Source organism: Sparus aurata, chromosome 1 (assembly GCF_900880675.1).
Source record: "Sparus aurata chromosome 1, fSpaAur1.1, whole genome shotgun sequence".
Taxonomy (NCBI): domain Eukaryota; kingdom Metazoa; phylum Chordata; class Actinopteri; order Spariformes; family Sparidae; genus Sparus; species Sparus aurata.
Genome location: NC_044187.1, coordinates 24,666,018 through 24,810,196, shown reverse-complemented (window position 1 = coordinate 24,810,196; position 144,179 = coordinate 24,666,018). Strand labels below are relative to the sequence as shown.

Sequence of the window (144,179 nt, the reverse complement as noted above, 5' to 3'; positions counted from 1 at the left end):
TGGGTTTGTTTTTGTCGGGGGGTGGTTTGTGAGTGTATCCGTTCGTTTTTGTAGTTCGTATGGCCCAGGGGAAAAAGCTGTCTGTCAGCCTGCTAGTATGGGACTTTGTTGACCTGTAGCGTCTCCCAGAGGGCAACAGATCAAACAGGGGGTGGGCAGGGTGTGAGGGGTCTCCTGTGATGGCCTTGGTTCTCCTGAGACAGCAGGATGTGGTGATGTGTTCCAGGCTGGTCAGAGGGCAGCCGATGATCTTTTGGACAGTGTTTATGACCCTCTGCACCGCCTTCCTGTCCTCTGCTGTTGAGCCTGCGTACCACACACCCAGGCAGTACGTCAGTACGCTCTCCACAGAGGAGTGATTGAAGGCCAGCAGCAGCTTTGTGTCCAGTTTGTTTTTCCTGAGGACACGCAGGAAGTGTAGTCGCTGCTGAGCCTTCTTAACCAGGGCCCTGATGTTGTAGGTCCAGGAGTGGTCTGCGGAGATGTGGGTGCCCAGAAACCTGAAGGTGGTGACAGTCTCCACCTGTCCTCCGTTTATGAGGAGGGGGGTGTGGTCATGTCTGTTCTTCCTGAAGTCCATGATGAGTTCTTTTGTCTTTTGGATATTCAGGGTCAGGTTGTTGTCTGAGCACCATAGTGACAGTTCCTCCACCTCGGCCCTGTACGCTGTCTCGTCCTCGCCTAGGATGAGTCCAACCACTGTGGTGTCATCCGCATATTTAATAATGCGGTTGGTTGGGTGAGTTGGAGAGCATTAGGTGTATTAGGTACACAGTATCTGTTATGGTTCTGTTATTTTTGCACATGGTTATTGCACATGGTTTTTCATGAACAGTCCAGCATGTCTATAGTTTTAGTTGGGCAGACACTACAGTCTCTCTCTCTCATTGTTAATGCATAATGGTGCTAGGAACCCAAGTTTCCTTAATTGTCTGATTTCCTGTGCAAAGGGTCACTGTAAACTGCTGTGCTCGGATTACGAATTATGGATCCTACAAATTCAAAGGGCACTTTTACCTCACAGAAATAAAACACCACACAAAGTGTTACATATTTATTAAATTCAAAAACTTTTTTTCATCTTGAGGGCTTGTTACCTATTGGTTGTCCGATTTTTGGCAACCCTAAGATAATATCAAGACTGGAAAGCTTCCCACCAACTGCTCAGTTCATCTGCAGAGGGATACTTTTGTCAAATATAACCTTTAACTCCCTTTTGAGTAAATAAGAAAAAGGTGAGTAGAATCATTTTCAGCTTAAGGGAAATTTAATTTATGTTTGAATGTCATCATTTGAAAGTGGAGTTTTAATTTTACATCAGTCCAGCATAAATATGTACTTCCCCTCCACATTGTCTTTTATATTAGTTTTACTGCAACTCATACGCCATAATATTCAGGGCCTAAAATGTGGACTTCCCATTTAATTATACAGTGTACAGTGTACACAACAAACTATACATGGTGGCTCAACATGCCTTTTTCAAAGCAGAACATTTCACTTGTCATTGTAGAAAAAAACATTGATGTTACTTATAACATTAAAAATATCTGTGTTCTTTTAAGTATACCAGTAAGCTAAGACAGTTTGAGTCCACATGAGCAATACCCTGAAACTAGAGCAGCTAAAAGGAATTCAGCCATCATTAATAATATATTTTCACCTTGACACCTTCTCCGCTGTCCTTCATACTCAGTGACTCATTTAATACAAATCCATTTGAATCATCCTGAAGAGATATAGCAGGTAAAGTTTTAATAGTGTGAACAGTTTCATCCATTTCCTAAAGCAGAGGTGAAATTAAAAGGTCATGACTGTAGCTCTGCATACAGTATATGTAATTAAATGCTGAACTTTACCTAGCTCTTGCAACTATCAGATATAAATTTGTGTGCTTGCAGTTTTTCTCTTAGCAACAACAACACGGCAACAAAAAGTGCTGAAGATGTTACAGGAAATATAAAACAGCGGCCTAGTACAGTAAAGATGATGTAGTTGACATATAAAATTTGGTACTCATCTAACATCAGAAAAGAAACTGGATGTGAAACTGTTGTTTAGATAAGGACATCACACATAATTCGAAGTAAGCAACAATATTAAAGAGGGAAGATGAAATGAGATTAATCTACGCTTTAGTATTTTTACAGCGGACTCCAAAAACGACACTTAGTTTGTACCTTACGGCAAATGACCAAGCCGACGTATTTGACGAGATGGAAACAAGAACATGTTGCTGCACCCCAGTCTCCCCATTTCCTGTCATTCTTTGCCTGTCCTACACAAATAAAGCCGTGAAAAGGCAGAAAACAAATAAAGGTAAAGCGTCTAAAAAATGATAACTGAGTTTGAATTCAAACTAAAGGACATGCCAACCAATAAACCAGACGCTATTTCAGTGTTCATTTTTTTTTATCCCTTTGATATTCAAGATCAATGTACCAGTTTCAGTCATTGGTTCAGTGTTTCAGCATTAAAATGTGTTACTGGGATAAAATATACATTGTGAGGAACATGAGTCCTTTGAACTTAAAAACACTTGGTTTCCAGAAATGTTTTAGCTTATGTAAGTGAATATAGATATAAGGTATATAAGCAGGTAGAACATAAAAAAGTGTGTGAAATATATGTTAATTGTAATCCTGTTCGGATCTTTTTCTTTTTAAAAAATAAGGCAGTAATGGCAGGGGAAGTGTAGCTGCACACAGCGTAGCCACAGAAAAGAAGTAATCTGATGTGAGCGATAACATGAATTAATATAATAAAGCAACTCTGATGTGAAGAGCTGATTGTTGATGAGCTGTTCACTGCAAGAAGGAAGAATAAGACCACCGTAGTTGAATATGATGGTAAGGTGTTATCGACACCTTGTGTTAGGAAAACAAAAAGACCAAGACCTTTGCATATATTTGCACATCATGTTGTGTTTAAAGCACAATTACAGATCTGGCTCAATAGCATCATAATCATATCCCATCTGCAACATGTTTTACTTGGATATAAAAATAGTGTTCTGCACTTTTCCTTAAAAAAGTTACAATTTATTTATAATACATTGTGTCCTATTAAACATAAAATGCTCAATGCTGCAGCAAATGCATGAAAAACCTGTCTCTTATACTGCATGTGACTTTAAAACACAGAACTCATAAATAAGGAAGGTTATTGCATTCATGAGTGTGTGCATATATTGTGACATCCTACACAAGTCACCAGCTCATCACAGGGCTGACATGTAGAGATGTGAACAAGCTTTCACGCTCACATTCACACGTATGGGCAGTGTAAAATATTTGGGTTTTTGTGTCTTTAATCTGATATCTGTGGTGGACGAGGGGATGTCAGGCCATATGACTTCCACAAAAGTGTGGACATACTGTATGTTCTCCTTTGAGACATTTATAACCAGCCGTGTGAACAAAGTGAGAACTGGTTCTTTAGACATGTATCTACATTTACCAGCAATAGCAAGCAGACATTAAGAGACAAAAACAGTAATGTAACATACAAAAACATTTAATCATAATACATTTTGCAGGCATTTTTTGTTGCATAAATGTTGATGTTGATTAAATCTTTCCCATTACAGTACTGCATTTTTTTTTAAGTATTTTTTTTTTGTTGCATTTATGGCTTTATTGATAGCTGAAGGTGACAGGAAACAGGGTGAGAGAGCAGTATTGACAATTCAGTCTGGAAAGTGAGCTTCTGAAATGATTAAAGATTGCAGTGAACTGTTTTGAATAGGTGTTCCTAACATATGTCAAACTGTCAGCAGCATATTTGCACAGGTTATTGCATTAATGAGTGTGTGCATATATTGTGACATCCTACACAAGTCACCAGCTCATCACAGGGCTGACATGTAGAGACAAACAAGCTTTCACGCTCACATTCACACGTACGGGCAGTGTAGAATATTTGGGGTTTTGTGTCTTTAATCTGATATCTGTGGTGGACGAGGGGATGTCAGGCCATATGACTTCCACAAAAGTATGGACATACTGTATGTTCTCCTTTGAGACATTTATAACCAGCCATGTGAACAAAGTGAGAACTGGTTCTTTAGACATGTATCTACATTTACCAGCAATAGCAAGCAGACATTAAGAGACAAAAACAGTAATGTAACATACAAAAACATTTAATCATAATACATTTTGCAGGCATCTTTCCCATTACAGTACTGCATTTTTTTAAAGTATTTTTTTTTTTTTGCATTTATGGCTTTATTGATAGCTGAAGAAGGTGACAGGAAACAGGGTGAGAGAGCAGTATTGACAATTCAGTCTGGATAGTGAGCTTCTGAAATGATTAAAGATTGCAGTGAACTGTTTTGAATAGGTGTTCCTAACATATGTCAAACTGTCAGCAGCATATTTGCACATGTGACTGCATTTAACAGGAAACTGAACATTTTGAGCTAATTACTATTTCTGCAAAATATATTTTAAATCTCACCCTGCTCCAAATCATTTAACATGTACACACAATACCACACCGAGTTTAAAAGCCTGCCAACTCCTCTCCAGTTAGTTAGAACTGAAGAAGCCTCTTGGATGAGAGGTGAAACCTCTTCAAGAAATTGAAACAAGTCCTGTTACCTACAATACAGCACCTAGATGACCATGATCTGGATGACAGAGAACCTTCATCAACATTAAATTTATGCCATTCACACAACTAAAACCATTGTTTTCTAAAATTGACAAGTCTCTGTCAGCAGAATATTATTAACACAATTACTCTGTAACTTATGAATAATATTTCTCTTTTTTTTATTGCTGTAAAGTTTAAATAATATGCTGCAAACTTTTACGTTTGATTTTTAGTGAAGTTGGTTGTAACTTGACTTTTAAGTCTGACCTGACAGTTATGCAAGTTACACCACCTGAACTTAATCCTTCTTCTGGCTGAGACCAGTTCTAAATGGGAAAAACTTGATATTTCACAGAGGCTGGTGCGTTACATCCTGCATCACACCAGGTGTTTTGTGTGTGATAAGCAAACATGTAGGCATTGGGTATCTCGTCACTTGAAATGCATGGATCTGACCATTCATATCTGGATACAGCACTGGAGATGGTGCGCTCGACTTTACGGGTATAAAAATACCAGATGCTGATATTGTGAAGCTCCAAAATTATCATTACAGTGGTGGAATGTAATTTCAATGGAAAAGAATAATATCTAAATCCAACTTCAAAATGCAAATCATGTACCGCAGGCTTGTGTTGTACAAAGTTCAATGTCCATTCAAAGTTCCTTTGGTTTTCATAGTTTATTTTTCCAAAAAGCAGTCAAGCAAAGAACAAAGGAATCGGGGCTTTCATCTCCTGCTCTGGTAAAAAACCATAGGTCCATCCAGGTGCATCATGGTCTTGCATCTATCCTTCTACCTATATAATTCAGGGTTCCCTCAGTGTTACCAAAATTCCCAAACTAAACAAAATACTAACTAGACAAAACAAAACAAAACAAAAAAACTAGAGAAAGAAAATGCTATAAAACTCTTATTTGATTAGCCTAAATATTTATAATAATAATAATAATAATAATAATAATAATAATAATAATAATAATAATAATAATAACCTAACCTAAAGTAACAACAAACAAATAGCTCCAAATGCATTTGTGGGTTGTATATTGTACAGTCATATAATGTATTGTTCACTATGTCATTAAAGCAAAGTTTTAATGTTGCAGAGTTGTCATTTTTTTATAATTAAAATGATAATTTCACCAAAAAATGATCAGGGAACATAACATACTGTGCAGTATTAAACAGGTTCACATTCCATCCACACTAAAACGAGAAATCTGGAGGTGTTGTCTACACTTGAAGATAATGAAAATGTCCACACTATCATAATCTGACTGCTTTTGTGAAGGTCTGAGTTCACAATGAAATGTCACAATAACAACAACAACAATAACAACAACAAAACAGTTAAATCCAGCGCCGCCGTTGCCACCAAGTGCACCAAGCTCCCCGTGGGTGCCTTCCCTCCCCATCTCAGTGGTCTGTTGGATTGTGCCTGACGAAGTTTGACAGTAGGCTAAGTCAACTTTTTTGGAAATGGCCTCAAAAGACAGCAGGAGTCAGGAGCAGAGAAAGGAAAGAAGAAGAAACTGCGATATGATGCCCGTGCATCATTTGCAGGTAAGTCCATGTTCAATCATTCTTAAATACGGGACATGTGCTGCTAATGTGATGGTTAGCTCGGCATACACCTCGAACTAGCTGACGTTATTGCTAATGTTAGCAAACTCAAATATGTTATAACTTAGGTGCAAGCTAAATTGAGATTTTACTGTTAAACATTATTTATGCATTTTACAAGTAAATGACACCAGCAAGCTGTCACTTTACTTTAGATATTGAGCAGTAACGTTAGTTTATGGTTTATTTTGACGTTAAGGTGGTCAAAACTTTCTCAGTAACAGTTAGCAGTCAGTGCACAAGGGAGGTTAACAATTTCTCCTCCTTCAGACCATTTATTACCGTGTAGCATGCAGTTAATAGTCTTTAACCAGGCATCTAGCAAAGTTTACCTAGCATAATGTCATTTGAGAACAGTGATACTGGTAACGCGTTATTTAGTAACTTAGTAACGCGTTACCGACCACATTTTCAGTAACTAGTAATCTAACATGGTAATGTTTCCAAACCAGTTATAAGATTAAAGTTACTTATTGAAGTCACTGTGCGTTACTATTATTTTTGTCATTTTCCTTTTAAAAAATATATTTTTTTGCTTTCTTCTTGCGTGTCGGGGAGTGATGTCACAAATGCGACAAGTCACATTTTCAGCACGAGGACAACTCACGTGTAACACCACGCAGCGACACAAACACAAACAACAATGGAGGGAGGAGAGAGATGCGCGTTTTCTAGCTGGAAATACAGTCATTATTTTGAGTTCTTGTCAGCTAAAGATGAGACTATTAAGGTTCATTGTACACTCTGTGCTGGCGACAAAGTAATATCAAGTTTCAAAAACATGACCTCAAATTTGGGGTTAAAATTAAAGGAATTATGCTTCGGGCACCAAAATGGCTAGCAGCGGCACTGGTTAAATCCTTTGTTCTCTTCAGATGAAACTGAGATTAATCTGAGTTTTCTGTACTGTCTGATGGGTTTTGGGTTATTTTGGGACTTTCTTTTCACAGACCCAGTAGAGTGAATGATGACAGCCTTCATCATTCCAACTGTTTTCAGCATCATATTTCTTTATATCCCCACAGTTTTCAGTTGTTTTACCGTTAGGCTCCTTAGAGGCCCAGTAGCTGTAATCAAATAAATAAACTTTTATTAGAGAATGTAATCCAATAAGCACAAGGAAGTGATTTATTTTGAAACAAACAAACAAACAAACAAAACAAACAATCAGCTAAAAAACAATAGTCTGAACCTTTGGGTCACTGGAGTCCCATCCACCCATTTCCACGTGCCCTCTGTCTCTGAGTCAGTCAGGCCGATCCACATGTACTTCTTGAAGTGGTTTGCAAACTCCTTTTTAAAAAGAGACACAAACTATCAACAACTGAAATTCAAGTTTGATTTTTTCATTTAACTTATTTCAATGTCCACCTGATGTAGACTTTTACAGTACTTCAATATTTTCATTCTAAGCTTTAACACACACACACACACACACCTGTTCTTCTTTGCTGTTGATAATCATCAGGTCTGCACCTTTTCGAAGACAGTCATCTCGACTCTTCTGCCAGGTGTTGTTGGTAGAAGACACGTAATAGAAACTACCTCTGAAATGTTCCCATCCTTGTTGAGCATGGTGGGAAACAGAAAGAACCTTAATATCTTGGTAACAACGAGAAATAATGTGAAACTCACGCCAAAATGCAACTTAGGCTTTTTTTGTGAATATATATGAGTCAAACCTTTGTGTAAAAGCATAATTACGACAAAAGAGGCACTTACCGTATTTTCGTTTTCGGGTCCAACTCATTTTAAATGGGAGTGCTTGGGAAAAATTAGCGATAGCATCAAAATCTCTACTTTTAAAACACTAAGAAGGCTCGACACAACATGAAACTTTGCTCGTAGTATCACCAGGGTCTCTACACATGAACACGAGCATTGAGAACATTGTTTGTGTACACAGAGTTTGCTTAAAAGAAAGTTTTTGACCATCTCACTTTAGCAGTAGCTTGTTCCACTAGCCGCCATCATGGCAGCCGAGAAATACCGATCTCCGAATGTGACGTAACCTGGAGGAAAGTTAAGGTGGACCGCTACTGTTTTCCAGCAACAACTATCCACGAGATATCTCACATGACTTTTCCAGGCTTTTTTCTTTAGTATTTGTAGTGGCAGATTCCTCTTCCAGTGTTTCAAAAGCCACCTGAACGATACGAGCTTGACTGGTGATCTGACGCGTGTCCACTTTCATTCATTAAAAGACTCCATTACTCACAGGTCTGCAGTTGATGTCCCATTTATTTTGGCAGATGAGGATTCCATAATTTAACATCAACACAAGAAAAAATCCCGTGGTTCACGTTCTTCATTTCACGGTCAAAAAACATTATGCGTCTGGCTCGTCTCAACCTGAACAAAAACCACCTGGTGCGCTGCGCACCTGCGCTTGCTTACCTGGATAACTAAGACTCCACCCCTCACCAAACATCTTCCGGACAGGTATAGATAAATCTACGAATTAACATAAACAACCCACTTACTTATATTAAAATTAATACATTCAAACAAAATTTATCCTTATGATTAATCATTTAAACTAAAGCCTTAATTTGCTGACTTAAATATAAACTCTTCAAATAAGTTTGAAATGGCTTCTACAGTATTGTTTCTTATATGAGGCTCCTTTTTCAACATCAAGGTCAATACTGCTTTTCGCTAACAACAAAACAATGAATTATCCGTGCATTTATATGAAACTAAGCTTTAGGAGCGTTCCACCTTAACTGTCCTCCATGTTACATCGCATTCGGAGATCGATACTTCTGGCTTGCAGAACGGCAGCGAGCGGAGGAAACATCTGCTAACGGGAGTTGTCCAAAAACTTTCTTTTTAGTAAACCTTGTGTACACAAACATTGTTTTCAATGCTCGAGTTCATGTGTAGAGACCCTGGTGATACTACGACCAAAGTTTCATGTTATGTCGAGCCTTCTTAGTATTTTATAACTAAATAATGATGCTATCGCTAATTTGCCCGTAGCACTCCCATTTAAAATGAGTTTGACCTGAAAACGAAAATACGGTAAATCTTAAAAGTGCCTCTTTCGTCGTAATTATGCCTTTACACGAAGGTTTGACTCATAAACATTCACAAAAAAAGCCTAGGTTGCATTTTGGGGAGAGTTTCACTTTAAGACATGATTCAGCTACAAAACAATGAGCCAAGATTTGATCTGTCAGAAATATGTATGTTTGCTGAGAACTTTGATAAGGGTTCATTTTTTCTTTACTGATTTAATCAGAATTCTTACCAATGTCCTTCAGAATTGTCCTCAGGACCTCTGTCTCATTAGTGAGATCTTTCAGACTGGCCTCAGTATCTGAAACAGAATGAAGATCATCTGTCACGTTCATCTATACAGTGTTTCTTTCAACATTAAACAGAATCGTTAGCTTTCCTGTAACGAGAATGAGAAACTGAGAGAATGTTAGTATCTCATTCACAGCTAAAACAATAAAAGAAACAAAATGGTATCTGGGAAACTGACATGTTTGCTGTATCCTGGCTCAAGAGTTTTATTTCCATTTAAAAATGTGTTTGATCATTACTTTCCAAAGTTTTTCAGAAACCTATAAAGGGGAATCTTTTTATCATCTATTGCACAAATCTATGAATGATACGGTGTCTAGTTCCTCTATCTTGGCCATGACGCACCAGGCCGACGTTTGGCCTTTGGCTAATGTCGAAGCCATTCATGAGCATCCCTGGCCATGTAATTGAAGTGTGTCCCACACCGCTGGCACTAGTCGGCCCTTGTCAAAGTTTTTAAGCTAACTGGGCATACCTTTGCCCCCACTAACGTAGCTCCCACAGCTACTCCCAGTTTCCCATTTCCAGCAACCACTGCCAATCACACCACCGTGCACACAGCCACTGCCACCACAAGAAAAAGCCAGAAAAGTCATCCTCATCCACTCAGAAAACCTCACTGTCATCGACATCATCAACGAAGTCTGCTCACAATCACTGGACATCACGAAATTGATCCAAAATCTCACCTTTAAATAGGTCTCAGTCACTGGTCCAAGCCTACAACAGCTACATCTGCAGCCACCTCAGCAACATCCATCAAGCACATTTCCACATAACCCAGTAATACCTTTTGGCAGATGATGAAGCCACGCCGACAAAGACATCGAGACGTACCGCTACTGAGTCTTAACCGCCCTGGTTCCTAGAGGGTCCAGCCAATCCTCAACCCTACTCAAACTCCCCTCTCCATCTACCAACCTCGACCCCTCTTTTCTATCCTTTCCAACATCTTCTACCAATTCAAATAAACTACTCTAACGATAAACTGTGGCTTGGTCTTGTTAGTGAAAGATTGTGTACACAATATAGCTGCAATACAGCTCAGCATCAGCTATGGCATTCAGCAATTGTATCACAGTCTCTTCAGAAATTGCATTCTCTGGTTACCTTCAATCTTTCTCTGAAGATCATTTCTCTCTTTGGTCAAGGCCATAACCTGTTGGTTGTAACTGGTCTGTAGCTGGTCTCTTTCTTCAGTCAGGTTGTTGCAACTAGCCTGTAACCTGACCATCTTCATTTCATGCATTTCATTGCTCTTGATTACTGTGTTTGTCACAAAAACAGATACAAAAAATTGCCCAGAGAATTTAGTTTTCGGTGATGAAATCATATATGAACACATATGAACTTGGCACACAATTAATAATAACTAAGAAATACTGTTTACCGGTAACACCTGTTGCTCCATCAGCATGCTAACCAAGTACTTACACATGACAACCAGAGTTATAAGACCAGTCAGGAGGAGAAGACACAGCAGACCCAGAATCACTGCAGCAGCTCTGAGTGAGCTCTTCTTAACTCGTGTGCTATCTACAGCAGCTGCAATTAGAAGACCATTTTTGTTATCTGTTTGCATTTTGATATAATTTCAAATATAGTAAATACAACCTTGTATTTGTGGTTTACACTCAGTAGATTACAATAATGAAGCAGAAAATAAAAAGACAAAAAAGAGATTATTCAATTATTCATAACATGTTTCTTATGAGGTTTAAACAGATAAAGATGCCTTCAGATAGAGTGAAACCACAACCTCACTCTGATTCAGCAGAAGTGAGAAAATTCAGCACGTCTGAACTTCTCTTTCACACTTTTTTTTTTTTTTTGGAATTCCTCTCACATTTCTTGCAAAGCTGTGAAAGTCTTCCAGGAAATCCTCTCTCGAAATGTGCACTGTTGCACCCACAATAAAATGATTATTCAGTCTATATATGACTAAAAGCTTACTTGTATAGATGAGAGAAGAGAGAATAGAACTGCAGCCCTCAGAGCACACACAGATACAATTACAAACATCTGCAGCCGTCAACTACAATTTGCCACATTGTCAACTCATTGCCAATTAAAACACTTAAAGTTGCTGTCACAACTGGGAGAGCACTCCCATAAAACACATAAATAATAACATAACATTAATAGAAATACAGGGGCAAGACATTGTCATTAAATCAATATTACAAGCAGCAGCCACAAAGCTCTCGGGACCCCCGGTCCAGCCATTAAACAACCTGACTAATCAGCACATCCCTGCAACTAGGAATTCGAGGCAGTATAATGACTCAGGAGATAAGTTCTATAACATTTCTCTATACATCTCTCATTGAATGTGTCAATTAAGTGTCATCTACAGCTGACAGAACAAAATCAATAAATGTTTATTCATAATTCTTTGCGTCAGTTGCCAAGGCTTCAGTTTGTTCTCTTTTCACACCTTGCACCTCACAACAACAGCACATTTAAAAGTGTAAATAAAAAACTATACTCATCAGATGATATGGAAAAGTATTTATGTGTGTTATCAGCACAATAGTAAACAATCTAAAGATTGAGTGGCACTATTTTCAGATTCAGTACAATTAGGTCTGATCTACAGCATGTTGAAGCCAAATAAAAGTTTCCTCCAGAGGGATCAATAAAGTATATCAGACAGTTGGTAGTCTCTGGTTAACTTATTTCCGCTCTGCCTCCTTCACATTATGGTTTCTTAAACACATAATGTAAGCTTTTGTTTTAATTCAGACGAGTTCTTTGAGAATATACAATATAACATTTGTATGTGGTGTTATTTAAGAAATGCAGTCAACATCCCTTTAGAGTGTGTACATGTTTGTGTTCATTACCTGAGAGTGCAGGTTCATGTCTCTTTGGCTCCAGAGTGTGAATCTTGTCTTTATTTGCATAAATATTGTCAGAACATTTTCCCAAAGTCTTCCTCTTACCAGGATTACCTGAGGGTCTGTCTACATTAACATAGATATCGAATTGATCCATGAATCTCAGCAGGGGCCTGAAGGTATCAAAGTCTGGAGAGTGAGCTTCTGAAATGATAAATGATAAACTACTGTGCTGATGTCTCTGAAGGCGTACCTAAGAGCTGTCAAATAGTTTGCAACACATTCATACGTAAGACTGCATTTAACAGGAAACTGAATTATTTTAGGTAGATTACTTCTGCAAAATATATTTAGAATTTCACACAGTTTAAAATCATTTGACAAATGTGTACATAAATACATGTACAGCAGCCTCCAAAAGGTTGTGTTAACTACCATTAAATGTATGCCATTCACTCAACTTAACTCTGCCAGCTACAAGCAAAACTCATTATGCCGTAACAATGTTATTTGTTGAAAACTTGTATGTTGAAGTAAACATGTATGGAACACTGCAATCCTGCCCTCTCACTGAAGTTTTGTAGTGCATAAACAAGTGATGGGGAGCAGAGTGGCTGAGACAGAGACACCATTCATCCTGTTTCAAGACACTGAACCACCAACATGATTTTGAAGCAGTTATTTTTTATTCAATTAAAAGTAACATGTTGCTTTAAACACAAACTAGATTAAACTATCCAACAGTACATAAAGAACTTAAAGTCAAATTAGAAGTTAAATTAGTCAAACCTTAAACTTTTACAGCAGTAAAATGCAACATAATATGCAGAAGGGATATTAATCCTAAAATTAAAAAAAATATATAAATCATTTACAGGGACAATTCTTCTGTGGAATCTGTACTTTTACTCTCTAACTTTAATTAAAGTTGTTGATGATAATTTTGAAGACCCATTTTGCATAAAATGTATTTAAATGAGTGATTTGAATTAAAATAAATGAGATAAAACATCAATTGTTTGCTTTATATTATAAATTAATGTCATACATATTCACCATGTCATGAAAGCAATGTTGTAATGTTGCAGAGGCACCATTTCCTGCTGTCTAAATGCAGTAAAACATAACAGGTAACATAACTGAATGGTTATCAAACACACAGTATTGAGGCTGTAATGACTCATTAAAACAACAGCAAGGCCTCCTGAAATGTCACATTGCTTTGTCTGTGCCAAAGCATTCATGGTAGGAGTTTCTTTTCACAGACCCAGTAGAGTGAATGGGAACAGCTTTCATCATTCCAACTTTTTTCAGCATTATAATTTTTTATATCCCCACAGTTTTCATGTGTTCCACTAGGCTCCCCAGAAGCCCAGTAGCTGCATAAAAAACAAAACTTTTATCAGAGAATGTAATCCAAGAAGCACTAGGAAGTTATTTACAAACCCTAATTCCAATGAAGCTGGGATGTGTAAAATGTAAATAAAAACAGAATACAATGATTTGCAATTCCTTTTCAACTGAATACACTACAAAGAAAAGATATTTAATGTTCAAACTGATAAACTTTATTGTTTTTTTGCAAATATTCACTCATTTTGAATTTGATGCCTGCAACACGTTCCAAAAGAGCTGGGACAGGGGCATGTTTCCACTGTTACATCACCTTTCCTTTTAACAACACTCAATAAGCGTTTGGGAACTGAGGACACTAATTGTTGAAGTGTTGTAGGTGGAATTTTTCCCATTCTTGCTTGATATACGACTTTAGTTGCTCAACAGTCCGAGGCCTCCGCTGTCTTATTTTGCGCTTCATAATGTGCACACTTTTCCACTTTGCTTCAGTCTATCTCAGATGAGCTCGAGCCCAGAGAAGCCGGCAACATTTCAGGATGTTGTTGATATAGGGCTTTCACTTTGCATTGTAGAGTTTTAACTTGCACTTGTAGATGTAGTAGTAACTGTGGTTTTCTGAAGTGTCCCTGAGCCCATGTGGTAATATCCTTAACAGAATGATGTCGGTTTTTAATGCAGTGCTGCCTGAGGGATCGAAGGTCACAGGCATTCAATGTTGGTTTTTGGCCTTGCTGCTTACATGCAGAGATTTCTCCAGATTCTCTGAATCTTATGGTGATATTATGGACTGTAGATGATGAAGTCCCTCAATTTCTTGCAATTGTACAATTAGAAATGTTGTTCTTAAATTGTAAGACTATTTGCTCACACAGTTGTTCACAACCTCGCCCCATTCTTGCTTGTGAACGATTGAGCCTTTCGGGGATGCTCCTTTTATACCCAATCATGGCACTCACCTGTTTTCAATTAACTGGTTCACCTGTGGAATGTTCCAAACAGGTGTTATTTAAGCATTCCTCAACTTTCTCAGTCTTTTGTTGCCCCCGTCCCAGCTATTTTCAAACGTGTTGCAGACATCAAATTCAAAATGAGATTATATTTGCAAAAAAAAACAATAAAGTTTATCAGTTTGAACATTAAATATCTTGTCTTTGTAGTGTATTCAACTGAATTTAAATTGGAAAGGAATTGCAAATCATTGTACTCTGTTTTTATTTATGTTTTACAAAACGTCCAAAGTTCATTGGAATTGGGGTTTGTACTTACCTTAAAGCTTTGCCTTAAGATTATTTCTCTCCTTGGTCAGTACTTCAACTCTTTCTTGTAGCTGGCCTTTCTCTGTATTCAGGTTGTTGTAACTGGTCTGTAACTGGTCTTTTTCTTTACTCAGGTTGTTGTTACGGGTCTGTAACTGGTCTCTTTCTCTATTCAGGTTGTCGTAACTGTTCTGTAACTGCTCTCTTTCTTCAGTCAGATTGTTATAACTGGACTGTAACAGGAGCATCACCCTCTACTGCTCAGATTTGCTTCTGCATCTGTGTAAAACATGAACAAATAAACACTGTCAACCAGTATTACCTTCTGGAGCTTCATTAGCATGTTAATTAAGTACTGACATTGGGAAACCAGAGTTTTGAACCCAATCAGAAGGAGAAGACAAAGCACATCCAGACACAATGCAGCCACACCACGAGAACTGTTCTTTCCATCACCAGCACCTGAAACTTAGATGCAATGTCACATGGGAGTACATAGTCTATGAAGAAAGTAATACAATATCAAAACCTACCTATTCACTACTTTTAAAGGGACATGCACAGACATGGTTGCACAGAGCGGTTCTTGCTGTCTGAAAAAATAAAACCTTACTAGCTTACAAAAAAACTCCCTATATACACGTCTCTCTCAAAAGTCCCTCCATTCAACTTACACTCAGATACAAACATGTATTGTGTTTTAATATCTTTACATTGAGAGGAAACATTAGCTACAAAAGCTACAAAAATTGCAAGGTTTCAAATAGGCTGCTGAAATAGTCTGATTTCCTACTAACCCAACTGAATTTGTAATTGATACTTTTGTGTCACATTGTTGAACATGTTTTAGTGCTGTCTTCATAGTCGATACACAATAGCTGTCATGGTGGTGTCTGCTGAGTTACGGAATACTTTTCTTTTCACAAATCCAGAAGTTTTTATTTTCACATGTTTTATCATTCCAGTTGTATAAACTGTTAAAGGAATGTATTTCTACACAATCCTCATTTCCTCGATGACTGTTTGGTTCCCCGGAGTCCCAGAAGCTGAAACCAATAACAGATAAGTTTTAAACACAGAACACAAACCAACAAGCTCAAACAAAATTCCATCAACCAGCTAGTCATTTCATAAAATTTTAGGATCTTTTCAGTTACTATGCACTTTGAGAAGATGAGAAAGAAGCTTAAATACCACGAGTTTCAACACTATGATTTATTTATTTTGAACAGTGTTGCCACAGTCACCTTGAAAAAGTAATCTGATTACTGATTACTCCTTTAAAAAGTAGTTAGTTTACTGATCACTTGTTTTTAAAAGTAATTAAGTTAGATTTCAAGTTAACTTATAAGTTACATTCAGCAGCTGCCGACAACACCCCCGCCGCCTCAACATAAAAATAACAACTGGTTTTGCCAATACTCTACTTTACTGGAAGTGCATTTTTAACAGTAACGCCAAGCACGGCATTGATAGTAATAATAATAATAATAGATTTAATTTATAAAGTGCCTTTCAGGGTACTCAAGGACACTTAACAAAGTGGAGCAAACGTATATGAAAACAAACAAAACAAAGAATAAATGGTGCGCCTGTCAGTCAGTACGGAGGGAACAGCCGCACGGCCGTCAATACCGCCGTCTGCACCGCAGGGAACAGCATCCTTCGTCTAGATGGAAACTTGCGTCTGGAGGCTCCGTGCACACAGCGGGGGGCGACGCAGGAGACCCAGAGATCCAGTCCCAGCGAAGGAGACCGGGGCGAAGCGACAGCAGAAATCCAGGAGCTCCCGCTCTGAACACCCGCAGACCCCACCAGCAACGGCGGAACAGCTACCATCCAACATCGCCGCAAGCCGGGAGAGACCACAGCAGCAGAGGAGAGCGACAACGGAGCCAGGTGGTGAATAACCCCAAGGATGTGGTGGAGGGAGGACCAGTGGAGCAGCGATGGACAGCCCACAGAACATCGAGTATGTCTGCTTATAAGTTAGCTTTGTTATGCTAACAGCTGATCGGTGAGGCTAACAGCTGATCAGCGCAGAAAGTGAGTCCATGGAGCCAGTTCTTCAGGTGTGCAGGCTTCGAAGGTAGTAGCACAGCCTCAGAACTTGTAAAGACAACTTGGCTTTCTTCTTTTAGCAGAAAAAAGCTGTTTTGTCACGGATCGAGAAGCGGCGATATTCACGCCAGCGTCCTCTCGCATCCGGGTTGAGTAGGGAGTAGCGATCTTGTTTAATATGGCACCAAACAAGGGCAAGTCAACCGTGTTTAAGTGCAGCATTTCCTCTACAACATACTGCCCGACCAACCGCTTCAGCTCTCCCCCACTTACATGTTTTGCACAGAAGTCCAGCTTTTGTTGTTTGGGTGGTGGGGGACCTCCTGCAGAAGTCGAGGCCGTGACTTTGCTCACAGCTCTCTGTTTAACACCACCTGGTGGGACTTGCTCTGTAAACTTAACTGTGCTGCGACTCCAAATGTTTCTTCAAATTTTAAGTCATGTTTTTGAAGCTTGATAGAACTTTGTTGCCAGCACAGAGTGTACTACGAAGCTTAATATTCTCATCTTTAGCTGACACAAACTCAAAATAATGACTGTATTTCCAGCTAAGAAAAGGCGCATCTCTCTCCTACCTCCAAACCTCCTGTTTTTTGTGTTTGTGTCGCTGCGTGGTGTAACACGTGAGTTGTCGTCGTGCTGGAAACATGACTTGTCACATACGTGACATCACTCCCCGAGACACAAGAAAGCAAAAATATATATTCTTACCAATTCTTACCAAATGACAAAAATATTTGTAACGCACAGTGGTCAGATTAGAGTAATGCATTACTAAGTAATGCGTTACTGGCAGCACTGATTTTGAATGAAAGAGTAATGTGTGTACCTTGTTGTCAGTGGACTGCCATCCACCCATTTCCACACCCCCTCCATCTCTCTGTCCGTTAGTCCAATCCACATTATCTTCTGGTGCTGTTTTATGAAGTCCTTGTTTTTAAAGAGAAACATGAAGTAACTATTAAAAGTCATGTTGGTAATATTTGTATGTAAACTAAATAAAAACAAAAACATCTACAAAGCTTGTAAGATGCTGAATAAAAAAAGCACCTTAAAAACATTATTATGTGTAGTTATAATTCTAAAAAGTTTGTCTGCTCCAAAATGATTGTTTAGTTTATCTCTGTGTAAGACAGTTGTCTCCAACTTCCTCCAAGGTTTCGTTAGTCGATAGTCTAACAGTGTTGGTATCAACAGATATCTGTGTGTTGTCAGCGATTAACAGTCTGTTTGTGGAAAAAACATAAAAATGGCTGAGTTCTACAGTATGCACCCAGCATACTGTGCTGCCCCAATGTTACCTAGCTAGTGTTGGCAACGTTAGTGCACAAAATGGACACACACACACACAAACACACACCTACCTGTTCTTCTGTGCTGCCAATAATCACCAGGTCCGCAGCTCTCTGCAGACAGTCATTTCTACTGTCTTGCCAGGTCTTCTTAGTTGAAGAAATGTAATAGACGCTGTCACTGAAATAAAACCATCCTTGTTGCAAGTAGTGTTCTGTTGAAAAAAACAACAACAAAGAACCAAGATATGTCAATCCAAGACATTTAAAAACTGCTGGTGATCATAGATTTATTAAACATGAATTTTGCTCATATAAGGCGATAAACTACTGTCGCAATAACTACTTTATTAATTATGTAGAGACTCAAAAACATTGCATTGAATATTCCAATTTCATATATTTGTATAATGAAACATATCTGGAACAACAACAGCATCACTACTTGTGTTAATTATATCGGTCATTTAGATGTAACTGGCTTTTCTCTTAATCTGGCTATTGGAAACCTACAGTCGAGTTTCTATACATCAGATCTCTCTCATGCAACTTAAGCTTGTTTTAATTGTTAGATACAATGGAATGAGTTATAAACATTTTTCTTTTCTTTTGAACATTTTAAGGTGTTTTACTAGTGCATTTTGAAAGCTACCTAAATAGTAAATGGAGACTTTATCTTAAGTGTATTACAAGATGCTTGTTATTCATCTCTCATTTGAAATTGAGCGTGTTGCTTCAAGAACACACTGACTGAGAGCAAAGCTGTGAATCAAACCCTCTCTACCCTCTGAGCCACGACTGTGAAGTTTCCTTTTTGAGAGGAAAAGGCCACTGGTAAAATATATACAAAGCATGTATCAAAGTGTCGAGATATCATAGTTTCACAAATATTTTACTTCCACTCCTTTTAATTACTGATGACTGGTATCAATATATTTATTCTCATACTTACTGAGAACATTGGGAATTCAGCTGTAAAGCTGCCATTTTAAGTAGAAAGGTTACTATCATGAGTATATCACTTTAAAACAGAATTTCCACATATAATTAATGCAATATGGGTAGATTTCTAATATTTGTCAACACGCACTATAAGAAAGTATACAGGTTGAAAACTGTGACATTGATTTTACTTAAATATTGAATATGAAACATGAATTCACTTGTCACCACTGGTCATTCTGTAATAAGTAGCTTTATTTGCCTCCGTGTCTCTTCCAAAGTATATTAGCCTTGCACAGTTTCTCCTGCAAAGTGTTGAATGATTTTGAACTGAAACTGAGGCTAAGAACCTGAACACTGAATTAAAATGTGGCATTGCTACATTACTCTGATAAATATATATTTAGACAGACACGTATATAAAAAAAACAAAATAATATTATGCAGTTTAAAAATTCTTCAACCTAAAATCAGTCAACATTAGTGGTGGCCAGTTTCATTCTGATTTTATTCTTTTTACATACTGTAACAGTCAATCTTTGGTACTGGCAGGATTTAACTAGGGGTCTTCATATGATGCATAACAGATGTCACTAACATTTGTCCTGTTTGGACTTACATTTGGATCTGAGTCTTTTTGAAGATCTTTGTTTTATCATCATACTTACCAGAGTCATTCAGCACCCTCCTCAACTTGTCTCTTTCTTCAGTCAGGATTTTGTAACACGTCTCAGTATCTAGTTGAGAAGTCACCATTATTTGCAACAGAATCAGATTATGTTCACAATTAAAGTGACAGTTAACTTTAAAACTAAATTAATGCATTAGGTATTGGACTTTTCATCCCTTACCCAAGTTAATCCTCCTCAAGTTGTCCCTCTCATCTGTCAGATTTTTACAACTGCGGTCAATATCTGGTGGAGAGGCTTACATCATAAAAAAATGTAAATGATGTCAACAACTGAAGAGACAAATGTACTTTAATACAGAATTTCTGAATAACATTGACATATTCTTAAAACTGCCAGTATTTGCAGAAGTTGAATATTGATCTTAGAAAATTAATATAAGATCATATAAAAATAATGTAACAATTCAAGACAACTCACAGAGAGCAAGACGCAGGCAAATGTTCAGACTGGCTTGTAGGATACACAAGAGACAAAAGCTCACAGCAATGCATCCAAGCAGTTTTCCTCCTGTGTGCAGAAAACACACACACACACACACACACACACACACACACACACACACACACACACACACACACACACACACACACACACACACACCATGGGTTCACATGGTGGAAAGCAAGCTGTACTGGACCTGCAGCACCTGCTGAGTTCTCTGGTGTGTAGGATTTATTAGCATCTAGCAGTGTAAAAGGCCGTCTCTAGAAGCAGTGTTGGGTTTTTCCATTCTGGTTCAAAGTTCAGACTGATCAGGGCTACGGGCAGAGGTGGTTAAACAAGAACACTGTTACCAGTTTTATTTTCTGAAACCTTACAGTTTTTTTCGATTGCCAACACGCATTGGTCGAAACTGAAGCGACATGTTCCAAACTCTTAACACAGTCTGCATTTCCATAATGCAGCTCAGCTCAACAATTAATCTCATGCCCAAAAGTGTGTCTCACCAACAAAACACTTCATACTTGTCTCAAAAGAAGCTCATTCAACAAAACACTAGCACATTGTCTAACTTTGGAAACACACACAATCACTCTTAACAAACGGAACGACAAAATACTAACAACAAAGAACATTACATCAAATACATCTTATATTTCAAGTTAGAATGATTTTTGTCTGGTAAATCAGTATTTTATAAAGGATCTTTTGCACTTTAATGGTTCTAAATTATTGTATATGCTGTAATATATTGCAACAACACTGAATCAGAGATTTATTGCTTTTTTGTGCTTTTGCATAAGTACTTCAGGACCATACAAAAAATAAAGATTACGTAAACAGAATAATGCAGAATCTCAGAATTCCAGGGGTAGATCACAAATTACAGTAAGAGATAAAACTAAAAAACAACACATGTATACTGTAATATTCAGACCCTGTCATCTGCATTCGGCCACATGTTTTCCTCGACGTCACATCTTATATCTTCTCTGGCAAGGCACCTAGGGTAGAATCTTCTTGAATGTCTGATCCATCCCTGGCAGGCTTCGGGAGAAATATCTCCACAACCAGCTCTCCTTGCATCCAGCAAGGAGAGCTGGTTGTGTGGAGAGCCTTCCTCTCCTGGCTGCTCTTCTCTCTCTACCAACTTCACCCGCTGCTCTTCGATCCATACTTGCACAGGAAAAAGAATCAGAAGCCACTCCTTTTGTATATGCTTTCTAATGAGGCCAAATGCAGATCACCTGAATCAATTTTCAGCTGAAAACTACCATCAGCTGTTTGGAATTGCATCTTTGTTGTATTTATTTTTATTGTCAATATTTTGATATAATTTTCAATAGATTTCAATGTGGCTGCAGCAGAAATTCCCAGTATTTTTTCCCCTATCATTCTGTTTTGAGTGTGTTTTTAACTGTTTCGAATAAAGTGTGTTAGCATTTGAAAAATGTGCTGTTAAAGCATAGTGTTTTGCAGGTGTGAACTAGTGAATGAGAAAAGACTTCTTTCATTTCGGTGACTGTGGTCACTGAATGCACTTCGTCTGAAAGCAATGAAAAGTGAGACACAATTTAGCCCACATGCATTTCTGTTTTGCAGACTGTGCTAAGAGTTTTGAACATGTCACTTCAGTTTCGACCAATGCGTCTTAGCAATCGAAAAAAACTGTAAGACAACAACATGTCTTCCGTGACGTTATACTTTACAATTCAATGCAAGATGAATGATTTAATTGTGGTTGCTTTTATGGTTAAAACAACGCGGCAGTGAAAGAATTTCTGTATCACCTGTTGCTGCAGTAGTCACCTCACCACCTTCACCAGTGTAACTCTTCCTGGCTGAAGTAGCAGGGAGGTTTACAGTCTCGATGGTGATCTTTGATTCACCTTTGTGGACCACCATATTGTCTCGACTGTTGGTTCTTCTAAGAAGCGTGAGTGTGTTGAAAGTTTGGTTGAGTGGTGGTTTCTTCTTTTCTGTGTTGCTTACACAGCAAAGCCCTCTCATTCTTCCCTTTTCTTTAACAAACTGTGTTACTTCCCTGATTTTAAACAGATTATGCATCAGTTTGAATCAGGGAAGTAACACAGTTGCAGCTGTAACATGTAACTTGATTTGAACCTTGACTTTATTTCCCCTATCCTGCCTCCCTGCATTTGGGTCCTCCTCTAGTTTTCCCCCTCTCTGTAACACCAAGTACACTACCACTCTACACATTACTCCATATTTTACACATTCCTTTGAACAGATCTCTCACATTCTTAAATTGTCTTCAGTATTGCTGCTTGCAAGCCGGCAGTGTTGGGGAAGCTACTTTGCAAGCGTAGCTTGTTAAAATAAATATAGTTCAGCCTGGCAGTAGTTTGCTAGTGATAAAACACGACACTGACGTCACACACAGTCCACTGTTAGCTGCTCGACGCCATTAATTGTCCGCTCCTTCTTCCTCGTCACTGACGCTCCAGTCAACCCTGAAGTGTAAAAACTCTTACAGGTCATGAACTCTCACACGCAATAAGAATTACTTTTCAACTGCTTTTAAAACATTCAGAACCCATGAAATTATAGAAATGCTTTTTTTTTTTTTGCATTTTAATATCTTGGTTATCTCAAAATATTTCATGCAAATTTTAACCTCTTAACAAGCCTCATTTATTTATACCAGAGATTTTCTTAAAATGAAGTTAACACCTTTTAGAAAAAGGTCACCTGGGGTAAAACTCCCCCTGCTACCCTGATTTGCATTTGTATAGCTCACAGCATTTTCAATTACATGTTAAAGCCTCCCCTAGAATCAGGGGGAGGGGGGTCATTGGGGGACAACTGCCAAGCAAGGCCCACGTCAATTTCCGACAATTTCCGTCAGTTTTCGGTGTTGCCTGCAAATTGCCGCGTGCAGTCGCAAACCTGAAATTCCACGTCAATCTACAGTGCTGCATACTGACGAAAATCCCACTTTTCATGCAGTGTTTAGCAACTACTTATACTCATTATACTCATTTAACTCAGCGTTAAATAAATTAACATATGGTGTATATAAAAACAAAATATAATAGCCTACAAAAAATTCACATGCCAGCAAAACTATGCTTCTCAACTCAAGTTTTATTTTTTATAGAACAAAAGCTGACATGTTTGGTCAACATCACAGAGGCACTAGAACTAGATGCCAGGGCAGAATTGCTTGTTGACACAACACGTGAGCAGTCTCTCAAAGACAGCCGGTTCCGTTTGGCACTAAAAACATCTTTACCAACACTAAAAAGCCGCTCACATGCTGCACTGGCTAGAACGCCAGTGTTGAACTTCACAAACACTTTGGACATTTTGGCTAGATATTTGAAATTATTTTGTGGGGACTCATCTGGTGACTTCCTTGAAGTCGAAATTATGTTGTTTTCGGCTTGCAGAGCTCACATGTGAACACGTAGGCCGTGTCTGTAGATGCATCTATATCCAACATGTACATGCTCAAATATGGCCATGGTTGAAATGGTATATATATATATATATATATATAAATATATACATATATATATATATATATATATATATATATATATATATATATATATATATATATACATATATACATATACATATATATATATATATATATATATATATATATATATATATATATATATATATGTAGTTTGTAAATTGAGTAGTTAAACTACAAAAAATGACCCAAAAAGTAGTTGACAAAATATGAATATAGTTTAACTACCAGCAATTTACAGCAAATTGTAGTTAAGCTATGTAGTTCAACTACATGTAGTTTAAGTCTCGGCAACACTGCAAGCCGGTCTGAAAATTACAAGCGATCATACACAATATGGCTATAACCACACATAGATACAATACAGACTTAACTGATACAGGCTCAGTGAACACTAACTCAAAATTCAGGCGTACATATTAAAAGCATAGTTTACTACATAAGTGAGAAGATGTGGTCACTCTGATAGTTGAGGTACCAAAATACACTTCCTGCTTCACTGTGAGAAGTGTTTTTTCCCTGAAAGGGCTGTGTGGATGATATCTGCTATTGAAAGACAAAATTAGTTGTTGCTGGTGAAGTTAAAGGTGTGAAACACAACAAATAAAAAATCAAAACAATAAATCAATTAATTTAGTCACATCTGATATTTAGAACATGAACGGGAACCTAATGCAGTTCAAAAGTCGTTCATCTTTACTTCTTCTGCTCCTTACTTTATATTGTCCAGGTTTGAAAAAAGAAAAAATATCTGTTTGAAACGGAGTTAAAGGAAGAGAAACTACAGATAAGTTAAAGCTTATGAGAGGTGAAAACATGGGGAACACATGCACCCACATTTTTTACTTTAATGCACAAACAAGTGTGATTCAGTTTGCTTTCATAGTGCTTTATTACAATAATGACGGAAAATAAAATAAAAGATAACCTATTGTATATATGTATTAATTCTGCAGTATACAGTATTCTCAAAGAGAGCCAGGATGGAAAACGCATGCAAGATTAATGTGTCTATTAATGTCCCACTTTCCCCTCAGCCCAGTAATATCCTGTGTTTCAGACTAGACCCACACTAGGCCAGTGAACGTGAAAATGATTTGTCCACATGATTTAAGTATCTTCATTTAAGATGCAAGTTCACACTGCAATGACAAAACAACAGAAATATCATACATTCCTTCTCCAGCCTCCTCTTTTGGTCAGTTGAGACCACAATTGTGTATTTTGGTGCACATGTGGACTTGGACAAACAGAGGAAGTCGGAGGCTGGAGGAAAGGAGTTAAACCTCTTCTCTTGCCTCCTGCTCTCTCTCTGATCTGAGTTTATTCCAAACTAAAAATTTATCATTTTCATTTACTTATCTTCTGTAGCTGTAGCAAACAACAAGAATGAGCACATAACACTGGGATTTGATTGGTCTCATAAATCCAACATCTTGACTAAAGTTGGACAGCATATTGAGCACTAGAGAAATACGATGTGGCATGCCTTTCACCTCATTTCCAATGCATTGAAACTAAGCTTTTTTTGGTTTTCCATTCTGTACAATTTAACATTTTCTGTACCTGGTGATATGCCAACACTAAACGGCTAAACAACTCCTAAGTGTTGACCAGCTAAGTACAAAATGTTACTGGCTCCTATTCATGTTGTTAGATTTATCACACCTATCAGAGGGAGCCTTGATCATTTTATAGGTGTGAAATATCCTTTACTCACTTTAATACTAAACAATCAATAAAGCCCCATGTTGTGATGTGCTCTTATGCATCCTCAAGGGAGTGACGTTTTTTCTGTTAAGGTTGCTATTTTAAAAGGAAGTTGTGTATGTGTTTTTGCAGTAATGCATGTCTTGTTAAGCACAATCTTAATTTATCATCAGGAATCTGGGTTTTCTTGTCTTGGTGTCGTATCGACATTTTTTCCCTCTAAATACATGTTTTTAAACCATGTCTCAAATTCGGACCCATGAATTCCCCCGTTTAATTTATTCTTGCGTCAGGACTTGCCAGACTCCTCTGACTTATCCAATCTGAAAAGTATTTTTGAAAGAAAATAAAGCAATAACACTAATTAAAAATATTGGGTCAGTGTTGGCTTGTGGATTTACGGCTAAGGAAGGAGATTAAGTTATTTATTAGTTGGCTTTTTGTGGGTGTTCGGCTCATACTGGTATTGTCCTGAGTCTGATGGAGATGTGGAGTTATACAAGCAATTTCTTTTCACAGATCCAAAGCTTTTTTAAATTACATGGTGAATCATTCCAGTTGTTTTCCTCTGCATGTAATCTTACTTCTCCACAGTCTTCTTCTTTTTGTTCATAGTTGTTAGGCTCACCATCCATCCAGTAGCTGAAACACAAAACCAAACAATGTTTTTTGTAAAGAACACAACTCAAGAAACATTTCAACTGAAACATACAGGATATTGTTGATTTCTTTGTTCTAACATTGAAGTCAAAATCTAATATATGAGAAATATGAAGCTGTGTGAACCTTGTGTCGAGTGGAGTCCCATCAACCCATTTCCATGTCCCGTCTGTCTCTGTGTCAGTCAGTCCAATCCACAAGTTATCCTTCAGTTGTCTTGTGAAACTCTGTATACAGATACAAATATCATCAACATTCATTCTTTTTTATGTATTTATTAATTTTTTTTAATCATGTTTCTGTCTCACACATAGTTAAATATACATAAATAAACCCACCTGTTCTTCTTTGCTGTTAATAATCATGAGGTCTGCACCTCTTTGTAGACAATCATCTCTACTCTCTTGCCAGGTTTTGGTGATAGAAGAAATGTAATAGAAACTGCCACTGAAATACATCCATCCTTGTTGGGAATAGTTGGCTTTAACAGAGGCCAAAAACAGAGAGAAATCCTTAATATTTAAAAAAACAATATGAATATAATGAATCCCAACTTTACTCACTCACTAGCCCTGTTCATGTCATAATGATGACGTTTGGGTGTTATTTTCAACATGTGTTAACCTGTTAATCTAAACATGTACCCACTGACTGTTTATAATCATATGGATGCTGCTATAATGTATTGTGATTAAAGTCATGACCCAACATGTATCCTGGCAAGTGACAGTCACATTTTTTGCTCTAAATTACATAATAAAAAAGTCACCATCAGTAAACTGGACGCTGTCTGACTCTCTCACTCGTGGGGAGGGATGCTGTTTTCTGGGGGAAAGTTTACTGTAGTCTCGTTTGGGAGGGCTGACCGTCATGATTTGTTTTCAATACAACAAAAAATGACGGAAGGAGACAATCACTTGGTGAGTTAAAGTTTTTGGCCGGGGACAGACGTTGTTTTTCGGGCAGAGTGACGAAGGATGACAGACACTTCTTCACGTATAATTGCAGTATTTTTAATCTCATAAGTTGCCAAAGACACTACCAGACACCACGTTACTATTGTTTGGTCGTGTTACGTTGCTTTGTGGGACATCTTTTGTTTATTTTGTTGAGTGAAGGATGTGTTTAGAGATCAGACTGTGAACACCATCAGATCGTCATGCTCCTGAACCGCTTCTGGCAAAAGTGCATTCCCCATGAGCCACTAAAGCTCTGTGAAAAAATTATGAACTACTTTTTCCAACTCCTCCTAGGCCATTTGATCGATTTGCAACAAACTTTGCAAGTAGCATCTGTGGACAATCTTATCAAAAGCTTTCACCTACGTCACACCTAGTGGCGTGCTCCATTTTGATGCTTCATCATAAAACCATCAACTCAGTATAACTTCCACATACAATTTCCCATCTACTCCAAATTGCCCAAACATGTAGAGGGTCTTGCCCTGAATACATCTATGTGGCACACTCTGATGGCAGCATGCCCCGACGCGCGTGGACTAGATGGGCCCATTTATTGCTGCTTGCAGCTTTAATTTAATTTAATTTTACATACTGTCACAGTCGATTTTTGGTACTTGCAGGAAATAACTAGGAGTCTTCATATGATGCGTAACAGATGTCACTAACATTTGTCCTGTGTTGGACTTAAATTTGAATCTGAGTCTTTTTGAAGATCTTTGTTTCATCATCATACTTACCAGAGTCATTCAGCACAATCCTCAACTTGTCTCTCTCTTCAGTCAGGATTTTGTAACGCTCCTCAATATCTAGTCGAGAAGTCACAATTATTTGCAACAGAATCAAATTAGATTTGCAATTAAAGAGACAATTCACTTTAAAACTAACGCCTTAGGTATTGGACTTTTCATCCCTTACCCAAGTTAATCCTCCTCAAGTTGTCCCTCTCATCAGTCAGATTTTTACAATTGCAGTCAATATCTGGTGGAGAGGCTTACATCATAAAAAAATCGGATTATGTCAACAACTGAATAGACAAATGTACTTTAATACAGAATTTCTAAATTATATATTCTTAAAACTGCAGGTATTTTCGGAAGTCGAATATTGGTGAGTTTAATTACTGGTCCTAGAAAATTATTATTATTATTATTATTATAACATTAATACAAGATTATATAAAATTAATTTAACAATTAAAGACAACTCACAGAGAGCAAGACGCAGGCAAATGTTCAGACTGGCTTGTAGGATACACAAGAGACAAAAGCTCACAGCAATGCATCCAAGCAGTTTTCCTCCTGTGTGCAGAAAACACACACAGACACACACACAGACACACACACACACACACACACACACACACACACACACACCATGGGTTCACTTGGAGGAAAGCAAGCTGCACTGAACCTGCAGCACCTGCTGAGTCAAGGGTGTAAGTTTGCATATAGGGACGATAGGGACAAGTCACAACCAAAGTTTGGGAAGACAGAGTTGTCCCTACCAATATTTTGATATATTTTAATATGATTTTTTTTTTTTTTTTTTACATGCTGCATCGAATATAATATTTTTCCCAAACTCATTCGTATTAATAAGCAAATGTAGAGAACTATTTTTCCGACGTGCCTTCTCATCGCAATCTTCAGTGTAACCTGCAAGGCAACACGTTTATATATGCTGCCATTTGATTGGCTATAGGGTTATCACGTTCTCAGCACATGAAGGTATCAAAGCCAGTGTTGCGAACTTGGCGACTTTCTTGCTAGATTTAGCGACATTTCAGACCCTCTTAGCGACTTTATTTCCAAAAAGCGACTATAGCGACAAATTTAGCGACTTATTCAGATCATCAGGAGAAAGGCGAGAAATATATTATATTGTTATTCACATGCTGCTCATCGCAGTCCACAGCTCCTCTGCAGCAGCGCCGGGGTCTCTCCCCTCTCACTGCGCAGGCGGCAGGCCAGTGTGTGTGGGCTCAATGGGGCAGCAGGAGCGGACACCGCGGCCGCTCGCTCTGTGGATTTGAGACCGGATAGCTGCCGTTTACTCTGTTTTGATCTGTTAATTCTCTGACTTCTTAGTCTTTCGCGGTTCCACTGGTACTTTACCGATGATAACCTTAAACTGCTGAGTCTAGATCACGATTCTCTCTCTCACCCTTTCTCCAGATTAGGATGTTCCTCTATGTAGCCTACATAGTTCGTTTGATCTTCCACCTCCCTTTACTGTTTTTACTTCAAATATATTTGTCCCTGTAGTGAGTTTGTGATTATTTGGTAAAGATTTCTCTATCAACCTTTTGTATATGGCTAAAATAATCTCCCCCGGCCCTCACACTGCAACAGACACAACAAGGAAGTGGGTTAGGACATGCAGGTTCGATATTCAAATTAATTCATTAACACTCGAAAAGGAGTGGGAGTAAGATAATTTATTTAATCCCACCCCTGTTTCTCACCAATAATTTAACACAGAGTTTTTGAATACTTCCTCCTGTCTTTTAACATCAAACCAGAACAAAACGGCCTATACCAGATTATAATACAATTATTCCACAGTATTCGCATTATTTAATTAACCAAATTGTGAGTGAAAATAGGAATAATGTACATTATTAAACAAATAATTCATTAAAGTACTTTTTTTAATTCAAAAAAGTAATCTTAAATTATAAATCTTTCCTCTAGGAAGTTCTAGTTCGAATTGAAATGTAAACAAAGGCACACGATAGTTATAAAATAGTGCAACCATAGTTAAGCTGAGAAAGGGAAATTGTTTCTGGGACTGCATGGTACATTTTTGTCTGACATAAACATAAACATAACCGCGGTCCCTCCGCCCTCCGGCTAGACACGAGGGGGTAAAACATTGACACTGACCCCCCTCTCTCCCCGGAGGAGAGTGCAACTCGCGGGCCCACGGTGCAGCGGCCAGAGTGAGACCGGCTGCGATGGGAGTTTACAGTCTTCCGTAGAGCCGTGCGTCAGACATCAGCTACCCGCCTCCGCAGCTCCGACGGTGTTTCCGCGGCGCATCACCCTCCGACCCTCGAGCGAGGTCACGGGCGAGTCGCTTCCAGCTGCTGGAGGCGGGGACAGAGAGAGAGCGAGGGACTGCGGCTGGTCGGGGGCCGCTGCTTGCCTTAATCGATTCAGAGGATTTTCTGAATCGATATTGAATTGGGAAATAAATATATTGCAATGCATTAATGAATCGATATTTTTAACCACCTCTTCCTTTCCTGACCTTATACTTTACAGTTCAATGCAAGATAAATTATTTAATTCTGGTTGCTTTTATGGTTAAAATAACGCTGAAAGCATTTCTGTCTCACCTGTTGCTGCAGTAGTCACCTCACCACCTTCACCAATGTGACTCCTCCTGGCTGAAGTAGCAGGGAGGTTTACAATCTCGATGGTGATCTCTGATTCACCTTTGTCGACCACCATATTTTACCTATGAGTGTTTACTGAAAGTTGTGTCGATTGTTGGTTCTTCTAAGAAGCGTGAGTGTGTTGAAAGTTGGGTCGAGTGGTGGTTTCTTCCAAGAATGGTATGGTCTTCCTCTTTTCTGTGTTGCTTACACAGCACAGCCCTTTCATTCTTCCCCTTTCTTTAATAAACTGTTATTTCCCTGATTCAAACAGATGATGCGTTCATCATCTGTTTGAATCAGGGAAGTAACACAGTTGCAGCTATAACATGTAACATGATTTGAACCTAGACTAAATAACATTAAAATCACAGTGGTTTGAGCTATAGGTTGATATTATAACTGCTCCACTTCAGTAAAGTGTTGACAGTGTAAAATTTAGACTGTTTATTATTTCATTTGATCAGTTCTGCAAGCTACTTAGATCCAATTAAATAAGAAGAAAGACATCAAAACAGACTGATTCTACCAACTAAATTCAACAAAAACAATATCACTCTATGTACTCTATGTGTTATGACTTTTGTTTATGTTTTATTTTGAATCCTTGTCCTTTTTTGTCTCTTCTGGCTTTTCAGTGTCTCCTCTGTGTTTCCCTCTGTATTTCCCTTTGTTACCACACCTTAGACAGGGTCAGCTTTAAAAAAATCAGAACCCCGAAGGCATTTTGTGAATAATCATAATATACAACATTTCTAGGGGTATTAAGGGGTGCTAGACCCAAATCTGCTGTATATGAAGCTCAAAAATGCCCCAAAATGCCTCAAAATCGAGAAACACAACATGGCCGCCGCCAGGCTCAAATCTACTTTTCAGTGTATCTTTTTGACTAGACAAGGTAAAAACATGAATTAAATGTGCTTTTCTAAGTTTTCCTACATGAGCAATCCAATGGCATATTCAGATTTAAGATGTAATGTGAAGAAATTGCTTAGATATTGCAAAATAGTTGTTTAGTGAATAACTACTCAGCTATTATTTTTTTACTATCATTCATATATTTTTTTATTATCAGGCTTCTTTTAGTTTGTATTTTAATTTGTGGTCAAATGTGCTGTAATGGAACCTTGGTCATCCCCAATATCACCAGCTAGTTGCAGGCTAATTGTTACAGGCTCAAATGAGCTAGCTAATTGAATTCATATCGATGTCTTAGACTTTGCATATTCTAAGAAAACTCACACTGTCTTGCAGGTCTGAATTAGTCAATTGACAACTGAAGCCATGGCTGAAGCAATAGACTATACCCAAGAGAGCTTAATCTCATCAAAGCCACTGCTGTGCATCATATGCCAGGAAGACAATAAGCAAAATCTCATGACAGTTAGTAAGGATGGTCTCCAGTCAGCAGACACTATAAGACAACTCTAGTTGAAATTACATGATGACAATTTCCGAGATGCAACTAATCGAATTACTGAGATACTTCAAGGAGACTTGCCTCAGCAATTCTTGTGGCATAGGGACTGCCGAGCAAAATACATGAATAAACGTGAAATTGAAAGGAAATTCAAGGCAGAACTGAAAAGAGATACCAAACAAAGTTCGTCTGCAGCTCGGCAAAATGTTAGCAAAATAGCTCCAATAGAATGGAAGCAGTGTATCTTTTGCCAACAAGATCAGAAAGAAAAAGTATATCTCATACAAGAAATGAAAGTCAGCAACAGAATCCTACAAGCAGCAAAGTATGACTCATTCTTAAGAGTGCGACTAGTTTGTGAAAATGATCTTATAGCTGCAGAAGGAAGATATCACTTGACTTGCAAGAACAGGTTTGAACGTAGGGCCAAACACATGGAATCACTTCCGAGCAGGGACATGCAATTAGAGTGGATCTGCCAAGAACTTGAACAATCAGCAAAGCAAGCAGATATTCTAGATCTTGTACATGTGTGGGACCGGTACTCTACACTAGCTAATGAGGCTCAATTAAATATACCATCTAGATTTCTGAGCTGAAGGAACACCTTCAAGAAACAAATAGCTGGTCGTCTTGAGGGCATATATGACTTTGTTGTGTTGCATGATCAGCCTCGAAATGAACCTCGAACTGTTTTGGTTCCATCCAAATACCGGCATATTCCAGTATCAACAATGGTGAAAGACGACACCGCCAATATTCATAGAGTCATTCCTACATACAAGCTGTTTATTGCTATAAGCTGTTATAAGCTGTGTATTGTTTTATTTGGATACTCATTCTTCCTGGGGTCTGACAAAATATACAGCACATCAAAACAAAAGATTAAAAGCAAACTTAAAGAGTTGGCTTTAAGAATAAAGTCACTGTAATGGATAAAACCATGACCTATGGATCATCCTGCGTTTTGTTCTTCTTTGATTGACAACTTATTTATCACTAATGACCACTTTTTTCACTATTGTATGACTTTCAAGCTCATTATTGACATTTGATCTAAATCAGGACAGGATGTTAAATTCCCCATGTTTGAAAACCTGTGAAAACACATTAAGTTTGTACCTTTGTGGGTGGATGGGGGTGGGTTGGGGTGATATTGGGGATGACCAGGGTTCCATTACAGCACATTTGACCTTAAAACAAAATACAAAGTAAAAGAAGCCTGATAATAAAAAAAATATTAATAATAATAAAAATAATAGCTGAGCAGTTATTCACTAAACAACTATTTTTGAAATATCTAAGCAGTTTCTTCACATTACATCTCAAATCTGAATATGCCATTGGATTGCTCATGTAGGAAAACCTAAAAAAGCACATTTAAAGCCCCTGTACGGAGTTTTTAACTGGATATGCAAAAGTCTCTGGTTTCTGCTGATGTGTCTCTGTTACCTACAACAGCAAAGGAGCCCATCAGTGTGAAGATACGCTATTTCTAAGTAGTCTAATTCTATACCTCTGAAAGGCCTTGGTCGGGTCGGACCACTGACGAAACGATTTACGGCAGTCACACCGGAACTGACGACATTCAGGATACGGCATAGCTGTTTTGTTGCTACGCTAGCCAGTGCTAACCGAGCTAAAACTTTTGTCATGGCTGATAATGAGACAAAGAAAAGAAAAAGAATTCGAACCGAAGACCAACGAAAGGCCAAGAGGGAATCCGATCGAGCTAGGACTAAACACGGATAAACATTGGCAATTTCTTCGAGAGATGGAGAGAGTTGCGGGGCTTGAAGGGAGGGTCGGATCCAGAATTCGCCCGATTCCTCCTAGACAGGTTTGTAAATTTTATTTAATTTATGAAATGTAATGCGGGACGTAGTTTACAGCAATACATGAATTTATGTTGTTACAACAAAGCTGGCTAACGTTACCACTAGATTAGCTCTTGATACTACACTCGTGAAAACGACAACAAACGTCTTAGATCACGCATCCATTTCAGCTGTGTGTATGCTTTAGCCCAGCCGACCTGCAACGATGCATCGGTAATATCCTCTGTCATTGTAAATGATTCAGTTTCTTACTTAGAACAAAACATCCATCACAATCACTGTGACTTTGCTGTAACGCTAGCTCTGTAGCACCGTGGGTAATATTTATTGAGATTGAGGAGTCACGTGCTGATTTGGGTTGATCTGGGCGGGGTCTGAGCCGGTCGGCCATGATGGTAGGAGACGCTATCGGTTGTCAGGGGCAACGCCTGCAGAACTTCACAGAGGCGCGACTAATGGTGCGTTCCAGTTGTACTCGGAAGTCGGGATTTCCGAGCTCCGAGTCGGAACTTTCAACTGGAACGAACCCCGAAGTCGGATTTCCGACTCGGAAAGTCGGACATTCAATACAACCCCCGAGTTGACATTTAAAGATGGCTGCCCCGGTTGTAAACAGTAAGTAGAAGCTCCTGTAATATCCTTTTATTAACACTTTTTTAGTATTTGTTGTCACAATAAGTCAGCCGTATACATTGTATTGTCAGATGTATATATATGGAAATGCTGTCATAGTGAAATTTACATTTTTCATGTGTATATGCGAACTATAAAGCAGACCGTGCTAACAACGGCTCACCGTTAGTCTGGTAGTTTCAACCGGTGTTTTTTTTAAAATGTTTTTTCAGTGACCTGTTTATGCGGAGAGGGTTATAAATGGTAGCCTATGATGTAGTGAATGACCTCTGGATTATGGATGCACAAATTATTAATTTTCTGAATGTTTTTTTTGATAAAAGTTTTGTTGCATGCAAAACATTTATGAGGGAAATAGCTGTGATGTAAACATTTTTTTTTCTTTTTTTTCCCAGTCTATGTGGACAACAACGCCAATTTATTCGTGGACCCAGACAGGAGGACACCCTTTCCTGGACCTTTGTTCCAGAAAGCACACGATCTCGCAAACTACTACACCAACATGGACTGCACCACTGTGGCGAACCTGGTGATGACTGAGGACAGTCACACCACAGCAGGTTAGATAACATAATAAAAACGATAATAACAACAACAACAAAAGTTATGTCTATGATACAATGTTTGACAGCCTATTACCCATATGTGTATTGTAGAGAGCTTCAAGGAGAATGCTGCCACTCTCAGCCAATCACCATCTCCTGCCCTGCCTGGCAATGAAGGCTTCAGTAAGGAACAAACACTGTTCCTGATTGATTTGATGCGGCAACACCTAGCAGCAGAATCTGATGGCCTCCCGAAGAGTCTCAAAGAGCTGAACTCTCGGTTGAAATCGGCAAGGTGCAATAAGAAGAACCTGTGGAAGGAGACGGCGGAGAAGCTCTGCATTCAGTATTCTGAATTGTTTTGTCCTGACAAAGTGGCCAGGAAGTGGAATACCCTGATTGATGCCTACAAAAAAATAAAGGACAACAACAAGTCAACAGGTAAAGGAACCATCCGCTTCCAATTTTTTGAGGAAATGGATGACCTTCTGGCAGAGCAGCATGACGTAGTCTTCCCTGTGGTTGGCACATCAGCGGGGCTCGATGTCAGAAGACCAGAGGTGCTTGGGCCTTCGGCTGTCACGGCACCTCCAGCAGAGGCTGCTTCTTGTTCCAGCACCCACACAGCACCAACACACACACGGCCTCATAAGCATCGGCGGGAACAAGATGACGTTCTCCAGTTCCTCCGTGAGTCCGAGGAAGCCAGTCAGAGGCGCCATGAGGAGGCACAGAGGTGCCAGAAGGAGCTACTGGCTCAGCTTCAGTCAGCCCAGCAAGGGTTTGAGGGCCTGATGTCTCGATTTTTAGACAGAATGTGATTCTGTGATTTTGTTAACATTGCTATTATTGTTAAAACTTTAGTTGTACTCATACTCATAAGCATTTGCACTAGATTTTTATTGTTATTTATATTTCATTTGCACTACGTTGTAATCTAAGTGTTTTTTTTCTTGAATCAAAACATTTGAATATTTATTGAATTTGTAATGTAATGAATATTGTATTAAATGTATTTAATTGTATTAAATTTCTGCCTGGCATGTTGTTTAATATCATTGCAGTAAATAATAGTAATAAGTAATAATCATAATTAAAGGGAAGAGACAGTCAGTTGTGTAAAACACTTATTTACTGGCAGGATAAAAAGTTTAAAACATATCTAAAAACACCTTTTTACAATATTTACAACTTAAACAGCCTCTCCGCATTATCTCCGGAGCTGTGGTTCGGCAATTCTCCGCCGATGGTGATTCACATAGAGCGAAGCATCTCCGCCTTCACGCATGAAAGCCGCGGCGCGATTAGTAGAGGCGTGACGGTACACGTCATGTTGATGACGTCGGTGTTTCCCCAGGTGTTCCCCGTTAATCCAAAATCCGCGGACAGTTTATAATCATATAGATGCAGTTATAATGTGCAGTGATTGAGATCCTGACCCACCTGGAAAGTGACGGAGTTAAGTTTTTCGCGCTAAATTACATAATTAGGCTATACATAATCTGGGGCGCTGAAAAGGGGGGGATAAGGGGAAGGATTCTAGGGGCCCATCATTGACAAGGGCCCAGAAAGGCCCCTAATAAAATTGTAATACTGACAAAAATAATATGACACTAATTTGTTAGTTTATAATCATAAATATGCATCACTTAATGCACTGATAATAACACTAAGTTTATTTTGGAAACATTTCTCAAGGCCCCCCCCCCCCTTTACGTAAAATGGTTCGGTCCTCCCATCGAATCAACTGAACTGCTGCGCAGTGCGTGTATTCAGTCAGTAAGGAGACGGAGAGAAGGCAAAATGCCCCAGAAGTCGGGTAGCCAAAAAAGGAAAGCCAAAAAGATTAGTCAGGAGAGAGAAGCAAAGGGGCGTCAGTATGTCATCCAGTTTTTCCAATAACAAGGTGGGTTTGGTTCATGTGGTGGAAAGTTCTGGAACACAGTCTGTTGTTTATCTTAACCTTGTGTTTTTTAAGCTAGCTCACTTTTCTCCCCATATTGGCTCATATTTTGGAAGAAAACTCTGGATTTTTAGATTTCACTGTTCACGTTTAGCAAGCTGCCCATAGTTGACCACCCCTCCTGTCAAAAATGATGCATGTTTGAACAGACACGTCAAGTGCAGCAGCAGCAGCTGTCTGTGAGCCCCGTGAGCCCCCTACCCCTGAACCAGCCCCAGTAGGCTGACCCACAACTGAGGAAGGAGGTGAGCAGCTCTGTGTTGAATTAATCTATTATTATGGAAAAAAAGAACATTGAAATTAATGAATAAAGATCATTCTGAAATAAAAACACATAGTCTGTATTTGTTTCAGAATGATTTAAATGGTTTAAAAAGCATATAGCCTATAACTTTATTTTGTTTTGTTGAAATTTTGCTATCAACTGAACTATAAACTCACTGAAATATTATGTTTGGTCAGTAGTTTGGGACTCTCACCCCTTGCTTTGCAGTAGGAAAAGAGGAGAAATTTTCTAGTGCTTGCAGACTAAGTGACTGCTCTCAATCCAATCAGAGAAACGTTAACAATATTAAATTGCAACGACCATAGAGCCTCATTTATGTATTTTTTTTCACCCCAACTCTAATTCCACCACGTACAGTTTTGGAGATAAATTATTATTATTATTATTTTTAATAGATTTTTTAAACAAAATATAAACGTATATAACAAACTTAATAAAAACAACAACAAAAACATAATGTAAGACAGCATACAGTTTTTACATTGAGTGCAGTGGCTAGTCTAAGTGTGTGTGTGGGGGGTGATGTGCATGTTTGAAAGAGAAATTGTGTGGTATTGCTATAATAGTAATTTTGGAGATAAATTAGACCTAAATGCAGGGCTACAAGAGGGAGACAGTGAGCAGTGGGGTACTGGTTGTGAAAATCACATTTTCTTTTGTTATTTTTGATCAAATCACTGACAGTAAAACAGAATGGTGGGAGGAAACCTGAATCTGGTGATGGTGATGCTATTTCAAATGGTATTACAGAAAATTCTATATAATTCATGTATGTCATGCATTTGTATTTTTCATGTAATTTAATTTAAGAGAAATTTATATTTTAACCATTAAAGTTGCAGACTTGCAGACAATGAATCTAAATTCCATTGTATTCTGAGTGTTCAGTGCTTCCCCTACCAAGTAACTATCATGTTTTTCTTTTCACACATATCGGAAATTATAGTCAAATATTTCATTAAAATGCACAGTTTTATGTAAACAGCGTAACAATTTTCGCCAGCCTTATGGCCGGCTATACAGGGGCCCAGTACTATTTCTTTTCATGGGGCCCAAAATCCCTGGCAGCACCCCTGTACATAATCACCATCAGTAAACAGGACGCTGTCTGACTCTGTCTCTCGCGGGGATGGAGGCTGTTTTCCGGGGGAAAGTTCGGTTAAGTCTCGGTCCGGAGGGCTGACGGTCGCGGTGATTTATTTTCATCACAAACACTCGGTGAGTTAAAGTTTTTTGCTGGCGACAGACGCTGTTTTTCTGGCAGAAATGTGACGAAGAGTCGGTAGGACAGACACGAGGACGGACGCTTCTCCACATACAGCTGTGGTATTTGTTTTCCTCAGTTGCTAAAGACAGTTACAGTTACTACGTTACTTTTGTTCGGTCCTGTAACGTTGCTTTGTGGTACATTTCTCTGTATTTAGTTGAGTGAAGGACCTGTGCAGTTATCAAACTGTCAGACAGACACGCCCTCGCTCCGCGCCTCCGGCTTATTTGTTCACACTGGGACGGCTCACCAATAATGCGGCCCTGATACTACCTCCAGAGGCGGATCAGCGCCGGAGCGAAATTTCCCCCCTCTCCGCATCTGAAACTTTCACACAGAGGCGGGTGCGGAGAATTGGCGCAGGATCCCCGCATGCAAACGGCAGTGTGATAGAGGCTACTGATTACATTGCTATACCATTTAGTGTGAAGAATTGGCAGACACTTGGCTTTCATTAAGCGTAAGAACTTTATCAAAGCTTGAAAGGAAAGGGGGCTGAGTGACACGATCTTGCGGCCCCTATCTGATTGATTGGATGTCCCAAGCGGCCCCTCTGGCATCTGCCCAAATTCCAGATTGGCAGTCCCTCACTGGTAACAGGTAAGGAAGAACTACAAATGATATGAATACATTCTCTGGTGATGAAGTGTTTACACTTTAGATTAGGGGGATGCAAAAGCACTTGTAACTGACATATAGATGATTCAGTGATACATTTACACATGAGTTATAAAAGATGAAGAATGAAGAACAGGCCTCTTTCATTATATAACAAATCATTAGGTAAACATTTACTAATGATTAGTTCATGAATATTTCATAATGAACTAATCAGTTGTAGATGACTTACAACATATTTGTGATATGTTAATTAAGTATTAACTAATCATTTACAAAGGTTTATTAATGTTTTGTTCAACATTTGTTCATCATTAACTAATGTCTTATAAAGGAATTACTAATGATCGTTATTATAAAGTGTTACCGTCGGCTGTAACTGTGTTGCTGTCCTTTAAGTCCTTTAACTCATGTCCCTTCTCTTTGACAATATCATGTAATATGTGGGACAGTGGCTTAAAAGGACACCCCCCTATATATTTGTTTATTTATTATTTACAACTAATTATTGTGGCTCAAAGTGAAAGATTTAGGCATTGTAATTCCAGAGATTCACCACAAGAGGGAGAATGTGTTTAAGGGTCGCTCTTGGTCAGTGCAGGTCAATCCATGCATTGTGTTGCTCTGATGAAGTTCTGAGAGAGGAGCATGATTTACAATGCTGCTATATGTTTATGTTTGCAGGTAAGCAAGCCACAAAACTCACATCTGTATGAATTTGTGTCTCTTAGGGCCAGAGTGCAAAGAAAGTTGGCTGTCCTTTGTTGTTGTTTTGATGTTTAGCCATAGTTGTTAGTAATACCGCACTGGCAACTAAGGTAACCCCTAACATGCTAAGAGGACCCCGCAGCAGTGGTGGAGCCAGAACGTAGCTAATGGGTAGGCCTGGAAAAATCAGGATGAGCCTGATTATGCACAGTTCTACATGCTAGCAACTTCTGTTGGAGGCATGAGGCCACGCCAGCAACTTCTGTTGGAGGCATGAGGCCATGGTACATAGCACAGGAGAACCAAAAGGCTGGTGGCAATGTTTGATGAATTGCATTTTCTTTTAAATTGTTGGTTGTATTACCATGAAATCTCATGCTGCACAATGTTCCATTTGCCGTTGCTGACCATTTCAGCCCCTTTAACAAGGAATGTTTTCGAGACTCCCCCACGGCTCAGAGCTTTAAGAGCGCAAGCACCAAAACAACATGCATCATAAATGAAGCAGTGGCACCCCATTTCAAAAAGGAACGGGTGATGAAGATCAGAGAGAATCCCTTCACACTTGTTACAGATGGCTCAAATGATACTGATATGAGTTCAACAACTACCAGTAATTTGAATGTTTGTATCCATTTCTACATGTACACTAATACAATTTTTTAACAACATGTAGGTTTAATTATGTGCCTTATTGTTACAGGTCTAGTGAAGATGAATCCCCTCACAGTGAGAATATTTGACACCAACAAAGTTGTGCACAGATTCCTCGATATGTGCACCACCAGTGGGCAGAGCTGTGGCACTGCTGAAGTGATTTATAAAAACATCAATGACACCTTGCAGGAAAGTAACATCCCTTGGAGAAATTGTATAGGTCTCTCTATTGATAATGCTCCTGTAAATACAGGTGCCAAAAATTCAATTGCAACCAGAATGCTAAAGGAAAAGGGCAGCATTTACATCCATGGATGCCCCTGTGTTATTATTCACAACACTGCCAAACATGCAGGGCAGAAGTTTTTGGAAGTAAGTTCAAACATGTACACTTAATATTACCAATCTGTTAAGCCCAATGCCAAGTAAAACAGTTTGCTGTATAGTGTTGTAATAAATCTTTGAATTCATATATTGCAGATATCCGGATTTGATCCAGAGTATCTGACTGTGGATGTTCGGTACTGGTTTAAAGGTCCCATATTATGAAAAACTGACTTTTTCTGGTATTTGGGGTGTTATTGTGGGTCCATGGTGCTGCCACACACCTAGAAACTTTGAAAAAAGACTATCCGTGCTTTTTTGAGTGAGATACAGATTTCTAAAGGGGTCCTGCCTGCAGTTTCCAGATACACCAGTCAAATTTGCTGCGGCTGTCGACGTCGACGGCCACTCATTTGCATATGGCTACCCCACTGCCCCTCCCTTCACCGCACGGTGTCTCCACCCACCAGGTACAGCTACCGTCTCGGAGATCCGCCATTACGCTATTGAAATCACCATGTCCAAGCTCAAGGAGAAGTGCGCTGTTGTTGGTTGCAAGGACCAGCACAAAACACTTCATCGTCTCCCAGCTGCAGAGGACAAAAGAGCAGCATGGATTGAATTTATTTTTGAGAGCAATGTCCCAGCTGATTTTGGCAAAAAACTGTAGGTGTGTGTGAACCACTTTGACCTGACTGTTTCACCAACTTGGGCCAGTACAAGGCAGGAGTAGTCGGCAGACTTGTACTCAAAGGAATACTTGCAGACCAGTGACATGTAAGTATACAAATAATGTGCTGTGTGTTCCTGTAGATAAGGCTGAACTCGTGCCTGATGTACTGTGTGTTTTACCATTGAGAACAAGGTATGGTTAGCGGCTAACCGCTAACGTTAGCTTCTCTGACCACACAAGTTAGTGCTACAGCAGAATCACTCTGTGTATTACATTTCTGATCTTGCACATTATGTAATGCGTGTCCTAGGGAAATGTCTGCATGTGCATGTAGCTGTTTTTATTTAGCAATTTTACACAAACTAACCAAGCAGTGTCACATAGTACCAGCTAACGCTAACCGCGATCTTCCAAGCTAATGCTAACCGCGAGCTAGTTCGCGATCAACACGGTCTCCACACGCAGACCCAGAGACCCGGTCGGTCAAGCGGTACATACACACACCCTCCACCGGGTCTAAATTTTCAGGATTTTGTGAAATAATGCATTTGAAAACGTTTTCTAAGCTGGAATATGTTGGCATAGGCCAGGGCAAAACGAGTGTACTGCTGAGTGCTACACAGAGTTTAGATTCTCTGCCCGAGCCCGCCGCTATCCTCGGACGGGCCGGGCCGGACCGGGCCCTTGACCAAGTATTTGTGCTTTTTTGTTTTTAATAACAGCTAGAAAAACGCGCATCTCTCTCCTCCCTCCATTTTTGTGTTGCTGCGTGGTGTTACACGTGAGTTATCCTCATGGTAAAAACGTGACTTGAGACGTACGTGACATCACTCCCCGAGACGCAAGAAGAAAGCAAGAATATATATTTTTACTAAGGAAAATGACCAAAATAATTCTAATGCACAGTGACTTGAATAAATAACTTTAATCTGATCACTTGTTTGTTAATGTTAACGCATTAGATTACTCGTTACTGAAATAAAGAGGTCAGGTTAGAGTAACGTAACGCGTTGCAGCCTTTAGTGCTTGAATTATACTGTAACAGTGCTGTCATGTGTTACTCCTATCCATATCTGGGAATTCTGTGCAGGATAATTAAACTGTGATTACTTGTTGAGAACATTTTAAATTGTTTGCCCATTTCTTGCAATTGTTTTCATGTTTTATTGTCTTTTTACTGTTTAAGACTCTACCTGGCTGCACTGCATTACAGTGAGAAGGCTGATAGAGGACAAGCTACCACATCATCAGGAGATCCTCTTTTCAAACTGAGCTTTCCAAAGTCCAGGAAGGAAGGGAGAGTGCAGAGCCAAACCCGTGTAGACAGTGGCGACATTCAGTAAGTTTTACAATCTTTTATTTGAACCTCTCAAATTAAAATAAACATGGACACACAGGCATCACACAAAAGGTTGAACACAAACACTTAAAACTTAAAATCTGAATTATTTTAAGATGGTTTTCAAAATAAATAAGGAGAATGTATAAATAAGAAGTAATTAGGAGAAATAAGAGAAACTTTACAACACTGCAGCACAAGGCTTTTTGGTTCTACTGCAATTTTCCTGTAAACATACATATTTGTTTATTGCATTGCAGACTGAGGTGATGCACTGTTGGACCTGCTCTCGTGAAGGTTTTCCAGGACCCTGCCCCATATGTGAAAGAGGTGCTGAAACTAATAATCCCTGAAGACCTCTCGGACCACACAGACAGGCAGCACAACTCTCACTCTCCACCCCAGAGAGCCCCAGCACCAGCTTACAAAGCTTCTGTAGGCTATATTGGCTGAACACAATTCAATATAAAGTCAGCACTGAATGTTTACACCCATGGCAACTAGATACTTTTTTTTGTTATTATTTTAATATTGATATTGAAGTTAATATATAAAGTCAAACTGTTTCACTTCAGATATTTATTTTCTTATTATTATTTCATTCATGTCAACACATGTTTACATATGTTTCTTACAATAAAACATCTTTCCTGACTGTTCTGTGTTTTCATTGTTTGATATGTAATTTTTATGGTAATAAGTAAAAGATGAACCACAAGCAATGTAAGATAGAGGAATCAGTTATGTACTTTTCATCATAACACTTTTGCGATAAATTAATAGTATTTATGTGACTAAAAGCTTACTGCACTATTCCCCTCAGACGTAAAGGTCCATAGTCTGTCTGATAAATGTTCAGTGCATTCTGCAGTGCAGATACATTCAGGCAGACAGGTTACAGGCCAGGAGGGTCCACCATGCACGATGGTGGCTCAGGAAGCTGCGGTAGTCTTCGTGTAACCTAGAAATTATGAAAGGTAAGTGAGTGACGATAGATTAGAGAAAAGAGAGACAGAAAAATGACAACCATGTTTGCCCAGTGTTCACACTTAATTGTGGTATTTCCATACAGCAGATATTCTCAGGTTATGTAGGCATTTGTACACAATTGCCACAGGAACACCTGCTTTTATGCAGAATTTTTATTATTCACTGGAAACTATAATCGCTAATCACGTCGCATTTTTTCTTTGATAATATATCTAAAGTTTATAAACCGTTGTAACTGGTAAAAAAAAAACAATTCTGCTGGTAGAGAGGTGATGGGAGGCAACTGTGGCTTACTGAAAACTTGAAAATTGCTGGCAGTAGCTAATTACAGGTCGTCACTACAAATAAACAGGTTCTCAAGCAACGTACCTGGCTACATAAAGGTAAATAATAATATACGGTCACGCTTTTCTCTTGTAACTGCTATTGCTAAATTGCATCCGCGTTACTGTAACTGGACAGCAGTAAACACCAGCCGAGGTTTGGCTAAGCTTTATGATGTAAACACTTGAGGCAGGAGAAGGGGGCTGTTATTTGAAACAACACGGGGCAGACGGCCAGTAAGCTCGTACAACTTTCGTTAGTCTGCAGTAACATAAAAGTAACGTCGAGGTAACAAACTTAACTACTAACCAATGAGAAGAATCAATGTTCGTTCTTACTTTCTTCTGGAGCCTCTTGTTGTCCGGCGGCCATTACTTCCAGAAACTCCGCCGTTGCCATGGTCACATGATGCCGTCCTCACGTCTTCCGCAGGCAGGAAGAAGTGGGCGGCACCGTAGGCGGCGCGCAGTAGCTCATTAGCATTTAAAGGGAAAGGCACTGAAACAGGCCACCTGGAGCAGGGCTGTGAAACTGGTGTTTCAAGAACCCTGCTGTGCTCAATCCTTCAGCTTATTTCGACCAAAGCATGTTACTAACATTCCATTTAGACTTCAAGGAACCATGTTAAGAAGCAGAAATGAGCATAATATGGGACCTTTAAGGGAAGCACCAACCGTTAAGGTTACCTGACAGGTTTGAGATTCAACCAGCTCTACTGTTATACAACAAAATTCAGACATTTTAAATTTGTTTGCTATTGATGTTATATATATCTTTTACAGAATTTTGTGACTTCCATGGGAGCGAGTACATGGAAATGCTGCTGCACAATTCAGTCCGATGATTAAGCCTGGAGAGGTGTATTACACAAATTCTGCGGCAGTATGGGCCACTTACCAGCTATTTTAAGTCTTTAAGTATATTGATTATTTCATTGACAGTAGTACAGGTGCATTACCAGACTGAATACGTACTTTTAAGCACAACCTGTTTTTATTTACAGATGAGAAACAACCAAGGTTTAGAAGGCTGGTGGATGCATTTTCCAACCCCCTGACAGAAGTCTACCTCCTCTTCTTTCAAGCAACACTTCAAATGTTCTCCACACTGAACCTCCTCCTCCAGAGAGAAAGGTCTTCCATCTTCCAGCTCCATGGAGAGGTAAAATGCAAGGGTTGGGATATCCTGCTGCCAAGTATGTCTGCTTATTTTTCATTGGCTGATATGTCCTTTTTCAAGTAATACATGGAAATCTTTCACGAGCTACAAATCTGCAGATGACAAAGTTCATCATGAAACTGTGTGCGAGGTTCATGAAGCCGTTAGCACTACAGGGCCGACAAGTCCATGACATCCTCTACAAGGACCCACTAAACCAACTGCCAGGTAATAAATTAAAGTCTCACATAAGTAGATAAACCTGTATGCTCAGTGACCTCAAATATACTCTTTGGGAAGGTTGTTGCTATGAGCTGGGTGATATCAGCATAACATGTATGTAGGCAAACAATGTCTATGTAGTCTATGGGTAAAATAGCATGCTTACATAGAGGAATATCTTCAACCACTTGCACTTATTGTGCATATCTTGCTGGATCTATGTACACTTACTGGTTGTCTGTCTAGTTTTGAGTTGAAGTGCTGATTGCCAAGTCAAATTCCTGTGTCTACCTGATGCATTTGGCGAACAAAAAGTGATTTTGATTCTGAGATATTGTTGTACTTAATTTGCTTAATCTCTTTCTGTTCTCTGTCTGGTAGGAGAAAAGCTAAATGTTGGCTTCACCACCAGAGCTACCCTCCACAGGCTCCTTGAGGCTGGAGATGTCACACCTCAGGAGGTGCAGCTATTCCAGCAGGCAGCACTGGCGTTTCTGGTCAGGGCTGTGGAGTACGGAATCAACAAACTCCTCCTGAAGGAGGGCCTTCTGAAGCATGCTTAATTTTTTGACGTGCAGCAGAGGGCTGACTGTGGGGTGGAAGATGCCCTGTACTTTAACACAGGCAAGGCAAGAGTTTCCACATTTTCCATGATTTTAACATATTGAATACTTTAAGTTTAATTTTGATCATAAAACAAATCCTCAATCAGTTCTTTACACATGGTGCTCTTTTTAGATTTCAGGAGCTACTTCCTTTCCATGGGCCACAGGAACAGGACAAGGTGAGTGAGGAGTTCCTGGAGTATCAGCTCTTAAGTGGAACTTAGAGGAGGTGCCACTTTCAAATCTTGCTAGCTCTCTTGCTAGCTTTCCAGGATTGTAGACCCTAGATTTATTGTTTAGGAGTTTTGGGGCAGTATGTCCTCAACCAAGAGCAAGGTAAGAAATAGTTGGCACCACATGACATACACATAATTAATTGAAATAATAAAAGCGAAGCATTTGAGTAATAGAGGCCCTTGGTTCCTTTTTTCAAAGGTGACCAGTTTGAGCCAGTTTGGGAGGCTTTCTAAGATAGCTGCATTAGTGTTGGTGCTCCCTCATTGGAATGCAGACGCTTAGAGGGTTTTCTCCATGGTCGGACTCAACAAGACCAAAACCAGGAACAGCTTGGCACTAGATGGAACTCTGTCATCCATCATGACAGTTAAAATGGCTGGCCTGGAACCCCAGTGTTTCAAATGAGAGCCACCAACCCCTGTGCTGAAGGCCTCAAAACCTGCCACCAACACATACAATAAACACCACTGACCATTATCTCTTTCTCACACACACGCACACGCACACACACACACATGTTTTCTCCTCTGGGAGGTATCTGCTGCAGTTCTCTGACTGCAACAAACCACAAATATCGACATTTAAGGCATGAGACTGAAAATATGAGATATGAGTATGAGTTTATATGTGTTTTTAAAGCATGTGTACTGAGCTTTTGAGTGGTGTTAGTCACCAAAACGTTTTTAGTGTGAAGCACATTATTTGTTATTTGTTTTTTAGAGGAACCCTGTTAAGAAACTTGACTATTGTCATTAAATGAAAAGTTTCATGTCTGTTCACCAAAAGGTGTCCAGTATCACCACTTCTTTTTCTTCTTCAGGAGGAAAACTCATCTATTGGATCTAAAATAAAATGGATGCATCTCAGTTACAAGTTTGTGACTATTCCCTTCTATTGCCATCTAGATATAAGCCAGACATTAAAGGAGGTGTCAAGTTTCCTGCAGTTCTTCAGCGTTTTATTGGCATAACGTTGAGATGTTAGAAAAGCTCATAATACTTATTGCATATTTTTTTAGATAGTGGATCAAATAACTATGGATCAGAACTGTAAAGTCTTATGTTGTTCTTAAATTTTGACCTACCTTAACACTTCAACAAATGTTGACAACAACATGTGGACCTCTCCACAATAATTGAACCCGACATCAGAAAAAAACAAGTGGAATGCTGCATATTTCACTCGGTTGCAGAAATATCCTCCCAGGGGGCTAAATTAGGTAATACCATGTTATTGATAAGCTCAGACATTATCAGTTATTTTATAAGTACTTTTTATCGTTTTGGTGTAATTTGTTTTGACATAGCTGCTTCTCCTCTCCCGAGTTCCTCCAAACACACACACACACACACACACACACACACACACACACACCTGCACTAAGAAATGCTGAATTTAATAAATATTTTTATTTGTTTGAATTTCTGTCCTTTATCAGATCAGAGCCCGTCCCCACCCCAACCAAACCCCGCCGTGGCTGCCAAAATCTCACTCTGAACTCAGAGTTCAGAACTTGTGAGCCTGCTTTTGTGTTGGTGTATTTGAGAGTGTGTCTTGATGTAAGTTTGAATAAGTTAGCAGGTAAATCCATGCATTGTGTTGTTCTGATAAGGCTCAGAGAGGAGCGCATGATTTACAATGCTGCTATATGTTTAGGTTTGCAGAAGAAAGTAAAACAACATTCAACTCCAAGCGTACTGTGGTTCATTCAAGTGTGCTACAATTACAATAAAGCCACACTATGCGGCAATTAGCATTTTGTGTGATTTGGCACCCCCCACAATTTCTGAGTGCAACACTACTGTTGTAAATACTAGGGCTGTTTTTGACTAAGGATTGTCATAGTCGAATCAGATTCGTCAGATTTTGCGGTAGTCGACTGATCGTGGAACCTTTTTTTTTTTTTTTTTTTTTTTTAGATAGCAGGCTCCGAAAAACGCAGCCCTCCCGTTGTCGTGTGGACGGCGAATCCGCATACTTTCCAAAACAATGATGCTATTGCAACAACAATGGCGGACTAAATGCTCGTGTTCGTGCCGCAGAAGATATTGAGCTTTCTTGCATCTTATTTGCCTTGAGTTGAGTGTGAGTCGCAGCAGCAGTTCGCCCGTGTGGACGGGGCCTTAGTAGCCATTGTGAGCCAATAAATCCATAAATGCTAACGGTCCTGTAGTGTGCTGCTCACCTCCGCTCATTTGGATTGTGCAACTGCAGTGGGTGATTTATTAATATGTAGTAAGAAGCTAAGACTACCGTTTAAACGCACACATCATTTTGAACTCTTTATTAACAGAAAGTAGGCAGATTTTGTCATATCAAAAAAGGATTTTATATAACTAAAAAAAGACATTCTATGTAACAATTTATGCTCAGCAGCCGTGGGCACCCCCATGTAGCCAGAATGGTACGGTCTTGTTTACATAACAACATTTTCGGACCATTCGACTACGAGGTTCATAGTCGAATCAGACCTCTCTGAATCGAATCGCTGAATTGTCGACTATTGGAGGTCAGCCCTAATAAATACAAATCCCAGGTCTGTAACAATTTGTTAGACGTAATATAGGTACCCAGGCACAAGCACACATAAGGCCCAAAGGGTGCTTGAGCCCCTGCCCTTTTTGCCTCGTATTATAAAGTGCCCTTTTTGTGTGTTTTTTAATAGAAACATAAATTCCTGTTGTGTAAAGGGATGTCAAAAAACCGGCAGTATAAAAATGCCACGGTCATCTACCGTACGCATTTCCTCGTAATATGGTATTGTGAGTGTGTTGAGCCTAAAGCCGCTTCTCTGTCCGCTGCAGCTCCGCTCTCTCTCTCTCTACCAACGGTCGCTACTTTCAAATTAAAAGCCCCCCGCTAAGAACCCAGTTCTAAACACCAATGGGGTGCAATGTAAAGCTCTTATTTTGAAGACAGAGAGAGAGAGAGAAGCCGCTGCCTCATCAGAACTCCACCACGCACGTAGGTGCGACGTGACAGTGGAGCGACTTGAAGCTTTGTGAGTTATAAATCCTTTAACATAACTTCCTTGTGGGGGCTAACAAGTCACCTTCCACTTATTCAACGTGCTTAAATATGAGTCATATTTCAGAAGAGTGTCCATTTGTGCTTGTTAAGCTAACTGCTTGTTAATGAGAGTTAATAATCTAATATGACAGCTGTCTGTGTTGGCTGTTTATCTTGCCACAAATCTTAAACTTCTTCCAGATATTGAGTTTACTTTGACTTTGCTGTTGTAAACATGTTGTTCCTACTAACATGTATTTCTAGTTTGCACTTGCCATCCAATAAACAGCCTAATAATAAACCAGTGTTTTATTGCTTTTTAAGAATTGCAGCTGAATTGCATGTCTTCCAAACCTCAGTATTATGACGGTGAGAATAAACTCATGTTGACAATAATTTGCTGACACAAAAGAAATGGCAATTGTATATCACTCACAGCTACACAGGATACACAGCTAAGTAGTTAGCTTTTTACAAGTAGTTTGTTTACTAATTTTAAGTTAATCTACATATTGTGTTATTAAGGCCTGAAAAATTTTTTGGCGCACGCTAAGCGCGCGCACGTACTGCCCTTTTCTGACTTTGAGCCCCTGTCCCTCTATAATCATGTGCACGTCCCTGTAGGTACCAATTACAAACAAAACTCATCATGCCATAACAATGCCTTTTGTTAAGAAAACTTGTATCTTGAAGTAAACATGTATGAAATGCTGTGATCCTACCCTCTATTTGGTCTCATCCGTCCACAAAACATTTTCCAATAGACTTCTGGCTTGTCCACATGATCTTTAGCAAACTGCAGATGGGCAGTAATGTTATTTTTGGAAAGCAGTAGCTTTCTCCTTGCAACCCTACCATGGATAACATTGTTGTTCAGTGTTCTCCTTAAGGTGGACTCATGAACATTAATATTAGCCAATGTGAGAAAGACCTTTAGTTGCTTAGAAGTTACCCTGGGGTCCTTTGTGACCTCGCCGATGATTATATGTGTTGCTCTTGAAGTGATCTTTGTTGGTCGACCACTCCTTGGGAGGTAACAATTGTCTTGAATTTCCTCCATTTGTACACAATCTGTCTGACTGTGGATTGGTGAAGTCCAAACTCTTTAGAGATGGTTTCGTAATCTTTTCTGGCCAGATGAGCATCAACAACTCTTTTTCTGAGGTTCTCAGAAATCTCCTTTGTTCGGGCCATGATACACTTTAACAAACATGTGTTGTGAAGATCAGATTAGATCTAGATGGACTAAATAGATCTCTTTTCTTTAAAAAGAACAGGGCGCCCACTTACTGTCTGATTGAAAACACCTGACTCTAATTTTTACTTTCAAATTAACTGCCAATCAGAGAGGTTCAAATATTTTTGCCACTCACAGATTGGATAATTTTTCTCAATAAATAAATGACAAAGTATAATATTTTTGTCTCCTTTGTTTAATTGGGTTCTCTTTATTTACTTTTAGGACTTGTGTGAAAATCTGATGATTTTTTAGGCCATATTTATGCAGAAATATAGACAATTCGATAGGGTTCACAAACTTGAAAGCACCAGTGTATATAAAAAGTGATTTAAATAAGGGATTTGAATTCAAATTAAATACATAAAAGATCAATTGCTGGATTTATATTGTAAATTAATATAATGCATATTCACCATGCCATGAAAGCAACATTTTAATATTGAAGAGGCACCATTTTCTAAATGACCAGTGTCTAAATGCAATAAATAATTAAAACTGCAAGCAGTGATGAACGGGCCCTCGCAGTCCGCGCGCATGTCGGGGCGTGCTGCCGTCCAAACGCGCCGGGGCTGAAGCCCCATTGCTTGATCGTTGTTCACGGAGGCGGCAACCGCCTGCGTTTGGGACAGTGCACGCCGGGGGTGAATATCAGCCTCTTCTCCCAACGTGTGTTTGTAACGTGGTGGGTTGCCCCTGCCAGTATCAAGCGCTTTCAGGTGAAGTCAGAACAGCTTCCTGCAATCCACAGACATCCAAATGGACTGCAGGTGAATGACTTCTAAAACATTTAGTAATCGGGTACGTTTTGACAATCTATTCTGCACTGTTACGTTGTGTGAAGTGTTACGGCCTTCTCTTTGCCTTTGTCTGGAATTCAGGCATGGACACCTGTGTTTTTGCAGGGAATAGATTGGAAGTGGGACAGAGAGGGGGGGGGGTTGTGGCCTGCAGTAAACTTCCTCCGCCCTAAATTCGAACCGGGGCCCACTGCGTATGTGGCATGCACTCCAACCACTCGACTACCGGCGCAGATAAGACACTGCCTTCTGTTGTCACCGTGAAGGCAGGAAGGCAGCGCATCATAGGGGAGGATGGAAGCGTAATGCCACAGATTTCGATAGGTAGTGGAGTGCAGCCAGATGTGATTCTTCCTTTTGGAAAGGGACAGCAGTCAAGTGACCAGGTTTGACGAGCGTCCTGCAGTAGCAGTGTTTAACCAAAGAACTCACTTAGTTGTTTCATATCGCAGGGGAAGCCACTTCGTTCATTGCGGAAAAGTTGGGCAGAATCACAACTACATACATCTTGTTGTGTGCCACATTGACAGGGCAGACACAACACGCAAATGGCATTCTTAGCAAATTGGCTTATTTGAAAATTGTGTGCTGTGGCTCACTACCACTCACTTATCCATTATGTGGCTCTACCCATTACCCTTCAAATATGCCCTGTTGTAACGTGCAATGTAGAAAAAACTACCTGCAAATGCCATGTACATCTGACTATGTTTGTCATTACTGCACATAAATGAGTGTAGAATAATGCTTCACTTGCCTTCTTTCAACAATGTATTTATGGCTGTCTATCAGTGTCAAGCTTTTGATCTAAGTTCTGCTTTGTTTGCTAGTTTTTATTCCAAGAAGTGCGTGCTGCCACCTTTTGAAGTTTCAATAAAATCTGATGAATATGTGGCTGACTTACTGGAATTGAATGGAATTACTCAGAGGTTATTCAGACAGGATACATGTGCCTTGAAAGACAACAATGCCATCTAGTGGTGACTTGCATCACGTACACCATAAATTCATGTGCTTCTAAGCAAAATTGACCACTTCCTGTTGGACTGAGAGTGTGGGTGTAAATTAGTAATTTGTGCGTCTTGTCATAACACACATGCGTGCCAAATTTCATTCATGTATATGCATGTAGGGCACCAGCATTGACTGAGATAATACTTACCTCATGTTTCCAGTGGGTTTCCAGTGGGTGGCGCTATTGATATGACACAGTATTGATGCACAGATCTATTCAGGGCGACTCCATCTAGATTCCCTCTAGATTCTGCCGAGATAGAACATTGTATGAAGAAGTTATGAGGACACGATGCTTTACGGCGAAGGATTTGAATTGACCGCTCCACTGTGGCCAGCAGGTATGACGTAGGATAAAGATTTCCATAACTTTTCATCTTCAAGGTCAGAGGATGCTACTGAGTGACTTTGAAGTCGGTGGTGTTACATCTGTAGGAGGAGATCATTTAAGTACGAAGATTGGCAATATTTCAAAATGGCGGCCAAAATCAAAATGGCCGACTTAGTATTGATGCTGAGATTTATTTGGGGAGACAGCCTCTACACTAAATAGAAGTTTGGTGTGGATAGGTAATTGTATGTTAAAGTTATAAAGGCTTGATGTTTGACTGCGAGGGGAAAAAATGGTTTCCACCGCCCCGCCCACTAAAGCATGTCGCAGCTGAAAGATTTTAATAACTTTTGTTCTCCAAGGCATGAAGAAAATTACTGAGTTAATGTGAAGACTGTGGTGTTTAAGCTCTAGGACAAGATAATTTTCAAAGTAGGCATGAATTTGTCAAAAATTCCGCCACACATCAAAATAACTGACTTCCTGTTGGAGTGAGAGTAAGCATCCAAATGGATTTTTTGTGCGTCTGATCATGATGAATATGCGTACCAATTTTCGTCCTTCTATGTACAAGTAGGAGGCGGGGCATCACAATAGGGGGTGCTACAGAGCCCACGCGTCACCGCCACGCCCCATGACCACACAGATCTCATCAGGGCGACTCCCTCTGCATTCCTGAGAGATTTGGCCGAGATAGGAAATTGTATGAAGAAGTTATGAGGACACGATGCTTTACGGCGAAGGATTCGAATTGCCCGCTCCACTGTGGCCAGCAGGTATGACGTAGGATAAAGATTTTAATAACTTTTCAACTTCAAGGTCACAGGATGCTACTGAGTGACTTTGAATTCGGTGGTGTTACATCTGTAGGAGGAGATAATTTAAGTATGAAGATTGGCAATATTTCAAAATGGCGGCAAAAAGCAAAATGGCAGACTAAGTATTGATGCTGAGATTTGTTCGGGGAGACAGCCTCTACAGTTACGAGCAGTTTGGTGTGGATAGGAAATTGTATGATAAAGTTATAAAGCCTCGATGCTTGACGGCGTGAGGAAAAAATGGTTTCCACCGCACCGCCCACTAAAGTTTGGCGCAGCTGAATGATTTCCATAACTTTTGTTCTTCAAGACATTAAGAAAATTACTGAGTTAATTTGAAGACTGTGGTGTTTAAGCTCTAGGACAAGATAATTTTCAAAGTAGGCATGAACTGGACAAAAACGCCGCCACACATCTAAATAGCTGACTTCCTGTTGGAGTAACAGTATGGTCCCCCCAGACTTTTTTGTGCGTCTGCTCATGAGGAATCTACGTATTGAATTTCGTTCTTCTACGCACTTGTGGGAGGCGGGGATGAACATTAGGGGGCGCTACAGAGCCCGCAGGTCACGACCACGCCCAATGACAATGCAGGATCGCAATTTTCGCCAGATGTAACATATATTCCAAATTTGGTGAGTTTTTGGGTATGTTCAGGCATCCAAAACTGCATTCAAACTTGGAGAAGAAAATTTCTGTCCTTCCAATAACAATAGGGACCGCAGGTCTACCTGCTCGGGCCCTAACTAGAACTGCAAGCAGTTATAACCGGGGGCCAAGCCCGCCCGCACAACTCGGACCCCGTGCACCGCAGAGCCCACAGAAGTTGGCCCAAAGGATGACGGGCTCTGGGCAAAAGTGAAGACACAGGCCAACATCTGAGCCGTGGTATTCGCTGTAATGGGAAGTGCACTGGAAGTGCAAAAGGCTGAATGTGTGCCGATTTGGATTTGTTGCACTAAGCCACGCCCACATTGACCAGTCATGACCACCTTCAAGATATGGCCTCAGGATTGGCCCTACATCATACCGACCAAATTTCGTAAAAATCGGTGTAGCCGTTAAAGAGATATAAACTTCCCATCTTTTTAGCGCCCCCTAGTGGCCAAAATTCGCCAAATTTGGCTCATCCCTTCCCAGTGTCATGGCAACCAAGAAACAGAAATTTGGTGTTAATAGCATTTAGTTTGAGCGAGATATCAAACAGTTTACATTTTTATAGCTAGCTACAGAAATTTGTTCGTTAATAATTTGCGCATTTTTTGACCAAGCAAAATTCTTTTAATAACTTTAGATGAGGTCCAGCTGAAGAGTGTACATGGCAAATTTCACACAGATCGGACAAAATCCCAAGGAGGAGTTTGAAAAAGTAGGTTTTGCATATGTGGTGCTTTAGCGAACGAAATGTGCAGCAGAAGTGGGTGTGTCCTATGTCAGAAAACCCAGATCTATTCAGGGAACATATGGATATAAGGTTTGCAAATGTGTTATTTAAAATGTGGAAGTTACAGGCAAAAACGCGATTGCATCCATTATAGCGCCACCTAGGGGAGTACGTGTGCAATTTTTGGTATGGAACAACTGTGTCCTATTCTATCTGTACTATATACATTTCAAAGCTCTCAGCATAATGGGGCGTTCAGACCAAACGCGATAGACGCGAATGGAGCGGCAACTCTACATTGAAAATCAATGTAAATGGCGCAATGACACGCGATTCAGGCGACGGCGGCGCGAATGGAGCGTCTGGCGCGGCGTGAATGAAGCGTCTGAAGCGTCTGGAGTGATGCGAATAAAGTTGAAAATATCCACCTTTTCAGGCGGCATCGCGCCGCGACATCCAATCAGCGACAAGTTCAAGCCTTACGTACCGTTGTTTACGGTTGCTCAGAGCAACGATGGAGGAGAAGCTAATTGTAGCTGTGTGTGGGCACCAGGTGCTGTACGACACCGCAACTCACCTCAGACAGATGGACAGGCGCTCCGCAGCTGAGATGGAGAGCCTGTAGTTGGTGTCCAGGCGCGAGATCCTGGCACCAACCCGAGCTAACAGGTCCTCGAACTGGGCTCCGGTCAGCCTGAGGTACCGCTGGAACCGGTCGTCATCCAGACGGAGCTCCTGGAGGAGACAGTGAAATTCCCCCAGCTCCGTGTGTCTCCGGAGGACTTCATGAATCCAGACACGACGGCGGGTGGTTTTCCGGCGTTTCTGGGACTTGTACAGCAGGTACAGTACAGCAACGGTGGTGATATCAGCCATAATAGACGTGGAAAGACAGCGGGTAGAGAAATACAGGTTCAAAAATGAGCGGGCAAGCGGGCAAGAGGGCAAGCGCGAATGACGCGAATGAAGCGAATGAAGCGAATGACACGAATGAAGTGAATAGTCCAAAATGATCACGTGGCGCGAATGGCGCGTCGCGAATTAAGCGTCTGAAGCGATTGTATTCGCGTCTGTCGCGTTTGGTCTGAACGCCCCTTAATAGTTTGGCTTAAATTAATGTTTGGTGTTTATCTTGTAATAATTAATAATTTGCGCATTTTTTGACCGAGCAAAAATCTTTTGATAACTTTAGATCAGGTCCAGCTGAAGAGTGTATGTGCCAAGTTTCATGCAGATCGGACAAATTCCCAAGGAGGAGTTCGAAAAAGTAGGTTTTCCAGTTTTTGCGATTTTGCGAAAAAACTTTCTAGGCGCTGGGGATACAAGGTTTTTGAATGTGCTACATACGGTGTGGGAGTTATAGGCAAAAACGCGTTGGCCTAGGTTATAGCGCCCCCTGCGGGCGGATATATGTAGTTTTTTGTGTCTGAGATATTCGCAGGAGTCTGGACCAACCCTCCAAATTGCATCGCCCTCCCTTGCACGGTTTAGCCTGCAGCACCACTTTTAGCCGGAGAAAAATAAAAATAAAAATCTTTACAATTACAATAGGGTTCCTAGCACCGCTGGTCCTAGGAAACGCGTATGCTTGCATACGCGTTCCCTCGGCCCCTCAGGCTTGGCCCCCTAATAACAGGTACAAATAACTGAACAGTGATCAAACACACAGTATTGATGCTGTAATGATTCAAAACAACAGCAAGGCCTCCTCAACTGCCACAAGTTTTTTTTTTTTACTTTTCACAAACATTCATGGTAGGAGTTTCTTTTCACAGACCCAGTTGAGTGAAAGGGAACAGCTTTCATCATTCCAACTATTTGTAGCATCATAATTCTTTATATCCCCGCAGTTTTCATGTGTTCTACCGTTAGGCTCCCCAGAAGTCCAGTAGCTGCAAATAGAAAATTAACTTTTATCAGAGAATGTAATGCAAGAAGCACAAGGAAGTGATTTAATTTGAAACAAAATCTGAACCTTTTGGTCAGCAGAGTCCCATCCACCCATTTCCACGTCCCCTCTGTCTGTGAGTCAGTCAGACCGATCCACATGTACTTCTTGAACTGGTTTGCGTACTCCTTTTATCAAAAGAGACACAAGTGTAAACAACTTAAATGAAATTAAAGTTCCACTAAACTCATTTAAATGTCCACCTGATGTAGACTTGTATAGTACTTCAGTATTTTAACTCAAAGCTTTAACACACACAGATACACACCTGTTCTTCTTTGCTGTTGATAATCATCAGTTCTGCACCTTTTTGATGACAGTCATCTCAACTCTGTTGCCAGGTATTCTTGGTAGAAGACACGTGATAGAAACTACCTCTGAAATATTCCCATCCTTGTTGAGCATGGCGGGAAACAGAAAGAACCTCAATATTTCGGTAACAACGAGAATTAAGACATTATTCAGCTACAAAACAAAGAGCCAATATTTGATCTGTCAGAAATATGTATGTTTGCTGTTTCATGGTTCACAGGCTGAGAACTGTGACGAGGGTTAATTTTTTCTTTACTGATTTAATCAGCATTCTTACCACCTTCCTTCAGAATCCTCCTCAGGACCTCTGTCTTATTAGTCAGATCTTTCAGACTGGCCTCAGTATCTGAAACAGAATGACCATCATCTGTCATGTTAGTCTATACAGTGTTTCTTTCAACATTTAACAGAATCGTTAGCTTTCCTGTAACGAGAATGAGAAACTGAGAGAATGTTAGTATCTCATTCACAGCGAAAACAAAAAAAATAAAATAAAATGGAATCTGAGAAACTGACATGTTTGCTGTATCCTGGCTCAAGAGTTTTATTTCACTTTGAAAATGTGTTTGATCATCCTACTTACCAAAGGTTTTCATAAACCTATAAAGGGGAATCTTTTTATTATCTATAGCACAAATCTATGAATGATGTGGTGTCTACTTCCTCTATCTTGGCCTTGACGCACCAGGCCGACATTCGGCTGTTGGCTAATGTTAAAGCCATTCATGAGAGTCTGTGGCCATGTTCTTGAAGCGTGTCCTGCACCGTTGGCATTAGTTGGCCCTTGTCAAAGCTTTTAAGCTAACTGAGCGTACCTGGTTACACCCCGCCTTTCCGAAACCCCGCTGTTCCGAACATAGACTTCAATTCATCGTAATGGCGGGGTTTCCCTCTTTTTTCAAAGACCCCGCTATTCCGAAAAGTCTATTGGGGAAACCCCTCCATTCCGAACCCCCCCCCACTCCGAACTAACCCTTACCTTAACCCACTTCAGAAATGTGTGGGCGGCTGGAAGTGGGGATGTCAGCACCACGGATAGCGGTGTTTAATTTCGGAACAGCGGTGTTTTGGGGGGAGGGTCGGAACAGCGGTGTGTCGGAGTGGGGGGGTTTCGGAATGGAGGGGTGTCGCAATGGAGGTGTGTCGGAATGTCACGGCGTCCCCAGCGTACCTTTGCCCCCACTAACGTAGCTCCAACAGCTACTCCCAGTTACCCAATTTCAGCAACCACTGTCAATCACGCCACCGTGCACACAGCCACTGCCACCACAAGCCAGTGCTCATCCACTGCTGGTCTTTCCCAACTTCCACCTTTTCTATCCCTCTTATACATCCACCTACCTCAACCCCTCTCTCCTACCCTCATCAAGCCTTCTATCAATAAATTTAAATAAAATTACCTTTACGCTAAACCAAAACCCTTTCATCTTACTATACTGGATGGTGCAGTTTCAAGTCATTCCATACCCTTTCACAACATCTCTTTTCACTCCATCAACATTGTACCAATAACCAGCTTCATCACATACAATCATACACTTCTCAAAATCAGAACTTCCACCATCTACGTATATTTCAGAGGCATCAACTTCTTTATCAAACTGCTCCCTGGAGCTCCAGCCCCCTATGTTTCTCATCCCCACGTCACCATGCTGATCAAAGGCTTACATGAGGCAGATTTAATCAGCATTCTTACCAATGTCCTTCAGAATCCTCCACAGGACCTCTGTCTCATTAGTCAGATCTTTCAGACTGGCCTCAGTATCTGAAACAGAATGACCATCATCTGTCATGTTAGTCTATATAGTGTTTCTTTCAACATTAAACAGAGTCATTAGCTTTCCTGTAATGAGAATGAGAAACTGAGAGAATGTTGGTATCTCATTCACAGCGAAAAACAAAAAACTTTTCTAAACTTTCTTTCAAGGCTCAGGTGAAAAAGGTCTGTAACCGGGTCAAATTCAATCTCTCAAACTTCAGGTTCATTTGAGACTATATGTCAACAGAGGTGGCTAAGATGTATATGCATTCTATGGTTTTTTCCCATATCATCTACTGTTTAACTATCTGGTCGCAGGCTAGTAACACTTCTCTAAAACCAATAGAATCTCTGTAAAAACGAACAGTTAAAATCCTTGACAAGAAACCAGTACATTTTCATCATTGCTCAATATTAAGAAAATATAACCTGCTGAGTTGGGACAATTTGATTAAATATGTAAATACTTGTCTTATGTACAAGATTATACATGGTTCCACCTCTCCTCCGCTCAGACACTTCGTCAACATAAGAACAACTGCATATGGGTTCACAAGAGGTGCAGCAAGAGGAGACTGTATTATTCCACTTAGGAAAAGTTCTTTTAGTCAGTCTGCATTCTCTGTTAGAGCTGCACTAGAATGGAATTCCATCCCAGCAACTATTAGAGACCTGAATAGCTATAGTTTATTCAGAGCTCATTTGAAGAGATGGTTAATTGGTGCTCAGCTCTGTCAGCACTAACACTTGATTACACCTTCCTGTCCTCGGTCCGTCTGTGCTGAACCTGTAGCCATCTTCTCTTTTTACTGCGTGCTGTCTTATTGTGGACTTGTTTTTATTGTGTTGCATGCATTCTGTATTTGTGCTTCTGCTTTGCATGCTGTGGTGTGATGTGTCTTGCGTCTTGAATGATGTTTTCTAAATTGATGTTATATATGCTATTTTGTCATGTTTGTTAACTGCTGTGCATGTTTTGTAGATTGCCCTGGCTAGTAATTTTGTAATTTTAATCTTATTTTTTATATATTCTGTTTTGTTTTTAGGGTGACTTTAACATCTGTCTAGGGACTACAGATGAAAAATAGCCTCTTGGCTAATTCTGGCGCATTTACAGTAATGTTATTAATGTGCACTGTCCCTGTTTTCAAATAAACTAAATTTCAAATTTCAAAAAAATAAAATAAAATGGAATCTGAGAAACTGACATGTTTGCTGTATCCTGGCTCAAGAGTTTTATTTCACTTTGAAAATGTGTTTGATCATCCTACTTACCAAAGGTTTTCATAAACCTATAAAGGAGAATCTTTTTTTATCTATAGCACAAATCTATGAATGATACGGTGTCTGCTTCCTCTATCTTGGCCTTGACGCACCAGGCCGACATTTGGCCGTTGGCTGATGTTAAAGCCATTCTTGAGCGTCTGTGGCCATGTTGTTGAAGCGTGTCCCGCACCGTTGGCATTAGTTAGCCCTTGTCAAAGCTTTTAAGCTAACTGAGCGTACCTTTGCCCCCACTAACGTAGCTCCCACAGAACCTCCCAGTTACCCATTTCCAGCAACCACTGTCAATCACGCCACCGTGCACACAGCCACTGCCACCACAAGCCAGTGATCATCCAGTGCTGGTCTTTCTCCACTTTCTCCTTTTCTATCCCTCTTATACATCCACCTACCTCGACCCCTCTCTCCTACCCTCATCAAGCCTTCTATCAATAAATTTAAATAAAATTACCTTTACGCTAAACCAAAACCCTTTCATCTTACTATACTGGATGGTGCAGTCTTCAAGTCATTCCATACCCTTTTACAACATCTCTTTCATCTCCATCAACATTGTACCAATAACCAGCTTCATCACATACAATCATACACTTCTCAAAATCAGAACTTCCACCATCTACGTATATTTCAGAGGCATCAACTTCTTTATCAAACTGCTCCCTGGAGCTCCAGCCCCCTATGTTTCTCATCCCCATGTCACCATGCTGATCAAAGGCTTACATTAGGCAGAACCCCAGCTTGCACCAAAACGCTTACCCATTGCAGACTTCCTCAACTGCCAACTGAAAAGCTACGAGGTACCTCCTTGTTCATATCCAACTACCTCTGTTCCCATCGCTGCACCAATCGCCAGCTTCTCTCCCTGCTAAGACACCTCAATAACGCCATCTGCATTATCTTCCAGGGCTGATCCTTCATCTCCCATATTCTATCTCTATCTTCTGCTATTCCATCCCTCCACGACTACATCACTCTAGATGACTCCTGCAAAATGAAGCTGAGAATGTGGCGTGATTTTCTGTCTTCATGGAACAGCATTTCTTTGATTTAAGATGACCGAATCACCCAACCAGAGGACATCCAGCTGTACACAGACGCTGCACCTTCAGTAGGTTTCACGGCTTTAATGTTGGCAGATGCTTCACCTCCATTTGGCCCCTAGAACTCTCCCCACTCTCCCCTTCCTCTGCCTTCTATGAACTTTATCCGATCGTAATCGCCACACTTCTTTGGGGGCACAAATGGTCCAGAAAAGTCATCCTCTTCCACTCAGACAACCTCACTGCCATCGACATCATCAACAAAGGCTGCTCACAATCACTGGATATCACGGAATTCATCCGAAATCTCACCTTAGGTCTCAGCCACCATCAAAGTCCTCTGGCCACTGGTCCTCCCAAGCCTACAACAGCTACATCTGCAGCCACCTCAGCAATATCCATCAAGCACATTTCCACATAACCCAGTAATACCTTTTGGCGGATGATGAAGCCACGCCGACCAAGACGTGCGCCCATTGAGACTTACTCCCACTCTGAGTCTCAACCTCCCTGGTTCCTAGATGGTCCAGTCAATCCACAACCCTACTCAAACTCCCCTCTTGATCCACCAAACTCGAACCCCCCTTCCTATCCTTTCCAACTTCTTCTACCAATTCAAATAAACTACTTTAACAATAAACTGTGGCGTGGTCTTGTTAGTGAAACATTGTGTAAATGATATGTTGCATCCTCGATACCTTTCCTACTTTTCTAACCCCCAATTTCCACTGGATACGTGTCCGCTGTGTTGCGGCTCCGATCCGGTTTTGCTCCGCCGTCCGGCAATCCCCAGCGGTTGCGGTTTGAGTCCGCCACGGCGCAGTACGGTAGACAGCTGGCTCACGAGGCAGAGGAGTTCCCGCAATAATCACATAATCACTCATGCTAGCAGTTATAGGTCTGTGTTATAAAAACAACAACAACGCAGCGGAGACGTATCCAGTGGAAATTGGCTGTAACCCCCGATATCCACTGGATATGTCTCCACTGCGTTGCGTCTCCACCACGCCAGCGGAGCAAATACGTTTCACTTTAGTCAATGTGTCAATCCCCACCAGGTCCGCTGCGCTGCATATCCGCCCCGCCCCAGCTCTGGAACAGATACGCAGGACTCCTATATCTGGCTGATGCCGGAGCACGACGCAGCAATTCAGCTGAATTTAGCACCGAGCAGACAGGAAGTCAAGCGCTAAAATAACAAACAGCATCCGGTTACCTTTCAAAATAAAACACTCCGTGTTGAAACCAGCACACAAATTTCACAAAAGACACAAACACAAGCTCTTCTGCTGATCCTTAGGTCGGGAACACTTCGTGTTGTTGTTTTTAATAACACAGACCTATAACTGCTGGCGTGAGTGATTATGTGATTATCGTGGGAACTCCTCTGCCTTGTGAGCCAGCTGTCTACCGTACAGCCCCGCGGCGGACTCAAACCGCAACCGGTGGGGATTGCCGGACGGCGGAGCAAAACCGGATCGGAGCCGCAACGCAGTGGACACGTATCCAGTGGAAATTGGGGGTTAGTCTACACGAAGTCAAAAAGATGTCTTGTTTAGCTCCCAACTATACCATAAAGCAATACAGCTCAGCATCTATTTTAGCAGCCAGCAATTGCATCACAGTCTCTTCAGAAATTTAATTCTCTAGTTACCTTCAACCTGTCTCCGAAGATCATTTCTCTCTTTAGTCAGGGCTGTAACAAGTTGGTTGAAACTGGTCTGTAGCTGGTCTTTTTCTTCATACAGTTTGTTGTAACTGGTCTGTAGCTGGTCTCTTTCTTTAGTCAGGAGGTTGTAACTTGTCTGTAGCTGGTCTCTTTCTTTAGTCAGGTAGTTGTAACTAGTCTGTAGCTGGTCTTTTTCTTCATACAGTTTGTTGTAACTGGTCTGTAGCTGGTCTCTTTCTTTAGTCAGGAGGTTGTAACTGGTCTGCAGCTGGTCTCTTTCTTCATACAGGTTGTTGTAACTGGATTGTAACTGGTCTCTTTCTTCAGTTAGGATGTTGTAACTGGTCTGTAGCTGGTCTCCTTCTTCATACAGTTTGTTGTAACTGGTCTGTAACTGGTCTCTTTCTTTAGTCAGGTTGTTGTAACTGGTCTGTAGCTGGTCTCTTTCTTTAGTCAGGTAGTTGTAACTGGTCTGTAGCTGGTCTCTTTCTTTAGTCAGGTTGTTGTGAGTGGTCTGTAGCTGGTTTCTTTCCTCAGTCAGGTTGTTGTTACTGGTCTGTAATCTGACCATCTTCATTTCATGCATTTCATTGCTTGTGGTTACTGTATTTGACACAAAAACAGATACAAACAATTTCCCAGAGAATTGAGTTTTGGGTGACGAAATCATATATGAATACATATGAACTTAGAACACAATTGATAATAACTGAGAAATACTGTTAACCAGTATCACCTGTTGCTTCATCAACATGTTAACCAAGTACTCACACATGAAAACCAGAGTTATAAGTCCAGTTAGGAGGAAAAGACACAGCAGACCCAGAATCACTGCAGCAGCTCTGAGTGAGCCCTTCTTAACTCGTGTGCTATCTACAGCAGCTGGAATTAGAAGACAATATTTGTTATTTGTTTGCGTTTTGATGTAATTTCAAATATAGTAAATAAAGCCTTGTATTTGTGGTTTACACTCAATAGATTACAATAATGAAGCAAGAAATAAAAAGACAAAACAGAGATTATTCAGTTATTCATAAAATTTTTCTTAGGAACTTTAAACAGATACAGATGCCTTCAAATGGAGTGAAACACCAACCTCACTCTGATTCAGCAAAAGTGAGAAAATTCAGCATGTCTGAACTTCTCTTTCCCATTTTTTTTTTTTTTTTTGTAGAATTTCTCTCACATTTCTTTCAAAGCTGTTAAAGTCTTCCAGGAAATCCTCTCTTAAAATGTGCACTGTTGCACCAGCATTAAAATTATTATTCAGTCTTTGTATGACTTAAGGTTTACTTGTATAGATGAGAGAAGAGAGTATGGAACTGCAGCCCTCAGAGCACAAAAAGATACAATTATAAACATTTGCAGCCATCAACTTCAATTTGCCACATTGAAACTCAAAACGCTTAAAGCTGCTGTCACAACTTGGGGAGCCCTTGCGTAAAACACATAAATAATAACACGTAATCATCAATAGAAATACAGGGGAAAAGACATTGTCATTAAATAGATACTACAAGCAGCAGCCAGAAAGCTCTTGGGCAGGGGCATCAAACTGGGGGGAAACGTTGGACTGATTACCAAGGGCCCCAATGGGGGAGTGGGCCCTCGAAAGGCCTGAAATATAAATGTTGTTTTTATTTAATTTTTTTTTTATTTCTAAGTAATTAGTGTCATAACCAGTGTTGGGAATAACGGCGTTAGAATAAACGGCGTTACTAACGGCGTTACTTTTTTTCAGTAACGGGTAATCTAACTAATTACTATTTCCATCGTTACAACGCCGTTACGACAATTAAATGTGGCGCGTTACAAACTGAAGCTGCTCATTGAAGCTGTTGTCATCCGACTCGGCTCTCAGCCACCGGAGCTGCAGAGCTGGGAGGGAGGGAGGGGGTGAGACAACCGCATAAGTGATGATGATTGGCTCTCTAACGTTGAGTGAGAGTTCTTAAGCCAATCCGTGGCAATGTTCGGTTTACACACAAGCCACACACGCACGCAGCAGCCTCACACACACAAACTAGCAGAGATGAACTGCAGCAATGGCGAGTCCGGAGGGAAAGTTAACGTTTTCTAAGTCGAAGTACAGACACTACTTTAATCTCCTTTGCCCACGTCCGTTGTAAGCAACTCTGATCTAAGGAAGCATCTCTCAGCGGCACACGCTTCTACAAAACTAACACTGGCAAAAAACTCTGTTGCTGACGCTGTTGATGATGACAACGTGAGCTCCGCTAACAGCTTCACAAAAACTTGTGACACAGACTGAACTGAATGCAATGATAGACAGGTATGTTGTTTAGAACTTGCTCCCGTTATCAACAGTTGACTCAGACTCCTTCAGAGCACTCACTGGCAAAATATCGGGGAGAGCAGGTGCCAGTCCACCATGCAGAAATCCATTTTCTAAATACATATGTAGATGCCGAGTAGCTAAAATGACTGCCGAGCTCAAAAGGGGGAAGAAATAAAAGTAACGCAATAGTTACTTTTCCTGGTAACTAATTACTTTTATAGTGGAGTAATTCCGTTACTAACTCAGTTACTTTTTGGGAGAAGTAACTAGTAACTATAACTAATTACTTTTTAAAAGTAACGTGCCCAACACTGCTAGACAATGATGTACTTCTGATTGTGTTACAACACTGGTCATAACTAACTTAAAACTGGCAGAATAAATTGGATGAGAGACTTTACTTTGTATAAAACAAAATAGTGGAGGCTGTCTCAGGCCCCTCTCACCAATAGTATAATACATCCAGTGTTAGGGAAGCTACATTGCAAGCGTAGCTTGTAAAACTACATATAGTTCAGCTTGGCAGTAGTTTGAAGAAACTACATTTCTACCCCTGTAGTTTGTAAAACCACTGCTAAAAAAAAGTAGCTTTAGCAACTACTTCTACTCATTATACTGATTTATCTCAGTGTTAAATAAATCAACATATTGTGTAAAAGAAAAAAAATATAATAGCCTACAAAAATTTCTCATGCCAGCCGAAATTTGCCTCTCAACTCAAGAGATGACTTGAGAGGTGCTAACACTTAGACGCTAGAACTAGATGCCAGGGCAGAGTCGCTTGTTGACACGACACATGAGCAGTCTCTCAAAGTTTTTATCAGACAGCTGGTTCCGTTTGGCACTAAAAACATCTTTACCAACACTAAAAAGCTGCTCACATGCTGCACTGGCTAGGACACCAGTGTTGAACTTCACGAACACTAAAGACATTTTGGGTAGAGATTTTAAAGCATTTTGTGGGGACTCATCTGGTGACTTCACAAAGGCTTCCACCTCATCCACTTTGTCATCAAAGAAAAATTTTATAAAATGTATATTATATAGGTCTTTTTTTAAATAAAAAAAATATTTCATGTTATTTGCCAAAATTGTAGTTTGTAAATTGAGTAGTTAAACTACAAAAAATTACCCAAAAAGTAGTTTAAATACTTGATGCAGCACTAAATATGACTGTAGTTTAACTACCAGCAAGGTACAGCAAATTGTAGTTAAGCTATGTAGTTCAACTACATGTAGTTTAAAGTGAAACTCTCGCCAAAAAACAACAGAGGCTTTGTTTGTGATTGACTATGAGTCAAACCTTCGTGTAAAATCATAATTACGACAAAAGAGGCTCTTTTAAGATTTATTAAGTTTCATTTTTGGGCAAGCTAATTTTCATTTAGGTGCGGGGGCACTCTTGTCCTAGCATCAAAATCACTATTTTTAAAACACTAAGAAGGCTTGACACAACATGAAACTTTGCTTGTAGTATCACCAGGGTCTCTACACATGAACACGAGCATTGAGAACATTGTTTGTGTACACAGAGTTTACTAAAAAGAAGGTTTTTGAACAGCTCACGTTAGTAGCTGTGTCTCCCCTGGTCCAGCCATTAAACAACCTGACTAATCAGCACATCCCTGCCACCAGGGATTCAAGGCAGTAGAATGACTCAGGAGATAAGTTCTATAACATTTCTCTATACATCTCTCATTGAATGTGTCAATTAAGTGTCATCTACAGCTGACAGAACAATAATAATAAATGTTTTATTCATATTCTTTGCATCAGTGGCCAAGGCTTCAGTTTGTTCTCTTTTCACACCTTGCACCTCACAACAACAGCAAATGTAAAAGTGTAAATGAAAAACTATACTCATCAGATGATATGGAAAAGTATTTCTGTGTGTCATCAGCACAATAATGAACAATCTAAAGATTGACTGACACTATTTTCAGATTCAGTACAATTATGTCTGATCTACAGCATGTTGAAGCCAAATAAAAGTTTCCTCCAGAGAGATCAATAAAGTATATCAGACAGTTGGTAGTCTCTGGTTAACTTATTTCCTCTCAGCCTCCTTCACAATATGGTTTCTCAAACACGTTATGTAAGTCTTTACTTCAGACGAGTTTTTTGAGAATATAGAATAATACATTTGTGTGTGATGTTATGTAAGAAATGCAGTCAACATCCTTTTAGAGTGTGTACATGTTTGTGTTCATTACCTGAGAGTGCAGGTTCATGTCTCTTTGGCTCCAGATTGTGAATCTTGTCTTCATTTGCATAAATATTGTCAGAACATTTTCCCAAAGTCTTCCTCTTACCAGGATTACCTGAGGGTCTGTCTACATTAACATAGATATCGAATTGATCCATGAAACTCAACTGTGGTGACTGTTCAGTTTGGTCCTGAGAGGCCTGAAGGCATCAAAGTCTGGAGAGTGAGCTTCTGAAATGATAAATGATAAACTACTGTGCTGATCTCTCTGAAGGCGTTCCTAACACCTGTCAAATAGTTTGCAACTTATTCATACACAAGCCTGCATTTAACAGGAAACTGAATTATTTTAGGTCGATTACTTCTGCAAAATATAGAATTTCACACTGTTTAAAATCATTTGACAAATGTGTACATAAATACATGTACAGCAGCCTCCAAAAGGTTGTGTTAACTCCCATTAAATGTATGCCATTCACTCAACTTAACTCTGCCAGCTACAAGCAAAATGCATTATGCCGTAACAATGTTGTTTGTTGAAAACTTGTATGTTGAAGTAAACATGTATGGAACACTGCAATCCTGCCCTCTCACTGAAGTTTTGTAGTGCATAAACAAGTGATGGGGAGCAGAGTGGCTGAGACAGAGACACCATTCATCCTGTTTCAAGACACTGAAACATCAACATGATTTTGAAGCAGTTATTTTTTATTCAGTTAAAAGTAACATGTTGCTTTAAACACAAACTAGATAAAACTATCCAACAGTACATAACGAAGTTGAAATAAGTCAAACCTTAAACTTCTACAGCAATAAAATGCAACAGATATGCAGAAGCAATATAAATCCTAAAACAACACAATATATAAATCATTTACAGGAACAATTCTACTGCAGAATCTCTACTTTTACTTTTTAACTTTAATTAAAGTTGTTGATGATCATTTTTAAGACCTATCTTGCATAAAAAGTTATTCAAATGCATGATTTGAATTGAAATAAATTAGATAAATCAACAATTGTTTGCTTTATATTGTAAATTAATGTCATACATATTCACCATGTCATGAAAGCAATGTTGTAATGTTGCAGAGGCACCATTTCCTGGTGTCTAAATGCAATAAAAAAATAACAGGTAACATAACTGAATGGTGATTTGCCTTTGCCAAAAGCATTCATGGTAGGAGTTTCTTTTCACAGACCCAGTAGAGTGAATGGGAACAGCTTTCATCATTCCAACTTTTTTCAGCATCATAATTCTTTATGTCCCCGCAGTTTTCATGTGTTCCACTAGGCTCCCCAGAAGCCCAGTAGCTGCATAAAAAAAAAAAAAAACTGTTATCAGAGAATGTAATCCAAGAAGCACAAGGAAGTTATTTAATTTGAAACAAACAAACAAACAAAGCCTGAACCCTTTGGTCAGCAGAGTCCCATCCACAGGGGCGAAAATCCCATTTCATAGTTGGGGGGGACAATAAACAGTAAACTTTTAGAGAATAATTCCGGGGGGGGGGGGGGGGGGGGGGGGGGGACAAGGAATAAAAGTTGTAGCCTGTCTTTTATACAGCATCTTTTACTGCAATGTGATGCTTCAGTCTCTCTATTTCTCCAACAGGCAGGCAGAAGACATTTCTTAGCACTGGCTGAGTCCACCTGCACATGTCTAGATTTAAAACAAAATGATTGAAATCAAATTAACATGTACACATGCAATGAATAAACTAATTATCAGGCAAACATCTAAGTTTGTTTATCAGATTTCTCATAATCAGATAACTGCCTTTTTCCTGATGAAAGATATCAGATTATGCCATTTTCTCTCTCTCTCTCTCGCAGTGTTGCCCTCTTGCACTGTCAGCATGTTCAAATCATTTTAAAAAAAATGTTATCAAAAGAAACGATAATTACAATAATTGCATTATACTGTATTAGTCCTTACCCTACCTGTATACAAGTTCTTGTTTGTTCACCCAGCAATACAAAACAATGGTATTAGGTGGAAGGTGGCAATAATACACTTTATGTGAACACATCTGACATAATACCTTTGTTCACTGTTCTAACTTCCACCACAGTCCATTAAATATCTTTACAAGAGGTAAAAGCTCCAAACAATCCAAAAACGAAAGGAAATACTTTAAAGAATAATCCAACATAAAACAATTTCTCATAAATATATATTTATTGTGTTGTCAACAAACATCTGACAACTACGCCACAAAACTGTATGTATTGTAACTCTATCTGTAAAACAGTTTTACACACACACACACACACACACAGCAATATTTTTTACTGTCAAATGTGTACAACTCCAGAATGAATATCATGTGCAATAATAGGATCTGACACTTGTGACAATACTGCTAAAAAAATCTGTTGAAAATTCATTAAGTTGTGATATTTTAATTGGAGATTGACAGAGACTGCAACATTTGACTCAGAAATGAAAAAATCTGTTTTAAAAACAAAGTAGATACAGTATGTACTAGTTAACTGAAAATATTTCAAGACAACTAACTTTGGATAACTGGATAAAACCTTCCTGGAAATAAATCTAAAATGTCAGTAATATCTGATTCTGACCTTTATATCCAGACAGTCTTTTAGAATGACAAAAATAATTCTTACTGCTCTTGTCTTGTCCTGTCCTCTCCCTCTCCTCTCTGTCTGTGACTATCACTATCTGTAGCTCTTAACTAGCTTAACAGCACTCGTAATCAGTGGCGGTTCTAGACCAGTTTTAATAGGGGGGCCAGGTCGGGGCTGTCTTTTTTGTTAGGGGGCACATACAACCCGGGAAAAAAGATAAATCCCTCATTCAGACAAAACAGTGTTTACAATTTCAGCAATTTTGATTGGGTAGTAAACTGCTGAGACACTTTATTTCAGCCTTTCCCTTCAAAACCACATCATTGCAAGAAATCTGTCATTGTATTATTGATGCAGACTCCCTGTCAGGGGGGCCACAGGGGGGTCCAGACTCAGAGTTACGGGGGCACTGGCCCCTGTTGCCCCCCCCCCCCCCCAGAACCGCCCCTGCTCGTAATTGAGTAGGCTTTTGAACAATGCAGGATACTCCGTCCACACACTGCTGCAGTTGCTAGCTCCGCCCGTTGGAAAGAGTGTGGGGGGGACTCAACCACTTTTAGGAATGGGGGGGGACTAAATCTTTAAAGATGTAAATAGCACATTATTGCGCGATTATAATGAGCACCGCTTACATTGTGCTTTCAATAAATGCTACTGCATTGTTCAAAACTTATCAATTGTGTCTCAAATTATTCTAGGGGGGGACAGCTTTACCGTAGGGGGGTCTCTCTCATTTGTCAGGTTGTAGTAACTGGTCTGTAAGTGGTCCCTTTCTTTACATAGGTTGTTGTTACTGGTCTGTAGCTGGTCTTTCTGTTTTGTGAGGTTTTGTCAACTGTTGTCTCTCACTGATGAGTTTGTTATAACTGGTCTGTAAGAGGAACATCGCCCTCTACTGCTCAGATTTGCTTCCGCATCTGTGTAAAACATAAACAAATAAACACTGTCAACCAGTATTACCTTCTGGAGCTTCATTAGCATGTTAATTAAGTACTGACATTGGGAAACCAGAGTTTTGAACCCAATCAGAAGGAGAAGACACAGCACATCCAGACACAATGCAGCCACACAACGAGAACTGTTCTTTCCATCACCAGCACCTGAAACTTAGATGCAATGTCACATAGGAGTACATAGTCTACAAAAAAAGTAATACAATATCAAAACCTACCATTTCACTACCTTTAAAGGGACATGCACAGACATGGTTGCACAGAGCAGTTGTTGCTGTCTGAAAAAATAAAACCTTACTGGCTTGCAAATAAACTCCCTTCATACATGTCTCTCTCAAAAGTCCCTCCATTCAACTTACACTCAGATACATGTATTGTGTTTTAATGTCTTTACATTGGTTACTAAGGTATTTTAGAATTGATAAAAAAAATACTTTAAAATACTTTTAAGGCGCTCTCTGGTTTGGAACCTCCGTACATCTCAGTGCTCTTCTCCTCTGGCTAAACTCGAAAAAATGTGCTCTTGAAGCTTAAAACTGAAGGTAATAATGCATTTTCTGTCAGAGCCCTCAATCTCAAGTGTGCTGAATCCCTGCCACATTTTAAGTAGGTTAACTTCTTAAAAGAACTTGTACAAAGTTTAGTACACTTGAACTAAACTGGGGATATCTTTCTCACCAGGCACTATTGTAGTCCATTCATCTTTTTCTTCATCAGAGTGGCTCTGAAATGAAACACCCTTCACTGAAGCATCATTTACCATAGCAATGTCATCTTCCGCTTCAAAGAATACCATCTCCATATTTTATCCACTGAGAGCGATGACGGTGCTGGTCATAGCGTTTTCATTAAATGGTGCTGGTCTGTGATGTGATTCTTCTGTGATCTCTCTCTGATATACAGCAACTCTTTCTGTCTCTTCTTCCTCATTTTTTACTAAGTTGCGTTTCTTCATAAACTTACACTGCAATAACCTTCACCCTCAAGGTTTATTACTCCTTAAGATTTTAAGTAACCTGTACTGCATGATCATATAAGTGTGTCTACTCTGATCACAATAAACAATCTTGTAATACATTATTAGAAAATTCAACACCATAATAATTTTCTTTATTTTGGGACTTTTTTCAATGCCAATTGTTCTGCGCCTTTTTTCCCAGGGATCTGAAACTGACTGAATTGACTGAAGCAAATTTGGTTTTCTGACTGAAATAACAATAAAGCAAAGTAATTAGGAACGGAAACATGCCAGCTTAAACTTGCAATAGACATGTTTTCTGCTTCAACGTTTAATTATTAAGTAAATGTTGATTTCAACTGAGCAAAAAAAATCAGAACGGACTTTTCGTTAAATTCATGGTAGCTCATGTATATCTTACCTAAATGTCTTTTTTGACTGTTGTTTCCATTGTTGTCATGAAAGTCACGAAGTGAACAAAACAATTTAATTTGTTTCCACACTTAAAATATTTGTTTCCTGCTACGTTGCAGTTGTTATGATGGAGCGTCTCTTCCTCACACCTTCAAAGAAGTGTGAATGTCAATCATCATTATCTTTGTGACATCGTCTGTGGTTTACAGTCTTTAATTAGATGGCTTTTAGGCTTAGTCACATGTATGTAAATATTAAACCTTCACTTTTGTTTTTTAAGAAATGGAGGTTATGAACTGGTTTGTCAATGTAGTACATTCTGTATATATTTAACATTTCTGCTAGTGTTTTAAATAAGATTCTTCACAACTGATGGGGGATATTCTGAACTCTGAGACCCATGATAAAACAGGATTTCTGTATATAAATCATGCAGTTTTTAAAAGAAGAATGAAAGTAAGTGACAATGATGATAAAATACTTTCATTTACTTTTCAAGCCAGAAATGCAAAATGCTTTAAGATAGAAGAAACATCAAATGATCAATATAACACAATGTATACATTGATGTATAAAACACAAAAGTAGTAAGCACAACAATCCACCCATTTCCTCGGAAGCCTATGGGGGCTGCCATGACAGATAACTACTTCCGCTGGTGGTTTTCTGTTTCCGGTTGCCATGCAACTGCATGACTGACCGCTGCTGCCAAGCTAGCTCTAACTAGCATTATGTCATAAATGCAAATTGTTTTTAAAATAAGCTTAGGTACAACATGTGCCGTTGTTGGTTGCCACAACAATTCATGAAAATTGAAGGTTTTTTTCATAAACTTCTTGTGTAGAACATCAAGAACTTCCACAAACATGTCTGTGCACTGCGCCCTACATGCCATGCTGAGGAAGGGAGAACGGAGACTAGCGTCGCTCGCGGCTTTGAGACTAAAATAAATATTTGGGTTTATGAATATCTTCCACAGAATAGCTGCTGCATGACTACATGACTTTCCTAACCCGGCAATGTCCGAGCAGCCGCCCGTCTCCACGACTTCACTTTCCTTCAGCATTATCCACGCTGTATGTTTAGCTTGATTGATGCTGTGGCTGGGCGCCACTGCTGCCTTCAGAAATATAAACTTGCTGTGTTTCTTCAACAGTCCTTTCACTAATTTGTTACTGTGCAGGTAGTTGTATGCTTCTGTGCTTTTATAACTGAGTAATTCTCTGCCGTCAACACCTTTAGAAAATATAAGATAATTAACTGTCGATGTAGCTAACGTCGGGCTAATGCTTCATGTCATCTGCCCACTCCGTGAGAACTGACAGTGGAGGCACTGTGAGAACTGTCCTCACGACTTTTTAAAATATCCGTACTGTGTATCTACCTCTGATTTTTGTCAATTGTGTCGCTTTCTTTGTGTTAAAAGACAGATTTTAGATCGAGTATGACAGCTACGGTAGCGTAAAGACCGAGGTCAACCTGTTCAACTGGAAGAGCAAAGCCGACTACCGCTATGAACCATGGGTAAACTCACAAAGTCAGGAATAAGGTGGATATTTAGACCCAAAAAATAGAACTACATCTATATTCACAGTATACAACTGAAAGGAAAGAAAAGGGGGTTCTATGACCACCGTTTGATTTCTTTGAGAAGAAACATCGTTACCCAGTGAAGTATCTAAATGAAATGGAAAAATACAGAAATTGTGGCTACCCCTAGTCTAAAACGTATAAAATCTGACCCAACTGAATCTGTAATTGATACTTATGTGCCACTTTATTAAACATGTTTCAGTGCTGTCTTCACAGTCAATACACAGTTGCTGTCATGGTGGTGTCTGTGCTGAGTTACAGGGTAATTTTCTTTTCACACATCCAGAAGTTTTCATTTTCACATCTTTCATCATTCCAGCTGTTTACATTTTTAAAGGAATTCATGACTACACAATCCTCATTTCCTCCTGCACTGTTTGGTTCCCCAGAGTCCCAGAGGCTGAAACCAAAGACAAATAAGCTTTAAACATAGAACACAAACCAACAAGCTCAGACAATAATTAAAATTCAACCAACCAACTAGTCATTTCACATAATTCCAGGATCTTTTCAGGTACTTTGCGATTTGGGAAGACGAGAAAGAAGCTTAAAGACCACGAGTTACAACACTATGATTAATTTATTTTGAATTAAAGAGTAATGTGTGTACCTTGTTGTCAGTGGACTGCCATCCACCCATTTCCACATCCCCTCCATCTCTCTGTCCGTTAGTCCAATCCACATTATCTTCTGGTGCTGTTTTATGAAGTCCTTGTTTTTAAAGAGAAACATAAAGTAACTATTGAAAGTCATGTTGATAATATTTGCATGTGAATGAAATAAAAAAACATCTACAGAGCTTGTAAGGTGCTGAATAAAAACAGCACATTAAAAACATTATTCTAATTATGTAGTAATAATTCTAAAAAGTTTGTCTGCTCCAAAATGATTGTTTAGTTTATCTCTGTGTAAGACAGGTGTCCTCCAAGGTTTCGTCAGTCGATAGTCTACCAGTGTTGGTATCAACAGGTATCTGTGTGATGTCAGCGAGTTCTACAGTATGCACCCAGCATACTGTGCTGCCCCAATGTTACCTAGCTAGTGTTGGCAACGTTAGTGCACAAAATGGACACACCTACCTGTTCTTCTGTGCTGCCAATAATCACCAGGTCCGCAGCTCTCTGCAGACAGTCATTTCTACTGTCTTGCCAGGTCTTCTTGGTTGAAGAAATGTAATAGACGCTGTCACTGAAAGAAAACCATCCTTGTTGCAAGTAGTGTTCTGTTGAAAAAAACAAAGAAAGAACCAAGATATGTCAATCCAAGACATTTAAAAACTGCTGGTGATCATAGATTTATTAAACATGATTTTTGCTCATATAAGGCGATAAACTACTGTCGCAATAACTACTTTATTAATTATGTAGAGACTCAAAAACATTGCATTGAATATTCTACTCTTCATATATTTGTATAATGAAACATATCTGGAACAACAACAGCATCACTGCTTGTGATAATTATATCGGTCATTTTAGATGTAACTGGCTTTTCTCTTAATCTGGGTATTGGAAACCTACAGTCGAGTTTGATACATCAGATCTCTCTCATGCAACTTAAGCTTGTTTTAATTGTTAGATACAATGGAATGAGTTATAAACATTTTTCTTTTCTTTTGAACATTTTAAGGTGTTTTACTAGAGCATTTTGAATGCTACCTAAATGGTATATGGAGACAGTACCCAAAGTGTATTACAAGATGCTTGTTATTCATCTCTCATTTGAAATTGAGCGTGTTGCTTCAAGAACACACTGACTGAGAGCAAAGCTGTGAATCAAACCCTCTCTACCCTCTGAGCCACGACTGTAAAGTTTCCATTTTGAGAGGAAAAGGACAGTAATATATACACTGATGAAATATATACAAAGCATGCATCAAAGTGTCGAGATATCATAGTTTCACAAATATTTTACTTCCACTCCTTTTAATTACTGGTATCAATATATTTATTCTCATACTTACTGAGAACATTCAGCTGACTCTCCAGCTTGCCTCCCTCTTCAGCCTGGGAATTCAGCTGTAAAGCTGCCATTTTAAGTAAAGAGGTTACTATCATTTGAGTATATCACAGCATTTCCACATATAATTAATGCATTATGGGTAGATTTCTAATATTTGTCAACACGCACTATAAGAAAGTATACAGGTTGAAAATTGTGACATTGATTTTACTTAAATATTGAATATGAAACATGAATTCACTTGTCACCACTGGTCATTCTGTAATAAGTAGCTTTATTTGCCTCCGTATGTCTTCCAAAGTTTCTTAGCTTTGCACAAGTTCTCCTGCAGTGTTGAATGTTACTGGTCTGAAACTGAGTCTGAGAACCTGAACACTGAATTAGACTGAGGCATTGCTACATTACTCTGATAAATACATATTTAGACAGAAATGTATATAAAAAAGACAAAATAATATTACGCAGTTTGAAAATTCTTCAAGCTAAAATCAATCAACATTAGTGGTGGCCAGTTTCGTTTTTATAGGGGCCGAGCAGGTCTCGACCTGCGAGGTCCCTATTGTTTTTCGAATGACCACTTTTTCGTCCCAAATGATCGCATTTTTCACTGCCTGAACATGCCCAAAAATTCACCAAACTTGGAATATACGTCACACCTGCTGAAAAATTTCAGGATCTATTGTCTTCCTCAATGGTGCTATAATCAACAAAAGTGCACTCACATAGACTTTGTTGCACATTCAAAAACCTTATATCCACGCTGAATTGAATTGAATCACTAAATTGTGCTGAATCTCGTGATATAAGCCACGCCCATTTCCGCCTACCGTTTTTTTTGCAAATTCGCGAAATGTCACAAACCTACTTTTTCGAACTCCTCCCAGGAGATTTCATCAATTTGCACCAAATTTTGCACAGAGCATCTATGGACTCTCCTGACAAAAAGTTATTCAAAGAATTGTGATATTCCAAACAATACTCAAGATATTAGATAACAACTTCCTGTACATTTTGCTCAAAACACAAAGTGTTGGATATCTCCCCATTGGTCTGTCTGAATGGCATGAAACCCAGGTGACTACTTCCCCATGAGCCACTAAAGCTCTGGGAAAAAATTATAAACTACTTCTTCCAACTCCTCCTAGGCCATTTGATCGATTTGCAACAAACTTTGCAAGTAGCATCTGTGGACAAATCTTATCAAAAGCTTTCACCTACGTCACACCTAGTGGCGGGCTCCATTTTGATGCTTCGCCATAAAACCATCAACTCAGTATAACTACCACATACAATTTGCCATCTACTCCGAATTGCTCAAACATGTAGAGGGTCTTGCCCTGAATACATCTATGTGGCACACACTGACGGCAGCATGCCCCGACGCGTGTGAACCGCGAGGGCCCGTTTATTGCTGCTTGCAGCTTTAATTTAATTTAATTTTACATACTGTCACAGTCAATTTTTGGTGCTTGCAGGATTTAACTAGGAGTCTTCATATGATGCGTAACAGATGTCACTAACATTTGTCCTGTGTTGGACTTAAATTTGAATCTGAGTCTTTTTGAAGATCTTTGTTTCATCATCATACTTACCAGAGTCATTCAGCACCCTCCTCAACTTGTCTCTCTCTTCAGTCAGGATTTTGTAACGCTCCTCAATATCTAGTCGAAAAGTCACCATTATTTGCAACAGAATCAAATTGGATTTGCAATTAAAGAGACAATTCACTTTAAAACTAACGCATTAGGTATTGGACTTTTCATCCCTTACCCAAGTTAATCCTCCTCAAGTTGTCCCTCTCATCAGTCAGATTTTTACAATTGCAGTCAATATCTGGTGGAGAGGCTTACATCATAACAAAATCGGATTATGTCAACAACTGAATAGACAAATGTACTTTAATACAGAAATTCTGAATTACATTGATATATTCTCAAAACTGCAGGTATTTTCAGAAGTCGAATATTGGTGAGTTTAATTACTGGTCCTAGAAAATTAATTGTTATTACAATTATTATTATTATTATTGTTAGAACATTAATATAAGATTATATAAAATTAAAGGCAACTCACAGAGAGCAAGACGCAGGCAAATGTTCAGACTGGCTTGTAGGATACACATGAGACAAAAGCTCACAGCAATGCATCCAAGCAGTTTTCCTCCTGTGTGCAGATAACACACACACACACACACACACACACACACACACACACGCATACACACACACACACCATGGGTTCACTTGGCGGAAAGCAAGCTGCACTGAACCTGCAGCACCTGCTGAGTCAAGGGTGTAAGTTTGCATATAGGGACGATAGGGACAAGTCACAACCAAAGTTTGGGAAAGACAGAGTTGTCCTTACCAATATTTTGATATATTTTAATATGATTTTTTTTTTTTACATGATGCATCGAATATAATATTTTTCCCAAACTCATTCGTAGTATTGTATGCAAATGTAGAGAATTATTTTTCCGACGTGCCTTCTCATCGCAATCTTCAGTGTAACCTGCAAGGCAACACGTTTATATATGCTGCCATTTGATTGGCTATAGGGTTATCACGTTCTCAGCAAATGAAGGTATCAAAGCCAGTGTTGCGAACTTGGCGACTTTCTTGCTAGATTTAGCGACTTTTCAGACCTTCTTAGCGACTTTATTTCCAAAAAGCGACTAGCGACAAATTTAGCGACTTATTCAGATCATCAGGAGAAAGGCGAGAAATATATTATATTGTTATTCACATGCTGCTCATCGCAGTCCACAGCTCCTCTGCAGCAGCGCCGGGGTCTCTCCCCTCTCACTGCGCAGGCGGCAGGCCAGTGTGTGTGGGCTGAATGGGGCAGCAGGAGCGGACGCCTGCTGCTCAGTCACTCAACTTCAACGGTACAAATAGCAGTAATGACATTAATAATCGATTTCAAGATAACTTGGGGTGTGGTGCTTTCACTGTGTGCAACTTAAATTCCCCATTCGCTCGTGATATTAAACCGACAAAAATCACGTCGTCATCAAAATCAAATGTCATTATGTTTATCAATACCCGACCGACCGTGCCTTGCGCAACGCCCCCCCCCCCCCCCCCCCCCAAAAAAAAAGAAAAACGGATTTGCATGACTCACGAGAGCCTCATTTTCAGGTCGGAAAAGCCGGATTGCGGGATTTATCAGGAACAATCACACACCTGCTCATCCACACAGGCAGGCCAGGGTTGCCAGATACTGCAACAAATATAGGGACACAATCTTACTTGTTTCCTTTACTGTAAAATCGGGAGATTAACGGGAGAAATTACTGACCGGGAGCATCGAGGGAGATAGGGTTAAAAATCGGGAGTCTCCCGCGTGAATCGGGAGAGTTGGCAACTATGTCTACCTTTCATGACCTTATACTTTACAGTTCAATGCAAGATAAATGATTTAATTCTGGTTGCTTTTATGGTTAAAATAACGCTGAAAGCATTTCTGTCTCACCTGTTGCTGCAGTAGTCACCTCACCACCTTCACCAGTGTGACTCCTCCTGGCTGAAGTATCAGGGAGGTTTACAATCTCGATGGTGATCTCCGATTCACCTTTGTCGACCACCATATTTTACCTATGAGTGTTTACTGAAAGTTGTGTCGATTGTTGGTTCTTCTAAATAGCGTGAGTGTGTTGAAAGTTGGGTCGAGTGGTGGTTTCTTCCAAAAATGGTGTGGTCTTCCTCTTTTCTGTGTTGCTTACACAGCACAGCCCTTTCATTCTTCCCTTTTCTTAAATAAACTCTTATTTCCCTGATTCAAACAGATGATGCATTCATAATCTGTTTGAATCAGGGAAGTAACACAGTTGCAGCTATAACATGTAACATGATTTGAACCTAGACTAAATAACATTAAAGTCACAGTGGTTTGAGCTGATTCTACCAACTAAATTCAACAAAAACAATATCACTCTGTGTACTCTACGTGTTATGATTCAGTGTCCTTTTGTTTATGTTTTATTTTGAATCCTTGCCCTTTTTTGTCTCTTCTGGCTTTTCAGTGTCTCCTCTGTGTTTGTGCCTCTGTGTTTCCCTTCGTTACCTCATCTGTCCTTTTCCCTCCTCTCTCAACTCACCTGTTCCTGATCCTCTGTGTCTGTGTATTTAGTCTTTGTTCTCCCTGGACTCCTTGTCTGTTCATTCTGTCATCCGTCAACCTTTGTCCGTCTCCTCGTGATGTTCTGTAGTGTTTCCCCCTGTGTCTCCCTTATGTTATGGATTTTGATTTTGCTTGTTTCTCTTGGTTTTTTTTTTTTTTAACTTTGCCTTTTTCTTTGCATTGTGTTTAGTTTTTAGTTGTTACTTAGCTTTTTGTCCTCAACTCTTTTTTGTACTACTTAAGATTTTGTAGACTAAAGCTATCTTTTTGTTTCCCCTATCCTGCCTCCCTTGTGTCTGCATTTGGGTCCTCCCCTAGTTTTCCCCCTCTCTGTGAAGCCTGGTTTATGCTTCTGCATCGCGGTGACGGCGTAGCTACGTCGTCGACCCTACGCCGTCATTGAGCATTCGAAGTTCTGCGTCGAGGGAACGCGTTGTTCTGCAATTCACTGCCAAGCCACTGGGGGGGTGTGGCTGTGTCTTTGTTTGGTTTCGGGGGGTTCATATTGGATTCCTTGGTTTTCTTCCGGTCAGACAGTAAACAATGGCAACTGAGATGGAGCGGGTGTTTTTGGAGATAGAGCTTGTGGATATTGAACAACAAATGCTGTTATTACAAATGTTGAAGCGCAGGCGCCGGAAATGACGTCCTGAGCGGACCAATCACAGTCCTTGCCGTTCGCGTCTCGACGCGTTGACGTGACGTTTTTGGAGGCGCACGTCAGGCTACGGCGTCGAGACGCGAACGGCAAGGACTGTGAGTTTCACACCTATAAGTTATAGGTGTGAAACGCAACAAATCAAAATCAAAACAATCAATCAATTAATTTAGTCACATCTGATATTTAGAACATGAACGGGAACCTAATGCAGTTCAAATGTTGTTACTTTTCACTTTTTCTGCTCCCCCTTTATATAGTCTGTATAGTCTGTCTTTGAAAAAAAGACAACAATATCTGGTTGACACAGAGTTAAAGGAAGTGAAACTACAGATAAGTTCAAGCTTATGAGAGGTGAAAACATGTGGGACACATGCACCCACATTTTTTACTTTAATACACAAACAAGTGTGATTCAGTTTTCTGTTATAGTGCTTTATTACAATAATGACAGAAAAGACAATAAAAGATAAGCTATTGGATATATGTATAAATTCTGCAGTATACAGTATTCTCAAAGAGAGACAGGATGGAAGATGCAGGCCAGATTCATGTGTCTGTTTAATGTCCCACTTTCCCCTCAGCCCAGTAATGTCCTGTGTTTCAGACTAGATCCACACTAAGCCAGCAAACCTGAAAATTATGAGTCCACATGATTCCACACGGTAATGACAAAACAACAGAAATAGCATACATTCCCTCTCCAGCCTCCTCTTTTGGTCAGCAAACAACACAGTGGTGTATTTTGGTGCACATGTGGACTTGGACAAACAGAGGAAGTCGGAGGCTGGAGGAAGGGAGTTAAGCCTCTTCTCTTGCCTCCTGCTCTCTCTGATCTGAGTTTATTCCACACTAAAACTTTAGTCATTCTCATTTACATATCTTCTGTATCTTTTGTCAAACAACAAGAATGAGCACATAACACTGGGATTTGATTGGTCTCATAAATCCAACATCTTGACTAAAGTTGGACAGCATATTGAGCACTAGAGAAATACGATGTGGCATGCCTTTCACCTCATTTCCAATGCATTGAAACTAAGCTTTTTTTGGTTTTCCATTCTGTACCATTTAACATTTTCTGTACCTGGTGATATGCCAACACTAAACGGCTAAACAACTCCAAAGTGTTGACCAGCTAAGTTGATCATTTTATAGGTGTGAAATATCCTTTACTCACTTTAATACTAAACAATCAATAAAGCCCCATGTTGTGATGTGCTCTTATGCATCCTCGAGGGAGTGACGTTTTTTCTGTTAAGGTTGCTATTTTAAAAGGAAGTTGTGTTTTGAAAGAAAATGAAGCGGTAATAATAATTAAAAATATTGGGTCAGTGTTGGCTTGCGGATTTACAGCTAAGGAAGGAGATTAAGTTATTTATTAGTTGGCTTTTTGTGGGTGTCGTTTGGCTCATACTGGTATTGTCCTGAATCTGTTGGAGATCTGGAGTTATACAAGCAATTTCTTTTCACAGATCCAAAACAGTTTTAAATTACATGGTGAATCATTCCAGTTGTTTTCCTCTGCATGTAATCTTACTTCTACACAGTCTTCTTCTTTTTGTTTATAGTTGTTAGGCTCACCATCCATCCAGTAGCTGAAACACAAAACCAAACAATGTTTTTTGTAAAGAACACAACTCAAGAAACATTTCAACTGAAACATGCAGGATATTGTTGATTTCTTTGTTCTAACATTGAAGTCAAAATCTAATATATGAGAAATATGAAGCTGTGTGAACCTTGTGTCGAGTGGAGTCCCATCAACCCATTTCCATGTCCCGTCTGTCTCTGTGTCAGTCAGTCCAATCCACAAGTTATTCTTCAGTTGTCTTGTGAAACTCTGTATACAGATACAAATATCATCAACATTCATTCTTTTATATGTATTTATTCATTTTTTTAATCATGTTTCTGTCTCACACATGGTTAAATATACATAAATAAACCCACCTGTTCTTCTTCGCTGTTAATAATCATGAGGTCTGCACCTCTTTGCAGACAATAATCTCTACTCCTTTGCCAGGTTTTGGTGGTAGAAGAAATGTAATAGACACTGCCACTGAAATACATCCATCCTTTTTGGGAATAGTTGGCTTTAACCAGGACAAAAACAGAGAGAAATCCTTAATATTTAAGAAAACAATATGAATTAAATGAATCCCAACTTTACTCACTCACTAGCCCTGTTCATGTCATGATAATGACGTTTGGGTGTTATTTTCAACATGTGTTAACCTGTTTAATCTAAACGTGTCCCTACTGACTGTTTATAATCATATGGATGCTGCTATAATGTGTTGTGATTAAAGTCATGACCCAACATGTATCCTGGCAAGTGACAAAGTTAAATTTTTTGCTCTAAATTACATAATAAAATAGTCACCATCAGTAAACTGGACGCTGTCTGACTCTCTCACTCGTGGGGAGGGATGCTGTTTTCTGGGGGAAAGTTTACTGTAGTCTCGTTTGGGAGGGCTGACCGTCATGATTTGTTTTCAATACAGTAACTACAACAAAAAATGACGGAAGGAAACGATCACTTTGTGAGTTAAAGTTTTTGGCCGGGGACAGACGCTGTTTTTTGGGCAGAGTGACGAAGGATGACAGACACTTCTTCACGTATAACTGCAGTATTTTTTATCTCATAAGTTGCCAAAGACACTACCAGATACCACGTTACTATTGTTTGGTCGTGTTACATTGCTTTGTGGGACATTTTTCTTTATTTTGTTGAGTGAAGGATGTGTTTAGAGATCAGACTGTGAACACCATCAGATCGTCGTGCTCCTGAACCGCCTCTGGCTTATCCATTCACACAGATGCCGATACGCTTCTGCTGCGCCTCTGATACTACCACTCGCTCACTCACTCACTCATATTACATTTAATTAGCTGATTTCAGTGTATAACTTGAACAGCAAAAATGCATTATTTTAGGTCATTTTAACACTTAATAGTAATAATAATAGGTTTAGATAGACTCAAAGAACACTTCATAATTTTCACTTAGTTATCATTTATGTACAGTGGGCGATCATGAGGGGACCTGTGCCCATGCCTGGGCACAGGTCTGAGTGCCTGAGTGCCTGTTTAAGCAATATTACCCGAGAGAGTGCTCAAATGACGTTAAAGCACACCCTCAAGGGTAATATTGAGATCATACAACTAATACCAACAAAAATAAAATGTATAATCAAAATATATCCATGTTGATGGACAATTTGCTCTGAGTGTGCGTCGCGTTGCCATGGAAACACATGGGGTCTGACTAATAACTGAAACAAAATCAGTCACGTCAGTTGACTCATATGTGTAATGGAACATAGATTACCACTCCAGCAAATAATCCAACCCTTAGTAACGACCTAGCAACAGAAAGGATTTTCTAGTCCCAGAAGAAGTCTGAGCTGACGTTAATGTTTTATCGTGGTCTCGGAATTTCCCGAACCAAATCAATACTGCACAGATAAACAGAAAATGCTTATTTTTATCGCCTAAGTTATAAAAAAAGATGTTGATTTTTTTTCTTTTATATTTTTTATAAAACGTTTTCACCGCGGTCACTATAGTGTCTCTCACACTGAAGGGAAAATAAATAATAGCCGGGGCATTTATTTGTTTCAATCACTTAACAGACCAGGCGTTTATTTCGGACCAGGCAGCAATTTGGGACAGGCGTTAGCCGACCAGCACTAGCGGCAAACTCCTCATCTCTGCTGTCAGCCGTACATTTGTTTCGCCATCACCCTGATCATTTTACGGGACATTCTCTCGTGGCGTGGCCGTTTGCTGATAACTCATTCATGCATGTTTATCTCAAGCTCCTCGCTCGCTCCCAGCCTGGCCCTGGCCATGCTGAAGCAAATAAATCAAAATTTGCAACGAACCGATCCATTTTGTAGCCTATTTTTCCGCCATTTCCTACTCCAGCTCTGACGTTACAATGTTGCCATGGAGATGGATACACAGACTTGGCAGAGTAATATTTTGAGTAATGAGTCAAGCGTGCTGTCATGCTTTGAGCACGGTCTAAATTTCTTGTTGACCAATCAGATAGCTTGGTCGAAACTACTTGTTGTATAATCTCAGTTGTCCTCCTGTGCCACACTATTCCACCTGGGTACCCTGATCGTCTGCTAGACATCCAGAGGGAGGGAGGGAGGTCAGTGGGCCATGATGAATTTACTGTATAATCACACCACCAACGAGACAAGAATTAGCTATCTGGGGAAAATGTGAAGCTCCTCTAGTAGAGAAAGCACAGAACATGTTTTGAGCAAACGTAAATCTGCTCAATCAGTGCATATGTTTGACTGCTTATGTACAGTAGGTAATGCATCGTACAAAGTTAATGGCAGGCTAGCATCATGTGTTATTTTATTAGGGTGCTGCAGCAGTCTTGCCTGGTTGTAGGCCTAGTTCAGGGAGAGGCCAGGTGGAGTTACAGATGAGACCTCAACATAGGCTATAACACTATAATGTGATTTAAATTAGTTTTTAAACAAAATATAAAATGTGTAATGATTAACTTTATAAATGAAATGAATAAATCAAAATCAAACCTACACCCTTGGAATGTTGAAATATTTGACTGGATAAGTGAAAACTTTGACCTGCAGGTGGTGCTACAGGGAAGAGTAAGAAGATTACAAAAGTCAACAGGATTCATCATCTGAACACTATGAATCCTCACACTTACTAATGTCAGCAAGCTTTGTCTTCAGTTCATCCCGCTCCTCAGTAAGGGCCTTAAATCTGGCCTCACTGTCGAGTGTCTTCCTATCTGAGAAAGCAGAAAGACCTAAATCATGGGAATTCTGCAACAAAGCTGAATTTGATGGAAGGGCAAAAGAACATGCAAGTTAAGAGATATTGTACAAACAATATGGAAATTGTTAAAAATGGAAGATACCAGCTGCACTTCTCTTCCGGGTGCAGCCGGTGGATCCCGCTTCCTCCCACAGTCCACAGTCTAAAGTCTCATACATTCTCAACACCTTCAACTGCATACACGATATTTTGCACCCTTGATACTGTACCTACTATTCTTAGCATTCATAAAGTAAAAAGACAGATGCACTGTTTAGCTCCCAGCTATACATTAAAGCAATACAGCTCAGCATCAGCTATGGCAGCCAGCAATGGCATCACAGTCTCTTTAGGAATTGCATGATCTTGTTACCTTCAAGCAGTTGGTTGTATCTGGTCTGTAGCTGGTTTCTTTCTTCAGTCAGGTTGTTGTAACCAGCCTGTAACCTGACTATCTTCATTTCATGCATTTCATTGCTCTTGGTTACTGTGTTTGACACAAAAACAGATGCAAAACATTTGCTGAATAAATTTAGTTTTGGGTGATAAATCATATATGAACACATATGAACTTAGATCACAATTGATAATTACAAAGAAATACTGTTAACCAGTAACACCTGTTGCTCCATCAGCATGCTAACTAAGTACTTACACATGACAGGCAGAGTTATGAGTCCAGTCAGGAGGAGAAGACACAGCAGACCCAGAATCACTGCAGCAGCTCTGAGTGAGCTCTTCTTAACTCTTGTGCTATCTACAGCAGCTGCAATTAGAAGACAATATTTGTCATTTGTTTGTGTTTCAGTATCATTTCAAATATAGTAAAGCAAGCCTTGTTTACACTCAATAGATTACAATCATGAATCAATATACAAAAAGACAAAACAGAGATTATTCATCACAGTTTTGTTATGAACTTTGAACAGACACAGATGCCTTCAGATGGAGTGAAACAGCAACCTCATGCTGCTCACCTCAGCACTCAGCAGAAGTGAGAAAATTCTGCACGTCTGAGCTTCTCTGAATTTAGAACTGCAGCCCTAAAAGCACACACAGATACAATTATAAACATTTGCAGCCGTCAACTTTTCCACATTGTAACTCAAACCACTTAAAGCTGCTGTCACAACTGTGGGAGCGCTTTAGAAAAAACACATAAATAATAATCCCCCCCCCCCCCACCCCCCCCCGAGACTACTGTCTAGAAAACTTCCACCCAACACCCATCCTGAGGACAACACCATCTTAGCCAAAACAAACAGGATAACCTGCTTTAATGACAGCGCACACCTGAGCCGGCACAGACCCACAAGCAGTGGTGTCGTGGAGATTTTATCACTGGGGGAACTCACACCCCCCCCCAAAAAAACACACATGTTATTTGAATTAGGTCACCCGGATAGACCCAAGTTGCAAATGCTTGAGCCATATATCGTTGCAATTAGACGGCTCTCCTTCTCTCTCTCTCACACACACAACAGAAACATAGGCAAAACTTTTCAGTGTGTGTCTTTGTATCAGTGTGTTGCTGTAATTGTAAAATTAATATATATATAAAACTGTAACTAAATTATTTGTGTGTGTGTGTGGTGTTGCTGCCTCACCAAAAACAACAACTAAGATGACCTGTAACTGTATACATTAAGTGTTTGGTTTAAGCTATGGTGATTGAGAGAGAGAGAGATAGAAAGAGAGAGAGAGAGAGAGAGAGATGATAAAGGTGGAGTTCTTTTCTGCAATGATTCTGAATTCATTGAATACACATTTAACCCACATCAAATCAGCTGACTCAAAACTGCTGATAAATGAAGAACGCATATAGGTAACAATAAGTACAGTAATACCATAGCTTACCTTTTTCTTCATTAGAGCAGTGACTCTCTCCTCTCCTCCTGTCTCTGTCCCTTCAACCTCTTCATCTCTCTCCTGTCTCATCCTCTGTTGAATTTTTTAAATCAAGTATCAAGTAAGTAAGTATACTACTGAGTCATGACCTAATATTTTAATGCCATGTTTAGTCACATTATTACTTATCCATCCAAACATCCAAATAATATTATTGATGGATAATTCATACTGTGACTGAACATGGCCTTAATTCATTGCGTGTCCTTTCATTTTGTTCGCCTCGGCTACATTTACAGTACGTTACAGGTTAGCATCTCTATTGGCTATCTGTTGCATCTGTAGGCTAGTTCACTATTTTTCTCATTCTCTTAGCTTATTACAATTACAATACAATCAATGGTGACTAACTACCATTGAGGACACCGAGGTCATGTCCTCGGTATTTTTTCTCAGTGGAAAAAAAAAGAAGGTGATAACTGCCGACAAATAACTTTATTTTGTACGGAAACCACTTGCTCCTCTGTCTGATCATCACCTTGGGTTACAGAGTGGATTATCCTGTCATAAATATACCATCTTTGGTCATTGCACTGATTTGTGGGTAGGCTACCTCAGCGGGAAGAGGAAAATCTTTTAAAAATCCACTGTCTCTGCTCAAGCCCAGACAGCTGCTTTTGGCAACCGTAAGCGTATATACACAATAACGGATTAAAAACTCTTGTTACACCATTCCTGTTCGGCTCCCAGACCGTGGTCAGGAAGCGCACAGGGAGATGTTTCCTCCAGGGCCGAAGTTTATGATTTCCTTCGGGGTGAACCCCTTTCACGTATGTCGTTGGTCGGTAAATAATGCCAGGGAGCTTTGCTGTCCTTTGAGGAGCCGTCACGTTTATTCTCAGCTAACTGCAGCATATACTGTACATTTTATTCCTGTCGTTACTGCCGCTACTCCTTTCTCTCTCATTCATTCACTGTCTGCCGTACACACGCTCCCTCACTTGTCGCTCACCCACTCACACCTCACGCACACCTGACGCACTGCCCTATTCATGAAAGAGCTACGCCACTCTCACCACACTGTTAAAATAACTTCTGGACAAGCTGTACTTCAGCGGTAAGGATTTGTGCTCCGAAGTGTTCTCTACTTCCTAAGATAGACAGCAAAATTGGTAACTGGAATAAACTGGCCAGGTTGCTTGTATTTTAATAAACGATTTCAAACTTTAAAACACGGTGTCTGTTGATGTAAATACAAAGCAGGCCGACAAGCTCACGTGAGTGATCCGAAGCACCAGCTATTACATGTGACTTTTAATTTAACTGCGACTTCACGCCTGTAGTGCCATCCAAGTTAGTGATCAACCATCACAAGTGATAACTTAACTAATGTTAACTGCCTATAAATGGTCGTTTCAGAGGTAGTTATACTGCTGTCTTGAAAAGAGCCCCTCTTTGAATGGCCATTGAAAGCAGAGGGAAGATACATCATGTTGACTGATGTTAGCTCGCTAATTCATAATCCATGCTTGCTCATTTTTTGAAGTTATGCTGTTCTTTGACTGTATCTAGTACTGCTGCTGCTACTACTTAAGTGATTTCTGTACCTACTAGATGTTTTAATAGCCTATACTAATTATAGGCTATTAAACATACTTTTAAACATAGTTTTAAACATACTTGTCAAGACTTTGGCAAGCAAACAGAGTGTCTTCTGGAACTCTAAAACTAGTTTTTATAATGTTAATCCTAACAGAGGCAAGGCCAGTAATACAATGTTAACCATCGCTGTTAAAGTTACTTTATCAACTGAGCTGAGTTGTTGTGTGTTCACTTTCTTCAGACATGATGAAGAGAGCACAACAAACCCTGTTTCCCTTTGGGAAGAAGATAGTAAGGCAAGAAGAGGACGAGAGGGGGAGAAAAGGAGAGAAAGGTGAATGAGAAGACCATGGTGCTGCCCCAGGATAGGATTATCAATGTCCCATACACACTGATGTTAAACAAACCATACTGTCCTCTGATCTAATTCAATCATAATCATAATTATTCAATCTTAATGTAACTTAACAACATATCTAGTAGTATCTAATAGTGAAATTGTATGACTTACATTTTGCTTGTGTTCATGTACTGTTTGTGTTTGAGTTTGCATTATTTGGTATTTGAGTTATTTAAGTGTGTCTTAAAGTTGATATTAAGGAGGTGTATATTATTTTGCTTAATTCCTTCTTGGCAGGAGAGACAAGTGGAAGCTTGTCTTGCATTATGCCCTGTTACATCAAGGCTAGATAATCTTTGAAACTTTGCTTATGTTAGGACATTTATGTTCATTGGAATCAGTGTACTGTCAATAATCAACAATCATACAATTTCAGTTAGTCTACATGCATGGTGACTGGCTGCCTGCCCCCATCTACTGGCTCTGACTGCCTTCATATCTCCACATCTGTACTGTATTCTGCTGTCCCTGCCCTCTCGAAGGTTGGTCAACACACACACACAGTGTCAGTTACAAATACACATTTCCTTATGAACCCGCTCGCTGAAACTTTGCTTTGGACCTCCGCAATTATGACCTCAGTATTTCTAAAATCCTGATTACGGCCCTGCCTGCACATACACACACACACGGCGCTTCTCGACACACAGATTCAAAATTATGCACATTTTGGCCCCACGGCAAAAACAACGGCAAAGGCAATGTTTAAAAAAAATGTATTAGACAAATAAAAGAAAAATTCTTGCCAAAAAAAAAAAAAAAAATCTCGCCAAAAAGACTGGGGGAACGCCGTTCCCCCGCGTCCCCCGACCACTACACCCCTGCCCACCAGTCTGCCAGCGCCGTCGTATAGGGGGGAAAGGTGATGACAATTCTAAGGGCCCACAGCCCGCTATAGGGCCCACACACAGCCCCCAGTAGCCTCTATGACGAAATGGTTGTATGCATACACTGAACTAATATATATTCATACGAATGAATCCGAATTAAAACAAAGAAACAGTCATATAATATTCTAATTTTAATTATTTCAATAACCCCCTTGGTCCCTTCTTAAAAAATGGTTTGGTCCACACCGCTGTTCGTTCTTCCCATGGTTCTTCCTCATCGGAATTCAGTAGCGCGAGCGAACTCCAGCAGGGTTAGGATGCCCCCCAAAAAGCACAAGTCCGGACACCAGAAGAGAGTTGAGAAGGAGGCCAGGAGTAGGAGCAGCAGAGCAGGGGCCCAGGACATCTACAACTTATTTTCTAAGAATGGTGAGAGTAAAACTACCGAGGGCGGCTGAAACAATTAGCCTACTTGTTCATTAATTTAATGTCTGTAACATTACCCTTGACGGGGCGCAGGCTGGAGCCTACGTTAGCTGTCATCTGGCCGCGCAACACTCTGGACAAGTCGCCAGTTCATTGTAGAGCAACGGTTCCTAGAGTAGCTATAACTGAACGTTACTAGGGGCTACTACAGTGACTGTGTGTTTCACACATATTGTAGTGAATGACCCAGTGGGTCGGGAAGATTGAGTGAGTGATTGTGTGGAGATAATTGAGGTGAGTGACTACACCTGTGAGGGGAGTGTTTTAGAGGAACGGGGGTATTGAAAGGAAGAGAGTTGGCGGCTGCTGGCGTCTCTGGGGAGCGGAGCTCGGTGAGTGTTACGGGGTGAAAGCCCAGCCGAGCAGTTGTTTTTGCAGTCGGGATCGGGGGGCGGTGGCCGTTCGCATGCCGTTTAGGGCTGCCGGCGGCGAAGATAGGCAGCGGGTTTAGGGAGAGGTTCCGGCGCTAGGTAGGGCTGAGACAGTGTGAGCGGGGAAACGTAGTGTGCTTCTGCCCGCTCCCCAGCTTGGTGGCGAGGCTCTCCTGCTGTTCGTGGAGGCGCCTCACGGCGCTGGACTGGCGGTCGCCCCACAGCAACTCTGACTGAAGCCGGCCGGCGCCAAAGCTCAGACCCTGGGGGAGGGTCTCGGACCCCGGGAGAGTTAAGTGGTTTTAAGATTTATTCGTTTTGAGTCGTCTTGTTTCTGTGAGCTGTGTAATGAATTGTTGTAGCTTTTAAGAGAGCAGTGTAGTCACAGTACCGGGGTGGGAGGGGCAGCGGGGGGTGATAGACAGTTTCCATAGTGCCCAGCGTGTGTGCCCTTATCACGTGTGAGTAGAGCATGAGTTTGGTTGCAGTGTAATCCTGTGTGCTGTGCCCTGCGGGGTGTCTAGAGCGTTTTGCTGTGCAGTGTTTGCAGTGCCCTAAAGGGGTGTAATCCTGGTGTGGTGTGTTTAATGTTGGCAGTGCCCTTACACCTGTTTTTGGCCAATGAGAGGTACCGAGGAGAGTAGGCTGTTGGACTCATGCTGTGTCCCGTCCCTGTGTGTGTGGCTATGCACTGTATTTATGAATTGGTGTCAATAAAGATTATTACTTTCTGTACCGTCTTTCCTTCTTAATTGTGTGCGCAGTAGAAATATTCTGCGTTCGGGCTCTCTACATCTCAACAGAAACAAGGTTTATTACAATATCACTGTCGGACAGTGCTTCAGTATGCGCCCATTCAGAGGCTGCGTTGAAATGTATTTTGACGCATTCAAGTTCTACTCAGTAATTATGAGCATCTGACGAAGGTCAGTTACGTTATCATGATGTGTTCAATGTGGTCTTGTAAAATGTGTTATTAGTGGGACATTTGAATCGCCTAAATACAAAAAAGTTAAATGTTCAAAGATTTGTTTGTTTTCATAGCAGTATAAAATAAAAGACACCATAATAGCTGACAACAACAAAGTAAAAAAGACTATTTAGAGTTGTGGACAGTTTACACCGACTTTTGAATGGTTTAAGAATATTTTTTGCCTGGGAAAGTGAAGCTGTCCACCTAGAGCTATGGTACTAAGAAGCCCATTTAGATTTTGTCCAAGAATAGGTTAGTTCTGCATCAGTTTCTCCATGAAACATAACATATAATATTTACAATATATATAATGGAACAATAAACCTTTATGCTCTGCAGCACTAGAATCAGCAGTGGCTGCTTCATCTGAGTTTGACCCCACAGCAGTCGCTCAGCCCAGCAGTCCAATGATGCCTTTGATGGTGAGTGAGTGATGTAGACACTGGCTGGCTGTTTTGGTTTATTAGTGACCCACTACCTATTTGTTGAGTGGTTAATTGAAAATGTATTTGCAATCAGAGGTGTAATAACGTGTTGCAAATCAGTGATATGAGAATAAGACAACTAATTATACATAATTTACATAATAATACTCTGACTTGTTAAGTCGTTAATCGTAAAAATGGAAACAGATTGGGTGTATTACACCAGGCACCGTCAAGAATACTGAAAAACAAGAAAATTGAAGGTGGCAATGAATGGGGTAGAGGGGCCCACACCGATATTCTTTCAGGGGGCCCAGAATTCCTAGCAACTGCCCTGCAGTCTGCACAAAACCCAATGAGCCATGCCACTCCAGCATGCCCCGCAGAGGAGAGCCCACAGCCAGTAGTCCCCAGCCCTCATGCCCCCCAAGCAGCAGCACCAAAGCTCCTAGGGAACCAGTCATGAAACAACCCGACTAATAAGCACCTCCCTGCCACCAGGAATTCGAGGCAGTATAATGACTCAGGAGATGAGTTCTATAATATTTCTGTATTTCAACTCTCATTGAGAGAGTCAACCAAGTGTGAAGTCAAATGTCATCTACAGCTGACAGAACAAAAAGCAATAAACATTTTATTCATAATTCTTTGTGTCAGTGGCCAAGGCTTCAGTTTGTTCTCTTTTCACACCTTGCACCTCACAGCAACAGCAAATGTAAAAGTGTAAATGTAAAACTATTGTTGAAGTGAAAAACTGAAGATGCAAAAACCTGAAGAGTTCCACCAAGAAAATATAACTGAAATCCTCTCATCAGATGATTTGGAAAAGTATTTCTGTGTCATCAGCACAATAATGTACATTCTTTAATCTTTGAAATTACGGCACAGCCTAAAGATTGAGTGACACTATTTTCAGACTGAGTACAATTATGTCTGATCTACAGCATGTTGAAGCCAAATAAAAGTTTCCTCCAGAGGGATCAATAAAGTTTATCAGACAGTTGGTAGTCTCTGGTTAACTTCTTTCCTCTGTGCCTCCTTCACATCATGGTTTCTCAAACACGTCATGTAAGTCTTTGTTTTACTTCAGACGAGTTTTTTGAGAATATAGAATATAATGCTTGTGTGTGGTGTTATTTAAGAAATGCAGTCAACATCCTTTTAGAGTGTGTACATGTTTGTGTTCATTACCTGAGAGTGCAGGTTCATGTCTCTTTGGCTCCAGAATGTGAATCTTGTCTTCATCTGCATTAACATTTTGTGAACATTTTCCCAAAGTCTTCCTCTTACCAGGATTACCCGAGGGTCCCTCTACATTAACATAGATATCGAATTGATCCATGAAACTCAGCTGTATTGACGGTTCAGTTTGGTTCTGAGGAGCCTGAAGGCATCAAAGTCTAGAGAGTGAACTTCTGAAATGATAAATGATAAACTACTGTGATGATCTCTCTGAAATAGAAGGCGTTGCGTCCACAATTAACAGGAAGCTGAATCTTTTGAGTAGTTCTGCAAAAGGTATTTTGAATCATTGACAGCACAGCAGCCCCAAAAGGCTGTGTTAACTACCATTAAATGTATGCCATTCACACAACTTAAATCTTTATTTAATACAACAGCACATAAGTGAAACACTTCATTTCTACAACCATTCAGAGAACATCAGAGGCCTCTATGAAAAAGCAGTTTTTTAGTTGGTGAGGTAACTTCAGATTAAACTCTAACTTTTCAGTGTTATAATGCCTTTTTTTTGTAGATCTTACCAGGATATATTCACATTTACATTTAGGGCATTTAGAAGATGCCTTTGTCCAAAGCGACCTACAGATATTCATACATGCATTCATACACTGATGGTGGTGGCTGCCATGCAAGGTGCCAACCAGCACATCAGGAGCAATTTGTGGTTTAGTATCTTCCCCAAGGACACTTCGACGTGAAGACCAGGGGAATCGAACCAGCGAATTTCTGATTACATGAAGCTGACTCTACCACAGAGCCACAGCCACAGCATATATTGTTATACTGCACAAATAAAACACATCTGGAGCAGGTTATGTTTGTGATAACGTGTACTCCCGTCACCTGTCGCTTGCATGCAATGTCACAGAAACACTTTCAAGCAAAAAAGTCTTTTTAGATGATATGAAAGTACTGCTTTTAATTTTTTGTTTCTATATTTATTTCGTAATTTGCTCCCAAGTCCGTTTGATAGGGGTTGCAGCTGGAAGAATGAGACTCAAACTGGCATAAAATACATATTTATTTAATACAATACACAAATGTAATTATAACCAGATTATTTACTTGTGCCCTAATGACAGGGTAGTTATATTACTGTACTGTCTTATTGTCCTTTAAGTCCTTTAACTCATGTCCCTTCTCTTTGACAATATCATGTAATATGTGGGACAGTGGCTTTAAAGGACACCCCCCTATATATTTGTTTATTTATTATTTACAACTAATTATTGTGGCTCAAAGTGAAAGATTTAGGCATTGTAATTCCAGAGATTCACCACAAGAGGGAGAATGTGTTTAAGGGTCGCTCTTGGTCAGTGCAGGTCAATCCATGCATTGTGTTGCTCTGATGAAGTTCAGAGAGAGGAGCATCATTTACAATGCTGCTATATGTTTATGTTTGCAGGTAAGCAAGCCACAAAACTCACATCCAAATCCATGCATTGTGTTGTTCTGATAAGGGTCAGAGAGGAGCGCATGATTTACAATGCTGCTATATGTTTAGGTTTGCAGAAGAAAGTAAAACAACATTCAACTCCAAGCGCACTGTGGTTCATTTAAGTGTGCTACAATTACAATAAAGCCACGTTATGTGGCAATTAGCATTTTGTGTGATTTGGCACCCCCCACAATTTCTGAGTGCAACACCACTGTTGTAAATACAAATCCCAGGTCTGTAACAATTTGTTAGACGTAATGTAGGTACCAACTACAAACAGAACTCATTATGCCATAACAATGCCTTTTGTTGAAAACTTGTATCTTGAAGTAAACATGTATGAAATGCTGTGATCCTACCCTCTATTTTGGTCTCAACCGTCCACAAAACATTTTCCAATAGACTTCTGGCTTGTCCACATGATCTTTAGCAAACTGCAGATGGGCAGTAATGCTGTTTTTGGAAAGCAGTGGCTTTCTCCTTGCAACCCTGCCATGCATAACATTGTTGTTCAGTGTTCTCCTTACGGTGGACTCATGAACATTAATATTAGCCAATGTGAGAAAGACCTTTAGTTGCTTAGAAGTTACCCTGGGGTCCTTTGTGACCTCGCCGATGATTATATGTGTTGCTCTTGAAGTGATCTTTGTTGGTCGACCACTCCTTGGGAGGTAACAATTGTCTTGAATTTCCTCAATTTGTACACAATCTGTCTGACTGTGGATTGGTGAAGTCCAAACTCTTTAGAGATGGTTTCGTAATCTTTTCTGGCCAGATGAGCATCAACAACTCTTTTTCTGAGGTCCTCAGAAATCTCCTTTGTTCAGGCCATGATACACTTTAACAAACATGTGTTGTGAAGATCAGATTAGATCTAGATAGACTAAATAGATCCCTTTTCTTTAAAAAGAACAGGGCGCCCACTTACTGTCTGATTGAAAACACCTGACTCTAATTTCTACTTTCAAATTAACTGCCAATCCGAGAGGTTCACATATTTTTGCCACTCACAGATTGGATAATTTTTCTCAATAAATAAATGACCAAGTATAATTTTTTTGTTGCCTTTGTTTAATTGGGTTCTCTTTATTTACTTTTAGGACTTGTGTGAAAATCTGATGATTGTTTTAGGTCATATTTATGCAGAAATATAGACAATTGTATAGGGGTCACAAACTGAAAGGACCACTGTACATAAAAAGTGATTTAAATAAGGGATTTGAATTCAAATTAAATACATAAAAGATCAATTGCTGGATTTATATTGTAAATTAATATAACGCATATTCACCATGCCATGAAAGCAACATTTTAATGTTGAAGAGGCACCATTTTCTAAATGACCAGTATCTAAATGCAATAAATAATAACAGGTACAATAACTGAACAGTGATCAAACACACAGTATTGATGCTGTAATGACTTAAAACAACAGCAAGGCCTCCTCAACTGCCACTTTTCACAAGTTTTTTTTTTTACTTTTCACAAACATTCATTGTAGGTGTTTCCTTTCACAGACCCAGTTGAGTGAAAGGGAACAGCTTTCATCATTCCAACTATTTGTGGCATCATAATTCTTTATATCCCCGCAGTTTTCATGTGTTCCACCGTTGGGCTCCCCAGAAGTCCAGTAGCTGCAATTAAAAAAATTAACTTTCATTAGAGAATGTAATCCAAGAAGCACAATTAAAGTTATTTAATTTGAAACAAACAAACAAACAAACAAAAGTCTGAACCTTTTGGTCATCAGCAGAGTCCCATCCACCCATTTCCACGTCCCCTCTGTCTGTGAGTCAGTCAGGCCGATCCACATGTACTTCTTGAACTGGTTTGCGTAATCCTTTTTTGACACAAAGTATAAACAACTTAACTGAAATTGAAGTTCCATTAAACTAATTTAAATGTCCACCTGATGTAGACTTGTATAGTACTTCAGTATTTTAACTTGAAGCTTTAACACACACAGATACACACCTGTTCTTCTTTGCTGTTGATAATCATCAGGTCGGCACCTTTTTGAAGACAGTAATCTCGACTCTGTTGCCAGGTTTTCTTGGTAGAAGACACGTAATAGAAACTACCTCTGAAATATTCCCATCCTTGTTGAGCATGGGGGGAGACAGAAAGAACCTTAATATCTCGGTAACAACGAGAATTAAGACATTATTATTCAGCTACAAAACAAAGAGCCAATATTTGATCTGTCAGAAATATGTATGTTTGCTGTTTCATGGTTCACAGGCTGAGAACTGTGACGAGGGTTAATTTTTTCTTTACTGATTTAATCAGCATTCTTACCACCGTCCTTCAGAATCCTTCTCAGGACCTCTGTCTTATTAGTCAGATCTTTCAGACTGGCCTCAGTATCTGAAACAGAATGACCATCATCTGTCATGTTAGTCTATACAGTGTTTCTTTCAACATTAAACAGAGTCATTAGCTTCCCTTTAATGAGAATGAGAAACAGAGAGAATGTTAGTATCTCATTCAAAGCAAAAAAATAAAAGAAACTAAATGGAATCTGAGAAACTGACATGTTTGCTGTATCCTTGCTCAAGAGTTTTATTTCACTTTAAAATGTATTTGATCATCCTACTTACCAAAGTTTTTCAGAAACCTATAAAGGGGTATCTTTTTATTAACTTTTGCACAAATCTATGAATGATACGGTGTCTGCTTCCTCTATCTTGGCCATGACGCACCAGGCCGACCTTTGGCCTTTGGCTAATGTCGAAGCCATTCATGAGCGTCTGTGGACCTGTAGTTGAAGCGTGTCCCGCACCGCTGGCATTAGTCGGCCCTTGTCAAAGCTTTTAAGCTAACTGAGCGTACCTTTGCCCCCACTAACGTAGCTCCCACAGCTACTCCCAGTTAACTATTTCCAGCAACCGCTGCCAGTCACGCCACCATGCACACAGCCACTGCCATCACAAGCCAGTGCTCATCCACTGCTGGTCTTTCCCAACTTCCACCTTTTCTATCCCACTTATACATCCACCTACCTCGACCCCTCTCTCCCACCCTTATCAAGCCTTCTATCAATAAATTTTAATAAAATGACCTTTACGCTAAACCAAAACCCTTTCATCTTACTATACTGGATGGTGCAGTTTCAAGTCATTCCATACCCCTTCACAACATCCCCTTTCCCTCCATCGACATCGTATCAAGAACCAGCTTCATCACATACACCCATACGGTTTTCAAAATCAGAACTTCCACCATCCAAATATATTTCAGAGGCATCAACTTCTTCATCAAACTGCTCCCTGGAGCTCCATCCCCCTCCGTTTCTCATCCCCATGTCACCATTGGGAATGAGTTCTTGCCCCAAGTGAAGGATTTTAAGTACCTCAGGGTTTTGTTCACAAGTGAGGGGATGATGGGGCATGAGATCACCGGAAAGTCGGAGCAGTGGGTGCGGTGTTGCATGCGCTTCACCGCACGGTTGTGACGAAAAGGGAGCTGAGCCGGAAGGCAAAGCTCTCGATCTACCGGTCAGTCTTCGTCCCTACCCTCACCTATGGTCATGAGCGATGGGTCATGACCGAAAGAACGAGATCGCGGGTACAAGTGGCTGGAATGGGTTTTCTCCACAGGGTGGCTGGGGTCTCCCTTAGAGATAGGGTGAGAAGCTCAGCCATCCGGGAGGGACTCAGAGTAGAGGCGCTGCTCCTTTGCGTGGAAAGGAGCCAGTTGAGGTGGTTCGGGCATCTGATGAGGATGCCACCAGGGTGCCTTCCTAGGAAGGTGTTCCTGGCATGTCCAACTAGGAGGAGACCTAGGGGTAGACCGAGGACCAGGTGTAGGGATTACATCTCCTCTCTGGCATGGGAGCGCCTGGGGATTCCCCAGTCAGAGTTAGCCGACGTGGCCAGGGAAAGGGAAGTCTGGGGCTCGCTGCTGAAGCTGCTGCCCCCGTGACCCGACTCTAAGCGGTTGACAATGAATGGATAGATGGATGTCACCATGCTGATCAAAGGCTTACGTAAAGCAGAACCCCAGCTTGCACAAACACGCTTACCCTTGACCGCAGACCTCCTCAACTGCCAACTGAAAAGCTACCTGTTACCTCCTTGTTCATATCCAACTATCTCCGTGCCCACCGCTGCACCAATCATCAGCTTCTCTCCCTGCTCAGACAGCTCAATTACCCCATCTGCATTATCTTCCAGGGCTGATCCTTCATCTCCCACCTTCTATTCCTGTCTTCTGCCATTCCATCCCTCCACGATGAAGTCACTCTGGATGACTCCTGCAAAATGAAGCCGTGAATGTGGCGTGATTTTCTGTCTTCATGAAATGGCATTTTCTTTCTTTTAAGATGACCGATTACCCAACCATCCAGCTGTACACAGACGCTACACCCTCAGTAGGTTTCAGAGGCTATTATGGTGGCAGATGGTTCGCCTCCATTTGGCCCTTAGAACTGTCCCCACTCTCCCCTTCCTCTGCCCTCTATGAACTTTATCTGGTAATAATTGCTGCACTTCTCTGGGGGCAAGAATGGTCCAGAAAAGTCATCCTCATCCACTCAGACAACCTCACCGCCATCGACATCATCAACAAAGGCTGCTCACAATAACTGGACATCACAAAAGACATCCGAAATCTCACCTTAGGTCTCAGCCACCATCAAAGTCCTCCGGCCGCTGGTCCTCCCAAGCCTACAACAGCTACATCTGCAGCAACCTCAGCGATATCCATCAAGCACTTTGCCGAGTAACCCAGTAATACCTTTTGGCGGATGATGAAGCCACGCCGACCAAGATGTGCGCTCATTGAGACTTACTTCCACTCTGAGTCTCAACCTCCCTGGTTCCTATAGGGTCCAGCCAATCCGCAACCCTAGTCAAACTTTCCTCTTCATCCACCAACCTCGACCCCTCTTTCGCTCATCCAACAACCCAACCCCCTTTCCTATCCTTTCCAAGATCTTCTACCAATTCAAATAAACTACTTCAATGATAAACTGTGGCTTGGTCTTGTTAGTGAAACATTGTTTACACGATATGTTGCACCCATGATACCTTTCCTACTTTTCTTGTCTTCATGAAGTCAAAAAGACAGATGTACTGTTTAGCTCCCAGCTATACATTAAAGCAATACAGCTCAGCATCAGCTATGGCAGCCAGCAATTGCATCACAGTCTCTTCAGAAATTACATCCTCTGGTTACCTTCAATCTTTCTCTGAAGATCATTTCTCTCTTTTGTAAAGGCTGTAACCTGTTGGTTGTAACTGGTCTGTAGCTGGTCTCTTTCTTCAGTCAGGTTGTTGTAACTGGTCTGTAGCTGGTTTCTTTCTTCAGTCAGGTTGTTGTAACTAGCCTGTAACCTGACCATCTTCATTTCATGCATTTCATTGCTTTTGGTTACTGTGTTTGACACAGAAAACAGAGACAAAAAATTGCCCAGAAAATTTAGTTTTGGGTGATGAACACATATGAACTTAAACTTAAATTACAAAGAAATACTGTTAACCAGTAACACCTGTTGCTTCATCAGTGTGCTAACTAAGTACTCACACATGAAAACCAGAGTTATGAGTCCGGTCAGGAGGAGAAGACACAGCAGACCCAGAATCACTGCAGCAGCTCTGAGTGAGCTCTTCTTAACTCGTATACTACCTACAGCAGCTGGAATTAGAAGACAACATTTGTAATTTGTTTGCGTTTCGATATAATTTCAAATATAGTAAATCAAGCCTCGTATTTGTGGTTTACACTCAATAACATTCTTCTTAGGAGGTTTAAACAGATAAAGATGCCTTCAGATGGAGTGAAACACCAACCTCACTCTGATTCAGCAAAAGTGAGAAAATTCAGCACGCCTGAACTTCTTTCACACTTTCTTTTTGTAGAATTTCTCTCACATTTCTTTAAAAGCTGTGAAAGTCTTCCAGGAAAGCTTTTAATTTGAAAGTAGCGACCGTCCTTAGCTTGCAGACACAGCAACAAGCTAACACAACCAAAGCTAGCATCTCCTGGATCTCAGCGGCTGTCCAGTTGCTCATCTTAATGTCTGCGGATGAAGTGATGGACTGACTGCTGTGATCAGCTGTTTCCTGGTTTTAAAACTCCCCGGCTGTCGGTTGCACAACAGTGCAGGTCATCGACACCTCCGCCCACCTCAAGCAGAGGCTGGCACATTGCCGCCTCGTTTTTAGATAGCACGCGAGGCGGAAAATCGGTGGACCAAAACAGATCCCCAATTTGCCGCCCTCTGTCTAAAACCATGGGCCGAGCCGCCAAAAGGACGGGCAAATTGGCGGCTTGTTGCCCTGTCTAAAAACGGCTATTAACATTTGCAGCCATCAACCTCAATTTGCTGCATTGTAACCCAAAACACTTAAAGGGATATTCCGGTGTTTAATCCGTGGTCTAACACACCGTGAAACTGTGTTAGACTCCCTCTCGAGAGATCAAGTTTGCAGACTGCTAGCTAACGTAAAAACCGCTGCTCAGAACAGCACCAAACTTCAGCAACATTAGAAATAGGGTCCCAGCACATATTTCGAGGGATCAAACATTTGATATAGTTGCCGTATTTGTTGGAATAGATAAACAAATCTCACCACCCGAGAAGCCTTCCTTGTTGTGGGGAAGCCCTGTGAGTCGATAAGCGAGTGCAGTAGAGTCCCGCAGTAATGATCATCATTGAGCTGCGCGACTCTACTGCACTCGGTATTCGACTCACAGGGCTTACATTTTTATACCCCTGGAACTCATTGGAAGTTGATTGAAGATGGCATAGTTGGTAGTGTTGTTATAACCACTCAACTCAACCAACGATCTTTTCACAAAACTGAGAAAAACCTTGTCAAACTGTCAAAATCCACCAACATTCCGTGCATGAGCTACTTTCTGACATTCTAACTGAAAGTGGGTGAATATCAAAATCCATGATATAAAACATTTTGTTAAACCACTTACAAGTGTTATGTTGACAACACTATTGAAACAATTGCTTTTTATTACAACTGTACATGAATAAATAGGCCATTTGGCCTGGACTAAAAGGGTATTCTATTTGTCCATTCTATTGGCTTGTGCTGGCTGCACAAGTCTAATTTAAGGCTCTAACAAATAAATAGTATGGGTATATTATACATTTTCTGAATCATCAGAGAGCCTTGAGTATTGAAGTTGTTGAGTTTTGTGTCCCTGGTGTTCTTTCATGCCACAGGGATAAAAGAAATACCTTGCCAAAAATCACTATGAGACTTTGTCCCCCCAGATGATACCGATGGCCCAAATTTGGGGCCCTGGCTCATGGACTATTTCTCCAACACTGAATATATCACTATATAATCACTCAATACCTAATGGTTCTGTCCACCCCTGCAGCTGCAGGTGCGCGAAGATGCGTCTCCTAACAGCTTAACGAGCGGAATGGCTGCTGCTTATTAAGACATGTCTTTCAAACCAAAGGAAAAGGCAGAAAGTGAAGGAAAGCAAGAAGAGGGAAGATAACTCCTGTGAGCACAGTTGACAGCTAACACAGTTTAAGAACAGTTAAAGCTAATGTCAGCAGTTGTAAAGATTGAAGGCAGTCAGACAGCCATGAGTCTAGCTCAGTTTCAGCAGCAGCAGGTTCCTCATCCTCATATCATCCATCATTAAGTGGTGACTGAAAGTCAGTGTTGGGAAAGCTATTATTTTTCAAAATTATTGCTACAGCTCATATAGAACCACTGACGGCTATATTCTATCAGTTTTAACACTGAAACTGCAGCTCTGCGACAATATTCTGCAAAACCAGGTTGTCCAGCTGCGGCTGGGAGATGAAGACAGCGGAGCCGCTACTGTACGCTGTTAATGCAATTTGGGTGGTAGAGGATCTGTTTTGGCTCGCTGTTGCCGTGTCTTTTCATTTTTTATTCACTTGCACGTACCTTGAAAGGCTGCTTTAGTTCAATGTGCCATTTCAGGTTTGCGGGACAGGATAGAGTACAAATTAAAAATAAAATACATAAATAAGTAAATAAATAAATAATTTTAAAAAAAGAAGAAGCAGAAAGGGAAAAATAAAATAATAAATAAATAGATAGTTCAGACAGTGGCTTCAGGGAAAAACTTTTCATTATGACTCAGTAAGGTATTACTTTTTTTGTTATTTAACAAAATCAGAGATTTAAGCAAAGAGCTCAGTTCCAGGAGAAAAGGAGCAAATATGGTAGTGATTTTGCAATTTTTTGTTTGTGAATAAAACATTTTGCATAGGATAACAAAGTTCATCATGTGTTCAAGAGCATTATCTTCTGGGTTAACATAGCAAATAACATGTTTAAGGGTAAGAGAATGGACAGAGTTAGCAGCATAAAAAAAATGAGATTCAACATCACTCCAAAACTTTTTAGATATATCTCAATAAAAAAACAGATGTGAAGCCTTCATTTATTTTTGCCTCCATGCTTAGCACACTGATGACGCATGCGGCGGTGCGACACTGCGGTGGCTGGTGTTGCCAGTGTTGTGTCCGTTCAGGACGAAATAATCTGTGTTCGTTTGGTAATGCTTCACTGCATGTTTGGTATGCAGCTGTTTCTGTCTGAAATAGTTAAGTTTCGTTTTGATCAAAAGTAAAGCGAGTTGCGTGTAGAAACCTCTCGTCCAGCGTCCTTTTTATACACAACAGCCAGACTGAGTGATTTTCCGCTACATATTACTGTTCACGGTGTGTTTTAGTCGGTTTTCGCCTGGAAGGCTCGATGGAAATCTGGCACTGTCTTGAACGAAGTTAAACTGTGAGAACGCGCCGATTCAGCTATCACTAAAATAGAATGTTTGGTCAGTAGTTTGGGACTCTCTCCCCCCCTGCTTTGCAGTAGGAGCAGAGGAGAACATGTCTGGTGTATGCAGACTGACTCAATACAACTCTCAATACAATCAGAGAAATGTTTATATTTTCTGAAAATCAGAAGATTAAATCGCAACGACCATACAGCCTCATATATGTATTTTTTCACCCCAGATCCAATGCCACCACCTGTGAGTCTAGTTGTGGAGATAAATTAGACCTGCATGCGGGATTACAAGGGAGACAGTGAGCAGTAACTAAGAAACTGTCATGTTGTTCTTTTCACAAATATGGGAATGATAGTCAAAAATATCATTAAAATGCATAGTTTTATATAAAACGGCATCATATTTTTTGCCGGCCTATACAAGGGCCCAATTAGATTACTTTTCATGGGGCCCAAAATTTCTGGTGGCGCCCCTGCTCTTGGGGACCCCCGGTCCAGCCATGAAATAACCTGACTAATCAGCACATCCCTGCCACCAGGGATTTAAGGCAGTAGAATAACTCAGGAGATGAGTTCTATAACATTTCTCTATTACATCTCTCATTGAGAGAGTCGATTAAGTGTCATCTACAGCTGACAGAACAAAAGCAATAAACGTTTTATTCATAATTCTTTGCGTCAATTGCCAAGGCTTCAGTTTGTTCTCTTTTCACACCTTGCACCTCACAACAGCATTACCTGAGAGTGCAGGTTCATGTCTCATTGGCTCCAGCGTGTGGATCTTGTCTTCATTTGCATTAACATTTTCTGAACATTTTCCCAAAGTCTTCCTCTTACCAGGATAACCTGAGGGTCTCTCTACATTAACATAAATATTAAACTGATCCATGAAACATCAGCTGTATTGACAGTTCAGTTTGGTCCTGAGGGGCCTGAAGGCATCAAAGTCTGGAGAGTGAGCTTCTGAAATGATAAATGATAAACTACAGGTCCAACTGGATTTAACAGGAACCTGAATCTTTTGTGTAGGTTACTTCTGCAAAAATATATTAAAAATATCATACTGCAGCCTCCCAAAAGGCTGTGTTTACTAATGTATGCCATTCACACAACTTAAACCATTTTTTTTTAAATACAATTGACAATTCTCTTCCCTTTTTTCACTTCTGTTAAGTCAGGCACTGTGTTTTACAAATAAGATAAACAGCAGATGATAACTGTTGAAGTGAAACACTTCTTCATTGTACAACTATTTAGGGAACATCAGAGGCCTCTATCACAAAGCAGCTTTTTAGTTAGTGTGGTAACTTCAGTATAAACTTGAACTTTTCAGTGCTACAATGGCTTTTCACTTCTTACTAGGATATATTGTTATGCTGCAAACATAAAACATAATTGGATCAGGTTATGTTTCATTAAAAGCACCACCTTCTGACAAATCAATTTTCTGGAAAATTGCATTATGATTCATAGAAGATGATGCGAGGTGTACTCCTGTTACCGGTTGCCTGCATCCTATGTCATAGCCATCTCAGTACTTATTTATGCAACAGTCGTTTTATAACAGAAAACAGATTGAAGCAATAAAGCCTTAGAGTTAGAAGATATGAAAGTCTATGTGTGTGTTGTTATGTAAGAAATGCAGTCAACATCCTTTTAGAGTGTGTATGTTTGTGTTCATTACCTGAGAGTGCAGGTTCATGTCTCTTTGGCTCCAGAGTGTGAATCTTGTCTTCATTTGCATAAATATTGTCAGAACATTTTCCCAAAGTCTTCCTCTTACCAGGATTACCTGAGGGTCTCTCTACATTAACATAGATATCGAATGGATCCATGAAACTCAACCGTAGTGACTGTTCAGTTTGGTCCTGAGGGGCCTGAAGGCATCAAAGCCTGGAGAGTGAGCTTCTGAAATGATAAATGATACTGTGCTGATCTCTCTGAAGGCGTTCCTAACACCTGTCAAATACGCTGCAACGCATTCATACACAAGACTGCATTTAACAGGAAACTGAATTATTTTAGGTAGATTACTTCTGCAAAATATATTTAGAATTTCACACTGTTTAAAATCATTTGACAAATGTGTACAGAAATACATGTACAGCAGCCTCCAAAAGGTTGTGTTAACTACCATTAAATGTATGCCATTCACTCAACTTCAACCTTTTTTTAATACAATTGACAATTCTCTGACAGCAGCACAATAGTTTTAACACACACAAACACACGCACGCATGCACGCACACATGCACATACGCACACATGCACAGACTTTAACTTCTGTTAAGTCAGGAACTCTGTGTTGTACAAATAAGATAAACAGCAGATGATAACTGTTGAAGTGAAACACTTCTTCATTTGTACATTTCAAAAACATCAGGGGCCTCTATCACAAAGCAGTTTGTTAGTTAGTGAGGTAACTTCAGGATAAACTGTAATGGTGGTTCACTTCTTACCAGGATATATTGGTATGCTGCAAACATAAAACATAACTGGAGCAATGTTATGTTTCATTATACAACAGTTAGTTCCGACCACGTCATTTGATTGGACAAGAGGCATTCCATGAGTGCTGATATAGAGTACAACCGCATTGGGTCTCTTTACAGACATATCACTCCGCTGCGCAGACGTTCCAATTACCGTCTTGGATTGTGGCAAACTTTGCACCGCAAAGATGGACATATTTCCACAAATTGCATTTGATTTAAATTACGAATGGTCAGACTCAGAAGAGGACGAAGGGAAGGAGAGAGGCCAGGATACATCAGCGCAAACCAGGTGTGTTGATATGACATCAGCCGACCTCGACAAATTAGAGAAGAGCAAAAATGAAGCCAACACTGTAAAGCAGACAACCTGGGCTCTGAACTGCGTTCAGACTTGGCTGAATCGGAAAGATATCCAGGTCAACTTTTAGTCAGTTAGTCAGAGTGGGCTGAACACAGTGTTGAGGCAGTTTTATGGATCGATCCGGACAACTAAAGGAGAGTTGTACAGCATCGGCAGCTACCTGGGACTTCGGGCTGGATTACACTATTACATCAACTCATTCGTCCTTAAATGTGACGACAATGGAGCAAAATATTTCACCATGACGTTCAATGAAGAAACAAAAAATCATAAAGACCCACTGGAGAGAGACAGAGAAAACCGGAGGGGCGCTATGTATGAGGAGTGAGGAAATGCGCTCTGCCTGGTAACGTCGCTCGAAAAATATCTCAAGAAAATTCCGCCTGATGCAAAGGCCCTGTATCTGCATCTGCAGCCGAGGAGGGTAACAGTGGCGATGGACAGCTTCTGGTATACCGCCGTTTCCCTTGGAGTAAACCAGCTGTCACAGATGTTACCCAGGATGTGCAAGGAGGCAGGAACACACACGTCATACACCAATCACAGCCTGAGAGCCACTGCCATACAGAAACTGTCTGATGCTGGACTCGAGGCGAGGGAGATCATGGCAGTGAGTGGGCATAGGTGAGATGCTTTTGATTCATAGATACTGTGTCGCAGTCCGAACATAAAATACATATCTAAACAAAAACTTGTTTCGCAGGTCTGAAAGCTTGCTAAAAACTTACTGGAGACCATCTATGGAGAGCCGGAAACGATGGAGCAACGTGCTGTCTGATCGAGCTGTTAATTCATCAGAAACACACATCATGCCACCGAAGCGACTGTCACTGGACTCTTATTTTAGTGGTTGCACAATAAATGGAAACATTCAGATAATGTGAATGATACAAGTAGCGGTAATATGCAGACATTGTAGCGGTTTGTAGGAAATGTTTGCCTGGCAACAGCCTAGTCTCCCTTCCAGTTACGGAACTATTTGTTTTGGTGGAGCCAAATAAATGATTAACTATATAAACAAATCATAATGTCTTGTGGTTTATACTTGTAGAACTGTTGTATAAAAGCAATATCACACAAGAGGGAGTGAGGTTGTACTGTATAACAGCACTGGTGTGATTATCTGCGGCACTCGGCCGCGACCGAATCACACTAGTGCTGTTATACAGTACAACCTCACTCCCTCTTGTGTGATATTGCTTAATTAGAATAAAGAGAAATGTCCCACAAAGCAGCGTTACAGGACCTTATATGGCAACTTGTATGAGGAAAAAAAAAATACGTGTAGAAGTCTATCACCCTGTCTATCCGACCGACTCATCGTTACATTTCTGCCCAAAAAACAGCGTCTGTCACTGGCAAAAAACCTTATCACTTGACTCCTTCCACTATTATGTTGTTGTAGTTGATGTCTTAAAAAAAACAAAAAAACCACTAACGGTCAGTCCTCCTGACCGAGTCTTCAGTGAACCTTCAATATATATAAGGGGGCAAATACTTTTTCACAGCACTGAATGTAATGCTGTGATCCTACCCTCCAACTAAGTTATATAATGCAGAAAAAAGTGATGGGGGGCAGAGTGGCTGAGACAGAGACACCATTCATCCTGTTTCAAGACACTTAACCATCAACATGCATTTGAAGCAGTTATTTTTTATTCAGTTAAAAGTTACATGATGCTTTAAACACAAACACTACAATCAGTCTTAAATTGTGCTGTATGTAAGAATTTCAGGAACATTTCCTCATATATACATTAAAGATGGACCTTTTGCGAACGAATCAGTTCGAAGGAACGACACTTCAAAGCGAACAAACTGACCTGATTCCACGTTTCATTTCTCTGGTTCGTTCTTTCGTTCTCACAGACTAGTGGCTGTGTTGTTCACTGTTTAGTTAGTCTAGGACACTGTCGTCAAATTTAAACAATCAGAAACTGGAAAGCATAGCAACCGTTTCCATGAAAATAAAAATGTCATCTAGTTCATAGCTCATTGTTCTCGTCCAGTCAGTCATTCACCCTTGGCTTACCTTGAATACATGTCAATTTAATGTCAAAGTGAATATCCACTTTAGACAAACTGTTGTGTTGTCTAAAAGTACCCATAATCATGAAGTTGCAACTATGTATTTGCCTTGAACAACAGTGTTATGTTGACTGTTAGCACGATCGTTTGAGAACGAGGAGCTGAGAACTGTGCATTACATGATTCACTGCTAAATTACATTGTACCAGAAACGTGACTGAACGAACGAACAAACAAACAAACGAACGAACAAACGATATGAACTGTTCTTCCTGTCGAACTGACCGACGGCAACTGAATCTCGACAGCAAACAACGAAATCCACCTCTGTTACATATATATATATATATATATATATATATATATATATATATATATATATATATATATATATATATATATATATATATATATATATATATATATATATATATATATATATATATATATATATATATATATATATATACACATACATATATATATATATACACATACATATATATATATATACACATACATATATATATATACATTACATTTTAAACTATGTTATACTTCTTCTCCACTACACATCAGAAGAAAATACGCTTTTACTTCATACATTTGTCTAACAGCTTTAGTTACTAGTTACTGCTTTTAGATTAGTTATTCACATCCCTCCTATCCAGTGAGAACAGTGTATCTCCAAATGTAGTATTCTGGTTGTTTTTGATAAATTGAAGGATGAAGGGTTACTCTATGGGTTTTGACAATGTTCCTACTTCTGGAGAAAAAAAGCAGTTTTTTCAGAGCTCATGAAAAGTTTACATTTGTGTGTCTCACAGGTCAGCGATGCCTCAAATATGATTATCTTCTAGATTATGATGCATTACTATAGATTAAACTATCCAACCGTACATAAAGAAGTTAAAATTGGCTAAACCTTGAACTTCTACAGCAGTAAAATGCAACATATATGCAGAAGGGATATTAATCCTAAAATAAAAAAATATATACATCATTTACAGGTTCCTCTGTAGAATCTGTACTTGTACTTTTTAACTTTAATTAAAGTTGTTGATGATAATTTTGAAGACACATTTTGCATAAAAATGTATTTAAATGAGTGATCTGAATTAAAATAAATTAGATAAAACATCATTTGTTTGCTTTATATTGTAAATTAATTTTATGCATATTCACCATGTCATGAAAGCAATGTTGTAATGTTGCAGAACCACCATTTCCTGCTGTCTAAATGCAATAAAACATAACAAGTAATATAACTGAATGGTTATCAAACACACAGTATTGAGCCTGTAATGACTCATTAAAACAACAGCAAGGCCTCCTGAAGTCACATTGCTTTGTCTGTGCCAAAGCATTCATGGTAGGAGTTTCTTTTCACAGACCCAGTAGAGTGAATGGGAACAGCTTTCATCATTCCAACTTTTTTCAGCATCATAATTCTTTATGTCCCCACAGTTTTCATGTGTTCGACCGTTAGGCTCCCCAGAAGCCCAGTAGCTGCATTAAAAAAAAAACTTTTATCAGAGAATGTAATCCAAGAAGCACAAGGAAATTATTTAATTTGAAACAAACAAACAAACAAACAAACAAAGCCTGAACCTTTTGGTCAGCAGTGTCCCATCCACCCATTTCCATGTCCCCTCTCTCTCTGAGTCAATCAGGCCGATCCACATGTACTTTTTGAACCGGTTTGCAAAATCCTTTTTTAAACAGAGACACAAAGAATAAACAAATTAACTGAAATTGAAGTTCCATTAAACCCATTTAAATGTCCACACACACACACACACACACACACACACACACACACACACACACACACACACCTGTTCTTCTTTGCTGTTGATAATCATCAGGTCTGCACCTTTTTGACGACAGTCATCTCGACTCTGTTGCCAGGTTTTTTTGGTAGAAGACACATAATAGAAACTGCCCCTGAAATATATCCCTTGTTTTTGAGCATGGTGAGAAACACAAGAAAAATGTTAGTATCTGTTTAGACAAGACGACATCAATCGGAAAACTGAATGTTGATGATGTTGACAAGGGTTTAATTTAATTTTAAATATTTATTGTATCATCTTGCTTACCAAAGATATTCAGAGTCCTCTTCAGGTTAGCTCTCTCATCAGTCAGGTTTTTCAGACTGGCCTCAGTATCTGAAAAAGAGTGGTCATCATTATTTAAGTAATGGACACACTAATAGCAATAGATTTTGACAGGCACATATTTAGAGAGCAGTCAGAGCACATATTTATTTTTTTGGTCGGTTGACCACATGTGCTAAGCAGGTATGAGGGGCCGCGCTCACACATACAAGTGAAACGCTCTCCCACACACTACTAAAACGCTCTCACACACACTACTGAAATGTTCTCACACACACTACTGAAACGCGCTCACACATACAAGTGAAACGCTCTCCCACACACTACTGAAACACGCTCACATACACTACTGAAACGCTCTCACACATACAAGTGAAACGCTCTCACACACACTACTATATATATGTGTGTGTGTGTGTGTGTGTGTATATATGTATATGTGTACATGTATATATATGTGTGTGTATATGTATATATGTATATGTGTATATATGTATATATGTATGTATATGTATATATGTATACGTATATGCATGTGTATATCAGAGTGAGAATAGAATATCAGATGAACATACATTGTGGTTAAAGGTCCCATATTATGGTAATTTCTGCCTCTTAACATGGTTCCTTGAAGTCTAAATGGAATGTTAGTAACATGCTTTGGTCGAAATAAGCTAAAGGATTGAGCACAGCAGGGTTCTTGAAACACCAGTTTCACAGCCCTGCTCCAGGTGGCCTGTTTCAGTGCCTTTCCCTTTAAATGCTAATGAGCTACTGCGCGCCGCCCACGGTACCGCCCACCTCTTCCTGCCTGCGGAAGACGTGAGGACGGCATCATGTGACCATGGCAACGGCGGAGTTTCAGGAAATAATGGCCGCTGGACAACAGACTGCGGTCGGACCCAGAACAAAAGGCTCCAGAAGAAAGTAAGCAGCCAAGAATGAACATTGATGTTTCTCAGTGGTTAGTAGTTAAGTTTTTTTTACCTCGACATTACTTTTATGTAACTGCAGACTAACGAAAGTCTTACGAGCTTACTGGCCGTCTGCCCCGCATAGTTACAGATAACAGCCCCCTTCTCCTGCCTCCAGTGTTTACATCATAAAGCTAGCCAAACCTCGGCTGGTGTTTACTGCTGTCCAGTTGTTGTAACGCGGATGCAATTTAGCAATAGCCGTTACAAGACAAAGCGTAACCCCATATTATTATTTACCTTTATGTAGCCAGGTAAGTTGATTGAGAACCTGTTCTTATTTGCAGTGACGACCTGTAATTAGCTACTGCCAGCAATTTTCAACAACTGTAGTTTTCAGTAAGCCACAGTTGCCTCCCATCACCTCTCTAACAGTAGAATTGTTTTTTAACCAGTTACAACGGTTTATAAACTTTAGTTATGTTACCAAAGAAACAATGCTGTGATTAGCGATTATAGTTTACAATGAATAATAAAAATTCTGCATAAAAGCAGGTGTTCCTGTGGCAACTGTGTACAAATGTCTACAGAACCTGAGAATATCTGCTGCATGGAAATACCACAATTAAGTGTGAACACTGGGCAAACATGGTTGTCATTTTGCAGTCTATCTTTTCTCTAATATATTGTCACTCACTTACCTTTCATAATTTCTAGGTTACACGAAGACTACAGCAGCATCCTGAGCCACCATCATGCATGGTGGACCCTCCTGGCCTGTAACCTGTCTGCCTGAATGTATCTGTACTGCAGAATGCACTTTACATTTATCGGACAGACTATGGACCTTTACATTTGAGGGGAATAGTGCAGTAAGCTTTTGGTCCCATAAATACTATTCATTTATCGCAAAAGTGTTATGATGAAAAGTACATAACTGATTCCTCTATCTTACATTGCTTATAGTTTATCTTTTACTTATTACCATGAAAATTACTTATCAAACAATGAAAACACAGAACAGTTAGGAAAGATGTTTTATTGTAAGAAACATCTGTAAACATGTGTTGACATGAATGAAATAATAACAAGAAGAAAATAAATATCTGAAGTGAAACAGTTTGACTTTATATATTAACTTAAATATCAATATGAAAATAATAAAGAAAGTATCTAGTTGCCATAGGTGTAAACATTCAGTGCTGACTTTATATTGAATTGTGTTCAGCCAATATAGCCTACAGAAGCTTTGTAAGCTGGTGCTGGGGCTCTCTGGCGTGGAGAGTGAGAGTTGTGCTGCCTGTCTGCGTGGTCTGAGAGATCTTCAGGGATTATAAGTTTCAGCAACTCGTTTACATGGGGCAGGGTCCTGGAAAACCTTCTTGAAGATCAGGTCCAACAGTGCATCACCGCAGTCTGCAGTGCAATAAACAAAAATGTATGTTTACAGGAAAATTGCAGTAGAACCAAAAAGCCTTGTGCTGCAGTGTTGTAAAGTGTATCTTATTACTTAATTACTTCTTATTTATACATTCTTATTATTATTTATTTTGAAAACATCTTAAAAGAATTCAGATTTTAAGTGCTTGTGTTTGTTTTCAACCTTTTGTGTGATGCCTGTGTGTCCATGTTTATTTTAATTTGAGAAGTTCAAATAAAAGATTGTAAAACTTACAGAATGTCATGCGTGTCTTCACGGGTTTGGCTCTGCACTCTCCCTTCCTGGACTTTGGAAAGCTCAGTTTGAAAAGAGGATCTCCTGATGATGTGGTGGCTTGTCCTCTATCAGCATTCTCATTGTAATGCAGTGCAGCCAGGTAGTGTCTCGAACAGTAAAAAGACAATAAAACATAAAACAATTGCAAGAAATGGGCAAATGTTCTCAACAAGTAATCACAGGAGTAACACATGACAGCACTGTTACAGTATAATTCAAACACTAAAGGCTGCATCGCGTTACGTTACTCTAACCTGACCTCTTTATTTCTGTAACGAGTGATCTAACATTTCCAAACCAGTGATCAGATTAAAGTTATTTATTCAAGTCACTGTGCATTACAATTATTTTTTATCATTTTCCTTAGTAAAAATATATATTCTTGCTTTCTTCTTGCGTCTCGGGGAGTGATGTCACGTACGTCTCAAGTAACGTTTTCACTCATGTGTAACACCACGCAGCAACACAAAAATGGAGGGAGGAGAGAGATGCGCGTTTTCTAGCTGGAAATATGTTCATTATTTTGAGTTATTAAAATAAAAAAAATCAGGATTACTTGGTCAAGGGCCCAGCCCAGCCCAGCCTGTCCCGGCCGGGGATAGCGGCGGGGTCGTGCTGGGGCAGATAATCTAACGTTAAACTCTGTGTAGCATTCAGCAGTACACTCGTTTTGCCCTGGCCTATGCCAACATATTCCAACTTAGAAAACGTTTTCAAATGCATTATTTCACAAAATCCTGAAAACTTAGACCCGGTGGAGGGTGTGTGTATACCGCTTTACCGACCGGGTCTCTGGGTTTGCATGTGGAGACTGTTGATCGAGAACTAGAAGATCGCGGTTAGCATTAGCTGGTACTATGTGACGCTGCTTGGTTAGTTCGTGTAAAATTGCTAAATAACACAGCTAAATACTTGCACATGCAGACATTTACCTAGGACACGCATTACATAATGTGCAAGATCAGAAATGTAATACACAGAATGATTCTGCTGTAGCACTAACTTGTGTGGTCAGAGAAGCTAACGTTAGCGGTTAGCTGCTAACCATACCTTGTTCTCAATGGCAAAACACACAGTACATCACACACGAGTTCAGCCTTATCTACAGGAACACACAGCACATTATTTGTATACTTACATGTCCTTGGTCTGCAAGTATTCCTTTGAGTAGACGTTAGCCGACTACTCCTGCCTTGTACTGGCTCAAGTTGGTGAAACAGTCAGCGTCAAAGTGGTTCGCACACACGAACAGTTTTTTGCCAACTTCAGCTGGGACATTGGCCTCAAAAATAAATTCAATCCATGCTGCTCTTTTGTCCTCTGTAGCTGGGAGACGATGGAGTGTTTTGTGCTGGTCCTTGCAAACAACAACAGCGCACTTCTCCTTGAGCTTGGACATGGTGATTTCAATAGCGTAATGGCGGATCTCCCAGACGGTAGCTGTACCTGGTGGGTGGAGACACCGTGCGGTGAAGGGAGGGGCAGTGGGGTAGCCATATGCAAATGAGCTGCCGTCGACGTCGACAGCAGCAGGAAATTTGACTGGAGTATCTGGAAACTGCAGGCAGGACCCCTTTAGATATCTGTATCTCACTCAAAAAAGCAAGGATTGTCTTTTTTCAAAGTTTCTAGGTGTGTGGCAGCACCATAGACCCACAATAACACCCCAAATCCCAGAAAAAGTCAGTTTTTCATAATATGGGACCTTTAAAGGAAGGGGTTGAAGTACTTCAAACTGAGCAAAAGCACATGCATTTCCCTGTGTGGAGTCTTCCTGTTTTGGTCAGGTGACAGGAAGGCCTTCCTGTTTAACTGAAACGCTCTCACACACACTACTGAAACGCTCTTACACACACTACTGAAAACGCTCTCACACACACTACTGAAACAAAGTGGGTGGGAATAGCTCAGTCCATAGGGACGTGGCTTTGGGACTCGAAGGTCACTGGTTCAAGTCCCACTCCGACCAAAAAATAAACGATATGTACAGGCAGTTGGAAGATGCTGGTTCACATCCTGGGCATTGCCGAGGTGCCTAACACAGCTTATTGCGTGCCGTGACATGTGTGGTAGTCCCTTCGCCCATCTCCTCTACACGTGTGTGTGTGCACTTGTGTGTAATGTGAGTGATAAAAGGAATTTCCCAATTTGGGATTAACACAGTACATATACAGTATATATATATACACACATAAATAAAAATAAAGCTTTACCACATACTAGTAAAATGTGCTCATGCACACAGCTGAAATGCTCTGATATAGAATTGTAAACTGTAACAGTTCAGTAGTGAATATGAAAATTACAGTTAACAGGAAGGCCTCCCTGTCATCTGACGGAAACAGGAAGATTCCACATAGGGAAGTCCATGTGCTTTTGCCTCTAGTTTGAAGTTTACTCAGCCCTTACTCACCACAAGGAAGTATCGGATGATGCGGAGGGCAGGCGGAGATATAGAGAGAGATAGGGAGGAGAGATAGAAAGAGAGATAGAGATAGATATAGATATAGATTAGTATATAGAGCTATATTTATAGATAGCGAGATATATAGATATATATATATATATATATATATAATAGGCTATATAGATAATATATATATATAATGTATATAATATATATATGGGTATATATAATATATGTATATTATATATATATGTATTATATATATATCATATATGTGTATATATATATATTGTATATGTGTATATTATATATTGGTATATATATATATATATATATATATATAATATACTGTGTATATGTATGTGTATATTGTATATATATATGTGTATATGTATGTTGTATATGTAATTATATATGTATAATATATATTTATATCTTAGTATATATATGTATCTATTAATATATGTGTATATATTATAATATATATGTATATATTTTATATATGTATATATGTATATCTCTATATATATATATATGTGTATATTATATGTTACTATATATATATATATATAATATGTGTAATTATATAACTATATATGTCATATGTATATTGTATATATATTATATATATATATATTGTATTATGGTTATATGTATATTATATATATATATATATTGTATAATATGTATATATTTATATATGTATAGTATATATATATATATGTATATATATGTATATATATGTATATATAAATATATATATATATATTATGTAGATAATATATTATATGGATTATTAATATATATAATATATGAGGTATATATATATATGTCTATATGCTATATATATATAGTATAATATAATATATAATAATATATGTATATATGTATATATATATATATAATATATTATATATATATATATATATATCTATGTATTATATATATCTGTATATATAATATGTATATAGATATATGTATATAATTTGTTATATAATATTATATATAAAAATTTTTGTTTATATAATATATATTAATATGTATATATATATGTATATCTATATGTATATAATATGTATGTATATATGTTGTATGTATATATATATGTATATTATATATATAGATATATGCTATATATGTATATATATATATAGTATATATATTTGGATCTATTATATATATATGTGTTTATATTATATATATATGTGTATATATATATGTATATATATGTGTATATCTTATATATGATATATATATATATATATGTATTAATATATGTATATATATGTGTATATATATATCTGTGTATATATATATATATATATATTATATATATATAAGATAATCTATATATAATATATATATACGTGTTAATAACTCGTTAACGCAACATCCTCTTAACACCGTTAATATTTCTAACGCGCGATTAATGCTCGGTATTAAAAAAAAAAGAAAAGCGCATTGTTTGATTTACAGCCGTAGGTGGCACCTGTAGTCTTGATCCAGAGGGTGGCAAAAGAGTAAGAAAGGGAATCAGAAGAAGAAGAAGCAGGGTTGGCGGACATATTGGAATGGATTTAATGGATTTACATTTGATTTAAATTACAATAGTTCAGACGCAGAGGAAGACGAAGGGAAGGAGAGAGGCCAGGATACATCAGTGCAAACCAGGTGTGTTGATAGGGGATCTAGGGATCTCAAACCTGACTCATTCATACGTTCAACGAAGAAAAGAAAAAAACATAAAGACCCACTTGACAGAGAAAACCGGAGGGGCGCTATGTATGAGGAGTGAGGAAATACACTCTGCCAAGTAACATCGCTCGAAAAATATCTAAAGAAAATTCTGCCTGATGCAAAGGCCCTGTATCTGCTGCCAAGGAGGGTAACAGTGGCAACAGTATATAAGCACATGCGTTTCCCTGTGTGGAGTCTTACTGTTTCCATCAGATGACAGGGAGGCCTTCCTGTTTAATGTATTTTTCATATTCACTACTGAACTGTTATAGTTTACAATTCTATATCAGAGCATTTCAGCTGTGTGCATGAGCACATTTTACTAGTATGTGGTAAAGCTTTTTATTTATTTATATATGTACTATGTTGATCCCAAATTGGGAAATTCCTTTTATCACTCACATCACACACAAGGCGAAGGGGCTGCCACACATGTCACGGCACGCAATAAGCAGCGTTAGGGGTCGGTGCCTTGCTCAAGGGCACCTCGGCAATGCCCAGGATGTGAACCAGCATTTTCCAACTGTCTGTCCATATCGTTCATTTTTTGGTGGGAGTGGGACTTGAACCAGCGACCTTCGAGTCCCCAAGCCACGTCCCTATGGCCTGAGCTATTCCCACCCAGTTCATTTCAGTAGTGTGTGTGAGAGCGTTTTCAGTAGTGTGTGTGACAGCGTTTCAGTAGTGTGTGTGAGTGAATAATTTTTCAGTTGTTTATGTGAGAGCATTTCACATGTGTGTGTGAGAGGTAATTCTGAATAATGTCCCTGACGGCCCCTCATACTAAGGGTAGCTGCTCGCATTATAAATTGTATTTTACTTACCTTGAAGCTTTCCCTGAAGATTATTTTTGTCTTTGGTCAGGACTTCAACTCTTTCTTGTAGCCGGTCTCTCTCATTAGTGAGGTTGTAGTAACTGGTCTGTAACTGGTCTCTCTCTTCAGTGAGGTTGTTGTAACTGGTCTGTAACTGGTCTCTCTCATCTGTCAGGTTGTAGTAACTGGTCTGTAACTGGTCTCTTTCTTCAGCGAGGTTGTTGTAACTGGTCTGTAACTGGTCTCTCTCTTTAGTCAGGTTGTAGTAACTGGTCTGTAACTGGTCTCTCGCGTTACTCAGGTTGTTGTTACTGGTCTGTAGCTGGTCTTTCTGTTTTGTCAGGTTGTCCTCTAACTGTTGTCTCTCACTGATGAGTTTGTCGTAACTGGTCTGTAACTGCTCTCTTTCTTCAGTCAGATTGTTATATCTGGTCTGTAACAGAAACATCTCCCTCTCCTGCTCAGATTTGCTTCTGTTATCTGTGTAAAACATAAAAAATAAACACTGTCAACCTGTATTACCTTCTTGGAGCTTCATCAGCTTTTAATAAAGTACTCACATTGGGAAACCAGAGTTTTGAACCCAATCAGAAGGAGAAGACACAGCGCACCCAGACACAATACAGCCACACCACGAGAACTGTTCTTTCCATAAGCACCTGAAATTTAAATGCAATGTCAAATAGAAGTACATAGTAAACAAAATAGTAATGCAATATAAAAACCTACCTAGTCACTACCTGTAAAGGGACATGCACAGACATTCTGAGAGGTTGCTGTCTGAAAAAATAAAACCTTACCCTGCTGCCTATACTGTATGTAAACCAGGAGCACTCAGTTTGCTAGGATGGGTCATATGGTAGCATATTGTTAAAAAGACATTTAAATTATTATATGAAAACCAACATTTGGTTCCATTCCTATGCTGATGATACACAACTCTATCCACTATCAAACCTAGTGATAAAGCCTCACTTCATCGCCTCCGCAGACAGTAAAAACTGGATGGCTGAAGACTTTCTCAAGCTCAATGATACCAAAGCTGAAGTCATCCTACCCCTCACCGACAACCATATCAGGACTCATTTTAATAGTCACCTGCTCTGTCCACTGGCCTTTAACTGAAAGCACTCAGCCATTGATTATGGAGCTTTATTTGACTCAGATTTTAAACTAGAATTACACATGAAAAAGGTTGCCCAAATTTGAAAGGTCATCCACAAACCTCGATCACTCTAGCTCCCTTTATACACGTCTTTCTCAAAAGTCCCTCCATTCAACTTACACTCAGATACACACACACAAACACAGTTTTAACGGGACAGAGTGGAGCTGCTCTGTCTGTATGCTCTACCATCCTGGTTAGAATCACCTGCAATTTCCAAGCTGTGACCACATCACTCCATCATGTTTTAATGTCTTTACATTGGTTACCAGGATCTTTTAGAATTGATTCATGTTGTGTCACATCTCAGAGCTCATCAGAAAAAAATGTGCTTTTGTAGCTTAAAACCAAAGGTGATTACACATTTTCTGTCAGAGCCCTAAATCTAAAGTGTGCTGAATCAGTGCCACATTTTAAACAGGTTAACTTCTTAAACAAATGTGTACAAAACTGAGTACACCTGTACTAAACTGGGGATATCTTTCTCACCAGGCACTGCCGCAGTCCGTTCATCTTTTTCTTCATCGGAGTGGCTCTGTAATGAACCATCGTTCACTGAAGAATCATTTACCATAGCAATGTCATCTTCCGCTTCATAGAATACAATCTCCATATTTTATCCACTGAGAGTGATGACGGCACTGGTCAAAGTGCTTTCTTAAAATGGTGCTGGTCTGTGATGTGATTCTTCTTTTATATCTCTCTCTGCTTGTACAGCAACTCTCTGTGTCTCTTCTTCCTCTTTATTCACTAAGTTATGTTTCTTCGTAAACTTACACTGCAATAACCTTCACCCTCAAGGTTTATTACTCCTTGAGCTTTTTATCAACCTATACTGCAGGATAATATGAGTTTGTCTTCTTTGATAACAATAAACAATCTTGCATATATTATAAGATAATTCCACCATAAACAAGAGTATCTTAAGTTCATGTGCACAGTGTGAACAAGTGAATTTAAACATCTTCTTTAGTAGATTAGCATTCTTATATCTTATACTAACTTTTTCTACAAATACCATACCAGGAGGTGTGGAATCCAGGAGTCAGGATCCTCCCATTGGTGCATCAGCGCTGTCTTTGTAATGTGTTGGTGAAGTGAGTTGAGGTCCTTAAATGTTCAGCTCAAATCCTATGGCATTTAAATTGATTATGTGGAGACTAAAAAAGACTTTAAGAAATGCTTTAAGAAATACGTTCTATTTGAACCTTTAAAAGACTCCGGTCTCCCTTGGCTTGTACAAAATGCATCAGTAATTTTCTTTACCTTGGGACTTTTTCAATTTTAATAAAAAAAAAATATTACAAAAAAAAAGTTGAGAACAGGTCCTCACAATGTGAACAACAGAGGATGTATCATGAACTCATAGTGGCCTAAAAATTAGATCTGAAATTTTCCCAGGGATCTGAAACTTACTGAACTGACTGAATCAAATCTTGAAATTGCTGACTAAAGTAACAATAAAGCAAAGTCGGATATATAAAATTAGGAACTGAAATGTGCCAGCTTAAACTTGCAATAGACACGTTTTCTGCTTCAACGTTGAATTATTATGTAAATGTGGATTTCAACTGAACAAAGAATCAAAACAAGAAGAAAATAAAGCATCACCAAGCCTTTTTTAAAAGTCAATGTAGCTCATGTATATCATTATCAAAGGTCTTTTTTTTACTGTTGTTGAACATTCCAACGTTGTCATGAAAGTCACAGCCGTACATTTCTGAAGTGACGAAGTGAATGAAACAATCATATTTTTTTTCCATGCTTAAAATATTTCAGAAGGTTTCCTGCCTTGTTGCATTTGTTATGATGGTGCGTCTCTTTCTCACACCTTCAAAGAAGTGTGAACTTCAATCAACATTATCTTTGTGACATCATCCGTGGTTTACAGTCTTTAATTAGATGGCTTTTAGGCTGAGTCACGTGTATGTAAATGTTAAACCTTCTCGTCTGTATTTATCAGAAATGGAAGTAATGAACTGGTTTGTCAATCTTGTACAATCTGTATGTATTTAACATTTCTGTAAGTGTTTTAGTGAATATTCTTCATAACTGATGGGGAATATTCTGAACTCTGAGACCCACGATAGATGAACAGCAAAACAGGATTTCTGTATATAAATCATGCAGTTTTTCAAAAAAGAATGAAAGTAAGTGACAATGATGATAAAATACTTTTATTTACTTTTCAAGCCAGAAATGCAAAATGCTTTAAGATAGAAGAAACATCAAATGAAAAAACAAGATCTATACAACACGAAAGTAGTATGCACAACAATATTTAGACCCAAAAAATAAAACAACATCTGTATACGTAGATTAAAAATGAAAGGAGAGAAAAGGGGGTTCTATGACCACCTTTTGATTTTAACCTGGAAAGGAAACATTAGCAACAAAAGCTACAAAAATAACAAGGTTTCAAATAGGTTGCTGAAATTGTCTGCCTGTCAACATTTCCTGATGACCCAACTGAATTTGTACTTGATACTTATGTGCCACTTTGTTAAACATGTTTCAGTGCTGTCTTCACAGTCGATACACAGTAGCTGTCATGGTGGTGTCTGCTGAGTTACGAAATCATTTTCTTTTCGCAAATCCAGAAGTTTTCATTTTCACATGTTTCATCATTCCAGTTGTATACAATGTTTATGGAATTTATTTCTACACAATCCTCATTTCCTCGATGACTGTTTGGTTCCCCGGAGTACCAGAAGCTGAAACCAAAGACAAATATGTTTTGAACAGAACACAAACTAACAAGCTTTTAAAAAGCAACAATTAAAATTCAACCAATCGACTTGCATACTATGCATGTTAAGAGTAAGAGAAAGAAACTTAAAGAGCACGAGTTTCAACGCTATGATTAATTTATTTTGAATGAAAGAGTAATGTTTGTACCTTGTTGTCAGTGGACTGCCATCCACCCATTTCCACACCCCCTCCCACTGTCTGTCCGTCAGTCCAATCCACATTTCTTTCTGGTGCTGTCTTAAGAAGTCCTTGTTTTTAAAGAGAAACTTAAAGTTATTATTAAAAGTCATGTTGATAATATTTTTATGTAAACAAAATAAAAATAAAAACATCTACAGTTAGGTGCTGAATAAAAGCATCTATTTTCCTTAAAATCACAATTATGATTGTGAATTAAAACTTCTAAAATGATTGTTGTAAGAATTCTGACAGTTGTCTCCAGCTTCTACAGAGGTACTGTCAATTGATAGCCTAACACTGTTGGTATCAACAGGTATTTCTGTTTTGTCAGCGATCAACAGTCTTGATAGTTGCCAGTGTGTGGAAAATTTTTTAAGAATGGCTGAGTTCTACAGTATGCACCCAGCATACTCTACTGCTCCAATGTTAGTGCGCAAACAGGCACACAAATGCACACACACACACACACACACACACACACACACACACACACCTGTTCTTGTCTGCTGTTGATAATCACCAGGTCCGCACCTCTCCACAGACAGTCATTTCTACTGTCTTGCCAGGTCTTCTTAGTTGAAGAAATGTAATAGACGCTGTCACTGAAATAAAACCATCCTTGTTGCAAGTAGTATCCTGTTGATAAAACAAAGAACCAAAATATTTCAATCCAAGACAGAAGGCGGGTGATCATACATTTATTAAACAAGATTTAACGAGACTTTATCGGTCATATTAAGCGATAAAATACTGTCTCAATAACTACTTTATTAATTATTTAGAGACTCAAAAACATTGCATTTAATATTCCTGTCATGGTCCCAGTCTTTGTTCTTGTTTTGCCTGTTTCATTGTGAAAGTGTGCCCTCATGTGTCACGTGTTGCTTTTAGTTCCTCCCTCTGTGTTATTTTCCCTCTTTCAGTGATTTTCCATTCCTTTCTCTCACCTCTCCTTTTCCCACCTCACTCCACCTGCACCTTATCCAATCATTAGTGTGTGTGTATACAGTCTTCATTCTCCCTCATGTCTTTATCAGTTTGTTACATCTTCCCCCGTGATGCCACCCTGTGTTTCCCACACACGTCATCTGCATTATCTTCTCCAGAGTCTCCTCGTGTCTCCCCATGGTATGTTTCTGGTTTTTGTTCCTTGTTGTTTTCATTCATTTGTAGCTACTTGTCAATTGTTTTCACTTTGTTAAAGCCCTTTTTATTGCTCTTTGTTTTTCTGTCCCCGTGACCCATTTTGGTTTATCTGGTTTTCTCAGTTTTTGTATCATTCAGCTTTGTTTAATTAAGGCTCACCTTCTGTTCCCCTAATCCTGCCTCCAATGTGTTAACATACTGATGTAGGAACACAAGCCGTTGTCTCTGCATCTTAAAGTGGTCTCATTTTGGCCATGATTACCTTTAACCCAAATCAACTCCTTTTTCCAGCATTTGGGACTGAAAGCCCCATATCCTGGCCTGGCAAATTCCTCTCCTCTCCACAGAGTGGGAAGATGTTGTTTTTCTTGCAATAAACAGATCACCAGAGATCTTCTTTGTAATTTACAACGACTAAAGCACATCTGGTCTGTTCCCCTTCCTCCAAAGAAGATGAACCCCTGTTCCTCAGGTCAAACAAGGTCAAGCCTGATAGAGTTTTCTTTGGTCACACCAAAAGGAAGAAGGACTGGTTTCTAACATAGATGTGGTGATTTAAGATGTTTTTCAAATCTACGTTTCTCTTCCTCTGGAACATTCTCCAGTGGGGGAAGGCTTAATGGGGAACCTTATCTGTGTGTTCTTCTCCTCACATGTCCAACTGTTATTTACGATCGTTGTTGTTCCTGGGTCTGACATACCATTCGCCCTTTTGCAGTCTTCTGTTCTCACCCTAATTCAAATAAGTCTTAAATAACAAATAAACTACATCTCAATTTCTTAAATTTAACAGATCCCGAAATAGAGTTAAGAAGGTCATTCAACAAGATCTTTCTTATGTTATTGTGAAGCCCAAATGAAGTTTATTACTCAATAAGTTTGAGGTCAACAGAAACCCCCTCCCCTTTGTCGATGGAGGAGAGATTTGAAGATCACCATTCCTTGTGTAATACTTGTATTATTTACCAGTTAAATGTCTGATATGTTTTGTTAAAAGATAGAACTACAAGGAATATGTGTAAGTCCTTGGTTCTACTGTGTATTGTATACTTTATTGTCATATGTTGTATACTTAAGTGCTTCATGTGTTAATCAGGTTATAATTCTTTCGAATGACAAATGATCATTATCATGTTGCATCTTTTCACGAAGGCAAACATTCGACTTTTAAGATGGTGAAGTTTTGGGAAGGTTTAAACACGATTTCGAAATGTTAAATACAAATAGTATAGTTAGATTAACTTTTGGGAGCCTCAACTCAGATCACAGGAGGTGTGACACTGTCAGCCAGCCCCTGCTACAGGTCATAAAAAGAGACACTCTCTCATTCTTCCTGCTCTTCCTGCTCTTCTGCTCTTCTTCTCCGGACACGCTCTCCCCCTGTCCTCTTCTCCCCCTTCTCTTCTCCCTCTTCTTCTTTCTTCTCTTCTTTGTTTTTCATTTTTATTTTATTTTTATTTTTAAAGTAATCTTTACTTTTATTTTTGCAACAAGCTAAGACAAGTGAATTGAATCCCTACTTTAAGTATTCACTTTTATTCAAGTTTTTAATAGGACAAATTCTTTTCTTTTAGATTTTATACTGTTAAAGTATCACCGCCTGATCCAGAAGAAGTTGAATTAGTTTCAGAATCAGAACTTGACTACCACTATTTGAAACCACCAACAAAAGTCTTTTTCAAGACTGTAATCATCTGATGAAGAACGTTGCAGTCCATCGTCTGCCTCAGAAGCCGTGCAAGGAGTCTCCGTAAATAGAGCCTTTGTGTGCTCCCAGCCGAGATCAACTCTGCCCCCAGCGCTCCCAAGGCGGAAACCCGCTGGGCCTTCGGACCAAGAGTCCCTCAACAGAGTACCGGCCTTCCCTCTGGCTACTGGACCGACGCGCCGTGCCGTGGTTCAACCCAGAACTCTCAAAGAGACCAAGCTTCAGTGCCTCCTGACGCCCAGACAAAACAGGCTGAACGTCTTCATACAGCTGGATCCACACACGTGAGAATGAGTGGTGTCTAAAGTTCTGACTTCTGTCTAAAGTTCTGACTTCTGTCTAAAGTTCTGACTTCTGTCAAAGTTCTAACTTCTATCTTATGAACTTAAAAGAATTAAGATTAGGGTCTCGTTAGTATTAAAAGATTACTCCCGTAATATTTAATATATAAAAACCCGACCCTTTAACTTTACCATCTACCGACGGTCACACGACTTTATTACTTTCCTAATTGCAGTCTTTACATTTTCTGTTATCTGTTGTTCGTCTAAAATTGTCATGTCTTTTATTTTACCCAAATTATTTAGTCAATAAACATATAATCGTTTGTCTTTGTCTGGAACTTAATTTTAATATGGAGAACCGATGGATACGTGCAAAGAATTCACTACTTCAGAATATTGAGACTGAATATTGATTGATATTGAATAAATTGATTTTGAATGGACTCTAACTGTCCAAGCCAACTGGTACAGTTAGGTGTTTGGAATAATGTCCTCCGGATTATTCCAATAACTAAACACGGAGGTGGTGCCCCCTTTAACGAGTGTAATATTAATTGCTAGTGATTAATAATCATATATATATCAAAGTAGTGTGTGAGCAGTGTCTCCTACATCATATATTTATGGTGCTGCCCATGTCAGGACCGCACACCATAGTATCCTACACTGACCAAGAATGGATCCAGCAGTCAACAGCACACAATTTTTGGGCATATTTGACAAATTATGTTTTACTTTGAATGACAACGTGGATATTGTGTATAAACTAAAAGCCATAGCCATGTTTGAATTGAGGCTGTTCTATAAGCCCTGGTTGAAGGGAGCTCCGGCTGCAGCAGAACGCTTATCCGAGGTGAAGATGTTTGAAAAGACTTTGAGTGAAAGATTGCAAGGTGGTGCCTCCTAGATAGCTGCTAACCACCAGCCTGTGAGGCATCCATTAGCTCCAATATTTGCCAGCCTCTCATGAGCTCCAGGGTCTGCTAGTCCTCAGCCAAGAACTCTTGACGACACGTCCCAAGAAAGCGACGTCCCCAACCACGTCCTGACTCCCTGACATCTGGCTCCCTATTCTGCTGTTCTTGTCTGTCTTGTCTTCGCAGCTTCCCAGCGCCCCAGAGCCAAGCCTACCCAGAGCCCCAGCTCCGGCCGACACCTATTCCTGACCCTCAGCTAGGGTCATTTTTGTTTTGTTTTCTGCCTTCCCCTCCAGCCTCTGGAGGTTGTCTGCCTTCACCGCTGGACTCCTGATCAGTCACTGCCCCTGACCCTGACCCCCTGGTCTCTTGGGGAGACCAAACCCTCTCTACCCTCTGAGCCACGACTGTCAAGTTTTCATTTTGAGAGGAAAGGGCCAGTAATATCTAATATCAATCTAATTGTCAAAATATCATAGTTTCACAAATATTTAACTTAAACCCCTTTTAATAACTGACTACTGGTATTAATATATGTATTCTACGGAGCCCCTTAAGGGACATGGAGGAAAAAAAAAAATGATGGGTGAAAAAAAAAAAAGATGTCATTTTTGCGGGATCTCGCAAAGGTTTTGCGAGATCTCGCAAACGTTTTGCGAGATCTCGCAAACGTTTTGCAGGATCTCGCAAAGATTTTTTGCAAGATCTCGCAAAACCTTTGCGAGATCTCGCAAAGACAATTCTCATCTTTAGCTGACAGGAACTCAAAATAATGACTATATTTCCAGCTAGAAAATGCGCATCTCTCTCCTCCCTTCATTGTTGTTTGTGTTTGTATCGCTGCGTGGTGTTACACGTGAGTTGTGCTCATGCTGAAAACGTGAATTGTGGCACACGTGACATCACTCCCCGAGTCAGGAAGAAAGCAGAACTATATATTTTTACTAAGGAAAATGACAGAAATAATGATAAGTAACTTTAATCTGATTACTAGTTTGTAAATGTTGACGTGTTAGATTACTCGTTAATGAAAAAAGTGGTCAGATACCGGCATCACTGCGCAGATAGTCTTTTTTTAAGGGGTCCGGGGAAATTTCGAAAATTTTGAAAACTGGGCTGTTTAATGATGCAATTTCAACATAGTTTGAGAAGGAAAGGAAGGCCAATCGTTGGGTCCTCATCGTCATATTTTAATCACAAATAAAGCTAATTTTCCCTCACTATAGGCCTACTGAGTATTTTTTATATATTACAGCCTATAATAAGACCTGTGCTGTGTGCATAGGCTATAAGAGCAGGTAGAACATTCCTTATTATAATTTCTTGGCTTCATTGACTATCTGCATCAGGCCTGCAGGAGGCTTTGTAGGTAATAAGAGACAAATATCGTCATTTAACATCGTCAATAAACCCACAAACGTAATAAAAATCTGCAGCATTTAATGTTATAAACCCACAAATGTAATACATTTTCCACAAACGTAAGAGCCGCCGCCTACTATATATAGGCTATAGCGGATCCCCTGTGACCAAAGTGTCAGCTGGACTTCAGAAGGGCCAGAATTCAAAACTACTAGAGCGGCCGTAAGCTGTCATTTGGACCGCTAGATTTAAACTCTATAATCTGTCATGTAAATACCCAACTGAGTGATGAATGCATTCATGTGTCATGATATTTAAAAAAACAAAAAAACAAAAACGAAATAACTCCAAAATTAACACGTTAAGAAGTTTAATTATACATTTATCAATATTCACATCATCGCACATAGTAAACTGTAATCATTGCATGTTTACACAAGATTTTAATAGAGAAACACATAGAAAATTAACAACTAAAAGTAACTTACTTGACTATGAAACATTTTATTTTAACACTTAATATATAATAAAACAATAATAGTAAAATAATTATCGAAAAAGCTGGAAACGAGCTGATCTAAAACAAACAAAGAGCCGTAGTGATCACTGGTCACATCTCCGCACATTACCTCCCCTCTCGTACAGTTACACACGGGCTTGTGGCATTACAAGTGTCCGGTGTTTGGTTCCGTTTGCAGCGGACCGGCACTGCCTCCGTGTCCGTGTCAGCGAAGATGGCCAGTTGCGATCTTCTATAACATCCTTCTCGACCTGGCTGGGATCAATGCCCGCATCTTGTTCAAGGAGTGCTCAAAGTGATCGAAACGGCTCTTTTTTTTTGTTTTTGTTTTAGATCAGCTCGTTTCCAGCTTTTTCGATCATCATTATTTATTTTATTATATATTAAGTGTTAAAATAAAATGCTTCATAATCAAATAATTACTTTTAATTGTTTTTTCTTGTTCTGGGTTTTCTCTATTAAAGCCTTGTGCAATAATTACGGTTTGCTATGATATCGATTAATGTATAATTAAACTAGTTAAAATGTACACTTTGGTGTTATTTCGTTTTTAAAAAAAATATCATGACACAATGCATGCATTCATCACTCAGTTGGGTATTTATATGAGACATTATAGGGTGTAAATCCAGCGGTCCAAATGACCGCTTACGGCCGTTCCCTGCGCACTCGCCCGGCTGCCGGCTGCGCATAGAGATCGGTGTTGTCCGTCGAGCTCGGAGGACGGCTTATTTTAGTACAAAATCGGGGTTTTGGTCCTTGTAGCTCATAGTCCATGCTATTATGGTGGGACAGAGGCATCATTTGTGTTTGAAAAACGTTTCACTTCAGATTTATTGATCATCCATTGAAGTTCGAATCTGTGAATATCTTTCCAACTTTACCGAACGACCAGCAGTGTTGCAGCTTTTGCGGGATCTCGCAAAGGTTTTGCGAGATCCCGCAAAAACTCTTTGCGAGATCTCGCAAAACCTTTGCGAGATCCCGCAAAAATGACATCTTTTTTTTTTTTTCACCCATCATTTTTTTTTTTCCCCATGTCCCTTAAGGGGCTCCGTAGTACTCCCATACTTACTGAGAAAATTCAGCTGTCTCTGCAGCTTGTCTCTTTGGTAATTCAGATTGTTGTAACTGGTCTGTAGCTGGTTTCTTTGGTAATTCAGATCGTTGTAACTGATCTGTAGCTGGTTTCTTTGGTTATTCAGGTTGTTGTAACTGATCTGTAGCTGGTCTCTTTCTTCGGTTAGGTCATTGTAAATGGTCTGTAGCTGGTCTCTTTCTTCGGTCAGGTTGTTGTAACTGGTCTGTAACTGGTCTCTGTCTTCGGTCAGGTTGTTGTAACTGGTCTGTAGCTGGTCTCTTTCTTCGGTTAGGTCATTGTAAATGGTCTGTAGCTGGTCTCTTTCTTCGGTCAGGTTGTTGTAACTGGTCTGTAGCTGGTCTTTTTCTTTAGTCAGGTAGTTGTAACTGCTCTGTAGCTGGTCTCTTTCTTCGGTCACGTTGTTGTAACTGGTCTGTAGATGGTCTCTTTCTTCAGTCAGGTTGTTGTAACTGGTCTGTAGCTGGTTTCTTTCCTCTGTCAGGTTGTTGTAACTGGTCTGTAGCTGGTCTCTTTCTTCTGTCAGATTGTTGTAACTGATCTGTAGCTGGTCTATTTCTTCAGTCAGCTTGGTTACTGTATTTGACAGAAAAACAGATTTAATACATATTGCTGAGAGAATTTAGTTTTGAACACATATGAACTTAGAACACATTTAATTATAACAAACAAATACTGTTAACTAGTATCACCTGTTGCTTTATCAGCATGCTAACTAGGTACTCACGCAAGACAGCCAGAGTTATGAGTCCAGTCAGGAGAAGACACAGCAGACCCAGAAACACTGCAGCAGCTCTGAGCGAGCTCTTCTTAACTCGTATACTATTTATAGCAGCTGGAATTACAAGACAAAATGTGTCATTTGTTTGCTTTTCAGTATCATTTCAAATATAGTAAATCAAGCCTTGTAATTGTGGTGTACATTCAATTGATTACAATAATAAAGCACCAAAATAAAAACAGAGATTAAAAAGTTTAAACAGTTGCAAATGCCTTCAGATGGAGTGAAACACCAACCTCACTCTGTGATTCAACAGTCAGCAGGAGTGAGAAAAATCAGCAGGACTGAACTTCTCTGAATTTCTCTCACATTTCTTGCAACACTAGTCCCATTCACACAGAGAAGTCGCATTAATACGACGGTGCTGCAGCTCCTAAAGAGATGTGACGGTACACGTCATGATGATGATGTCTGTGTGCGCAGAGGTATATCAGTGCCGGAGACAAATTTCACCCCTCGTTGCCTGTGAGAGATTCACACAGAAGTGGAGGCGGAGAATTGGCGCAGGATCCCTGCATCCAAACAGCAGTGTAAATGGGGCTACTGTGAAGACCTTCCAGGAAATCCTCTCTCAAAATGTCCACTGTTGCACCCACATTAAAATGATTATTCAGTCTTTGTATGACTGAAAGCTTACTTCTATAGATGAGAGAAGATTATGGGGCGCTGAATGTAAAGTTGTGCATTCTAAAATAAACAGCAACTTTTCGACACATTTAGAAACAAGCCATGTTTAAAAAACATATGTGAATTTTTTCATGTTACTTTTGACCAGATTTATAGCAATATTTGTGAACTTTGTGATTTTTACTTCTCTCTTATAATCTAAATGTTAAATCTAAATTTAAATATTAAATATCAAACCTAAATGTTTGATATAAATATAGATGATGTTACATTTAAATATAAATATTACATTTAAATATTAATGTTAAATGTAAATGTAAATGTTAAATCTAAATGCTAAATGTTAAATGTTAAATCTAAATGCTAAATGTTAAATCTAAATGTTGAATTTAAATCTAAATCTAAATGTCACAGGTGAAGCTAAATATACCTTATATGCAAATCTACACTGCCTGTCACTGGAAGTACCAGAATAAAAGCTCATTGATGCAAACAAGTGCTAGCCACAGCCTTCTTCAGGTCAGAAGGAGTGATTGTGCTGCACTGTTAGTCAAGTCTCCTCACCTGCACTCATGTTGCCTCCCAGCATGTCCAGCGACTTAGCTGGACACTACCTCCAGAGGCGTATCTGCGCAGTGACATTTAATATTTACATCAGCATTAAGTAAAGACAATGGGCTGTAGGAACCACAGGAGGTTGGATCTTGTTTAACCCTTTTAAGAAGGAGAGCAATAGTGGCTTGTGTCAGAGTTGGTGGTAATGAACCACTTTCTATCGATTCATTGAATACAGACAAAAGTAGCGGTGCCAGTTTACCAATAAAAGTTTTGAGAAATTCAATCGGAAACCCATCAGGGCCTGGGGCTTTGTTAGATTGCATAGCTTAAATTGCATTTGATACTTCTTCAAGGGAGAGTAGTGAGTCCAGTTGCCTGCAGTATTAGTATCAATGACAGGATTCGAAAGGTTCTGAAGAAATGTGTTCATTTTGGTGTTGTCTGTAGGAAATTCAGATTTATATAATGAAGAGTAAAATGATTAAAAAGTAGCATTAATTTCCAAGGGGTCTGTAGTAATAGTGTCACAAGTGTTTTTAATTCTAGGTATCAAACTGGAAGTGGCCTGTCGTCGTAACTGATGAGCCAGTAAACAACTTGCCTGGTCACCATGTTCATGAGCCACGCCTGCGTAATAACAGTAATATTTAATATTTAGATTCAACATTTAGATTTAGATTTAACTGTTAGATTTAGATTTTTTATTTTAATTAAACAATGACATTATATTTTTACAAGAGAATAAATATCAAGTTCACAAATTTTGCTCTAAATCTGGTCAAAAGTAACATGAAAAAATTCACATGTTTTTTAAGCATGGTTTGTTGTTAAAAGTGGCAAAAAATTGCCGTTTATTTTAGCATGCACAATTTTACAATCGGTGCCCCATAGAAGAGAGTATAGAACTGCAGCCCTCAGATCACACACAGATACAATTCTAAACATTTGCAGCCATCAACTACAATTTGCCACATTGTAACTCACTCAAAATACTTAAAAGCTGCTGTCACAACTGTGCTTGAGTAACACACATAAATAATGACATAACCCCTCTGAGACCACTAGTTAGAAAACTTCCACCCAACACCCATCCTGAGGGCAACACCACCTTCTCCACCACAAACGTCATATCCAAGCACCCTGCACATATCCTTCCAGCTCTAACGCCGGCATAGACCCCACAAATCTGTGCTAAACCCAATGAGCCATGCCACCCCAGCATGACCTGCAGTGACTGCAGAGGAGAGCCCACAGCCAGTAGTCCCCAGCACTCTTGGCCCCCAAGCAGCAGCAACAAACCTTTTGGGAACACCGGGTCCAGCCATGAAACAACCCGACTTATCATCACATCCCTGCAACCAGGGAATCGAAGCAGTAGAATGACACAGGAGTTGAGTTCTATAACATTTCTGTATTACAGCTCTCATTGAGAGAGTCGATCAAGTGTTAAGTCAAGTGTCATCTACAGCTGACAGAACAAAAGCAACATATGTGGTATTCATAAGTCCCACCAAGTAAATTCAATTAAACCTTCTCATCAGATGATTTGGAAAAGAATTTCTGTGTGTCATCAGCACAATAATGAACATTCTGTAACCCCTGATATTATGATAGAGTCTAAAGATTGAGTGGCACTATTTTCAGACTGACTACAATTAGGCCTGATCCACAGCATATTGAAGCCAAATAAAAGTTTCCTCCAGAGGGATAAATAAAGTATGGTTTCTCAAACACGTCATCTAAGATTTTGTTTTGCTTCAAACGAGTTCATTGAGAATATACAATGTCATTTTTGTTTGTGGTGTAATGTACGAAATGCAGTCAACATCCTTTTAGAGTGTGTACATGTTTGTGTTCATTACCTGAGAGTAGAGGTGCAGGTCTCTTTGGCTCCAGAGTGTGAATTTTGTCTTCATTTGCATTAACATTTTCTGAACATTTTCCCAAAGTCTTCCTCTTACCAGGATAACCCGAGGGTCTCTCTACGTTGTCATGGATCTTGAATTGATCCATGAAACTCCAGGTGTATGGACGGTTCAGTTTGGTCCTGAGGGGCCTGAAGGCATCAAAGTCTGGAGAGTGAGCTTCTGAAATGATAAATGATAAACTACAGGTCCAACTGAATTTAACAGGAACCTGAATCTTTTGTGTAGGTTACTTCTGCAAAAATGTATTAAGAATATCATACTGCAGCCTCTCAAAAGGCTGTTTACGAATATATGCCATCCACACAACTTAAACCTTTGTTTAATACAATGGACCATTATATTAAATATTTTTTAAATACAATTGACAATTCTCTTCTCTTTTTTTCCACTTCTGTTAAGTCAGGAACCCTGTGATGTACAAATAAGATAAACAGCAGATGTTGAAGTCAAACACTTCTTCATTGTACAACTATTTAGAGAACATCAGAGGCCTCTATCACAAAGCACTGTTTTAGTTAGTGAGGTAACTTCAGGGTAAACTCAAACTTTTCAGTGTTATGATGCTTTTCACTTCTTACCAGGATATATTGTTATGCTGCACACATAAAACACATCTGGAATAGGTTATGTTTCATTAAATGTATCACCTTCTGACCAATCAATTTTCTGGAAAATTGTATCATGATTCATAGAAGATCATGAGAGGTGTACTCCTGTTACCTCTTGCCATTTCATTACTTTATACACAATAGTCATTTTATAACAGAGAAACAGATTGAAGCAATAAAGCCTTGTTAGAAGATTTGAAAGTATTGCTTTGAATTATGTTTCTATATTCGTCATTTGCTCCCAAGTCCATTTGACACCATAGGGTTGGCAGCTGGCATCTAATTTAGAGGTGTGAAATACCCTAAAACACAACAAATCTGTCTTTTATGTTTACAAAAGTGCTTTTAAATGTAATTTAGGCACATCTGTTATTAGAACATGAACGGGAACCTAGTGCAGTTCAAAGGTCATTGATCTTCCCCTTTTCTGCTCCCTACTTCACAAAGTCCAGGTTTGAAAAAAGAAAAAAATTTCTGGTTGAAATAGAGTTAAAGGAAGTGAAACTATGGATAAGTTAAAGCTTATGAGACGTAAAAACATGGGGGACACATGCACCCACATTTTTTACTTTAATGCACAAACAAGTGTGATTCATTTTGCTGTTATAGTGCTTTATTACAATAATGACAGAAAAGACAACAAAGGGTAAGCTATTGGATATACGTATTAATTATGCAGTATACAGTATTCTCAACGAAAGCCATGCAGGATGGAAGATGCATGCAAAATTCACGTATGATATTGTACAGTCTTTTCTTTCTTTTTTTTTTGCAACCAAAGCAGTGGGCTAATAGCTGGAATTTTGTTTCTCTGTTCAGACTAGATCCACACTAAGCCAGCGAACCTGAAAATGATGTTTAAATCTGAAAATGATGCGTTCACATGATTGAGGCATCTCTAACTCTAAAAATTTGGGTAGTCCGTAATCCATGTCACCAGGAGTGGGTCCACCCTCATCTCTGTCAGCTTGTCTCTCAGCAGGAGCGGCTGGATGGTGTTGAAGGCGCTGGAGAAATAAAAAAGCGATTCTCACAGCGCCGCTCTCCTTGTCCAAATGAGAGTATGGAGCAGATAGAGGATGGCATTCTCCAAGCCCACCTTCTCCCGGTATCCAAACTGCAGTGGATCTTGTACGTGGTGGACCTGGGGCCTGAGGACATGGAGGAGCAGCATGAATACTAACTACATGTGTGTTTTGTAGTTGTGCAGTAGCCAAATGCACAAGGACAGATCAGGTTGATTTTTTCATTTATGTTCAATGGCCACTAAAATACCTGACTTGGAAATAATGCTTTTAGGTCCACATTTACGTCACTCTTTGCCTATTCGACCATCTGTCACTATTGCAATTATATCAGCTTTCATAAACAGAGAACATATATTGCATTCTTTGTGAATAATGTTGCTATAAAAAACGCATCATCTTATGTGTCTATATTTCTGCATATGTGTTAAATGTGGTCAGCAAATTCCCCTCAGCTGTGACATCATCGTGCACCTAAGCACAGTTGACAACATAATAATTAATCACTGTTGTAATTTTATTGTATTGTTATTGGGCAATACTTACTATTTTGTACCAGATAGACAAAGTTCAAATTCATTTAATGGTGACATTAAAAGGAACACGGAACATAAGCATTTACAGTAAGACAACATTTAGGCTATTCATCTACTGTTGATAAACCAGTTGGACCATTAATGCGCCACTGTGTGAATATCCTAATTTCAAGTTGTTATTGTGACAAAGCTGTCACATTCTGTTGTCTCTAAATATGAACTGTCCATATACATATGTAAAAGAGATTGCACATCACTAATCCTCTACCAGAAAGGTTTACTATTGGATCAAGTAGGCTAACCCTTAAAAGGTAAAACTCACAATATATATATTTTTTTTTAAAAAAACAACAATTCACTGAATCTTGTTATTTGGGTAAGGACCGTGGGCTAGCTTACAATAACATTTGGTGTAAAGAGTTCAAATGAACCTGGTAGCCTACAGAAGTAAGATGAGAATGAAACAATATTTCCTGAAGGAATCTTGAATTTCGCTTACATTAAACATATTATTAGCCTAGCTATCTATCTATACAGATAAGTACACTTCAAACAAACAGGCAACTAATCAGGTAACTAATCAGATAAATACACCCTCTGCAAAAGACACACTTAACACGGGTCTTGATCCCTGGTCGTCTGCATGCGACACGGCAGCAGTTCCACTGCTCTATTCCCTCAGGTTGACTACTATTTTGAACATCTCAGATTGAATCATTTCCGAAGGAGATTAATATGAGAAAAAAAACAGCAAAAGTCCCAGAGCATCAGGTAAGAAAACTGATCGCCTTCGTTGTTGATTTTCCTCAAACATTAATGGAATTTCAATTTCCTCCATTTCTTTGCAGATGAAGGCAAACACCGCAAGCTCAGCCATGTCTCATCACGTTTACGGGTAGTAGAGGGTGTCCAACTTCATAGCAGTGTTTGTATCCCCACCCCTGCAGTCACTACGAGATCTTGCTGCTGCAGGAGGTCAGCTGGAGTTCAACTTGAACACGCCTTATAAGACACATGAGGGTAAAAGGGAACAGGTGGGCACAATCAGAGGAGGCAATCAGACAGATGACACATAAGGAAGGGCAAGTGACCTGAAATGAGAAGAGGGTTACTTTTCAAAATAAAACAGGAAGCCATGAAACAAAAACTCAGAACGAGACAACCCTGACGAAAATATGAGTATGAGTAATGTCTATCTCATATCACAGAGTTATCATATTCAATAGATTTGATATGCCAGATTTGATATGCCAGTCAAATCAAAGGCAAATATGTTTGATATTTTTCCCATGACTGTTGTTCTTTCGTGACTCTCATTTCGAACATTCAAGAGGCCAGACCTGGATACTGTCACAGACAAACACCTCCATATGGACATTGAGAAGACATGGGCAGACCTTGATAAGGAGTTGATAGTTGAGGGCTTCACATCAGGTTTGTAGGCACTGTCCATAACAGTATAATTTATTGTTCCATTCGTATTCTTTGGTGAAATAATACAATTATGTATTATTTTCTTCTTGTTAATGTAAACAAGAAAATGTGCCAGTTAAGAATTTGTTTATGTCCATCACCAAACAAAAATATATCACAAAGACAAAAGTATACATGATTATAAGTGCATATTATTTGTACTTTATTTTTTAATAGGAACATCTACAGCAAACCCTTTTATGTCAAGGCTGTCCTATTCATCTTTGGCGTCATGGATGGGAAAACACACACAGGTTGGAAACATTCTCCCAAAAACTGAAATAAAACAAGGGTTAAAGAAGAGGTCAGGAGAGACAAGACTTCTTGATTCTAAAAGGGTTTGTATTAACTCCACAAATTGACCAAAATTTAAATTCCTTTGAATTTAAACTGAAAAATACATTGATTATTTCAGCCCCCAAAGACAGAACTGCAAGACACTTGTGGAGCACTTGGTGTCAGTTCCGAGGGATCAATAGCAGACTTAATCAACATATTAGAAGAGCTGTTGAACTTCAAGGAGCTGTACCCAAAACTCTTTGTCAAATACAAAAAAGAGGAGGTGAGAAACAGAAAAAAATCCAGTGATGTAAGGACAGTACGGCACGCTGGTGTTGGAATCTTTAGGTGAGATCTTTCAACTAAATAGTCTAAATAGTCTGTAGAGGGTGCATTCTTCACTCTTAACCTTTTCATTTAAAAAAAACCACATTTTGAACGGCAAATAGGCATAGACAATTTTAAACCATAGACTTAAGTTTAAACCAATCTGTGTGCACACATGCTGCAACATTTATGATAAATTATTTATTAAATTCCTATTCCATATGCTTTTTTGACATTGTTGGACATTGTAGCAGTAAAAAAAACAAACAAATATTCTCCTTTTGCACATGCTGCAACATTCAACATAGTCATGTGTACTATCTTCTTCTTTGAAAAAAAAAAATGTTTCTCCAATGATGTGACCCATTACATTTTAAGTATGAAAGAGATTTTCATTTGGTCAATTATGATAACATGACAACACACTCTTTTGTAGTTAAGGACACTTCTAACGAGCTTGCGTGATGAAACAAAGGTGATAGCCACCATCAACAGGAGGTTCCCTTTATCCATAAATAAAGGACAGTGTCTGTCCTGTTGAGTTATTAGGTGAATCAGCATAGGTTAAGCCATGGCTCACAGATGATGTAAGTTATGTGGATATAGTTTGCAGAAAATGTTAGTATGCAAGTATAATAATTACATATGTACACACTGTTTAAAATGTTTTCAGCAAGTAAACTATAGACAGATAAGCATTTATATGTTTGCATTTCTGCTGGGTTTATAATTTTGATTCCACACTTTTTTTAGGCCGTGAACTATCGGGTTGCACAGCTTGCAAGGGGCAACTCAAAGGTAGGGGTTATCACTTGTCAGTGACAGTTGTCGCTGTAATATATTTTGTAACTATAATTATGTGATAAGTGATTTTTTACTTGTCATTGAGCATGACTATTAGAAACAGCACTTGGTCATTTCGAGTTCATGTTGTGGCACAGACAGTGTATCAAAAACATAGATGTTGATGACAACCTACTAAATCTTCTCCCTGTAAGTTCACACACAATTGTCAACAACATAAAGAAAGACAATGACTGTTAAAACCTTCACAAACTGAATGATGAAGTACTTTTTACAGTGATGGAGTAATGTTGTAATTCTCTATTCCACAACAGGATGCAGAAATTATCTTTCTGCCAAGACTTGTGGGTCACGTCAGCAAAGAAACTGGCAATTACTTCATCCTATGGGTATGTAATAGCTATTATTTACATCTTAAATGATGGCTTGGAAAAAAATAACTGTAAAGATGTGAAAAATTATATGAGTTGCAAGAACAGAGGAATACTGTCATTCAAGGAAAAATATTGGCTGAACCTCATAATAATTTACGTTTCACATATGGTTGTGTAACGCTTTTCAATTATTTATTTTTTTCATTTCTTTGCTCTACCTGATGAAATGATCTAAAATGTGTTTGAAAGAAGGAAATATAAACAACTTAGGAATAACATCTCGACATTATTGTTTTTCTGCAAGGTTTTGGATTTCTCCAAAAGAGAAATTCATGTCTATGACTCTTTGAAGACCATGACCAGTATTGATGAGGGTGATATGGATCTAGAGTTATGAACAAACTCTAACTCCATTCATCCATCCATTCATACATCTTCTTACGCTTATCTGGGGCCGGGTCGTGGGGGCAGCTGTCTGAGCAGGGACACCCAGACTTTCCTCTCCCCAGACACTTCTTCTAGCTCTTCTGGGAGGATCCCAAGGCGTTCCCAGGCCAGCCGAGTGACATAGTCACTCCAGCGTGTCCTGGGACTCCTCCGGGCGGGGCATGCCAGAAACAACCCCGAGGAAGGAGTCCAGGGGGCATCCGATACAGATGCACGAGCCACCTCAGCTGGCTCCTCTCGATGTGGAGGAGCAGCGGCTCTACTCCGAGCTCATCCAGGGTGGCAGAGCTCCTCACATTATCTCTAAGGGAGTGCCTCACCACCCTGCGGAGGAAACTCATTTCGGCTGCTTGTATCAGGGATTTGATTCTTTTGGTCGTGACCCAAATTCATGACCATAGGTGAGGGTAGGAACGTAGATTGACCTGTAAATCGAGAGCTTCGCCTTTTGGCTCATCTCTGTCTTCATCACGACGGACCGATACAACGACCTTAATACTGCAGCCGCTGCACTGATCCGCCTGTCAATCTCGTGCTCCATCCTTCCCTCACTTGTGAGCAAGACCCCAAGATACTTAAACTCCTCCACTTGAGGCAGGAGCTTTCCCCCAAACCCGGAGGGAGCAAGCCACCTTTTTCTTCCCTTAGCAAAAAGTAGTATACTTGAAGTTCATTTTATTAAGTATGCTTGAGTATAAGTATAGCAAGTATACTATGGACCATGTACTTGTAGCATACTAGAACGTATACTAATTTAATACTTCTTCGGACTAAATTGGAACATTTTAAGTTCATAAAAGTATACTTTAAGTATACTTTATAAGGTCATTTTAAGTTTACAGAAGTACACTTTCAAGTATACATCAAGTACACTCATCTATATACTACTAGTGTACTAAGTATATACTTCTAGTCCACATTTTAGTTTATTACCATGTAAGTTTATAACAGGGGTAATACCTCAAAGCAAATGTGTGTAGTGAAAAACATTTTTATTCTGCTAAATTAAATGTAAGCACAACTCAATCAGTGCGTTTACATGCACAGCTTAGATGATTTTTTACTAATCACAAAATTATGGTTTTAATTGTAATGTAAGATATATTGGAACTTACTAAGCTGTAAAGAGCAGCTGTTGTTGCATCACTACCCTCCAATGGGGAATATGAAGAGTTCTACATGTTCACCTGTGATGGTAAAGGAAAACTTTATAGTATCATAATTATTTTTATTCTCAGGAATTGGATCAAAATCTAAGAGATGGCAAGCTTCTGTCCAACAGACTATTTCTTCACGAAATCAAGGGGTTTGATCCAGGGCTCCAAATAATGTATGCCAACAGCAACACATTGTTGGATGAAACAAAGGTACACCGAAAACATTGCCATGTTACCTCATAACAAAAAACAACATGTGTTTTTCAGTGAACAAAAGCAATGACGTGATTACAATGTCACTTACTGATGACATCCATGCATGTTGTACATGTTCCATGTTAACATTAAATTGTGAACTACACTGTGAAATAATGTGTGGCAAAAAGAACGACAGTGTCTCAAAAGCGTCACATGATGGTATGTATCTAAGAGATTATGTGTAATTGCCAATGTTTGTCAAATATTTTAGACTGCACAGATGATGAAAAGGCTACAGACCATCCTGTCTGTACCGGGAACAGAAACCGAGCAGCACGTGTACCTGGAAGAAGTTATGCTGCCAGAGGTAGGATTCTTAGTATTTAATGAAAAAGTTATGAGAAATACACATCACTTGTGACTAGAGGTTTCACGATTCTCCAAATCCTCGATTTGATTACATTTTCGATTCTGAGGTCAAGGTTCGATTCGATTCCGATTTTTTCATTTATTTTTTTTAAAGCACAGGTTGCTATTCCATTTTTAGACTAGAAAATCTGCCCTTTGTTCGCAATGTACCACACTACATTGTAAAATTTAAAAAATGTATTAACAACATAATGTAACAATAACTTATATCTTCAGTCAATTGGAAACTTAAACAAAATAACCTGCCATCTAGTTTCTGCAGAGCTTTTTTGTTGACAACATGAACGTCAACATAAATCACTGGAAATCCAAAATACTTCCACACCGGCGACTTCAGTGAAAGAGGAGAGGGTTCAAGTTCTGTGGATGGGTCTCCTGCATCTGCAGTTGCCATTGCTGTAAGAGTGGCGTGGCCACTTTCAGGAATAGGGCGGTGCATGAGGTGTGTGTGCGTAAGGTGCGTATGGTGGGAGTGGGTGAGCGATAGTGAGGGAGCTTGTGTATGTGCGGACACTAGTGAATGAATGAGAGAGGAAGGAGAAGCGAAAGGAGGTACAATACAGGCTGCAGTGTGGCTGTGAATAAAGGCGATGGCTCCTCCAGATACAGCAAAGTTCCCTGGTATTATTTCCCGACCAGCTTAAGACGTGAGGGGGGTTCACCCCGAAGGTAAACACAAACTTCAGCCCTGATACCATCCATAACAAGAAATGTTGTTATATAGTTTGAAATTCACTGTTGATTTGTTCTCAATAACATAAATCCATGCTGTACTGGCATCCGATGAAAAATAAAATAATTATTAAATAAGAATGTAACCATATCCTTGCTCTGAGTGACAGTGTACAAAATTTACGTACATTATAAAACATGGAACGATTGACTATACTTTCGCTAATAACTTCATTGTTTAAGCATTCTGTATGCAGCTTGTGTACGTTAAGGTTAAAGGTCTTTTTTTCCGTCCTTAAGAAATGAAACGTGGTCATTCAATGTGCATTTTGGTTGTGTTTAAGGTAACAATGCAGTGACTGAGGCAAACTTTCGGCCTTTGGCGACATGAGGCAGAAGCTCTCCTATTCAACCAGGATGATGCCCAAAGGTAAGACTGGACATGTACATCATTTCATTGTGACACATAGTACATGTCATTCCTTCTGTTCAGTTTTTAATCTTCAGTGTTTCCTCATGGGGGCCTGCCAGATTGGGAGTTGTCTCTGGTCTGGCCGCGGGGGGTGCTGTCCCGTGGACAGTTCCGGCCCGGGTGACTAGAGGGCTCTGCACCTTGGTGCGGGGCCTCCTGTCTGCCCGGGTTGGGGTGGTCTCTGTAGCGGCGCTCCCTGCGACCTTGGACTGGGATCTCTCCCAGTGTGGCTGGCCCCCCCACAAAGGTAGCTTCCTCTGCGCCTCAGGTCTTGCTGCCCAGCCATGTCTCTGTAGTGACAGCTAGTGTTTGTGTAGGTGTGAGTGTGTGTGTCTGTGTGTCTGTGTGCGTATGTGTGAGTGTGTGTATGAGTGTGTATATATTTGTGTATGTCTCTGTGCATGACTGTGGGGGTGGGAGGGTTGGGTTCTTTTAATTTTCTTCTCCTGCTTTTATTTGATGTTTCTCTTTTTCTGCTGTCTGTACATCTCTGTAAGGCAATTTGCGATACTTTTCTGTATGAAAAGTGCCATATAAATAAAGGTTGATTTGATTTGATTTGAAGGTAGGTATGATATTGGGGTTCGCTCTGTTGAAAGGAACAGTTGGAGAGCAGGTGGCAGCAATTAAAACTTCCCTCTATTGTGTTCCCCTGTTTCTTGCCTGCAAATTGTCTTACTGTGCTTCTGTTTCAATGTAGTACAAATGTAATGGCAAGAAAGAAGTCTTTGTATTAGCTATAACTACCACATACTTTTCAATCTTCATTCCTCATAACTGTTGAAGAATGGGCCTACTTGTAAAGTTAAATCCAAAATGTTGAACATATGCTGCTTGTTTGCTTCTGTGTGAATTTAACAACCCAAAGCCTGGTCATATTCAGTTTTACAGGCTGTGTAGTCCCAGAATGGGTAACACAAATCTAAATTAAGGATAAATGACAAAATGCAAAATTATACAAAAGGCAGATGCCACATTGGCAGTCCTTAAATGCATGTTTTATGAATACTTTGATAAAAGCTGTGCACATATTGAGACAGATTAGTTTTGGTTTTGATGATGGCAAAAAGATTGATTTTTTGTGTGAATGAACAGAGGGTATTTGTGAAGCACGGTATAATGAAATGTTTGTACTCGCATTAATGCAAAAAACTACTCAACAGGTGCATGCCTTTGAATAGAAGTGTATGTACTGTGGGTGCTATGGAGTTGGTGTGTGGTGAGTGAAGATGTAATGAAATTGATAATAAAAAAAATGTAGATATAGCACAAACACAAACTACTGGCAGTACTAGCTGGGGTTATGTGGGTCAAATTTGCACTGACAAAGTGCAATTAATAGCACAATGTAGAAGATCATTAGTAGATGAATAATAAAAAAAAAATGAAAAGGCTCCTTCTATTAATACATGAATGCTTAGTTTCCCTGAAGAATCCATCACTGTCTATAAAGGGTTCATTTTTACAGGAAGCTAAATCTTTGTACTTTTTCTATTGATTTCAAGTGGACAACAGGCAAGCAGCAGCCCCCCATATGTGTAAATAAAGTTTCTCACCTAAATTGTTTCATTTTCATGTTCTTATGTAAATAATCAACTTTTCTTCTACCCCTACTTTATCAATATCAATACCATTGAGCTGCTGACCATCACATATGAATAACATCTAACAAGTCTCAACAGCTGCTTTTCATTGACAACATTTATGAACAAATATCAGTGAACAGAACCTAACTGTAGTTAGAATAAAATCTTATTTCCAATAGATTTTTTGGGGGGGAC

At 39.5% G+C, this 144,179-nt stretch overlaps 7 protein-coding genes, 1 long non-coding RNA gene and 1 pseudogene across 10 annotated transcripts; 1 reads left to right on the top strand and 8 right to left on the bottom strand.

Moving 5' to 3' along the window:
• Nucleotides 1-7,151: 7,151 nt before the first annotated feature.
• On the bottom strand, nucleotides 7,152-11,002 carry LOC115591039 (CD209 antigen-like). Its single transcript, XM_030432661.1, has 6 exons — nucleotides 10,973-11,002; nucleotides 10,649-10,804; nucleotides 9,480-9,548; nucleotides 7,665-7,789; nucleotides 7,419-7,519; nucleotides 7,152-7,293 (listed from the first exon to the last, which is right to left on the bottom strand). Exons 1-6 carry the CDS (start codon nucleotides 10,974-10,976, stop codon nucleotides 7,152-7,154), a joined length of 597 nt encoding a protein of 198 aa, XP_030288521.1. The 5' UTR covers nucleotides 10,977-11,002.
• Nucleotides 11,003-15,308: 4,306 nt separating this feature from the next.
• LOC115585313 (CD209 antigen-like protein E) lies at nucleotides 15,309-22,389 on the bottom strand. The gene is made up of 7 exons (XM_030423614.1): nucleotides 22,209-22,389; nucleotides 20,395-20,484; nucleotides 20,137-20,199; nucleotides 19,954-20,022; nucleotides 18,416-18,558; nucleotides 17,881-17,981; nucleotides 15,309-16,036 (listed from the first exon to the last, which is right to left on the bottom strand). Exons 1-7 carry the CDS (start codon nucleotides 22,321-22,323, stop codon nucleotides 15,892-15,894), a joined length of 726 nt encoding a protein of 241 aa, XP_030279474.1. The 5' UTR covers nucleotides 22,324-22,389; the 3' UTR covers nucleotides 15,309-15,891.
• Nucleotides 22,390-24,796: 2,407 nt separating this feature from the next.
• On the bottom strand, nucleotides 24,797-30,826 carry LOC115585303 (CD209 antigen-like protein C). 2 transcript variants are annotated; one of them, XM_030423592.1, is made up of 7 exons: nucleotides 30,596-30,826; nucleotides 28,464-28,553; nucleotides 28,171-28,245; nucleotides 27,993-28,061; nucleotides 26,632-26,774; nucleotides 26,420-26,520; nucleotides 24,797-26,275 (listed from the first exon to the last, which is right to left on the bottom strand). In XM_030423592.1, the coding sequence occupies exons 1-7, from the start codon at nucleotides 30,708-30,710 to the stop codon at nucleotides 26,128-26,130; spliced, it is 741 nt and encodes a 246-aa protein (XP_030279452.1). In that variant the 5' UTR covers nucleotides 30,711-30,826; the 3' UTR covers nucleotides 24,797-26,127. The 2 variants fall into 2 exon arrangements, with proteins under 2 accessions (XP_030279452.1, XP_030279460.1); XM_030423600.1 differs by lacking the exon at nucleotides 26,420-26,520 and having other exon boundaries at nucleotides 26,242-26,275.
• Nucleotides 30,827-45,007: 14,181 nt separating this feature from the next.
• LOC115585336 (uncharacterized) lies at nucleotides 45,008-46,214 on the top strand. Of its 2 annotated transcripts, XR_003984689.1 has the most exons (4): nucleotides 45,030-45,101; nucleotides 45,223-45,380; nucleotides 45,459-45,605; nucleotides 45,981-46,214. It is a non-coding gene; the product is annotated as an uncharacterized LOC115585336 (long non-coding RNA). The 2 variants fall into 2 exon arrangements; XR_003984688.1 differs by having other exon boundaries at nucleotides 45,008-45,380.
• Nucleotides 46,215-56,643: 10,429 nt separating this feature from the next.
• Nucleotides 56,644-67,732, bottom strand: LOC115585274 (CD209 antigen-like; annotated as a pseudogene).
• Nucleotides 67,733-72,935: 5,203 nt separating this feature from the next.
• Nucleotides 72,936-79,753, bottom strand: LOC115585295 (CD209 antigen-like protein C). The gene is made up of 8 exons (XM_030423582.1): nucleotides 79,498-79,753; nucleotides 78,097-78,186; nucleotides 77,794-77,868; nucleotides 77,616-77,684; nucleotides 76,025-76,087; nucleotides 75,141-75,283; nucleotides 74,672-74,772; nucleotides 72,936-74,461 (listed from the first exon to the last, which is right to left on the bottom strand). The coding sequence occupies exons 1-8, from the start codon at nucleotides 79,610-79,612 to the stop codon at nucleotides 74,317-74,319; spliced, it is 801 nt and encodes a 266-aa protein (XP_030279442.1). The 5' UTR covers nucleotides 79,613-79,753; the 3' UTR covers nucleotides 72,936-74,316.
• A 1,533-nt stretch (nucleotides 79,754-81,286) lies between these two features.
• Nucleotides 81,287-93,906, bottom strand: LOC115585290 (CD209 antigen-like protein C). The gene is made up of 7 exons (XM_030423570.1): nucleotides 93,742-93,906; nucleotides 86,271-86,381; nucleotides 85,989-86,102; nucleotides 85,506-85,589; nucleotides 82,757-82,899; nucleotides 82,546-82,646; nucleotides 81,287-82,401 (listed from the first exon to the last, which is right to left on the bottom strand). Exons 1-7 carry the CDS (start codon nucleotides 93,890-93,892, stop codon nucleotides 82,254-82,256), a joined length of 852 nt encoding a protein of 283 aa, XP_030279430.1. The 5' UTR covers nucleotides 93,893-93,906; the 3' UTR covers nucleotides 81,287-82,253.
• A 2,385-nt stretch (nucleotides 93,907-96,291) lies between these two features.
• LOC115585282 (CD209 antigen-like) lies at nucleotides 96,292-105,920 on the bottom strand. The gene is made up of 7 exons (XM_030423558.1): nucleotides 105,662-105,920; nucleotides 100,757-100,867; nucleotides 100,409-100,606; nucleotides 97,529-97,597; nucleotides 97,205-97,329; nucleotides 96,967-97,070; nucleotides 96,292-96,864 (listed from the first exon to the last, which is right to left on the bottom strand). Exons 1-7 carry the CDS (start codon nucleotides 105,810-105,812, stop codon nucleotides 96,723-96,725), a joined length of 900 nt encoding a protein of 299 aa, XP_030279418.1. The 5' UTR covers nucleotides 105,813-105,920; the 3' UTR covers nucleotides 96,292-96,722.
• Nucleotides 105,921-109,414: 3,494 nt separating this feature from the next.
• Nucleotides 109,415-133,769, bottom strand: LOC115591028 (macrophage mannose receptor 1-like). The gene is made up of 14 exons (XM_030432616.1): nucleotides 133,532-133,769; nucleotides 130,431-130,538; nucleotides 129,680-130,279; nucleotides 123,161-123,303; nucleotides 122,635-122,735; nucleotides 122,310-122,450; nucleotides 121,528-121,567; nucleotides 120,226-120,343; nucleotides 119,132-119,230; nucleotides 118,581-119,051; nucleotides 110,964-111,032; nucleotides 110,700-110,821; nucleotides 110,473-110,573; nucleotides 109,415-110,370 (listed from the first exon to the last, which is right to left on the bottom strand). Exons 1-14 carry the CDS (start codon nucleotides 133,680-133,682, stop codon nucleotides 110,229-110,231), a joined length of 2,406 nt encoding a protein of 801 aa, XP_030288476.1. The 5' UTR covers nucleotides 133,683-133,769; the 3' UTR covers nucleotides 109,415-110,228.
• Nucleotides 133,770-144,179: the final 10,410 nt, after the last annotated feature.

Coding starts and splice junctions, on each gene's coding strand:
- LOC115591039 (XM_030432661.1), bottom strand. Junction 7,790..9,479: donor GACAATTCTGAAGGACATTG/GTAAGAATTCTG, acceptor ATGCTCAACAAG/GATGGGAACATTTCAGAGGT. Junction 7,294..7,418: donor GGGACTCCAGTGACCCAAAG/GTTCAGACTATT, acceptor ATTTGATTACAG/CTACTGGGCCTCTAAGGAGC.
- LOC115585313 (XM_030423614.1), bottom strand. CDS start 22,323: ATGGTGGTCCACAAAGGTGAATCAAAGATCACCATCGAGACTGTAAAC. Junction 20,485..22,208: donor GGTGACTACTGCAGCAACAG/GTGATACAGAAA, acceptor TTCTGCACACAG/GAGGAAAACTGCTTGGATGC. Junction 17,982..18,415: donor TTGGCAGCACAGAAGAACAG/GTAGGTGTGTGT, acceptor TTTAAAAACAAG/GACTTCATAAAACAGCACCA.
- LOC115585303 (XM_030423592.1), bottom strand. CDS start 30,710: ATGGTGGTCGACAAAGGTGAATCAGAGATCACCATCGAGATTGTAAAC. Junction 28,554..30,595: donor GGTGACTACTGCAGCAACAG/GTGAGACAGAAA, acceptor TTCTGCACACAG/GAGGAAAACTGCTTGGATGC. Junction 28,246..28,463: donor TTGCCTGCGTCTTGCTCTCT/GTGAGTTGTCTT, acceptor TTATGATGTAAG/CCTCTCCACCAGATATTGAC.
- LOC115591028 (XM_030432616.1), bottom strand. CDS start 133,682: ATGGATCAATTCAAGATCCATGACAACGTAGAGAGACCCTCGGGTTAT. Junction 122,451..122,634: donor GGCAGTCCACTGACAACAAG/GTACAAACATTA, acceptor CTTTGGTTTCAG/CTTCTGGTACTCCGGGGAAC. Junction 119,231..120,225: donor ACGGACTGCGGCAGTGCCTG/GTGAGAAAGATA, acceptor TTTAAATTTCAG/GTGCTTATGGAAAGAACAGT.
- LOC115585290 (XM_030423570.1), bottom strand. CDS start 93,892: ATGGATCAATTCGATATCTATGTTAATGTAGAGGGACCCTCGGGTAAT. Junction 86,103..86,270: donor CATAACTCTGCCTGTCATGT/GTAAGTACTTAG, acceptor TGTCAAACACAG/TAACCAAGAGCAATGAAATG. Junction 82,900..85,505: donor GACAAAGCTTGCTGACATTA/GTAAGTGTGAGG, acceptor TCCTGGTTAAAG/CCAACTATTCCCAAAAAGGA.
- LOC115585295 (XM_030423582.1), bottom strand. CDS start 79,612: ATGGTGGTCGACAAAGGTGAATCGGAGATCACCATCGAGATTGTAAAC. Junction 78,187..79,497: donor GGTGACTACTGCAGCAACAG/GTGAGACAGAAA, acceptor ATCTGCACACAG/GAGGAAAACTGCTTGGATGC. Junction 74,773..75,140: donor TTGGCAGCACAGAAGAACAG/GTAGGTGTGTCC, acceptor TTTAAAAACAAG/GACTTCATAAAACAGCACCA.
- LOC115585282 (XM_030423558.1), bottom strand. CDS start 105,812: ATGGATCCATTCGATATCTATGTTAATGTAGAGAGACCCTCAGGTAAT. Junction 97,598..100,408: donor TCTTCAGAGAAAGATTGAAG/GTAACCAGAGGA, acceptor ATTCTGTTTCAG/ATACTGAGGCCAGTCTGAAA. Junction 97,071..97,204: donor TCAACAGCAAAGAAGAACAG/GTGTGTATCTGT, acceptor GTGTCAAAAAAG/GATTACGCAAACCAGTTCAA.